The sequence below is a fragment of the Diadema antillarum genome, unplaced genomic scaffold, assembly GCF_040938485.1.
Source record: "Diadema antillarum isolate AM-2024a unplaced genomic scaffold, OU_Dant_1.0 seq00001523_RagTag, whole genome shotgun sequence".
NCBI classification, from domain to species: Eukaryota; Metazoa; Echinodermata; class Echinoidea; order Diadematoida; family Diadematidae; genus Diadema; species Diadema antillarum.
In genome coordinates, this window is record NW_027272255.1 from 440,373 (window position 1) to 544,729 (window position 104,357).

The 104,357-nt window shown below is 38.4% G+C and overlaps 2 protein-coding genes across 4 annotated transcripts; one reads left to right on the forward strand and one right to left on the reverse strand.

The window, feature by feature from the left end:
• Positions 1-2,762: 2,762 nt before the first annotated feature.
• Positions 2,763-44,721, forward strand: LOC139710352 (ras-related C3 botulinum toxin substrate 1-like). The gene is made up of 6 exons (XM_071622275.1): positions 2,763-2,989; positions 26,993-27,064; positions 35,700-35,817; positions 39,046-39,108; positions 42,546-42,680; positions 44,019-44,721. The coding sequence occupies exons 1-6, from the start codon at positions 2,955-2,957 to the stop codon at positions 44,175-44,177; spliced, it is 582 nt and encodes a 193-aa protein (XP_071478376.1). The 5' UTR covers positions 2,763-2,954; the 3' UTR covers positions 44,178-44,721.
• Positions 44,722-57,366: 12,645 nt separating this feature from the next.
• Positions 57,367-87,986, reverse strand: LOC139710346 (ras-related C3 botulinum toxin substrate 1). Of its 3 annotated transcripts, none has more exons than XM_071622269.1 (5): positions 87,827-87,986; positions 69,315-69,386; positions 68,186-68,303; positions 67,208-67,405; positions 57,367-61,880 (listed from the first exon to the last, which is right to left on the reverse strand). In XM_071622269.1, exons 1-5 carry the CDS (start codon positions 87,859-87,861, stop codon positions 61,722-61,724), a joined length of 582 nt encoding a protein of 193 aa, XP_071478370.1. In that variant the 5' UTR covers positions 87,862-87,986; the 3' UTR covers positions 57,367-61,721. The 3 variants fall into 3 exon arrangements, with proteins under 3 accessions (XP_071478370.1, XP_071478369.1, XP_071478371.1); XM_071622268.1 differs by having other exon boundaries at positions 57,367-62,782; XM_071622270.1 differs by lacking the exon at positions 57,367-61,880 and adding an exon at positions 63,954-64,620.
• Positions 87,987-104,357: the final 16,371 nt, after the last annotated feature.

Sequence of the window (104,357 nt, forward strand, 5' to 3'; positions counted from 1 at the left end):
CATATAGTGTAGACAAGAACTTTTTAATTTCGCGAACATTCCTTGTTTTACAGTAGCCCCTTCAGATGCATACCATCTGCCATATGTATCAGCTCATTTTTGCATTACATCATGTGGTGTGAAATAGAACAAGGCTGAACAAAGCGTAAAATGTGACCCATTTTTGTCAACAACATAGCAAGCAAAACTTCACAGCACTTATCCTTGTCCTGTATCCTTGTGTGGCCTGTGTGGCTTTTGTAACAATGCCAGAACAGTTCAATCAAATACACTGTACTAAAAACCAAAAATGATGAAAATCAAAAATCAAGGATTGCTTCATCATGAAAGAAAAATTCTTGTGTGTTTGTCCACAACAGAATGCTGTGTATTTGTTAAAATCATATTAAAGTGGAATTCAGGGAGGGGGGGGGGGGATGACAACTACTACATGGGGTTCCTATCTTTATGGGATGGTACAGTATAGTGGAGATGAGAATTGGGCTTCTAACTTCTTGCGAGATGCCAAGAAAACACTTATGAAATAGTACAGAGCATACCATTTTAAGGGGAATTCAAAGTTTATTTGATGAAAATCTGGTTTGGAATGACTGAAACATCCAAAAACAAAGTAAAACAAAGCGATCGTAATAAAAGGTGGGTCCCACGCTCCTATTAAAATCGCTCATTTTTGGATATGTCAGCCATTTTAAAACCAATTTTCATCAAATAAACATTGAATTCCTCATGGAATTACATGCTCTTTCATATTTCATAAGAGGTTTCTCATTATCTCACTAAAAAGTGTTAGAAACCTCAAATTAGTTCTCAACCAAAACTATATGATCCCATTAGCGTAATACATGTACATGCAATCTTGGTTTTCCAAATTCTTAAATTTGCTTTAAATTTAAAAAAGTGGAAGGTTACATCCATATTTTAATTTGTGCTGTTGTAATTTCTTAACCAGTGATTGAAATATGCATACATATATACAATATATATATATATACATTACATGTATTCACAACAGTAGGTCAATATGAAAACTCCGTTAGAGACGTATATTTGACGAATTTTTGCCCATAGGGCTTTGTTTTTGTTTTTGTTTTTGTTTATATATATATAATAAGGTATATATATATATATATATATATATATATATATTTATATTTATATATATATATATTTATATATATATATATATATATATATATATATATATATATATATATATATATATATTATATATATATATATATATATATATATATATTATATATATATATATATATATATATATATATATATATTTATATATATATATTTATATACACATATATTTATTTATGTGTGTGTGTATATATATATATCGTCGCTGGGGCGATAAGGCCTCGTATCTACAAAATGTCGAATGTTCAGGAGAGCCAAAAACATGGCGGCCAAAGCACTGTGGCGAATGGGATAGCCTTTCCTTTGACATGCCGTGGTGGCTTCATTTTTTGGACAGGGCATCACTTAACCCATTATTTGACCATTAATCCAAAAAACTCATTTTCACCAAAATTGCAGATACAAGGTCTTATCACCCCAGTGACGATATCTATGTACATATACATATGTATACTACATGCATTGTACATACATATCACTCATATATCACTTATAATCTAGTTTGACAGTATATTCTGACAGTGAAAGACCTCAATGGAGCTATCAATATTAGAATAGAAACAGATGAAGTAAAAATACCAGTATTAAAAACTCTGCCCAAAATGGTGCCCAAAACATTATCATTGAGATAAATCCTATGGAGTGGGGGGGGGGGGGGGGGGATAGCGGAAGAATGTCTCAGTCAACTGAATTCATTTTATGTGGAAGGTTGGAAATGAACAATGTGTAACAGATATCAATGTATACTTTAAAAAAAAATCAATGCCACAAAGAAAAGTCATTCAGGCTTTCATGACATCTGCAGAAAAGTGAACAAACCTACAACAAATTAGGAGAATTCCTCTGCAGTCTCCTATATCAAAAACAGGTAGTGCATCATACCATAGAGGTATATACAAAATATATCTGCAATTTTCCAAGCATATCACCAATAGGCCTACACCAGTTTGTACTCTTGAATCTTATTAACATTGGCCTTTTAAAAGTCCTGGTAAAACTCCTGTAACTAGAAAGTAGTTTTCTTCCCCCTTTGTTTTGGGTTTCTTTCATCTTGTATGTTGTTTTTCAACCATTGACAAAACAAAATCTCTATATAAAACTGCATGACACTGGTCTGAATGAGCTTATCATAATGATGTCTGTGTATATACGTGTTTTATACATACGATGTAATTCCTTGGGATATTATCATCCTGTGATATTACTGTTATGATTTGGGGCTTACAAAAGAGTTTCGTGAAACGCATATCGGTAGGTATGTCTTTCATATATTAACATCACCACACATATTTAAAGAACGAAAGGAAGCAACTGAAACGAAAATGAGTGGGAAGAATAAGAAAGACAACTTTTGAACCTTGAATATATTGTAAACTTTGCTCCTCCTCGCAGCTCCCTTTCTGCAGGAGAAATTATGCTGACCCTTCAAATCCTCTTCACTCCCTATCGCTACAACGTTAGAGTGGAGACAGCGAAATCGGGGAGCGTGCTTGTTTTGGGCCAATGTACCATGTACCGTGTGCAGTTGTTCAACGAGACTAGCGAGCTGGGTGTAGAGTGAAAAAAAACATCACCGAGCTATTCTACCACTGCTGCCGTATACTATTCTCAATCTCATGCACGTCATCTGCCTCCATTGAAGAGAGAAACCCTGGAACTACGACGAACGAGATGATCATTCTGTGTAACTGACTCTTCGTTCCCTTTTTTATCTCGACAACTGGTCTGCTCCTTGATAGCTCCGGATCTGTAGGAGGGAAAATACTTGATCCACCCTGCTGGTTTGAGGAGAATCGAAGAGAATGCAGTCCATAAAGTGTGTCGTCGTGGGTGATGGGTAAGGAAGGCTATCGGCTACTACGGGCTGCAGCTAGCTGCGCTGCACTGCTGGTCGCTTGCTAGGCTAGCAGCGATCAGCACACAGCTGTGGCTCCAATACTATTCACGTAGATAATCTGCAAACCTAATGTAAACGGCATGTAAACTGGGATTAACGTAGACCTATTCTTGAGAGTATAGTAATTTCGTAATTGGTGTACTCGTTGGTGATGCTGCCTGTCAAGTCGGTATGCTAAGCAAGATATCACATCATTTTGGGGAGCCTGTAAAATGTAAAAAATGAAACTCATCTGGTGATGATAAGCAACCGGTATGTTGAGAAGATTTTCACCACTCTCTCAGAAGTACAGATCTGTTTGATTTCATGTCACATGATGTACAATCTAGTACTAGTAGTAGTTGCTAATTTAATTCTGAAGACAGTAATAACATTCATTGACAGAAAAATCGGTCTGTATCTTGTCGTCGGGCCCGGGATATGTTCCGCGGACACATCTGACTTCATGAATCCCTTGCTATATTACTAATCTATATCTACGGAGGAGGTTCTAAAAAATAAAAATAAAAACTCCTCCGGACAGACAGATTTTTCTGTCTAGCAATGGGTAATGTCCTGCATCTCAAAAATGTAAATGTTGATGAGTAATGTGTGTTAAATAACACTTGAATCAATGAATGGATGGTATGTCTCTCGTAGTCATACTTCGATGTGAAACAGTGCGACGTTTTTCATCAGTTCAATTTCTTTAAAACATTTCAGCAACTGGATGCTGGATGAGGCTAGCTATACATAGATGTGTCTACATGTACATACATGTATTTACATGTACTTCTACAGTGTTTCTCATCAAAGCCTGTTCAGCATTCAAGGGATTCCCAAATTTTGAGTGTTATTGGTGACAGTTGAATGGAAGTAGAATCTAGATTAAAGACATTATTATTATTACTGTTATTATTATTATTATTATTGTTATTATTGATAGTAATAATAATAATTATTGCCATATTTTGCATTTGATTTCAGCTTCTTCACTCAGCTCTTTCAAGTATACAGTTGAAGGTTGGGCGAACATTGGTCCTTACAACAACCTTACAACACCAAATTCTTCCATAATATTTGCATGTCCACCCAACAAACTTGTACACTCAATAGATTTAGGAATGACCAAGTACTATATTGAAAGAATGACAGAAATCTCCATACCTACTACTTCTATATGCTGATGAAGATGATGGTACTGAAACATGGAAAAATGCAAGAAAACAACGTAATATACTTAGCAGCTTCTTTCAGTTGATGATCTCTCTCACTTTGAATATGAATAGAGGTTCTACAGGCAAAGCATGCCATTGGACCAGGGTGACAAGATTTGTTTGTTTGTTTTTTGGTAAGATACAGAAGTTTACATATTTACCCTTTGTGAGGAAGCCATACCATAACATTAAAGGGGGTGGCCCTACTGGGGGGGGGGGGGGGGGGGGGGGAGGAGGAGATTGCTCCCACCCAACCTTGAGATCTAAGCTAGCTTGTATGGAGCATCCAACCCCTGTCAAGTTTGCCGCGCATATTGCCTGGGATGTAATATACAGGATTGTATGACTAATCAGATTTCTGAAATCTCCGAAATCATAACATTTGTTCTGATCGTCAATGAATTATGCAAATTTTAAAATAGTAAACTTACAAGCATAAAAAGAGTGATTATGATATAGTTCTTGTTGACCATTTAAAGCTAGTTCATGTGTTCTGTATTGGGAAAAGTCATTTTCAACACATGTACAACTGTGAATTTCCCTGTTGTGCGATAGCTATAAATATAAACTGTAACTGTAAACTTAAAAACAAAAAATGGTATCAGACGCTGATGTGTAAGACTCTAGGCTCAAAAGTTCATAAGAGGTCAAGGCACAATTTTTTTGTGGTTGGGAAATGATCACAATGCTGCCCCGCCCCCTCGAAGCCCTTTTAGATTTAGGGTTACTTTCTACAAACTTATTTTTTTATTCTGCACTGAAATTCTTCCTAGCTGCTATCTGATACCACACATTCTAACTATTTATTTCAAAGTTCAAAACACAAAATACTTTTATCATCAGCATTTATCAAGAAAGTTCCACCCACCCCACTGCTGGTTCAGATATACTTGAGAAGTTTGTTTTTATGTATCCTCATGTGCTTTAGCCATGTTAATACATTGTAGCTGCTGAAGTTTGTTGCACTGTACAAATGTGTGTGGTTGTCATGACAAAACAGTGTGTACAATTTGTGAAATTTTCCAAAACAAGTCCTACATGTAGCACATTGTACAGTGGTACAATGTATTATAACAACTTTTGAATACTATATATCAAAAAGAAAGTAGATTTTTTTCTTGTTAACTACGGTATCATAGCATTTTCTTCATTAGTACATGTATGTAATAGAATGTCACAATGAGTTTGACCATACATGTAGTAATTTGTCTTGATTTTGACAGTTTATAGTACAGTGTATAGGAAATTAGCCACCTACGTGTATGTGACTTTCAAAACTTTTTTTTTTCTTTTAAATAACGATTCTCAGTACATATTTATCAAGGATTTGCCCATGGATTGAATTTGCAACTTATTGATTTATATAACAATTGGTTTGAAACAAGTACACATGTAGATGTCATACAATGTGTATTTCAACCAACATAATAACTTGATGTACAGTGTACTTGTGTATATACATAAAGCCCTGTTTGGATGTTTAAGATTCATCCTTTAGGCATTGCAAAAATATTCAGGTTAATTTGTTACAACTTATTATTCTTACTTTCTACTAAACCTTGAAAAAAAAAAAAACCATTTATGAGCAGTAGGCAAGTTTGTAGTGTAATGTACATAAGCTACTACAGTAATTGGTAATGTGCATCCGCTGTTACTCTGAGACCAGTGCGTTGCAGAAAAGCAATTTTGCAATTGATGCATTTCTGTCCATGCCAAAGTACAATATTGTAAGAACTGGTGCTTGGAAACTGCTCTAAGGGACTGACCAAAGTACAATTGGTATATTCCTCGGGAGAGGTAGTGGATACTGTGAAAGGGTTTTCTTTTCCCTCTTTTTCTCTCTGGGTAGAGTCGTTTCTCTTTCTCTTTCTCTTTTATTGCCTTGGGCAGTGGAAATTGACACAGCTTTCTCTGATAGCAGGATTTGTTTACCTGAGTGTCCTGCTGCCCACACAAGTTCATTTATAGGGTACATTGTAGCTGTAGCTAACTTTTATCAGGATACAACATACACAGTGGTGTATACAATGTGTGTGTGTGTGTGTGTGTGTGTGTGTGTGTGTGTGTGTGTGTGTGTGTGTGTGTGTTATTTTTAATATAAATGTAATGTTTGCCTAGAGATTATGGAATAACAGACGTGCAAACAAAGTTCTGAAAATGAAGGATATTTCTAATCACTTAAAAGATGCATACATACTGTATACCTAAATGTCAGTAAATGCATACATATACAGTACAATGTGTGTGTGTGTGTGTGTTATGGTATGTAATATTTGCCTTTAGAGATTATGGGATAACAGACTTACGAACAAAGTTGTGAAAATGAGGGATATTTCTAGTCACTTTATGCATAAATGTCAGTATTCTGAATATTTACCATTTGTCCGCTTAATGTTGTTCTTTGAAAAAGAGATGTCTTGTACTATGTTACCTTCAAAAATTATTGCTGCAGTGTACAGTGATTGTTATGTAGATTCATGTAGAATGAAATGAGTTTCTAGACCTCTGCAGAGTGAGAGAGGTCAATGTTCCATCAGAATGACAATTTTTGACAGGCACAGTGCCAATGCTATGTACTTACATTGTATTAATAGAAACATCCAGGCAAATGGAAATAGCATGTGCTTGCCAAAAAAATTGAAAAGACAGTTCAAGGAAATTACTATACTGTAAGTAGCTTTTTGACAGACTTTTTTTTTTCTTCAGTAAAGAGTTTCTTATTATTAACAAATTCATATTCCAGGGGAGATGGGGGGGGGGGGGGGATTAGCTTCAGTACAAACGCATATGAGATTACCCCCTGTGGTTGCATTTTTGGGTTTTATTAATGCAATATACCTGAGTACAGTTTGGGCATACATTGTACAATGTATGTGCACACACTTGAATGGTGGTACTGCAATACAGTTGTACACATTGTATGCTGATGTGTGTATTGTCTTCCCAGTTGAGTCCATGGCATATTGGATTTGGTTCCAGTTTTCAATTATGTACATCGTGTACAATCACTGAGTTTTCTTTTGAAGCTCTTTAGTACAATGTACGCTACAGATGATTATACACATGCATGCATACAGACTGTACTTATGTCATGCATTCATAGATTTTTAGTTTGTATTCAGAGTTCAGATGGAGTATACAGTGTACATGTAGCACACTTTTTAATGCTCATTCTTTGCAGAGGCAGAGTTGCTAGATCAAAGATTTTTTTTTTCTTTTTTTTTTTTGGGGGGGGGGGGGATGGAGGGACCCAAATCATAGCCACATGAAAAGAGTTGATATTTATTCTTGATTCTGTGCATCAAAATTGACCTCAATGTATAGTATGCATAGCACTCTTGTAATGCACTCACAATGTGTTTTATGGAGATTATGGCTATTTTTGTTTGGTCAGTACATGGAGATGCAAGATTAAAACTAGAGATTGTAATTTGTCATCACTGACAAATTAAGGTGATCCGATTTTTGTTTAATCAATGATTCGAGTCCTGATTGCAATAGGCATGACCATACAAGTTCCATCTGTGTTTAGAGACATTGGCCGTGTGGTGTTTGCATTCTCATTTAGCAAAGGGAGTCATATCTGCCATGTTTGGTACCAAATTCTGCATACACTATAACAAAGAAACAGCAACAAGTACATATGACTTTTGACCCACCTTTGCACTCCCAAGATTGCATCTGATGAAATAGTGGTTATTTTGTGAAATGATTCTCGCGACATCGTCTATACGTGTGAAAAATATGGGAAAGATATAAGGACAGGTATTCACCAAGATACAAGATGAAACATTTATGACCTTTGACCCTAATTTACATATCCAAGATGTCCGATCTAGTAGTTGTTATCTCATTAAATAATGTACGTGACATGAACTAAACATGTGGGGTGATAGGGCGTGTTTTTCTTGAGTTATTGCAAAGGAAGTTGCAGAAAGAAAGAAATATCTCAATACATAGAAGATAAGCTTTAATTTCGACCAAGTTTTTTTTTTTTATCGTGATGCCGACAACGTATGAAAAAACGAAGGGCACAGTTATGGTAGCGTAAAGTCTCAGCTACAACATATTAAAATCTGGGAGAAATTCACCGAAGGGTAAGTGAGCTAGTGCTCGATAAAGACAATCATGTCAATTTTCACATTTAAAAAAATTCCCTCCCATAGAGATAACACGTCATAACGAAGATACAAAAAGAAGTACATATGACCTTTGACCTCACTTTGCACAGACAAGATGGCATCAGAGTAAAAAGTGGTTATTTTATGAAATGATCCTTGTAACATGGTCTTTGCGTTTGCAAAATATGGGAAAGACAGGACATGTATTCACTAAGATACAGGATGAAACACTTATGACCTTTGACCCTAATTTACATACCCAAGATGGTGTCCGATCAAGTAGTTGTTATTTTATGAAATAGTGTACGTGACATGAACTAAACATGTGCAAAATATAGAAGTGATAGGGCGTGTTTTTCTTGAGTTATTGCAAAGAAAGTTGCAGAAAGAAAGAAATATCTCAATACATCGAAGATAAGCCTGAATTTCAACCAAAATTTTTGACGTGATTCCGACATCGTATGAAAAAACGAAGGGCACACTTACGGTAGCGTAAAGTCTCAGCTACAACATATCAAAATCTGGGAGAAATTTACTGAAGGGTAAGTGAGCTAGTGCTCGATAAAGATAGTCATGTCAATTTTCACTTCCAGAAAAACTGCACTCCCATAGAGATAACACGTAAACTGGTCAAATTTGACAAGGTTACTTTCAATCCATTTTTACGAGGTGATACCGTTATCCAATCAAAATTTTGTAATTTTATGTTTGAAAGAACATTAAATAAGCTACAGAATACTGAAATCTGGGTGAAAATTGACAAAGGACTAGTGAGATACGCTCGAATGAACTTGAAATTTGATGACGTCATTTTGAAAATTTACTTTTTTTACTTTATTAAGAAATTTGTGATCTTTTAATCATTTTGTCAGCATTGCCATCCCATGAAATGACATGTACAACTCATCAGGTTTTAAAATATGTAAAGAAAATGGGGGGTCACCGTCCATCCTGACGAGTAAAATCGAATTTAAAATTAGCAGTTTTTTGGCATAGTTGCACTGTATATCGCCATTGACGCGCGCGCGGAATTTCAACTTTGACGGGCCCGTATGACGTCATATTGAGTCGCATTGATTTGAAACTTGGTATAGATATTCCTTTACATTTCAGACATCTGATCAAAGTGAAAAAACTGGAAATTTCAATTGCACATGAGCTGTGCGTGCGTATATGCGCGCGCGCGTACGCGTCCGTCCGATTTTTTCAATTTTCAAAAAATACTCCAAATGGTCTGAAACGTGTGCAAAAAAAATTTGAGCTCGATTGGAGCATACAAATATTTCAACGCGCGCGTACGCGCACGTTTTAAGAGAAAATATGGATTTTGAGAACATGAGTAGAATGCACATAATTTGAAATATATGTGACGTAAATTTCATTGAAAAATTTCATTCCATTAATGAGATATGATTGAGAATGTGTTTTCATATAATGACGTCATAGTGACGTCACGGTCGACTGATCACAATGATACATTAGATTTGTCGTCTTTGGGACATGATGCATACATGGTATAATTTTGAAATTGATAGGCAGCGGACTTTCTGAGCTAACCTCTGCACAACTTTTGCGGAGAAATAAAGAAACAAAGAAGAAGAAAGAATCCGTACAGATACAGAAGGTGATCCGAAGGATACTCGGATCACCTAATAAATGCCCTTGAGTTAATGATGCTAGGGGGAAACTTATTGCCAGGGCCCCTTGTAACACATACAATGTACAGTTGTACATGTACTTGTAGGTACCCTTAGATTCTGCACATCTGTACCCAACGATCACAATAAAACCGCTGTACATTTGCAGTGTACAAGCGCTTCAGCTTTGATGATATGAGTATTAAAAGTACAGATTGCAGCTTGCCTGCAGAATTCACATACTTGGTAGGATTATGCACTGTGGACTTGCACACCCGGAATATGAACTTACAATATGTATGTACAATGGACATCCAGGGAGCGGCATGCAAATCGAAATGGAACTATTGTGCCCGATTAACGCCCCGAAGGTCATTGTAATTGTCTAGTCCCGTCTGTGAATTATGCATGCATCGGGTATCCCTCTGTGTGGATTAGCTGCCTGATTTATGCTGCGTGATCATCAATTGAATTACATGATCGTGCTTAGTCAAATTCAATTCCCAGTTTGTCACTCCGATGCAGATCGGATGTCTGACGCTGAATGTTGCTTTTTATGTTGAAAGACTACCTCACATATTCAGGGTGAAATAAGTCTGTAAAGTGAGGAAGAAAAAGTAGAAGTTGAATTTCAAGTGGCCATCAAATATGTTAGTTTGACCATAATTGTGAAATTTCATATTTCATTATTTTTTGTTTTGTCCAAACAGTGCAAGTTGTCACAGCCATAATGAGATAATGTCATCTCATACACCTCCAGCTAAGTAGCACACAAATCTTCACCTAATTCCCTTATTTTTTCCTATTCTTTTTTTTAATTAAATCAATACAACAAGCCACACCCTGTGGATCCTTCCTGGTTTTCATTTCCATCCAAATACCTGTATGTTAAAGGTGTAATTGTTTGGCAAAATGAATTTGAAGAGAGAGAGAGGGTGGTCGTCCATATGCACAGATTATCAACTAAAACATGATTTCTGTAAATGCCATCAAGAGAATTGTGCAGCTATGGCATCATTGTCTTATCTAATTTGCATATTTGTGGTTGCTATGGCTACTGCTGTTTAGTGAAAATATACAAATTCTTAAAATTTCTCATTTTTCATTTCTTTTGAAATGACAGATATCGATTAAATTTGCATCGCCCCATTTTTTATACTTTGTGTTTGTTGCATTTAGTGTGGTCATTGTTTAACATTGAATGGAATATCATAGGATTTATGTACCAGATAGCCTTTCCAATCCACCATAACTTTTGCTACTCTACTTGATACACTTCTGAGCTGAACCAAAGTACACAGTATATGGAGAGTGTCCATCATATCAGCAGAGCTCCCCAACCTGAGATGGGAATGGACGGTCTTTCACAGGGTGTTTTTATCTAGTGTGGAATGCCAGGTATTTTCAGAATCAATTTAGCTTGTCACATCACTATGTGTGTGTTTTTTGTTGTTGTTTTTTTGTGTGTATGTGTGTGTGTAGGGACCTAATATGACTGCTGGCGTACACTTTGTAATAGACATGTCGTATGTATGATGCAGTATGACTCACTGCTACATATTGTGTTGACGGGGGCACAACGAAGTAGCCACATTATTCCGATACAGCATTTTCTAAGACAAATTGCATTGTATCTGGGTGCAGGATATTAGCATATTGAATTGAATCATGACTACAAGATTTGCATTTGTTGTTGTTGTTGTGCATGGTATGTAAATATTTGAAGCCCACTCACGTTTCTGAAAGCTGAAATGTACATAAATGGTTGGAATGAGTGATTAATTATTCATCATCAGAATAAATACTTGTATGTAAGTACACATTGTACACTGTGTGGAATGTGATATGCTACCAGTGAGTCAGTTGCAATTCATTGAACATTGTGCATGAGACCATAGTACTCAAATGCTTACAGTGTACAAATGTACGGTATGTACATACAATTTGTACATTGTTTGTTAGTATACATCGTACAGTTGTATTGTATGTTTGTAAGGCAAAGTTCTTGTCTTTCTTTCATCTCATAACCGAGAATATTTCAGGATTATTAAAATTCATTATAGAACACGTTTGTCTGGTAAATAAGAATCTTGATGTTCTACACTGTACCTTCATGTGTAAATTATCTACAGTACACAGTAATGTCCATACAATTGTAAATCTGTTCAGGTGTGGAAATTGTTACTGTAATACTGCCCCCCCCCCCCCCCCCCCGGAAAAAAGCAGTATATTGTACTTGGGCTGCAATGTGATTATATTACAGATACTGCTTTCTACTGCGCCTTCTATTGCTTGTACTGTACATGTATGTACATTACTATTTAAATGCTTAATTTTCGAGTGTATAAAAAACGAGCAGATCTACCATAACATTCTACACACGTGTATAAACATGCAATATTGACAAATATGGATGAAAGCAGAGAAAAACAATCAACATAAAAAAAAAAACACCCAAAATAGTAATTTGCATCACAATAACCAGCAAGGACAGAAAACAGTTGAGCTGGTTTCTTGAAACAAAGCATAAAGTTAATGTTGTGACAGAACAAACAGTTTAAGTTTTTGGAATTGTTTGATGTGATGCAATGTGGATGACAACTTTGTAAAGAGCTTTGTGGACGTACAATAATTCTCCATGTTTGCAAAGACTGTGAATGCCCTTCAGAATGTGCTATCATTGCAAGAAAATGGTGAAAGTGGATTGAGAATTATCAAAGATTCGGAGTAGAGAGTCAACATGGGGTGCGTTTATCAACTCTTTTTCTCGGCAGAAACAGGTTTTCCAAACGGCTTTCTGGGAATTTTTATGAGATGATGAACGCAAAGCTGTTTTGAAAGCCTTTTTGAAAGCCGCAAATTTGTGCTTTCTGAAACAGGTTTCCTAAACAGGTTTCCAGAAACCTGTTTCTAGAAGCCTTTTGAAGCAAGATAAACGCAAAACTGTTTGGAAACGGCTTTGTACTGCAGTTACGAACCATGCACGCCTTACATGACCTCTTCTCCTCGGGTCGAATTGCGCAATGCAGCTGTGCAGTGACAGGCCAGTTGTCGTGTTCGCAAAGAGTTGATAAACGCAACTATTTTGGAAGCCGTTTCTAAAGGGCTTTGGAAACGGCTTTTGAAAGCCGTTTAAACAGGGCAAAGATGATAAATGCAGCCATGTACATGTATCTGCAGGCTTTTTATTCTACCCAACAGCTAGTAAACAGTCCATAAACAGATTTATATGTCACTGTGTCATTGACTGAGTGATGAATTGCTTTATTGATGGGCATCAATGTGGAATGAATTACTGTAGGCAACTTTGAAACAGGAAGCATAATTGTGCTTTCCTCTTCAAACGTAATGTACCATTACAAACTTAGCCCACATTATGATATCTGATACTACCCTCACACTACTTTACTAGTGTTTGCTGTTCGTATACTTACATGCATCTACACTGTACCTGTAACTTTGTATCATTTAATTCTGAGAGATCCGCAATCAATACAATACAACAGTTTATTCACGTGCAAAGGAAACATCAATATTGGACAATGCAAGCTATTGCAGTGTATGATGATTTAGGATAAATGATGCACTGGTTTTAGAAGCATCGTAGATATGTTTAATGTTCAGTTTGATATATGATGACAACAGCTCAGAAAGATTATAATGTGTTCTCAGTAATGAGATTATCAAAGCTTTTTGTGTTATTTGATACATGCATATATTGCAAAACATTTATGTGCTGTGTGTGGGACACAGAAGCATACTGTATGAGAGGTGGATTTAAATTTGTGGAAAAATAATCCCCAGAGTATACAGTAGTTTATCAGTGTATGGAAGGTCCAATCGTAGGGCTCTGGAAATTTGAGCATAAAACAAGCAAACAAATAAACAAAGAATTTATTTGATGGCAGTAAATCATCCAACATCAGAAGCCTTTGGGTGCATGGAACAACTATTTTGATTTCAATAGAACTGTCTCCGTCAAATGATTGATACCCCTTATTTCAGGCCTCCACATTTGTCTTATTCACAGACAAAGATAGAATTTATACTGAATATGTATAGAAATGAATATACCAAGATGGTGTTATAGTGTGTCTGTCTATATGATGTTTGTTAAATGTATACTCGAGTATAGTTCAAGGGAAATGATGAACTCTTCTCAGTGGGTGTAAACCTGGTGGCATTTGCTGTACTATTGAACGAGGGGAACCCACGCGTCAAGTGTTACAGTTGCATAAAATGAATGCTGACATTCACACAGTCATAACTTTCTCGATATTCGCTTGCCTGCATTCAAATCTTCCTTGATACAACTGTATGTACAACACTCTCGTCCCAACACTCTTTCAATATTGGATATTTCTGATGGCATTTAAGATCTGTCAGAAATGCAATATTGTCAGCTAAAACGAGTTATGTATGTACTGTCCTGTATGTTGAGGGGAAGAGAAGTCAGTTTCAGGTGTGTTTGATTTGTACCAAAGAGAGGGGTAGGACGCTGATATACAGTGTGGTTTATACCCACTGCAGCAATATGAGGAAGAAAGGCAATTTATAGCAGCCAACTAGTATTCTTTTTCTTTAATATTTTGTACATGTATCTTTTTGTGTATCAACAACAACAGCAACAACAACAAAGAGAAATTTTTGAAATAATGTGATTTGTATGTATATGCTTTTTCCAAAATTTGATTCAATTCAGTTCAGTTCAGTTCACTTCATTTCAATGCAATTTTATTTTCGCTTCTTCAACAGAACATAACAATATATGAATACGATAGCATACTGGTACTCGGTATGTTTGTACCTGTATGCATGCACATTTTCCTCATTTTGTATTTAAACCATCATGTGACTCTTGCCATAGCAGTGTTTTGTTGTTGTTGTTTTCATACTGTGCATCAATTTGTAGTCACTTTAGGGTGTGCTGTTGTTGGCAGCCCCCAAAATATACAGATGTGTAAGAGATGAATGAATAAGTATAAAGAATAAATAGATAAGACACATGCATTTAGTTAATAATAGAGAGGGAAAGGGGGTGGAAACAAAGAGAGGGAGAGAAAATGGAAGAATTTTTGGAAGCAACGAAAGAGATGCCAGTAATTTTGATAGATTTTGATATATACTTCAGGTTATACAGTAGTACAAGTGTCAAGAGAAAAGAGAAGGGGGGGGGGGGGGGGGGGGGTAAAAGAGGCACAACTTATAAAGACAGAGCTGGATGCCTGTACAGCTGCACTATGCTAAAGAGTGAGAGCTGCGTATAATCCCCATCTGCATCTCACCTTACTTGACATCTGACCACCGTCTGAACTCACCGAGCCAGCTCAGCACGCATTTATATACATGCTGTGTGCATTTAATAGAGTGTGTATGTTGAGTCCCGCTTGCATCTGCACTGTACTCGCAAAAATGTTGAAAGTGTGAGAAGCTCGGTGTATTAACCTGTAGCTGGGGATGCACTATGAGTGCTGTTGGGTTTGTTCTGCTATACTTCTTTTTTTTTTGGGGGGGGGGGTGGGGTTAAGGAAGGGTTTGGGTGTTTGTTTGTTTGTTTTTAGCTCGTACTCAACAGATATCTGTAAGTGTCATACTGTAGCATATTTGATTGTGTTATTCAAAGTACATATGTACATTTGACAGTTGGTGGACTTGTGAAGAAAAGAAGAGGTTTAATTATGGCAGAGGGCCTTGAAGTACTATTGAGCAGAAATGTCACATGTTTATTTTATCAGCATTTGAGGTTGTGCCACTTTTTTTTTTTTTTACTGTCAAAATTTCATGCATTTATTCTTTGGCAAATTCAGAGTGAGCTGTGCTAATGAAGTTCTTAATCTGCAAAGTTTATTCCTTACCACTTATAACATGTTCAGTGATGATCGATTAGTATTTCAAAAGAAAAATAACAACAATAACATCAACAACAACAACAATAGCAATGCGCAAAACTACTTTGTAGAGAAATGTGCAACTCGAACAAGTCAATAGATTGGCCAGATCGCATTAAATCCATGGTTTTGAGGAAAGATGTACTATGGTTTTCGTTACTCTGTAAAGTAGAATCACAGAAAAAAGTTCTATGTCACATATTTGTGCAATTTATGTTCAACATTTCAATTACAATGAAACATCCAAATTATTTTACAATAACAACTAATTACAACTGTACATAACTTCTGTTTTCACATCGGTTTGTGCTTTTCAACAGAGGCTAGTGATATGTCTTTTTTTTTTTCTTTACCAAACTTGAAAATGGTCAATAGGACCTGTACATGTAGATCACATTTTGTTTGATTTCAAACTGTAGCATTGCTATCACATACAATTTATGATGATTTACAAACACATGTATTTTTAAACAAGACAACACAGATCACCAAGATATCATTACACTAGTGGTCTATTGAGCCAAAGTGTGATCTCTTCCTTATCAGTGCATTCATGACCATAGCAGAGACTCCAACTCTCCCGTTTTCGACGGGAGATCTCCCGCGGAAAACCCATTTTTGCAAAATCTCCCGTTCTCCCGCTTATGATTTGATTTCTCCCGCCCTGGCTATGTGTCTCCCGTTGGAAAGGATTTCTTACTTATTGCTATCGTATGTTGAAAAAATAAGCCTTAGATAGCACTAGAGAGCATCTAGAACCTGGGAATTTCGCGCTTCGCACACATCAACTTGGAATCTCCCGTTTGCTAGGGGTTTCAGGCGGGAGAATCTCCAGATCAGAAGGTGCTTTGGGTTGGAGTCTCTGCCATAGCCTTGTAGCAAAGACTTCCATATATACACGTAATTATCAAGAATGTCGCTAAACACACTGTAATCCACTTTGCAGGGACAACCAAAATTCCTTGTCCAGTTTCAGATGGCAAGAAAATATCACACTTGTAATCATTGTTAGTGAAATACATTTCTAATTAATGTTTTAGAGCCATTCTGTTCAGTTTGTCCTGGCTGCTAACTGCAACTGACATTCCACGCAGCAGCCGTGTCGCAAATCTTGACTCGTCAAATCAGATGCACAGCAGTATGCATACAGTGTACATGCATGCATGCAAGAGTACAGTCAGTCATACATAATGTATGTATACCAGGCATCATACAACCATATCAAAAGCCCATGGAGTTTGTTGGAGAAGTTACTATATAGTGTGTGATCAAGCTGAACTTACAAGTCCCCATACATCATGTTGCAGCTCTGGTCAACTTAATTGCAGAGACCACAAACCCAGAATTGAGCAAATCTTGATTGGAAAACCCCACCGGATTAGGACCGGCCAAAGTGTGATTTTAGAAGCTTGATTAGAGAAACGTGATGCTAATTTGTGCATACCGGTACATATTATGTAGGTAGACGAAAATAACCCAATTAGTGTGAAACATATTTCTAAACTCGTCTCCAAATGAGTTCTCCTGGTCATCTTTAAAGGGCTTCTTGTCTGCTTCAATGAACTGGGAGGCCACTATCCCAAAGACCAACATCTCTGACCTTGCTTTCACACGTACTGACAGTGCTTAATTTGAATGCGGAATTACACGCACACGAATGTAATTATGATTTTGAACATCGTTCGTTTACACGGCCGAGGAGGCTTTACGGATTCTGTGGTTTTAAATTTCGTAGCGAGGAGGGGAGGTTTGGCTTCTTTCCAAGTTCTGATCAAACTTTTGAGCTGATCGTGGTCTCAAACGTGTTTCTAAACGCGTTTGAAGAACATGGTTGCGTTTATCTAACCCCTGAAAATGCCTAAAACACATTTAGGATCGTGATTCTGCCTCAGAAATTTTTTAGATAAATGCAGCCTAGTTCTTTGCGCACGTTCCTACAAATTATTAAAGTTCATTAGTTCCTGCACTCGTGTTTGCTGTTCTGGTGTATTCACTAGCCCAGTTGTTTGGGCAAATGAGAGCATTGATTCTTGCAGCACCTCAGTAAACCGAAGAGAAATACATACATACATTGTAAGGCCTCTATTTGTATTGTGCAAACAAGAAGCAGAAGAAATATACTATGTCATATTCAAAACGCCCTGTCACAGTTGGGCTCACGCAGAAGATTCAGTTACCCTTCACTTGATGGCAGATTGCTCTCAAGTTCTCATCCATATCACTTGTCATACAGGGCCAAAATGGTTTTCCATTGCATTGATCCAGCCTGAAGCAGGCATAGCATTGTACAGGCATTCCAAGTCACTTCATAAATGGAAAATATGAATATGAATTCATTGTGCCTAATATCAAGAGGCTTCAAAGTGATAGTTGTAATGGTTTTGCCCCAGTAAGTTTCTGACTGAGGGCAAAGTAATGTAATATTATGATTTGTCTAATCATGAAAGCTCAAAATCAGACATAAGGATTGTGAACAACAACAGTGGCTTTATCCCTGTATGCAATATTCTGAATAATTGTACATGTAATGCATTCACAGGCATGTCAAAAGTCATTATTTTAGCACCTACCCTACAGATTCTACATTACAGAAGAAATATACCATGTGCACAGAATTGAATGACTTGATCAAGATGTCCAGAATTGAAAAAAGGGGGAAAATTGTTATTACAAAGGTCAGTGTTTTATCATTATGGTTTTGATTGTTTTCAATGATTGATGCATTTTTTTCATATTCTCTTTTCCATACAGAACTTGATATTATGCCTGTGGCGTGGACACCCCCCCCCCCCCCAACAATAGTGATAATACAACAGTCATTTTGAAATGACTGGAACAGTGAAAAATTAAATTTAAGTATTGCATTTTGGCTTCAGAATGAATTTGCAGATTGCTTGATTTGCCCTGAAATTGTGAATAATGAAATTCAGCCCCTCTCTCTGTCAAGCCCTCTTTTTTCTTTTTTTTTTCCCCCGCCAAGTTTCGTTTCATAGGAGACAGTCTGCATCAGAATCGTGTATTGCAAATTTTAGCAGTAAATCAAGCTGACTTCTGTTACAATACCAATCAGCGTTTTCAAGTTTTGGGGTACCTCTGCTCTTTATCTCTCTCTTTGTAGTCTCTGTCTCTCTTTCTTTCAGTATTTCAGACATCCTCATCATTTGTAACTGTCATAATGTAGTAGCAGTTATTAGTTCATTGTGCAACTCTCTTGATATGACTGCAGTTTGAAAAGAACAAATTTCAGTATGGAGCCGCATGGACAGATATGTAGTATAAGAATGGCTCTGAATAGAATACCACCATATAGATTTCTAAGATAAAGAGACTTACACTATATTGCATGAGATAGAGAGGAGCTCAGTATTATGGTCCTATGATGGACATAGTTTCCTGTATTTCGTGAAACAACATATATCCATGTCATTATTAAGATTGAATGATTATTCCCTCAGCCAATGTTTGTCCATTTTTCAGGGGGGTGGTCTGTTTAAATGTCTACTTTCAGAGAGGTATAAGGTGAGCTTATTGCTTTAAAGACCCAGTGGCATGGGGATACCATGGAGGTTGGCCCAGCTTGGGTATACTGTAAAAGTGGAAATTTTTGCGGTGTTGAAATTTTCATGCATTTCGCGAAAATATAAGCACGCCCAAATTTAGCTTGCCACATGTTCCAGTAGTTATGTCATGGTTCCGCAGAATTAAAAACACGCGAAACTCTTCTTGCCTGGCCGAGCGCGAAAAATTAGTCGCGTGAAAATATCCACTTTTACAGTATTCCAAAACCCCGTACTGAAATATATACAGCTCTATCACTAATCTCTATGTAAGTACACACACAGCCAAAGAATCTCAACTGGAGTATTAAACCGTTACCGATGAGCAAACGCTTCGATGCACATATTCGTGGTTTTCGTATGTACCCAAGTGGGTAGCGAATGAAGATTGAGTCGGTCGGGCCACCCATGTCTCTGCACGCTACTGGGTCTTTAATGTTCTGTTCTGGGGTGTGGTGTGTGTCTAGAACATTGTGCGATATTCTGTACATAGTGAATGTGTGCTTGGTTTCTGAATATTGATCAGAATTAATCAGAAATTCATCAATACATCTGTTTATTGCTGATGCAAGAGATTGGCTAGGCTCCAATGTCATGTACATTGTAGGGTTCAGCTAAGATAAATATATAAAGAAAGAAAGAGAGAAGAGTTGGAGAGGAGGAGGGATAGAAAGATGGGAAGTTGGATGGATGGAGATGGACAGAAATTCATCGATAGATGGACCAAGAGAGAGATAGATAGAAGGAGAGATGCGAAGACGAATTGAGGGGAAAAACTGGGTAAATAGCTGTCTGGAGTGTCATCAGAATTCTGCCATTAGCTTTTGAAGATGACTTTTAATGTGAGGTCCTTGTGTGGGTATGGACTTTATTCAAGTTCACCGTGAAGCGATTGTTGAGATGAAATGAAGTATCAATGCATGGGGGGCCTAGTCTCTTGACAGTTTAGGGGAACACTTTAAATGTATCTGAAAGTATCAATTTTGCTTTTGTTTTTGTTTTGTGTTCAGTGCTCAAAGTATGGAATATTTTTGTCCATGGATATAATATATGGAAGTTACGTCCGGTAGGGCTGTGAGAGCTTAGATTTCAATCTGATTTCAGACTTTTGCCCTTCCCCAAACCCCCCTTTTCAGATTTTTTTGCAGTTCAGATGTACTGAAATATCTATAGTTTAAGGCATGTCAGACTTTTTTGCCATAACTTTCAGTTTTTCTCAATTTTTTTTTTTCATGTACTCTCGCACCCCTGGTCCTGCAAGAAATGGCTATAAGACTTCAGTAACAAAAAAAAAAAAAAAAAATGTGTGTGAATTTTACAATAACCATACATAACAGTACTCATCCCAACCCATCATTGCATAATTGATGCAAATTGTAATCATGTGGTACATTACTATGAGAGCATTCAGACACACAAGTGAAGGAAATTTTATTCCATGTGCCGTGTAGCAATGTAATGACAGCCTTGGGGCTATTTTAGCATACAAGTAAAAGCATTGACTTTCTCATGAAAATTATAAATCCCCCCCCCCCCCCCCCCCCCCGGTAATCCACATCTGTGTAAAAAGGAGGCATTATTAATAACGTGAATTGAAAAGCAAAGCAAAATAATGTGGTGTGAATTTTTGCCTCAAATTGGAAGGAAATTTTTCAGAAAAGGAAGGGAAACTGTAGTTTTTAGCACAAAATATGAAATATGAGAGAATAAAGGAAAAAAAAAACACAGGAGGAGTGTTTTTTAGATTGCCAGTATTGCTCCCTGTATGAGGGAACCATCTCCTCCATTCAGTCATCCTACCCAAAAACAGATGCCAGGCAGTGGATGTGAAATCAATTAAAGACGAGGTGTTCTGTAATCTCATTCCTGTCAATGGATTGGGGAAGCTACTTGTGTACAGTGAGGCTGATTTCTCGTGCGTCTTTGCCGAGCTCAAGCCACCGCCGCCAATGTATGCAAGCATCGAGGGTTGGGTGATACGTGGAAAGCAGATTTCCTCTTCTGACTCCATGCTTTAAAGGCATTACATGTATTTACCATTTGGCGATGAAACAAAAACCCAGCTTCCGTGCTTCAAAATAGTTCTTAAATGTGAGCTAGGGATAAAAACAACCGATGTAAAAATTTGAATCAGTAAAATCAGTGTTGAGTATTGCTAAATATACAAAATGTGAACAATGGTTTAATATGATAAATATGTTTCTAGACCATACCGTCTACAGTTATGGTTTAGTCATAGTGGAAAAAATAGTGATACCTTGTTATATTTTAGTCTTTATTACCAAATTTGTGTATGGTAGGATGTCTTGTGGTACAACTGACCTACACATATGCATCAAATGTGATATCCTGAACATTTTTCAAATCACTGCTCTCAATGGTAAACAGTACCTTTAATGCAATGGGTATACACAGTGCATGAGTATTGTTTCAAATCATTCGTATGGGAAATATTATGATTGACACTGTGCAAATATTATGTGTTGTGGATGTCACAGTTGTGTGATAATGCATGGGAACGAAAAGAAAAGATATTGCTGCCTGTTTGTTGTTGTTTCACAGTGTTTGTAATAAATAGCTGGATGTGGATTTGTTTTAGAAATGTCTAGTGTGCAGCAGAAGCATGAATTAATATGAAGAGTTCTTAAAGGGATTTTGGAGACATCCTTGTTCAGGGTTCATATGAATAACATACATTGTGTGTATTAATGTTTACCTTCATTGTATTTTATTCTACTTCTTTGAAATAAAATGAAATAAACTGATTAAGCTGAAATGGTAACAAGCAAGAGCCCAATGCTTGTCTTTAGTGCTCTGTGTCGTATTGACACATTCCAAACTTGCTGAACGCACAGGAAATAAACAGCTCTTGATGAGGCAAATTATGAATGCATATTATAGCAAATTGCCCTCTTCATATGGCGGAAAGGATTCTTTTTCCCCTTGTTTTCCTCCCCTTCCGCCTCATTTCCTAGCTAGCTGTGCTGTGGAATTCAAGCGCGGACAATATTTGCAACTTTGCGTGACGTGATGAGTGTTGATGACTTGGGCCATAAATCACCGAGCCGTGACCCCTTGGTATCGACAATGTATGCCTCGGTCACAGTTCGTACGCTCTCGGATTTAGAGCTGCACTGTCATTTCCATCTACCCGTTCCTCCATCCCCTACCAGGCTTCTTCCGCCCCGCTCCCATCACCCCCACCACCAGCACCACTACCACCTCCACCATGATTCCCCCCCCCCCCCCCACCTTAAACCACCATGACCGCTTCCTTGTGTATGTATACCGTGTGTATGAGGTATGACGTAGGGTTATGTTATATGAGTTAATGGGAAAAGTAACTCGTCAGCCGTGGGTGAAAGATTCGGCTAATGATTGCCAATCTTTGCCATGAATATGGTGGCCTTTATGCTCAAATTTATGGCAGTGTGCAGGCATGGGTTCTTAGACCCTGTGTGTATCTTCTACTGGTTCTTTCATGAGTGTATGCAGTGTAAATGCAAACTTTTTCTAATGCACACATACACACACGAACACACACAAGAACACACAATAGTGCACTGCCAAACATAACATAATTTTTTCAATCATGTAAGTGTTGAGAAAATAATGTCTCATATATGAAGGTGATTGGAAAAAGCATGTTATGGTTGGTAGTGCGTGATTGTGTGTACGAGACATGTCTGTCTGTCTGTGTGTATGCAAGCGTTTACCCCAGCAGATGTTACCAAATGACAGTCCTGTTTACTGGACGTCAAATGCAAAGATGAGCCACAGCTGTGCCCACCTTCAATGGTTGTGATAGTATTGCACACAAAGTGTTTAAAGGTATAATTGAGTTTTGGTCACATGCACTGATGCACAGAACATCATTTGTGAGAATGACTTCATTAGAGACCACAATGAATGATAAAACTAACTCAGTCATTTACTTGGTACTGAAGATTTAGATACCCAGTCCATATTATGTCAGCATCTCTGACAAACTAGACTATTTAAAGGGGTGGAATAGTTTTGGTTGAAATGGAGGATCCATATTTTAACTTTCTACGAGATACCTAGAAACCACTTTAGAAGTACAAGTATTAAAGAACATACGATTTTAATACCACTATCAATTCCAAGTTTATTTGATGAAAATCAGTTTTGAAATGGCTTTGACAAAAACAAAGTAAAACAAATTGGTTCTAATTAAAGGTTGGTCCCACCTTTTATGAGGCCCTTTTGTTTTTGGATATCTCAGCTTTCAAAACCAATTTTCATCGAATAAACTTTAAATTCCTCTTAGAATTACACGTACTGTAAAAGTGGATATTTTCGTGCAACTTATTTTTTGCGCTTGGCCGTGTAAGAAGACTTTCGCGTGTTTTTAATCCCGCGGAATCAAGACATCAAGTGCTGGAACATATGGCACGCAAAAATATTTGCATGCTTTTATTTTCGCGCTAACTTCTGGTTGCGCGAAATGTGCGAAAATTTCAACACCGCGAAAATTTCCACTTTTACAGTACATGCTCTTTCATATTTCATAAAAGGTTTCTCATTACAATGTATTTCTAAAAATAATTTTTAAAAAGTTTGAAACCTGATGCCATCATCTCAACCAGAACTGTACCATCCCTTTAAATATCAGAAATCTTTATGATAGATATTGATTGTGCCTGTACATATACATTATGTACAGTATGTTGCATCAGGCTACGAACGTAACAGCAGAACCTATCAATTACAGTTTGTAAGCATACACCTATTATGATATGAAGTGTGCGTAATGTGTGAATGCTTTTCACATGCCTGTAATTTATTGGTACATGCGTCACATGAAACCAAATGGTGCTGGCAGTCAATATTGTTACGTAACTGTGATATTGGTATCAGAGTACAATCGTATGAGCTGTTGATTCAGTTTTTAGGACATTGTGAATATCATACATTTGTAGATGCATTGTATGAATGCTGGTCATTTGTGAGGGAAAGATCTTTTTTCCCCACACTGGGCTCTATGGAATGGAATCAAATACTTATATAATGGATGTTGTGTCTTGCCAGAAGTAGAGTTGTATAGGCACTGTAGCTTCAGATGAACATGTATGGTTTTGGTAAGTTACTCATTTTGTGCCTCTGTTTACCAACAGAAATTGGTCTCATTGTGAAAGGACTTTCAAAAATCTTCACTTTTGTAATGAAATAGGTCACATTAACATGACCTTGTATCATGATGAGGTAACTATTGCCCTTGCCTTGCGGAGGAACTAGGTCAAGTGCTCTTTCAGTATTGTGGGGAAATTGATTTGTGTAAAATTCCCTTATACATTTTCTCTCAAGTATTCCACTTCTGTGACATCACAAATTGTTGCTAAGTCTCTGTCAAGAGAGGATAGCATATGGAATCAACCTTCCAAGAATTTGAGTGGAATTCAATGTCAACTTTTGAACAGATTGTCCGTACGCATTCACCGAGTGTTTCATTAAATCATGCAGCATCTGCCACATCCACGTTTGGAGAAACTTCCCCTTTAAAGTTTCCTCATACCATTGTTAGTGTGTACCTCTGTGGAAGGATGCTCAGGGCGGTGTGTTTGATTGGTTGTCACCCATCTGCTCACCCAAGATTTCACTGTCATATTTCAATTACCCCTCAGCAAAATTCCTGATAATCTAATTCCTCGGGGTTATGGCAGGATGCAGGATGTACGTACAGTAGATATCTTGGCTAACAAAAAAGTCAGGAGGTCAATGTACTTTCATATGAATTGCCACAATAACATCTGTCACGGAGTTGGCATATCCCAAGCGACTGAAAATTGATAAACACAAAATTGTTTAATACTTAGGTATACATGTATATACGTAGGCCTGCCCTTAATTAGTTTTTACATTTTTTTTTTCCATTAAATGCTCCATTTGTGTGAAGTTAGTAGAATTAGTGCTCTTCTGATCACCAAATGATGCCAGAAATGTTGTGTCACCACCTTGTGGAAGCAAAAATAGTGGTGTTTGCCTCTTGTTTGCAATGGCAAGCTGGAGGAGTGTATCATGTAGGTTTGACCGCAGTGTGTATAGGCTTTCATCACACATACAACACATGTATTCTGTTTTCTCAGTGATCACATGTTTACCACCTATTCCTAGTATTTAGTTCTAATATTCATATCTTTTTCCTCTAATTTTTGTCAGGAAAAGAAAAACTTTGTTCAACCTTGATTCCTATTTTTGTGATCACCTGCTTAAAGCACTGTATTTGAGATGGATGAATATTTTTATTTTGCAATATTTCCTCCCATATATTCTAATTTATTAAATTGTAGGGTTGGTGGGTACACTGTATGTGATCAGTTTGTCAATGGAGATACAAGGTGGTTATAAGCTTTGAATATTGCGTACGAGTTGACTTTTCTTTAAATCCTATAGGATTCGGTGTGATGCTAGCCATTTTACAATCCAGAAAGATTGATGGTCAATTCCATTGTGACTTATGGGACAAAGTGACAATTTTCGGCAATTTCAAACCAGTATTTTGAGAAAATAGTTGCATCAAATGCATTTTTCTCAGTTCATGGTTACATCCATCATATCACAGTTTATGAAAACACCATACTTAGTTTGAAAAGTATCAATGCATTACGTATATAGCAACAAAAAATTGCTGTCGTGACTTCTGGGACATTTGAGGACCACCGTTTTTCACATGAGAAAGTAAGTTCTGAAATATTCTTACACACAGAGTCTCTGGAAAGATATTTTCTTACCTGAATATAGCAAAGGGTTGGTACTTACCCTGAGCCAAGTGGTATGAATATCTACTCATTGGTACAGTAGCAGGATAGGGAAAACCAGTGTGACTGATGGGACACAAAAACGTGACTTATGGGACGCTATCAACTACCACATTTTGAGATTGACAGAATAATATTTACTGATGCCGGAACAAGTTCTAGAACATCATAAAACCAATCTATGACCAAAGAACATTCAGAAAATAAGCCATCTGAGAATTACACAAGCTGTATTATGGTCATAATAGTGTATCAGAAATGATACATAAATTCTGCAAAAATTGGCAATTTTCATCAAAAATGAAGGTTTTTCGGACATCACTCCACGTTCACCGATGTTCACAAATGAGGTATCAAAATATCCGTTGTGAAAGGCTGCTTTGAGTAAACAATACCAGATCATCTAATTGAGCTTCATTGTTCATCTATACTCAATAGTTTGATTTTCATAAAATGCAACCTTTCCGTGGAATTGACCTGATACATCATGGCACAAGTCGCTTCTGGAAGTAAAATAATGATATTGAGCAGCATGGTACACACAAATGCATCCATGAATACTGTATCAGTGGAAAAAGTGCTGTAGTGACACTTATACCTCTAATGCTCATGATTTGAAAGATTATGTTTTCTTTATTAACTCAAGAGCTGTAAAAAATGTAAAGGAACTCTTGAATATAAACTCGTCAAAATGAATCATTCTGATGTTACATTGCTTTTCATTCTGTTTTCTGTTGTTGTTTTTTTTTTCCTTTCACTCTGCAGAGCCGTGGGTAAGACATGCTTACTCATCAGCTACACCACCAACGCCTTCCCGGGAGAATACATTCCTACAGTGTGAGTAGAGCTTATCCCAGTATTCCTCTGTCTTCTCATTGTTCCATTCAATATTTGGCGATTTGTAAACATTTACTCTCGAGTCTTGTTCGGCAGCATACAAACCCCCGTGTATGTATAGATGAAATCAAAAGTAAACAGATGATAAATCACAGCATTCACACGTATGTGTGCGGTGTTTGTATTTTCCGTACCAAACTGGGATAATAATCTGCGATGTTCTTCCTCTTTGCTTTTGCGTTGACGAGATGGGAAATATTTGGATCATAAACTGAGCGGAATAGCTGCAGTGGTTGCCATGTGATAGCGAGGAAAAAGAAAATGATCGGATGAATATGGAAGCCAGCATTCATTCCAACTCCCCCACAGAGGGAATGTTAAAGGGATGGTACAGTATTGGTGGAGATGAGAATTGGGCTTTTAACTTTTTGCGAGATACCAAGAAAACACTTATGATATAGTACAGAGCATACCATTTTAAGAGGAATTCAAAGTTTATAAGATGAAAATCGGGTTTGGAATGACTGAAACATCCAAAAACAAAGTAAAACAAAGCGATCGTAATAAAGTGTGGGTCCCACACTTTATTAGAATCGCTCTCTTTTGGATATCTCAGCCATTTTCAGAACCAATTTTCATCAAATAAATGTTGAATTCCTCATAGAATTACAAGCTCTTTCATATTTCATAAGAGGTTTCTCATCATTTCACCAAAAAAATGTTAGAAACCCGAAATTAGGTCTCAACCAAAACTGTACGATCCCTTTAAAGAGCAATTCCACTCCATGTACAAGTTAACCCATTCTGTGCCAGGGACTTTAGACAGTGTTTACCATGTTACTTGGTTTCTGTGGTGATCGGCACTCAAATGCACACAGGGTTAACTGCTTTTAAAGAGTAAAAACAAACATAGGAGATGGAAGAAATTCTATCAAAACTGGATATGAGAATAGAAACATGTTTTTTTGTGAAACAGTAACAAAAGTGGAAACCACATACAATGTAGGCCTATTTGAGTTTGATACAATGTACTTAAAGCAATGATGTTTCCACCACACCAGTCTCCTGTTGACCATCACACAAATCATCTCTCAATTCCATTATTTTTTTGACAAAAGATCGAAGATACAAACTTCCGTCATTTGCGGCAAATTTTTGCTGTGTTGCAATGACCTAACAACAATGGCTAGGAGAGGAAGTAATTATACCCCCACCCACACATAGTGTGTAGGGGGGGTATATAGGAATCATCCTGAGGTCGGGTGGCCGGTCGGTCGGTCGGTCGGTCGGTCGGTCGGTCGGTCGGGCGGGCGGTCGGGCGGTCGGGCGGTCGGTCCGTTGCAAAATCTTGTGGGTCGAACTCCTCTCTCATTTTTTGAGCAATTGACCCCAAATTTGGCATGTGTGACCGCTATCAAAGGTAGATGTGCAAGACACCTTTTTCATTAGTATCGCATAATGCGTTGCCATGGAAACGGCATATTTTCGTAAAAACTTGTGGATCGAACTACTCTCTCATTTTTTGAGCAATTATCCCCAAATTTAGCATGTGTGACTGCTATCAAAGGGAGATGTGCAAGACTCCTTTTTCGTTAGTATTGCATAATGAGTTGCCATGGCAACGGCAAATTTTTAAAAAATCTAGCAAAATGTTGTGGATCAAACTCCTCTCTCATTTTTTGAGCAATTGACCCCAAATTTGGCATGTGTGACTGCTATCAAAGGTAGATGTGCAAGACACCTTTTTCATTAGTATCGCATAATGCGTTGCCATGGCAACGGCATATTTTCATAAAAACTTGTGGATCGAACAACTTTCTCATTTTTTGAGCAATCAACTTCAAATTTGGCATGTGTGACCGCTATCACAGGCAGATGTGCAAGAGACCTTTTTTGTGAGTATTTCATAATGCGTTGCCATGGCAACGGAAGATTTTCATATAAATCTTACAAAATGTTGTGGATTGCTCTAATCTCTTAGTTTTGTAGCAATTCAGTTTGAATTTGGGATATACGATCAATGTAATGTATATTTGTGCAAAACACATATGATGTGTGTGGTGATGAATCTGTTGCCATGGCAACAGAATTTTTTTTTTACCAATCATACAAAAATGTGTGGATTAGCCTAACTCCTTCAGTTTTCAAGCATTTGGCTTAAAAATTGGCACATGTGACCACTATTGTATGTAGATGTGCATACTTACTCTTTCGTCATTTTTTATCTATGTGTTGCCATGGTAACAGCATAGTTTGAATGAAAGTCATATGAAAATATTGTGGATTCAGTTAACTCCCTCAGTCTTAGAGCATATGACTTGAAATTTGGCACACATGACCACTGTAGTATATAGATGTGCAAACTTAATCTTTCGTCAGTGATGAACAATGCGTTGCCATGGTAACAGCTTTTTTTTATCCAAAAAACATACAAAAATATTGTGGATTCAGCTAACTTTCTTTAGTCTTTAAGCGTTTAGCTAGAATTTGGCACACATTACCACTGTGGTACGTAGATGTGCAAAGGTAATCTTTCGTCAGTGGTGATCAATGCGTTGCCATGGTAACGGCATATTTTGAATGAAAATCATACAAAAATATCGTGGATTCAGTTAAATCCCTCACTCTTTGAGCATTTGGCTTGAAATTTGGCGCATGCAACCACTATAGCATATAGATGTGCAAACTTTATCTTTTGTCAGTGGTGAACAATGGGTTGCCATGGTAACAGCAGCTTTTCACTAAAATGCATACAAAAATATTGTGAATTCAGGTAACTACCTCAGTCTTTGAGCATTGGGCTTGAAATTTGGCATATGTGACCACTATAGTACGTAGATGAGCATACATAGTCTTTGGTCATTGTTGATCAATGTGTTGCCATGGTAACAGTATATTTTGAATGAAAATCATGCAAAAATATTTTGGATTCAGTTAACTCCCTCAGTCTTTGAGCATTTGGCTTAAAATTTGGCACAGGTGACCACTAAAGCATATAGATGTTCAAACTTAATCTGTCAATATTGTTGAACAATGTGTTGCCATGGTAACAACATTTTTTCACCAAAAAGCATGTGGATTCCGCCAACTCCCTCAGTCTTTGAGCATTTAGCTTGAAAATTGGCACACCTGACCACTATGGTATGTAGATGTGCAAACTTAACCTTTTGTCATTGTTGATCATTGTGTTGCCATGGTAACAGCATAGTTTGAATGAAAATCAATGTAAAATATTGTGGATTCAGGTAACTCCCTCAGTCTTTTAGCATTTGGCTTGAAATTTGGCACATGCAACCATTGTAGTACAGAGATATGCAAACTTTGTATTTCATCATTGTTGAACAATGTGTTGCCATGGTAACAGTGCATTTTGAATGAAAATCATACAAACATTTCTATTAGATCCTAACTCTCTATGTTTAGAGCATTTTGGCTTCATATTTGGCACATGTTACCTCTACATTACCTAGATGTGCAAAAACTCTTTTGTCAGTGTTGAAATGTGTTGCCATGGTAACAGTATATTTTGAATTAAAATGATACCCTAATATTGTGAATTCAACTAAGCCCCTCATCCTGTTAGCATTTGGCTTGAAATTTGGCATATGTGATAGCTATGATATATAGTTGTGCAAAACTTCATTTTTTTCTTGATATCCAACATTGTGTTGCACCATGGTTATACAATTTTTAATAAAAATCATAGAAATCTTCAGTTTATTTATCTTGCTCACTCCATTTTTGAGCACTTGACTTGAGATGTGGGACATTTGACTAACAGTGAGCAATACATTTATTTACTGTTGGACAGTGCATTGCATTGGTAATTTTTTTTTCATTAAAAAGTTTTAAAAAATAATGGTTGAGCTAATTTCCTCAGTTGTGGGTGGGGGTATATTAATCACAATGAGTGATAGTTCTAGTTGTAATTGCTAGATTTGTTCCCCCAAACACGGATTTTGTAGTGGTTTTTATGACATCATCACCTCATGATTTGCATCATATCCGAGTATATGTGGTTGTGACCAATGCCATTGTTTTTGTGCAAACAAGCCACACTTTCATATTCAATAACATTCTAATGTCAGATCCAGTTTTGCTGAAATCCTTACCATAGTTTTCTCTGACTTCACTCATTCAAAGCCAAACTTGAACAGGGAGAGGAATGGAACTTGGGTATCAAAAGCATCACTGAAATGTGAGAAAGCTCATAAAGAATTATATGTTTGCATCATAAACCAACCATGAGTAGTTGTTATGATCAGACGGTGCAGAATGTTGAAGCTGCTTATGATCCTACCATATTTCATGCAGGCTCTCTACAAAAAGTCTTAACTGGGAATTACCCATGTAGTGACATCAGCGTCCGCAGAAGACCAAGGTTAAATTATGCACGCACACAGAAAATCTCACCACAAGAACATATTGCTAGTGGAAAACTGATTTGTTTTGATTTCATGAATGAAGAAGGGAAAAAACAACAACAAGGCATTACTCTGAATACCTTGAATTGAGTATGCCATGAGTCACATAGGCATACATCATCCGTGGTCCGTACACAGATATAGCTCCACATGGTTTTCTATTAAATGGATTGCAACAACCATCTGGTGGTTGTGGGGGGGGGGGAAGGAGGGGGTCGAGGGGAACACATGTCGTTCAGAATGCCACCGAGCACATGATGTAAGACACGATGCTCGCTCCCCGCGTCCATTCATCTTGATCCGTTGCCGCCCGGTAAATTGCCCTCGTTGGTGGGATCGCAAATCACACGCACAAGCATGTCCGGTATGTGGCAGGAGCCGTCCATCTCCCGGCTATGATGGCCAAATTACGAGATAACAGCGGCCACACGAGTGACCAGTTTGTATCGTCGCAAATGGCCTCATATTCATTGTAGCGCAGAAGCTCATAGCATAAGGCATCGAAAACACACAGATGTACACCTGGTACAAATCTAGTCATTTATTCCTTGCACATGGTCTACTTGTATGTATCCTGGCAGAAAACATTTGCTTGTGTGTCGGTATTAATAAATGTGCACATTCAATGAAAGCCTGATGATGATGATCATGATGAAACAGCATTTATATTGCACCATTTATCTGTAGAAACATTCAAAGGCACCCAGCTCCCACAATTTTTATTTTTATTATTATTATTTTTTTTTCTTTTTTTTTTCTTTTTTTTTTTGGGGGGGGGGGGTATTATGTCATTTATGTTAGTGTGAGTACCTTGAACGAGACAGAGCAGATCCGCCATCCATTGCGTGGTACAAAATGTCAGACCTGATATTTGGTAGAGTCTTGTTTCAATTGGTTCAGAGCCGGCCAAATCATATCAATAATGCAGGGAGCACTGTAATAATCGCAAGTTTATTTATAGCAGTCGGCTCTTGATTATATTACATGGCAAATAAGTATGGTTACGAAATTGTGCTGTGTATACAGGTAAATATAAAAATGGAATAGCAAACGAGATATGCCATAAAGTGCATGCCTTTTTCGTGCTACATTCGATGTTATGCAGGCCCGACTTACATTGTAGGTTTGGTCATGTCAAGATAGATCTCATGAGTGTTTCTTAAAGATTGTCAGTTGAGTTGTTGTTTGCAGTGGGGGCGTGGTACACTGCATATTTGTCGGTGGTTATTTCTATGGTTTCTGAGTGTACATTAACAGGCTGGACTACTGTGACAGTAATGCATGTGTCCCTGAAACTTCTTTCACATCATTCTTTTTGTCTTTAATTTTTAATTTTTTTTAAAAGTTAGATGCCCTTAACACTTAAAGCCCTTCACCTTATTACTAATTTTTCTTCTTTTTTTTTTCATTTTTTTCTAACTTGTACAAACCTTTGTGTTCTGGAAATTTTATTTAAAATCTAGATCTTTTTTACTGTCCATGGGGATTGTAATGTATCCCCCAAAGTATTATTTGTTGCCTTAAGTAAAGAAATATTGATGCTAATTCAAGTACTTGTAATGTAATCAAGGTCTTAGAAGAAAGTAAGTCTGGGTAGTATATTCTTCAGAATGTATGCCCAAAACAGATAGTATGTATTTTGCTACATTTTTCTTTTCAATGCTGATTGAAGAAGATTGAAGCTATTTACATTGTATTGTCACCATCTGTTGAATTAAGGACATTTTTCAATGGAGTGAACATGTTGACTCTAAACAGCATAATGTTTCCTGTCTTGATGTGGAGATGTGGGGGGGGGGGGGGGGGGGGGGGCAAAGAGAGGGAAAAAAATGACATCCTCAGAGGCGATCTAATGGAACATCCTCAGAGAATCTATGATCAAATTGTATGGCTGCAGGAATCCCACTCAATATGTTAAAGGTAGGGGGTACCTTTTACAGACCTCCCAAAATGCAGCAAAACATTAAATATGAACCTCAGGGGACTTGTTTAGGCCACTGCTGAGAAATTTGGAAGTCAACAGTTATCTACAATTTGAATAATGCACAAAACTCAACTACTCAGTAGTTCTGTGTGTCAGCCACACTTAAGCCTTTTTGTTGCAGTCTTCTGTATTTTTTAAATCTATAAACATAAATCTAAAAGTATAAGAGCTGATGTAATAACATATAGAGTGTGTGGCAAGAATTTATATCTAGAAATGTTTGTAAGTTTTGTTGAACTTTCTTCACAAAATATACATGATGGACACACATGCAGTGCATGGGTCTGCAAAGGTAGCCTAGTAATGTACTGGAATTTACGGTGAGCCCCGAAAAAAAATCAATTCAAAATCTAACGGTCAATAAAAATGTACTAAATGTTACCTTCCACTTTCAATACTTTATGGGAGTTTCTTAAATGATACTCTCTTCAACATGCCACTGTATTTATACAACTCTTCATTTAAGGCATGCAAATGGGATTCCCTACCTTTAAAGGGATGGTGTATCTTTGGTTGAGATGGGGTTTTAGGTTTCCAACTTTTTTTTGTGAGATGATGAGAAACCTCTTATGAAATATGAAGGAGCATAATATTCTATTAAGAGGAATTCAAAGTTTATTTGATAAAGATTGGTTTTGATATGGCTGAGATAGCAAAATAGTCCTAATAAAAGGTAGGACTCACCTTTTATTAGGACCACTTGGTTTTACGTTATTGCTACAAATCTCAGCCATTTCAAAACCAATTTTCGTCAAATAAACTTTGAATACGTCTTAGAATTGTATGCTCTTTCATATTTCATAAGTTGTTTCTAATTATCTCACAAAAAGTTAAAATCTGAATTCCCATCTCAACCAAAAACTTTACTATCCCTTTAACGGTTGAAATGTGTGAATGTATACTGATAGAGCAATGTACATGTATGAACGTTTCCTTTAAATGTATAGTGTGAAGCACAAGCCATTGTAGGATACAAACATTGTATAGATCACAAGTTACTGTACACTGTAGCTGCAGTCTGTGTATTCCAGTGCCTGAGAGATATTGATTTATTCATGTATTTATTTACCTGTGCAATAATTCATTTTGGCTATCATACAGTTAGCATTTCATTCTTTTATTCATTTAAAGTGGAAAAAGAAAATGTCTGATATTCCTGTATGAAGAGTTTACATTGGTTTACATTCCACACTTAACAAAGGCAGAAGATGCAGCGTCTTATTTCTTTTCCCGCCCTTTGCAGATATTCAGAGACAAGCGTACTTCCTGTCGAAGGGACAACCCCAAAAATTCATATTCACATTCATACATGTATGCATAAATGCACTGAGTCAATAGTGTGGTGTGTTGGCTTTGCTGCTATGCCGTACTTGAGCTCAAGTGACTCCCTCTTTTTCTCTGTTGAAAAAAAAAAATCAAACAAACTAACACAAATGAAGCAAAATAACTTGAATCTTTATAGAAGAAATAATGGAAATGTTTTTCTGCTGCAGGGTAGCCTTGAATTTTATACAAGCTGTATGCTGTATTTAGGAAAAGGCGCCTTTGAATGTTTCCAGAACAGATATATGGCGCTATACAAATGCTGTGGATCATCAACATCATCAAATGCAGAAATACACTTGTTGATGCAAGTTTGAAGTAGATGTAAACTTGTAGCAGAACCAAGCAAATTCCATTAGCCGCACACACTAGAAGATAAAACAGCATATAGTTGCGTGTATACCATAAACAAAAACAAATCCTTCTCTATCCCCCCCCCTCCAAAAAAAAAATAAGTAAAGACACAAACAAGCAACCCAAAGCCCCTCAAAATAAATTATTATGATGCATTGCATTGTGGGCTGTCGTAGGTGCCAATATATGAGGTACAGAAAATTGCAAAAGATAAAGGTCACATACATGCTCCAGTTGATTGATCCGGGGTACTTTAATAACCTTTGTCAGTTTTTTATCGTACTTAGTCTTCTCAGCATGTATGTTCATAAGATACAATTATGTGTGTCAATACTCTATGAAAAAGAATGGAATGTAGAAAGATGTTGCATTGTATAGTATTGACATGTGTTGTCATGTTCTACTGCCTTCCCCCCCCCCCCCCCCCATCCCCGATTTGAAAAAAAAAATCCAAAATTGAAATGAAAATAATGAAAAAGAGTAAGTAAAAAGAAAAGGAACTGATCTTATAAGTGTTACTTCTATTCCACTCTTTACCCCACACGTGTAGCTTCGACAACTACTCGGCGAACGTGATGGTTGATGGGAAACCAGTGAACTTAGGATTGTGGGATACAGCGGGCCAAGAAGACTACGACAGGTTACGACCCTTATCATATCCACAAACTGTGAGTAGAGGTGGTGTATTCCTGTGACCAGTCTGTCACTGCGGGGTTCTGTCACTGAAACTCTACTATGGAACGGACGTAACGCGCAGTACCTTGAAGGTGGCGTTCGCCATTTTGAGACTCCCATACCAAGAAGCAAGTGCGCTGGCCCCACGCACTACTGTTTATGTGATGTAGACCAGAGTGTAGAAGTGGACGCAGAGAACTTTTGAGTTTGGGAGAATGCGAGGGAAGGATGGAAATCACTGTGGCGGGAATTAGAGTCTCAAAATGGCCCCGGTGGCTTCATACAAGCACGACTGAACAGTGATGCACACTGAGCTCCAGTAGCCTATCAGCCACTTTCTGAGTGTACTGCACGCAGAGTCCCTTCCATAGTAGAGTTCAGTGGGTTCTGTTTTAAATCATTGAGAGAAGGAGAGAAATAATGCTATTATTTGCCAATCAGGGTTATCCATTTGGAGACTGGCATTATATCTTAGTGGTTTGCACTAAATTTAAAATTTTAAACAGCTATTCTGTGGGATTCTGGTCAAGGCAGAAGAAACAGGTGAAAGTGGAATCAAATGAGAGGTCTTTTTAAAGGTGCAAGTCAGACAACATAAAATGTTGGCCATCCAGAGCAGAAATGGACTGACTGTGTCATTTAAATAAGTGACAAACTCATTTTGTAAACCTATCACAGAGCTAGATTCACTTTCACTGATTAGTCCTGTGAAATTTACAGATGACTTTGCAGATGCCACAGGCATTCACAATCATTTTAATAGAAAAGAACAAGAACCTTCCCATTGTTGGATGCACTGGTAGTATGAACTTCAGGTTATTAGTTGCTCTCTGGATACTCAATCCATGGACACATCAGATAAAAACAAAGAAATTTATGAAATAGGGCTCTTAATCTTAAGACTTCCATAAATTAATCTTCACAATTTGCGGTTGAGGTAATCATTAACATGAATTGTACGCACATCTCAAGCTTTGTCTGAGCACATGCAACATGCAACAAAGAGAAGCAGATGTTCGGCATCCACAATACCAGGCAGACTGGGTAGAATTAATGTTCCATTCAGAACAAAGACCTGATGGAGAATGATAGGATTGTAATTGTGACTATGTATTGAAGCTCCATATTTTCCTTTCTATAAAATATCTGAGTTACAGGGGAACCTTGATTCATGACTATCAGTACATGTGTGATAATATGGGATGCTGCTGTAAGTACAGTTACAAATGTGTAGGGTCCAAGTAATGTCTTCCAGGATCATAGCAGCTACACTGTTAACGCCATGGAGGGGGGGGGGGGGGGGGGGGGGGGGACATACCAGAAATAAACATGGCATCCAAGACTAAGGAATAAGTCCATTGTTAAATGAAAGCAAGAGATTATTAAGCAGAGTGTGAAGATTGAGGTACGTATGATTTTCTCCAATTTGTCTCTATCTGTACAAATGAAATTTGTAAGATCACAGCTGCTGATCTACATTTTTAACAGACAGAGACAAATTGATGAAAACTCATACCTCAGGCCCATTGTTGTGAGGAAATATTGCAATATCAAAAAATCTGTCAATTCACACTGCAGTGAAATATTGTGATGTTGTATGGAACTGAAAAAAAAAAAGTGATTTTCTGCCACTAAACTGTGCATTAGCAGTTTACTGGGTAGTCTTTAAATTGTATCTTTTACATCAGTGAGCATTTTCACTTCAGAAAAAATTGTTCGGATGAGCTTCAGGCAAGGTTATTTATCACACTCTGGACTGCAATTTTTCTGGTGATCAATGTTTTAGACATCTTTTGTGAGCAGATCATCACAATTTTTCACTGTCCGTGTGAATGGATGCTGGTATGGACTTTGCAGCTAATCTGCAATTACCCGTCCACCAATACAAATGTGTTACGCCCCGCAACCCCTCGTAAAATCCGCCATCAATCAATCCAGCTACACGTCTGGTGGATTATTTTTCCTCGTTCATGTTTCAATCTTTGCTTGGGTTTAATGACTGTGCAGTGTTGTGGCCCCTATCAATTACTGTTCATCTTGCAAAGTTCTGTTTTCCTGTTTACATGTACTAACTATATTTTTACAAAAGAGTTCTTTGATACAAAGTCACTGCAGATAATCAGTAATAACGGCCCTGTCAGAGGTGAATTTAACCCCCCCCCCCCAAAAAAAAAAAGGGGGAAAAAGACATGAAGAAAGGGTAAGAGAAGAATCCAGTTCTAAAATTAAAGGACAATTCACCTTGATACATGCATGTGGCTTGAGTGAATGCAGCAATATCAGTAGAATATAATGGTGAAAATATTAGGAAAATTGGACAATTCTTTCAAAAGTTGTGAATTTTTAAAGTTTCTATGCAGTGACTGCTGGATGAGAAGACTTCTTCACTTTGTGATGTCACATGCATAGAATGATGTAAAGACAATTTAGAGAGAATTCCATAAAATTTCTTTTCTTGAAAAAAAGTTCACATTCCCTTGACTTGTTACTAATGTACTCAGTACTGTACAACCTCTATGTTCAGGGTGATGTTTTCCCCCTGTCTTCTGAAAGAGGCAAGTCAAGTGCTCTTTCATGATGGGAGGAAAGTGAAAATTTGTTGAATTTTCTTAATATTTTCTTCTTATCGTTCTATGCATATGATATCACGAACTGTAGTAGTCTTCTCATCCACCAATGATGGCGCTGAAACTTAAAAAATCAATAACTTTGGAACAGATGGTCTGATTTTCCTCAAACTTTCACTGATATGTTCTGCTTATATTGCTGCCTTCACTCAATCCACACGACTATTAAGGTGAACGTGTCCTTTAAGTGCAATTGTATCCTGGCTTTCAGCTCATCCGAGGTGTGTGTCTTCATATCTTATCAACCGTGATTAGTAGCAAACATCATGTTTGCAACCGACTTTTGAAACCAGGGCTCCGTAATGCAAAACGGCAGCAATCAATTGCCATTTCCCAGTTCTAGATTCCGATTGGTCGGGTCGGAATGGATATTGATTGCTTTTTTTTCAGCTAGCAATCGATGTGTAAAAGTTTTGGATTACTGAACCCGGACAGCTCTGCATCCTAGATCATCCCACTTCTGCAACCACAGCTTGGAGTGAATTTGTCATTTATCATCCTCAATTCTTCTTGTTTCCTCTTTCTCTCCCCTCCCCCCTTTCCCCATCCCACCACCCCTGCATCCCCCCTTCCCCCCTCCCGATCCGCAAACAGGATGTGTTCCTGATATGTTTCTCCGTGGTGAGCCCCGTGTCATACGAAAACGTGAGAGCCAAGGTGAGTTCAAGCTGAAGGTGGCGGGAGGTGGAAATTCCGCAAGTGGTATGGTCTCTGGCATAAGGGAGTTCATGGTTAGCGCATGTTTCATTTGACTCCTATACCACAGACTTTCAAGTAGCATGGAAATGACCTACTTATATGACAGAGCATTTTTTGTCGAAGCATGCCACCTTTGTAATCAATGTCAATGAAATGCGTGTGCAGCTTTTGTTAAACATTATTGATGAATCACTTTCACCTGTGCATTCTAGCAAGGTGAAACACACAACTTAACATTCCAAATCCTCATTTGCCTGAGGATTCTTTTCGTTTGAAACTCAATGGCAAATACACAAACATTCTCATTTGACCTTTATTTTGCACATGCGCAAATCGCAACCGTGAACTCCCGTATTGTGCGTTATATCTGTGATTTCCAGTCACATTTTGTTACAACTGGCCAGAGTGCAAGTAGCAAAGAGTAAAATGTCTCTTCTGTTTTAATCACTTTTATCAGGAAATCACAGGATTGTTACAGTTTTTTGAGGCAAGAAGATAAATTGCACAAGACCATTTCATACAAAGCCTTGAAAAGATAAACAGGCGTAGCATGATTCAGTAAATGCTTTGGGCATCTCAGCAAAAACTCTAGAAAAGGGTTGATCACTCTTTCTACACATTGCTCTACAGACAGCCAACGCTACATTTTTGGGGGGTATTTTACCCCTCTAGGGGGGATTTTCCAGAGCTTGGGAGAGATCCAAGAGGGTTCGCAAATTTTCAGGCGAGATGCAAACGACCTTTTTTACACCTCCAGTGCTGGCATGGGTAATGGGCGATTTGGGTGATTGACGGGCGTGGACTGGTTCGAGACGAATTCATGCATGATTTAATGTCTGTCTGGCACATTACGAGATTGCCCACGTCACCGCATGCAAAATGGTTTTGGCGGCTCGCTTTGTGGCTCCCTTTTTATGAATAACATCACACCGAGAAGGGACGTTAAGGGGGGGGGGATGTTGTATTCAGTCTGTGAGGATTTTCATTTTCTCTATGCAAATTTTCATTGTTGAGCTTGTCACTGAGATAGCCCCGATGCTTACGCATGTTCAGCGCTTTCTTGGGTTAGGGTGAAATTTGGCTGTGTGGTGTATATCTTACTTTGTACAGTGTATGATTATTGGTGTGAGAAAGCATCCAAATGCAAGAAAATATGACGACTTCCCAAAGTGCATTCAAGGTGTATATGTGGTGAATCTCAAGCTTCAAAAACTGAAGTCAAGCCTTGTGAGAATACTCAAACAAAACAAGCAGTATTCATTGTTACTTAATGATTTTTTTTTTTAAAGTCTGTCATTACTGGATGAAGCCCGTTCCATTGCTTTTCAAGTGATATAGGAAATCTGCAGTGTTGTGCAGTACCACATGCTGAGAGTATGAGATATATTTTAAGTTTCATTGCAAACTGAGCTAACTGCATTCTTGTTAAGTTGGGATATTTGTGATTAAAGCTGCTTAAAAAAAAAGAAAATAATGAGAAATTATGGGATATCTTAAATCATAACTTCAAGAATATTTCCTGTTGTGTTACAAGTGAGGTATCACTAGAAAGGTTTTAGTTTGCTCTATCTGATAATGGACTTACTTCAAAAAAAAAAATTATAAATGGCATTTAGCCAGTTTTGTGATGAAACTCTACATTTCTATGCACCAATACATCAGACCAAGGTTTGACTCGAGTTAGGCATCACTTTTAAGTAGGACTTAGATTTCCGTTTTACAGAGATTGAGTTACACCCAAAAGTCATGTGCAACTTTACACCAGGTTAGGAACTGCACTTGACTTAACAAAGTCACATACCTTATATTAGTTGCTGGTAAGCAATGTTATCATACAGAATGGATGCCAATATAGCGTGATTGTTGAGAGAGTTCTTGCCAAGAAAAGAGAGCAAATTTTACAATGACCTCAACGGTCAATTACCATTAGGGTACAAGTGTGCATCTTTCTGGCTTTTATTGAGTGATTTGATGGGTGTGTTTTTGTTGGGTGTTCCTATTCTAAGTATTGTGTGTCACAGTGTGTTTGCATGTTTATGATGCTGTTAAGAATTTGATGGAATTCAATTTCAACTCGGTATCAGAGGGTTAGGAGTATAAAAAAGACTCACCTTTTAACTTGGTAATTCCATTGTAAGCAATGCCTATTACAAATGGTATAGCCCATGTATATTGGGATGTTCTTTCATATTCACAGGTGGTTTGAGGTTGTTGCTACTGTAATGCGATATTAAGATTGGTTATTGATGGTGGATGCTCATTTGTGGAGATGTTCTAACTATTGATAGCGTATATCACTGCAGTATATTTCATAGTAGTTGCTTGCTGTGAATTTAAAATCAATATCTTCTCTCCTTGTATTTGCTAAAGATGAATAAATTATAATCAATGCTGAAAAATGCAAATGTAATGATGATAATGGTGAAGATTAAAGAACAAGGCTATGAGAGCTTGTGATCAATAATAATCCACCAAATTCAGGGAAGAAAAGAAAAGGAAAAAGAAAACATGCAAATGTGGAAAATTTCATGTACATTATGTAAATTGATTGTTTGCATGTGACCACACATATTGCTATTTTTGACAAGTAAAAACACCCTCTGAACACCAACACAGAGACCACATTGAAAGACCACATGGACAGACTACACTGAGTCATTTAAGTTGTACTTGAGTGGATATTGACTTGGGTGTTTTGTCATAAGTGCATATTATTTTGAAACACGCCCAGATCTTGTTAGTGTCATAATCGGAGGGTTTCCATGAAGGCAAGCACAAATATTTGTGTTGGAAAAGGTAGTTCCCAATACTTCAACAAATTGTCATGCGCGGCTTGTCAACTTTTACCTACATGTATAGTGAAGTAATTATTTTTGTTGGTTTTTGTTGTTTGATTTACTAATATGTGGTCAATTAAATTTGTTTGTGTGGTCTTGCAAACATTGTGCATAAGATTGAATATTTTGTTTGTATTACTGAGTATATTTCACAATTATTAAACTGTTATAGGCATATCAGGGCAAACACCCCCGAGGGCAAACACACACCCCACCCCCACCCCCAGCTAAATACTGGTTAGTGATAAGGTTAGAGTAAAGATTAGGATTAGAGTTAGAGTTTGGGGGTTAGGGTTAGGATTAGGTTCAGGATTAGGATTAGGGTTAGGGTCAGGGAAAGGGTCTGGGGTAATTGCCCGGAGACCCATTATAGGTCTTCAGCACAGTACAGATGGCTTCCATAGCCATGGGCTGAAATGAGAAGGTGGAAAATCCAATAGCATCAAGGGAATCAGCTTCGGGGCTCAGCCTCAAAAAAGAATACTACGATCTCAGAGCACACAGACTATTTAGTGTCAAATTCTGGTAAGGTCTCGTTTCTTCATATTCTCCTCACAGTGGGCACCAGAGGTCAGACATCACTGCCCCAACACACCCATCATCCTGGTTGGCACCAAGCTGGACCTCAGGGATGACCCGGACACGGTCAACAAGCTGAAGGACCGGAACCAGTATCCCATCAGATACCAACAGGTCAGCTGGAAGGGAGAGGGGGAGCCTTGTCATTCAGGGTGCTAGAAAAAAAACCCAAACAAATGAGCAAAATATACTAAACCAAACCAAACCAAAGAAAAGATCAAAATAAAACTTTGCCAACTTGCCCACTTTCCCAGGACAACCAAAATTCTTGTTGTTGGGCAAGTGCTGTGAATGGGGACTTGCCTGTTTAGTATGGGGCCCTTGCAGGAGAATTATGTTATGAAATGCACCTTTTCTGAGCCCCTACCCACACAACTCACTTTGTCTGTTACCATCTGACATGTTTATCATTCTATAGATGTTTTCAATGGGATACAAGCAGTGATGTCTAAATGCACTGAAATCCATTTTTTAATATCTGTAGAGCTCATTTCATGCAGAGCTTTGCGCAGTCTGCTAATGGCTTGCTGAAACAGACTGGATACAGTACCCTCCCATTACAACAAACACCGTGAAAGTGACATTTTGTTACATCAAGGTGAAAATTAAGGTCCCAAAGTTATGTCTTGATTTACTTTATTTGTTCCTCTATAATGACATTACGATATAACAAAAGAAAACTGCCTGTCTCGAGGACTTCGTTATAACGAGAGTCGCCCGTACATGAATGTCAGTATAGACGAGGTTCTGTGGATAAGAGCTCATATGATAAATCACAAACTCCCTGGTTCAAGTCCCCTTGCAGCAGTGACTGTGCCCAGGGCATGGTCATTTATCCTTACTGAGTCAGTTTAGCCATTTCATATGGTCGTCTTACAAAGATAATGGTAATATTAACCTGATATTCTCTTACCTCTTGACACGGTGCTTTTACAAACATCAAATACTTTCTTGTTCTGCATATAGAATACGATCATGATCCTTCACTAGGTCAGTAGTCTCTGCAAATCGAGGCAGCAGTGGCTAGAGATGCTTGCGTTAATTGAACAAGATTTGAATACCATTAAACACTTCCTATGGATGTTACTGAATGTTAATACACCTTTCCTATTGGATAGGTGAAATCTGCTCTCACCGACTCTATATTGCTAAAGCGGAGGGTACTGGGTAGTACTCTTTAGTTTTATCCTTCTGGGAGTTTGTGTAACTTACATTTGTAGCTCTAAAAGTTAAACCTTTTGCGCGTTTATTTATTTATTTGTTGTTGTTGTTATTGTTGCTAGGCCAAGTACAGCAAACTTTGCATGTTGCTATATATTTCCTCTCCATGAGATATTCCATGTTTTCTTCTATGTCATGCAGGAAACAACACAAACCACCTGTTTGAGAAAAACAACAATGACAAATTTTGCTTGGTTTTGTTTTTATTTTGTCTCTTCTTGTGTTGGACAGGGGATCCAGATGCATAAAGAGATCAACGCCGTCAAATACCTGGAGTGTTCGGCGCTGACCCAGAAGGGGCTAAAGATGGTGTTTGAGGAGGCCATCCGGGTGTTCCTCTACCCCCCGAAGCCACCCAAGAAACGCAAGCATCAATGCACCCTCCTATGATAGAACCTCGCCCCTCTCCTCCCCCTCCTCCTCCCCCTCCTTCTCCTCCTACTCCTCCCCCTCCTCTTCTTTCTTCCTCCCGCGATACTAGGTACTTCCCCTTCCCCTGCTTGTTTAAAAACTCTGTATCATGTCAGTAGCATTGATTATCAAAAGCCCTGTCTAGAACCAAGGATGGTAGTGGTTGATACTTTTAACAGTACTTCTGCTAGAAATGCAGAGACGAGAGTGTATGTACACCTGTAGGTAAGAGCTCGTTTACCGTTTGTCACAGTATCAGAAACAGATGTGAAATTAAAAGCAGAAGTGATGTATGAAATGATATTGGGGAAGACGTTCAGCTGCCTTTATGTAAACAGGGCTTTGAGCTCAAATTCCTTTACAGAGTTGCAACAGAGTCCACTTCGTGAGTCGGCGCCCTCGTGTGACGGTTGCTAATTGTGATTTAAGGATGACTTGTGACGTCCTTTGTGCAGAAAGCATGTGGTACGCTGTGACGCAGAAGAATTTGCATCGGATGTGTAACACTGCCCAAATATTTGAAGTCGGGCATGAGCTTGTTGAATGCATACAGTGTGTATGCAGTGATATCTTTTCTGCCTCTGTAGATTACTCTTTGAAATGCTCAGTACAAGTCGCTTTGTGGCATCGGTAAATGTACTATCTGTAAATTTTTTTAAAAGCCAAATCAAATAGACAGGGAATGTACTGTCTTATCTGTGAAAATGTATCTGATCATGATAAGAACAGCTTGTTCTTGTTTCTGTATATAAAAGTGTTCCAATTTTGTAAAGAAAAATAAAAGGAGAACATAAAGATTTAAATACTACTACGATGTGCATGTAGAGCAAGATGTACGGCTAGTCTTTGTTAAGTTACTAGAAGTTTAAAACATGGCGTCCCACCTGCAGGTTCCATACGTTTTATTGAGTTTAGGCGGTAGGTGTTTTGTGAGCATGATTTTATCCATCTTTGTAGTATCAAAATGTACAGATTGGAAAGTACTGCCATATTACAGAGACTGGTATTTGCAACACCTGTAAGTTTATTACGATGATAGAAATCAAGGAGCTATCGATGTCGATCACTGCATGAAATTTTATGTGTCAAGGGGTTAATGTTTTTTATTGATTCTTTGTTGTTGTTGTTGTTTTAAGAGGACTTTAGATTATTTGTACAGACCAGTACTGCATGCACTCTACTGACAATCCTTTGTGGAAATCATCATTCTTTAAAATTTTTTATTTTGAAGTAGCACAAAATATTTTAACCAAGGAACTTTTACATGTCTGGAAATAACAAGATATGCCCTTTTAAAGTTATCTAATGTAGAAGGTTAAAGGTGTACTACCACTGCATGTTACCCATTACTGGCAAGAATGTGTATACGTTTTCTGGACTTTGTCAATGGCACAAATACGTGATTCTCTCACTGATGAATTACTAGACATTTGCAGGTCTCCAATGAATGATTATAATCTGATTGAACTTTGATTGGCTGCTTGTACATCATCAGAAAGCAACAATCTTTCAGACCTCAACACCTAATTTATGCAGGGTTTTCCCTTTTGATAATAATCAATTCCAGTCGTACGTATTCCACAGAATCATTTTTTGTAAGTTTCCTTTCTACATTTGTTGTTAGACTCACTGGATGTTTTGTCAGTGCTGTATTTCAGGGGCCTCACTTCACACAAAGCTCACGGTAAAGAATTTTGCTAAGTCCAGTCGTTGTGGTTGCCATGGAAACCAACTAGTGAGCCACCAACCAGCCTTGAGCAGCTCTCTTTTTCCTATTCTAGAAGATGCTGTGGTGGCTGCAGGGTGTTGCCACCAACATCAGTTTGCGACTGCCTTCACGAAGTGGGACAAATTAGACGTAGAGAGGGTGAGAAGTTATGTCGGAGAGAGAGAGAGCGACGTCTGGAGTGTGTAATCCCACGAAGGAAGTATTCAACGTGACGTAGAGTGCGCATATCTCTGGCATGCCTGATGGTGGATGGTGCATCTCCTGATGAAGGCATGCCACATGATCCAAGACCAAAGAAAACATCACTCCGCTTTTTGATTTCCACCCCCACCCCCCCCCTTTGTGTCTGCGTCTCGCATTCTATAGAGAACACAGACGTTGACCTAGCATCGACCTCATGTATAGAACGATTTTGTGATGTATTGGTCACGAGGTTGGTAGGAGATGGCTGTTCTCCCATATGTCAATCCAAAGATGTAATGACTCAGTACCGCAGCGACATTTTTATGACCATACGACTTCTGGTATGTACTGTTTTATCCTGTGTGTAGGTCTCAATGGCTGTTGGTAAAAGTAGATATTCATCTCAGCTCATTGTATGAATACGCTTTGACTTAGAAAAGTGAACGTTATGAAGTAAACTGGTATCAGGATTTCTCTTTTCCAAAAGCTTAATATGAGATGTCTTTTTTTTTTAAATCTTAGTACGGTGTCGATGATGCTGATTCTGGCAGTAAGTCGGCCTTTATTGTCGTTTGTTGGAAGTTGAGAACAGCTTGCACTAATGGTTACTTAAAGTTTGTAGGTTGATGAAGGTTTGCTATTTCAGGGTATCATGCTGACATTTCATACTGGCACAAGTTGAGTTATAATCTTGGCTAAGCCACTTTCCGTTAGGGCTGTTCTTGAGAAACCTTTCTTTTTTTCTTCTTTTTTTTCTTATTTTTCAAAAGTTCCTGCACTTCATTTCTCACCCAAAAGCAGTGTTCAAAACCGTTGGAGTGCTTCGCCCCACACATGTCCCAGAAGACAGACAAGAAAATTAAGATCGCTCTCTGGTTTGCCCCAGGTGACTAAAAATAGTCCACAAACATTCACAACCTATAACATCTTGCCATGGGAATAAAGAGGACCTACCAAGTTTAGAAATGATGGAGGGTATTCCTGATTTACTTGCATGTGTCAATTTCAGTACTGTGTGTGTATGTACAGGTAATGATTTGAAAAATCCAATGCAGTGGGCATTTGGGTTACATGGTGTTTTTTCACAGTGCACAAAGCATGAAAGCTGGTTGTAGATTTCCTATCTCAATTTGGTATATTTTTATGCGTCCTCTGAGGAAGCCTGTCTTGGGTAGGCTGGATTCATCCATGTGGGACCACAGCTCTCTCTATACAATCAGCTTTTTCCATCATGGTGGTATGATGCTACAAGCTTTTCAAATCAGTTGTACAGTACTCTTGATGCAGATATTTATTTGGGATGAAAGAGATTGAAGTGAGGACAAACATGAAAAAGTGCAAAATGATATTTGCCAAGTACTCTCTCTATATGCTAGATTTTATGCGGAAAGTCTTGTGTTTTCCATGTGCCATGCACGGACTTTTCTGAAGAGCCATGCAGGTAATGTGTTGGACAATATCTACAGCCTTGCACACTCGTAAAAAGGAAAAATTGTCCTTTAATTTATGCTTGAAAATCATTTGACTTTTACTGCCAGGGAGGTAGAAACGGATTCCAACAAACAAATTTGAAGCTGTCTTTAATAGTGGTTTCATTGTGACATCATTGTATTAGTTTCAGCTATATTTGTACCATGGACATAAACTTGTATGTGTGATACAGGTGGCAAGAAATACAATGTATCAACTCGAGTAGATTGTCTGGATATCTTCAAAACAAAAAAGCTCTGAGCTCAAAACATGTTTTTGTATTTGGGAATGCCAAAATTACCAGTGCCATGTAATTATATGGAAAAAGTGTGGGGTGCAGGTACTGCATACATCACATGTTGATTTTCGCAAGTCAACTGATATTTGCTAAATGAACAACTCCTGAACGTGTTGCCTCCGACGATGGAAATGCAAAGTATTGTATAATCTCCAATGTGGGAAATTGTGAAGTTTTCTCTTGAAAGGAGATACTTCTCATTCATCGTTCTGTCATTATGATTCTCGATTGCAATTGCAACCATATGCAAAATAATCCCACAAGACTCGATTTGGAAAAATATAATGCTCATGAAATATATTGCCTATACCGTGCAAAAAGATAATGACTGCATATGCATCTACATTGATTAAAGAAATTTAGTTCAACAGTTTAGTGGAGGTAAGATGGTGTGGACGTGACACATAACTACAACAGTTATATGCGAGAAAATGAAATTTTGAAATTATGTTTATTGAACAAAGCTGTATCTGTATGTTGCTTCAGCTGGCCTTTGAGATATTTTCTGACGATGTTCAACCATTCGCTGACATTGGAAAATCAAGATTTGTACAAAACTGTGTAAATAGATAATGTATGTAAGTGTATAACACATTGTAAGTATGAGAATGGACAGGAGACTACTAGTATGTACAAAGTCAAGCTGAGATTCAGAAGAAGGAATTATGAGAAACAAGAATGTTACGAAAACAAGGAATAAACAGTTTTAGGATCCAGGCTTTTTGTTTTACTGTATAAACTGTTATTTTTGCAATCTTTTTTATTTTCGCAAATTTTGTGAATCACTGTTGGACCGCAAATTTAACAACACACGAAAATGTCGCCATGCGATAGGGTAACAGTGCACTAATGATAGCCTCGGTGTCAATATGCAAGAACAACATCTCACGAAAATGTCTGTGATCTCCTCATTCGCAAAAATATTTGTACGCGAAAATAACAGCTTATACAGTAATATCATTATATGTGTATATCTGATTTTGGTTATATTTGGCTCATGTTATATTTAGTTCTTTTTTTTTACTATCACAGAGCATTTTCAAGTTTTCTTTCAGTCAATTCAAACAAGCAAGAGGATAAAAGTAAATGCAAATCCTGCTTGGTTGACTGACTTGGTCAGGAAGGGATTCAAATGAAGGTAAAATTAATGGCATTTGCTTTAACGAGCAAGAGAAAAATCAAAGAACTTTAAGTAGAGTGTGACCTTAAAGGCCTAATTTACCATTTGCAGATGAAATAAAAACCCAGCATTGGTGCTTCAAAATAGTTCTAAAATGTGAGTTAGGGATAGAAACAACCAATGTAAAAATTTGAATTAGTATAATCAATGTTAAGTATTCTTAAATATACAAAATGTGAACAATGGTTATAGTAAAAATGTTTCCAGACTAAACCGCCTACAATTATGATTTATTGAGAAAAATAGTGATATCTCCTTATATATTAGGTTTTCTTGCAAAATTCTTATATGGTAGGATGTTTTGTGATACAGCTGACCTACAAATATGCATCAAATGTGATATCTTGAACATTTTGTTTAAATAACTACTCCCAAATGTAAACAGGACCTTTAACTCCTGTGAATGTAGTGAGAGGAGAGATTTATTCTTCATAAGGAATCAACAGATGGAAGTTTGTGACAACGCCTGATGAGTTTTTAAGCTTTTTGAATGAGTTGCCGTGCTCGTGGCAGACACAGTTCGATTCCCAGGGCTGCTCCTGAGATATTTACTGTACGAGTCTGGCTACTGCCAAAAGAGCTGCAAGTCTGATTTAGGATATATTTCTTTCTGTAGTGTGTAGTCCTGATGTAATTTCCGTGAGTGAACTTTCAAGTGCAATGGGGTAATGAGACAAATATTTTTTTGAGAAGTCGTTTTTAAATTGTACGCTTGAACTGAAATAGGATTCGTGTTCAAGGGAAACTGATTCAAAGCACCAGTTCATCTTTGTCTCTGCACGCACATTTTATGGTCGCACGAAAAACTTTTGCACAAACCCACCTCCCAGGTGGTTAGGCACGCACTTGTAGTGGTTGTTTATATGGATGTCTGACATGGTATATCATAATGGTGGTATCAGATCATTATGTGTGTATCCTATGGAAGAAAGCTGTAAGCAATTGGTATATGGGTTCTATATGTCGCACTAGAAAACTCTTGCAGAGTATGCTTTTATTGGAATCATATTGTTGTTTCCATGGCACCAAAGACCAAAGCGAAAGCTGCATTTTAATATGACTTGAAGATGGGACCAACTGATCCTTCAAATTAAGTTTTTCCAAGAACTTTTAAGGCATACGACAGCACACATGTGTGCATAGCATTTCACCCACTATAGATTTTTTTTTTTTCAAAGTAACACTTTTGTAGAGACCAAAGTTAGAATAACACGACACACATGCGTGGCAATGATATTGTGTTTTATTCTGTCAACGTGCATTTTTTTTTTTTTACGTATTGAAATTCTCTCAGATGAAATAATTACTGTAATAAAAAGAGAGAAATAATGGGGAAAAATCCCCCTCCTCAAGATGTGCAATGAATACATGTATTCATAAATGTCATTTGAAAGAGGAATTCTCTGTTGCATAATAGCTGCCACTTTGTACCTTTAAAAGGCTGATTCTTCTTCAGCACATTATACAGTGTGCACGTATTCTGAAAGGCTAGATTTGCTATGGATTTCCACTGTTAAGTTTTCATTCTTGGGACACCAAGTGTCAAACCATGAAAGATATTTCATGAATGGTAATTTTATTTGATAATTCCTTAATTAAGACAATTAACACAGTGACTGAATGATTGATGCTTATTTATGTAGATGAAGGGCAATTTGTCAAGACAATTAGTTGCAATTAATCTGGAATTCATGAATTGGAATAAATTGTATATGCAATACCTGCTGCTATAAGGATTAGAACCAACACTTGCTGTCGGGGAAAGCTCAGTGGTCTTGTGAATATGATGCCTGTCTGGTGATCAGGAGATTGTTGGCTTGAGTTCAACCTGACTGTGTACGCCCATGATTTTTTATTATCATGGCTACTACTAAAACACTGAATAATTAGTGCGTATTTTCATCAGTGCAGGGCCATTTGTCAATCAGTTGCCCCAACCGCCCCCCCCCCCTTAAAAAATGAAGTCAATGACTTTTCATAGCTTGAAAGTGTTTAATGGATTTGTATGAGGTCTAAGCTAGGAGAATAATCCATGTCTTGTAAAATTAGATGGCTCAGGGAAATACTGATCATTTTTCCTTTCACTGACTGCAATTCAATTTTTTTCTGATTACTTTCATAGCCAGCTGTTGCTGTAGAACTCTCCTTTAAAACTTGGCACACTGAAGTCACTGCCTTGAATTTGGACATGCAGTTGCGAAGCCCGGGGTTCATATGTGTGTGCACATTATAGGTACATGGTTTTGTTTATTTGTTCATACAGTGTTTGTCCCTGAATGCCACAAGAGGCAGGGGGGGATCTATTATGTAACTTTGCAGAGTGTAACTGTCATCCATGGAAATAGCTGCAATCAAATAGACCCGCATTAACCCATTGAGGACGAGTCCCGAGTATACTCCGGCAAGCCTTTATGGGAAATGCGTGTGGTAGCAAAATCAAACCATCCTCAACGGGTTAAAGATTTGGTAGCGTGGGGAAACTGGGGTGGTCCGATTGAATCGGTCTCCATTCGCTGCTCTCCTGGGTACATTTGAAACTACGAATAGCACCTGTCAGCCGGGGTCCCATTTCATAAAAGACGTCAGAATAGCAGGAATGGCAACTGCTTGTTGTTGCTATGACAATTGCCATTCCCGCAAGAGTTGCTATGTTATCAACTTTTTATGAAATGGGGCCTTGGTGTCAGCGACCATGAGCATCCATGCTGACATTGATAAGTAACGGTTGACTCCAGTCAAGATTCTTCTACTCTGTGTGTATGGAGATTCTTGAATATACCCAAATGGAGCCCCCCTTCTCACTCCGTGAATCTCCACTCTACATAAGGTCTTTAAACTAGTCTGTATTTTTCTCCTCCTTAGAATGATTTTGCACTTGTGATTTGTTCTCAGTTGTTGGCATTGATATTTCCATCTAGCGTGGATGTACTTTAGAATTCTGTATTTTCATTTGCTGCTTTATTTGTGGTATTCAGTGTCTGACAATAGCTGGGAAATTCAATTATTAAACTGTCTTTTTGCCTCAGACATTGACTTGGCAAGATCTGTGCCAAGTACGGTCTTATTTCATTTTGTGTAATATGAACTAAAAGCTGCTAAAAATGCTCAAAATGCATGTGCCAGTGACCAAAGGATTGCTTGTCTTGCTCAGAAAAAAAAAAAATGATAATAATGTTTGCAAAATCTGATTTATGTCTTTTATGTTGTAGATTTCCAGTATCTTTATTACTATGTGTGGAGTAAAGTTAATTGTGTATCACTTGTCAAACCTTATGTGGAACTCGATACATTTTTTTGTGTGTGTGTGTCAAGCAATGTGCATCATTTTGTCTTGTAATGATAGGCTACGAAATAGAAACGACTTTGAGAACTGTAAACAATGTTTCAATGTTGTCATTGGCCAAAGAGGGCACACATCACTCAAGTTTTCCGTAGGCTTAGTAGGACTGTATAACAATGTAGTAAGATTTGTTTCAGTGCATTTTGCACTTCACCAATGTCATGGAGCTTAGTAGGCAGCCATATTGCTTTCATGCTAATCACCATAATTCTCATTCACAGGATTTTTACCTGAAGGAATGTACAGGATAATGCATTACAGTTGAAATGCTTGAAAAAAAAGGAAGATTTCTTAGTCAGTGGTATTCTCAAATTTTACTGATCACTTGAGCATCCTGCCATATCCAGTTCATGTGGTTCTGTGGATGTCTGGGCAGGTGGCTATAGCACTGTTGGCCAAAAGAGGGCACACATCACAAGTTTTCTGGGACTGATTGCAAATATACTTGGTGTTTTCACATTGATGAACTAAGAATCCAAAACAATGTCAGATATGTAAGTGTACACAAGTTAGGGGTTTCAAAGAAAATATCTTGTTACTCTTCCAAACTATGTACACACAGGACCTTACTCTTCTTAATGTTTCTCAAGAAATAAAGAAATTTGCAGAGCATCAAACATCCCTTTTCTTGGATGCTGTGTTGGTATGCTGTTACTTTTTGCGGGGCAGTATTTTATACCTTTTTTGCCGAAAATACTGGTTTCATGTTCCCCCCCCCCCCCCCCCCGAAAAAAAGAGAAACATTTTTCCAGCCCTCTGAGTACTGTCATGCTTTTAACAAGGTTGGTTTCCCAGTATGCAGGACTTCATAATGGTTAGAGTGTAATTGCTGATGACGGTAATGTTTCTTATTTTATATTTAATTTATTTCATATTTAATATTTCTTTCTCTCATTCTCTCTATGGAGTTTGTCAGTAAAGCAGAATTTGCCTACACTATCAAAGTACTAGTAGTATGAATGTCTGTATTCACATGATTTTATGCTATCTTTTGTTATCTCTAATTGAAGCACAGTAGAAGAATTTCCCTGTATTGTGACACTGTTGCAGTAAACGGGGAGCTAGCATACAAATGACTTGGCAGCAATTGATGCTGAATTTTTTAAAGTTTTCTCCCTTTTTAGAAGAAGCTGCAATGAAATCACCCTTTGTGCTTGCCATCATTTTTCTCTCTCTTTTAAGCCAGATTTGAACCCTGAACCTATAATTCTAATGTGAATTGCATTCAGAAATTTTTTTTCCAGAGTTTTATTCCAGTACTGTGCATTGTTTTATACTGATGGTATAGAATTATTCCTAATTCAATTCTTGTATTCTTCACAACGGAGGCATGCTTTGCTGTCTGAACAGGTTACTCATGGGTATGATGTATGTTTGCTTAGGAGCCCAGAGTGTGAAAAAAGTATTTGCATTTCTGTAAGTCATTTTAATACGAGAAGAATGATAGAATAGTTTTTATTTTATGGGGAATTTTACCTCTACAAGAAACTTGATAATTGGTCAACTCATTTGAACTCTGAATGCATCAGAAATATGAATTCTTTTTCCTTCTTTGTTTAAGGAGACTTTGGTCGTTTGTGTTCCTTTTTTTTTTCTTTCAAACTTTGGAGGGATAGTGTGTAGGTCATGGAGCATTTGTTTGTTTGTTTTTTATCAAACCATGACTCTGGAAAAGTTTGTCTCTTTTTTTTTTTCAGAAAATGTCGCACACCACTGTGTTGTGGAAGAATTATCATGTACCATAAAATCTTCAATTGTCGGTATACTTATTATTAAGTGGTAAACACTGTACATTTTTTTCAATTATGTTTCCATGTATATTTATCCCTTGGTGTTTCTCCAATTAATTTGATCGAATAAACTGATTTGCAATATGTCATTCTTGAGAGTGCAGTTTGTGTGGTTATTGCAGTGCACTATAGTATGTTATTATTATTATTGTTATTGTTATTATTATTATTATTATTATTATTATTGTTATTATTATTATTATTGTTATAATTATCATCATAATTACAGGAACCATGATACAAGGTCGCTGGTATCACCGATATTACCCCATATACTGTAAAACAAGGAATGTTCGCTTGCATTTGAATTTTGCAAATTTCGCAAGCGCCAAGATTCGCGAAATTAAAATGCATGCGAAATTTCTTGTCTACAATATATGCATTGAACACCAGTGGCAATTCGCGAAACTTTCATGCCATGAAAAAGGCCGTCGGCTCCAATTTGCAAAAATTTCGTGCCGCGAATATATCACGTTTTACAGTAATCACTACCTTGTAAATGAACTAAAAACAGAGATGAGCTAAATACAGTAATGGAAAACCACGACCACCAAATTCACCTCTTTAAAAGTGGTACAGTATTCATCGCATAATCGGGACAGGTTGGGAGTAGCAAACACGGCCCCTTTAAGCGGGGGTGTCCGATTTCGCGGCGAGTACTCGCCATACACTAACAGCATACGACATGTACATGTAGTGCACACACACACACACACACACACACACACATGCATACTGACGTATTGTACATGTACATGAATACACAACCACGCTACCCCTCAGCGCAACCCTCTAGCTCATTCACAACTGAGGAAGATTGTGACGTACACACAGATCACAGTGTATTGGAATTTGAAACACTCAGAGACAAGAAATTTGGACTTTGCCCTCAAAGTGTATGACTGAGATTAAACAACGTACACAGCCTGAGCTGTGTGAGCGAGGCATGTTTTTTATTGGATGTGAGTAGGAATTGCAAGCGAGCACATGGCTCTGCTTATGTAGGGGAGAAGAATGTTCGCAAAAGCATGTGTTTCGCAATGGCATGGATACTTATACACGGCGCTTTCGTGGCTATGCATGTACGTGTACTAGATGGACGGAGGTCAAAACACACCAGTCCGAAGCTTGCTTTGTAAGTTCGATGTAAACGACAACTGATACGGAATCTTTGAAATATTGTTGTGGTATTTCGGTAGATTTTTTGTGTAAAATATCAACAAAATCAAAGATCACTTGAAGAAAAATTGTCCCGTTTATCAGAGGTCCCCGCCCGATTATCCAGTGAAAATAACATGCATTGGAAATGTTTCTGGGAAGCGTACGTCATTTAAGCGAGGTTCCCGATTGTCCGATGCCCGATTATGCGATGAATACTGTACCTCTACAGTCAGCTTGTCATAATGGTGTTTCCATGTCCTATTATTGGAACAAGCTGTGTTCTACCCTGCGAACTTACAAACAAGTCTCTCCATACATTTGTATGTCAGACCGCTCCTTACAATTAAATGTATTGCTCAACACTTGCCTACAAAAATATGGCATAAACTAATATAATCTAAGCAAACTGGATTTCCAGTACAAAACATGAGGACCTAAAGACCATGACAATTAGGCGTACTTTGTTGTAAAGTAACTGGTTTCTATACAGTGCACTCCCATTATAACAAACACGGTTATAATGAAATTCCAGTTACAACAAAGTAAGAATTCAGGCCGCAATATTATCTACTCTATGTATTTTTATTGTTTATTCGGTTATAACGAAATTTCGATACAACCCCTAAAGAAAAATGTCCCACGGACTTCGTTGTAACAGGAGTCCACTATATTAGGGTACAAAATCAAAGAACTACAGAGGTGGGACCTGCAGAATTACCCTGTTATAGAAGGGTTTTGTTATATCCGACCTACATATTGAAATAAAGGCGAATTCTGTTATAACAAGCGCGGATACAACAAAGCTCATTATGGCGAGAAAGTTTTTGTGGTACAGGTTTGTATTTCGCACAATTTGCTCAACAAAGAGAGCTAATTTTGGAAACATGTAATGAGCTATCATTAGTATAAAAAGATTTTGCCAGTAAAACAGTCACAATTTCCCTCGGGTCCTACACTTGATCTGTGCGTTACAAGATTGAAAAAACTGGGTAAAACTTTTCAAAACACACCAAGGCTTCACAGCCGGGCACACATCTTGTACACATGAGACACACACAGTTACTCGTCACACAAGAAACAGATGTACTCTAACACTCGCTGAGCAGTGTACGTAAGTTTTGTGTCTGCATTCGTGCTGTCCTTTAATAGCGTAGTGCTTGGATATTGTAAGTTACACTTGTGCTTGTAAGAGAGTGTGTGACTGATTCTTTGTCTAGGGATGCGTTCCAGCGCTCTAAAGCGAACCAAAGCAAACTGAACCAAAGCGTACCGTACCGAACTGTGCCAGATTTGAAGTGTTCGAGCGCTCTGTCAAGAAAGCGTACCTACCGAGTTATTTTTTAGAACAGGTCAGACATTTTTGTAGCAAGAATGTCGTCCACCTGGCGCTTGAACTACTTGCAGCTGTCCCGAACAAAGAGAAATGATGTCTTTGCATTGTGAAGTATGCGCATGATACGCGCATGCTTTACAGCAAAACTTTTGGTACACTTTGGTACGCTTTTGGAGCACATTGGGAAGTGGTCAACTTTTGGCTCGGTACAGTACGGTACGGTACACTAGGAGCGTTCGAGCGCTCCTCTGGCGCGGGCACGGTACGATACAGTTCACTTTAGGAGAACGCTCGAACGCACCCTATGATTTGCAGATGTTTTCCACTCCTGTATGGTGATTGGAGTCCACAGAAAGGCTTGTCATTGGAAGCAAGTAAAATCTTTTGGTTTTAGTTGAGTAACATGTTTATAAATTTATAATTCAAAGTACTCTGTATTTTGACATTTTAAAAACATTGCAGTAAGCAAGGCAACTCCCTCATTATTTAAAAAAAGGAAGGAATTGGTAAATTTAAATCTCTTATGCTTTAATACTCACTTATTTACCCTCCCCCCCCCCCCCACACACACACAGATACACCCACACATAATATGCAAGAGCAATACAAGGGTGTGTGAATATGAAGATACATAGTAACATAGGACACACACAGAGTCAGAATACAGGAAAAATACAATCCAGCTTTCCTTTTCTCCCTAGGTCCTTTATTGATATTTCTTGGTGATAATACAATCATCTTTTTTTTTTTACTCTCACTCGGTATGATACATTGAATGAATGAGGTGATGATATAATGGAAAATATTTACTCTCAATAAATGGAGACACTTAAAAAAACTCTTTTAGGCACAGACAGTCATGCAGTAAACTGTGATATATACGGTTTATGTACAAAAAACAAACAAGAAAACAACAAGAACACACAAATACTAACTCTTGTTCAATACATTATGAGGTGTGCTTGAAAAGAAAAGTAAAAAAAAAAAACAACAACAAAGAAGTCAATCCACCTCTTTTTGTGGCAAATTCCAAAACGTTTATCTTGTCAAATTTTTCCTGCAAATATTGAGGATTCCTTTATAAAATCGATGTTTAATTCTACTACTGTACCGGTACTCTAGAGGTGGAAGAACTTTGCATGATCACCAAACTTAAATCTACTACTGTATCGCTATACTGCTGTAAATCCACAAATAACAGTTCACAAACATGAACAAAGTTACAGAGCACTAAAAAAAAAAAAAAAAAAAAAGGTAGCCAAGGGTCAAGATTTGTGTTACCGGTTAGTCTTTCTTGCGAAAATCTGACTCTGTGTTGTATCCATTCGTTGTTAAGTAGACAAAACTTCGATGTCATGCAACTGAACACTTCATTACAAATTTCACTGTCAATTCACTACCACAGAATGCCTGGATAAATTTACAAGTCACGGCAAATCTCTAAAAAGCCAGTCGCTAAATTTGGTCGACAAGAAATCATTATGAATTATTATGACAACAGAGATTTGGTGAAACACTACGGACAACTACTCACAGGAGAAAACTGCATAGATGTTCATGATTAAAAAGAAAAAGAAACCCTGATATTTACGACATGATTCTTCCGAAAAGCGATACTTCCTTCGCAGCTATGTCTAATATTTGATTGATACCTCGATTGGTACACCAATTACTGAAACGCAAGACAGCTATGTAGTGGCATTTGATATGCATTTACGAGCACATGCTGTTAACTCTCCAGTAATATGCAAAGTTGGCATGATTCAGATCCCAGACAAAATGATGACAATACATGAACAGAGCCCCGAGCAGTTATATTGTTGAAAAAATTTGGGAGCAGGCGGAGAGGAGAGAAGGTTCAAACTTCTCCGTAAAGAGCACTACATATTGTTCAGATGTGTTCTGAAATGAAATTGCCTTCTCTGAAAGACAATAATTTTCCATGATTGCCCTTCCCTATTTCCATGATTTTCCATGAAAAACAATAATTTCCAGCATTTTTTATTTTTAAAAAAATTCCTCCTGTCCAGGTGAATAGATTTTCTTTTTAAAAATGATTTTTATTTGTTTTTATACATCATGACTTTAAAAACTTGACATACTTGCTTTACCCCATACATGATTCGTGGTTCAAAAAAAAGAAAGAAGAAGAAGAAGAAGCAAAGGAATGATATACACATCATGCGTGACATACATATTAGTACAAAATATATAGATATACATTAGATTTTTGTGTATATATAAAGATGTAGTTCTAATCAGTACACAGACTAGTGGAAGCAAATGCATGAACAATTCACATGACATCAACGAACCTGTTTGGGGAGAGCATAATGGAAGAGTATAAAATTTCTTGCACAGCCAAATAAATATCAATGTGATCAGTTTTCCACTTCAAAAGTAACCACTCAAATGCAACAGTCATCATATGGTCTCTATAGACAATATTTCGACTTTGAAATTTGCGGAGAAACAGCAATTACTGTCTGAGACATAAGACAGTTTGTTTGTCTTCATCACTCGAGCAAAGAATTTTTTACTTGGATCTACACTGTATTTCAACATAATATAATCACCAGACTCATCTTGCAAGAACTACAGAGCAATGTACAATCAAATTAGAATGACAAGAAATGCCATTGCCTTTCATTTTTCTTTTTATGTTATACATAATGTGTGATGCATCCAACCCAGTTTGAGAATGCAATAACTTCACTATCATAAAAATCTGCTCTAAAATCAAAGCAGTAAACTTGAGGACTTGTTCTTTGCAAACATGATATCGAATTCTGTGGCTGGAAGGACATATGTAGGTGATGAAGTATACATGAGGAAAAAAAAAAATCAAGTTTTCATTTTAAAGTGACATTCAGTATTGGAATGTTGTGGAGGGGGAGGCTTAAATGGGATGTAATGCCCCACCATATATAATGTCAACATTAAAGAGAGAGAGAGAAAAAAAAAAAAAAAGACAAACTGTCTCCTGAATTTACATTGCACAACTGGGATCACAAAATATTGGGTTACTTTTCCCCGACAGATGAAGATTAACTACACTGTAGAAGTCTGATGACTATGATTTAAACAAAGACACAAAAAACATCTCTTGACTTTTGCCTCTATTTCTCTCTCCAAAACCAGAAAAAATTCCATATGTGACCTTCTAGCAGGTAATGCAACTGTTTGTCAGTGTTTTTGAGGGTACCAAGCACTATGCATCCGTTTCCGAGTTTCAAGTTCTCACAAATGTATTTTACAGAACAACGCTTTTGACAAGGACTACACTCCACATAGTAAGCTGAACATGCGTATTACCAGTTCAGTTAAAAAAAAAAGCTCTTAAAGATAACATTTTGAGCCTGTGTTAAACTTGAGGGGTATCTAAGGCACCCCAAGGGGAGGTATGAAGCCCCCCTCCTCCTTGCTTCATGAGGTAAGATGCAAAAACCATGTGGAGGTACTGCTGAAGATCTTGACCGGAATCTATTGGTGGTCACCACTAAGAAAATACAGCATCCAGCGATGCAAGCTAAAATTTTGTCAGGCCTTGCAGACAGTGTGAACTGGCCCCACTTTTGTTCATAAGGAAAAATATGTGGAGAGTGCTTGAATCGGGTAACCAAGGGCAACCCTCTTCCGATCACAGAAAGTCTTTTCTTGATTAGCAAATGAGCAGCTGTGTGCTGTGTGGTAGCAACTTTATACACTTCACCAGTGTTAGCTAGATAAGTGTGCTAAGCTAATGCCTCTAATGACTACAAATACAAATTTTTTACATATACTTACAATCGGTGTAGGTTTTCAAACAAAAAGACACTGCGCCAAAGCACAGCAATGTGACTACAAAGTCTCAGAAATATTCCATTCTCCATCTTCAAGCACTTTATGTGTCCTTACTGCAAAACATCTCTCTTCCCTTTATGTCATTTTTCATATCACGGCATGCATGCATGCATGATCTACATACAATACCCTCTTACGTCGAGATACATGATTATCAAAAGATTTATAAAAGTCTCGATGCTTCACTTTATATCACAAAATATAATTCTGAATATAATCAATACACACAAAAATGCAATTCAGAGTAAATTTTGGGAGTCACATTAGCAGAAAGAGAAAAACATCGGCGACTCTGTGATAAAAAACATACTTCACATATTTAACAAAACTCGTACCTCTTTTCAGATGTGCAAAGGGCAAAACTTGTTAATTTTGCTGAAAATCACAATGTCATCACTTTGATTCAATTGTAACCATACTACCATCAAACCAAAAAGCCATATTCAAATTGGACCTTGAAGAAAAAATTAACAAAACTGAATTTAGAGAACCGACTAAATACCGACAATAACGTAAGCGTGACAAAGACATTGGGACTTCTTCGAAGTAGCATTCGAAAACGCTTGAAAGCCTTCATCACAATAACACATTGTGCCCCATCTTGATTATTTTGATAGGTATTATTACCTGCATAGCATGTGCATTCATGGCAAGCGGATCTCTATAAATAATTAATAATTGCTGCTCTGAACGACGATGAACTCAACAAAGATGCTATCTATCGAATTCCCATAGCAAAAGCCATTCCATTCCCCGAAAGGATAATCTGGGGCAAATGTCCCAACTATTTACATAGAACAAGAACTGAGGTTACGGTCAAACATGCAAAAAATGGATGCAGTCATGGCTAAAATGAAAATAATATGCGGCTAACATGGGAAGCACAGGGCTCAAGCAAACATGGCTGCACTCAACAAAATGGTTGGATATACCAACACTTTTTTCTTTCCCCTATCTCTATGCAATCCAATCATTGATGCCTGCCCGCTATCTGCTTGAGACCTGAGCACCACATGCAGACAATACAAAAAAATCTTGGGACGGTTGTGAGAAACGTCATGCCAGCGTTTAACAGGCAAGTGGAAAATATTTCATTTCAGGATCGTTCGCTTCTGCAACGGCCTGGAGAGTGACGAGCTGCCGAATGGAATCTGGGAGTGGCGCACGATATTGGACGCGCACGAGAGTGCGAGGATCTAGATCAACCTGCACTTAGTCTTTGGCTTCTTCTTGCTCTGGTCGGGGCAGAGCACCGCTCGTATGGCCTCGTCAAACACCGTTTTCAGGCCCTTCTGGGTGAGGGCCGAGCACTCCAGGTACTTCACACCATTAATTTCCTTCATCATGTTTACACCCTATGGGGCAGAAATAAGGTTTCGTTTATTTGTCTTGGGCACTGTACCGTTGTAAAGAGCGGGAGGTCGAACACACGCAATGAGCAGTTTTTGGGGGGAGGGGGGAGGGATGGGAAGGATTAAGAAGCGGCGATATGAAGGAACGAACCATGCATACAAGGTGGTGGATCGTGGGAAGCGGCAACAAAACCAAATGGACATGCATGGCATGCATCGAGAAGTACTCTTACAGCTCAAGTATGCACCTTCGAATGAAGGTCCGTGATTACAAAAAGCGGCAAATATCTTTCTTTTTTTTTCCCCTCTCTCTCTCTACCTTGACAAAGGATAAGAGCTGTCTACTTGTGCAAATGTTAGGGATGCTATTTGAAGGCTAAAATGCATGCAAGCTACAGCAATGCCCCCTCCAGCTTCACAGCATGGTGGTCTGCTTCTAATTGAGACTATCCTTTATTAAAATATACAAAGAAAGTTAAGACATGCAAAAAACGCTGCGCAAAACTAGTGCAATGTTGTTACAGGATTGGGGCTAGCTAATCTCGTTCTTGCTAGAGACGCCAGTGTCAAGATTTTGTGGAGGACAACAGGTTCTACTAACCATGCAATATGCTGGGGAGGGGCTGACAATGATTTGTGACATGTTAGTGATTTTTTACAACTCATACAAGAACAAAAACACAAAATTACAAACAAAAAAAACAACAACACAGAGGAGACTGTTTCTACTGCTGGTTGCTAGGTGCCTAGATTACTCGGCAGGTCTTCTTCTTCTTCTTCTTGTTCTGGTCGGGGCAGAGGACCGCCCGGATGGCCTCATCGAACACCGTTTTCAGGCCCTTCTGGGTGAGGGCCGAGCACTCCAGGTACTTCACCCCGTTAATCTCCTTCATCATGCCCAGACCCTATAGCAGATACAGTGTGTGTTTGGGTGGAGGTGGAGGAGGAGGTGGAGAGGGGGGAAGGGGGTGGAGGAAAGAGGGTGGGGGGCAGATGGGGTTAGAGTTGAGTGGAGTGGGGTGGGGTGGGGTGAGGAAGGGGGTGGGTGGTGTGATGGGGAGAAATGTGTGCAGATGCACAAAAGTGGAAAAAATGTATATACGTAGTGGCCAAGAGGACGAGAGAAAGTGAAAGATTTGAAGTGAAGGTGGGTGAGAAATATGGCCATGGGATAACCATGGCGTATTTTGTTTTGTTTTGGCAATTTTTTTTTTTTTTTTTTTGGGGGGGGGGGGGGTGGGGAGACCAATACAAAGAGGTGGAAGGGGAGTAGATGGACAGACAGGTATTAATGAATGTTGGTAGAAGACCAGGGAAAGGGGGAGGGGGCGGGAAGAAATAGTAAATATACACATTGAGAAATTTGCTTTGCATATCGATATTGGCAGGTACACTTATTTGAATATATATGAGCTTCATTTGAGCGGCAAAAAAAAAATCAAAATATGCTAGTATACACCTGCAAAAGTGATTTAAACAATAAAACGATATAACAGCAGATTATACAATATCATGTGGTACTGATGGCTTTTGTATTGATTTTTTTTTTCTTATACACTTTCTCGAAATTACTTTGCAGAAACGAACAAAAACAAAACAAGAAATGTGACGACAGCAGAGGATAAGCAAGAGAGGCCTGGCTGAGCAGGAACAAAGGCGATGGAGATGGCGCGCATGTCTACAAAATCTGGCACTTCTTGCTGGGCGCGGCCTTGTTGCCCGGGCTCAGCACAGACCGGATGGCCTCGTCAAAGACCACTTTTAGGCCCTGCTGGGAGAGAGCGGAGCACTCCAGGTATTTGACGCCGGAAATCTCTTTGAGCATGTTTACACCCTAGACGGTAAAAAAAAAAACCAAACGCAAAATACAGAGAGATAGAGAGAGAGGAAACAAAAGCAAAACAAGGAAGCAAGGCGAAGGAGAAATAAATAAACTTGAGCCTGAAAATAAATAAGGAAAAGCAACAATGACGATCAAAGAGTAAAACAAAATCATGTATCGACTGCGTACGACACACAACAGAAATATTCTCAGCATGCAATACAAAACAAATATTGATTCTTGTAGTGGTCATTTATTGACGCCTAACTTGCTGCCAATAGGTGGATCAGAGCGTTGGGATTGGCGGTTTTGATTTGTCATTTTTCAAAACATATTTTTCCCCTTTTTTATGGAAATTCGGTCGACTTAACTTCCTCAAAAGGGAGACATTATGACTGAAGGGATGATAGAAATCAAATCATACGACAGAAAAGTGGTAGATATTTACAAATCATACAGATCATGCAGAGCGCCAGTATTCATTGATATCCGGACGATTCTGCCATCGATTCATGATCAGCTTGCTCACAGAGCATGGCCCAGATAACAAACTAAAAATTCAGGACAACTTTTGAAGGGAGGTAACCGTGTGACTCTGATACGGCCACTCGCCCGAAATTTTCCTGCTGCTCGTTTACACTGTTCAGCACGAAAACGATACAATAAAAAAAGAAGAGCAAAAACGAACAAATAAAATGGTACAGCAAGCACTAAAGTGGAAGGGGGCGGGGGTATAGGAGACAGAGGCATCCGTCCCGGAATTTAGACGAGGCAACAGCCCCCCTTCTTCTTGTTCTTGCCCCTGTTCGGTAGTATGACGGCCCGAATGGCCTCATCGAACACCGTTCGCAGCCCCTTCTGTGAAAGCGCCGAGCACTCGAGATACGTGACCGCCCTAATCTCCTTCTGCATGTTCTGACCCTAGGAAAAGAATATGGTGAATTGAGTGCAGTGTGCGACAAATATATATGAATGCGTACTGGTACTACGAATGGATGTCTACACATGCATACACATCTAAGAAGTAAATGAAATAAGGCATCATGGTCTTTGAAAGTGCTACAGATCTAGGACACAAACCACAATCATGTGTGAAACCAAAGAAAAACATATACAGACCCACCAAAACCGCATATTGTATTTACCGGTGTATTAACCACAGTGTTTTGACAGCACGGAAGACCCTTTATGACACGGGGAGCAGTTAAAACAAAGTCACAGGAAATTTTGTGCCTACAAAAACAGTCTGTATCTGAAGTAGGTCATCCTAATACAAGGTTTTGATAACAGATGCCAAAAGGGTCGTATCCTGAATTATGTTCGGTGGTAGACAACAAATTATACCTTTAAATTTCAAAGACTTAGAATGGGAAGTAAACTTCCAATCACAGCAAAGCTCCTGAGTGCTACAAGATGCACTTGCTCAAAGCCTGATGTCTACCACTGATCTAGCCAAGAAGATACTGAAATCAAACTTCCATATGACATTGTAGGCACTGAGAGCACAAAGTGGTTTTTTTTTCTTAATTCATTACATTCATCTTTTTTATTGCCTGGCTTGATCTTGAGGGTGTGGTTAATATACCGACAAATATGATACTCATTTGTGTACACATACATGCATGTATATGTGGCATCTATAAAAAGACATATCTTTCAAATCTATCCTGGAATTAACATATTGCATGCCACAAACACAGGCACATGGACACATTCTAAAAAAGATCCCTCAATACTGTCCAGGGCCAGATTACTTTGAGTAAGTGGCAACCAACAGCATGTCAGAAAAATAAACGCATGTCTCAAAAACTTTGTGATTCTGTCTGGCCAACAACGAATGGCACCTTTGAACAAAGTTTGGACTCACAATCATCTAAACTCTTCAAAGCAAGCTCTGGAATTAACCTTTTTTTTTTACGCTTTTTTTTTTCAAAGACATTACATGTATTGAACTGATGTCTTAAGATCACCAAGGGACGCATGGCATTAAACAAAAGACTGGACCGAGAGTCTAACTTCTCATCATGCCAACTTGCACAGTGAAACACTTTCTGGGCTGGTTTTGGACCTTTTGGCACACTACAATTAGTCGCCTAGCAACCCTCCCTCACAGTTGCATTGTGTGCACAGGAATTAGTGTTGATCACGTCGCCCACCCAACATTTACGGCCTCCAAACTCAAACAAGAACAAATCAACGGTGTAGCTCACAATTCACCCATCACCAGCGCTTTGTGTGTGTGTGTGTATGTGTGTGTTTGTGTGTGTTTGTGTGTGTGAGTGTGACTCGACTACCAGGATGACTGCGTGCCCCTCTGATAGAGTGCTAAAAAATTCAAAAATCCGAAGCGTGTGAATGATGAGAATAATTAACAAGGGAAAAGAGAAAAAGAAAGAAAGCCGGGATGGAAACTAATTTCAGTGCCCAACCGAAGTTTTGTCCAATGCAACCTAAAAGAAGGAACATCTTGCACTCAGGCAAAGCATGATTTGTGGTGGGTGCATAAGGGTATTTGTTGGGATTTTTTGTTTCTTTGGTAGTGGAACCCTGACCTTGGGTGTAGAAAAAAAAAAGTGTGGTTAGTGTGGGGGAAATCCCTTTGTAGGATGTGATATGGGCACACAAAAACATTTACACAAAATGTTAAACAGCACATGCTTTCTTCTTCCAACATCAAGTGTTTCCTTGTAAAACTGCTATATACACAGAGACACAAGACAGCATCAAAGAATCCATCTTCAACCCAGAATTAATTGTGCTATTAGAAACCTGTATTACCCCAATCGCTGACTGTGTGATAGATGTGATAAGGGTTCTGATGCATTTAAAATAACTTTCTTCGCTCGGTATTCATAACAGTCCTCGCTTCCTCCACTTCCTCATCAATCCAAAATCCCATTCATTATTCACAGCCATTTCCCTTTTCCCATTTTCCCGTTACCTTGTAACTTGTCTCACTCCTTCCCCCGTCCTTGCATTCTTCACTTAATATTCATATTGCTGTGCGCTAAAAGGTTCTAGACATTTCACTGTTATATGTTATCTTGATCCTACCCCTCCCCCCCCCCAACATTCTCCAGTAAATTGTAGCATTTATGCCACGCATTTCAATCAAAATTCAATTTCTGCAAATTAGCTAACTGAGCTCATCTTATGTGAATATCGGACAAATGTAACAGATAAAGTACTTTTTTCATGTTGCACCCACATGGATTGAAAAAACATAGGAGAAAAAAATTCCTCCATCCCACCCCCCCCCCCCCCCCCCAATGCCAGGGTTGCAAGGATCCTAATACCTGTCCCTCCATATTCCGTTAACCCATATCACTCATGTTCCTATCCTGATGCCCCCAACCCCCTACAGTCCATCCTCACTCCCTTTCTGCTTCCACTGATCTGTTGTCCAGCTGGTCCTATCCCCACCCCTATCCACGCCCCATGCCCCCATCCCCCGTCCCCGCCCCTCAATCCTCAATCCTCAAATGATAAGGTGCCCTGAAAGGTTTACCTTCACGTAAGTGATGGGGGCGAGATTCCTCTGGGCCAGCTTGTCTATCGACTCCTTGTCTTCCCGCAGATCCAGCTTGGTCCCGACGAGGATGATGGGCGTGTTGGGGCAGTGGTGGCTGACCTCCGGATACCACTTGGCCCGCACGTTGTCGAAGGAGGCGGGGCTCACCAGCGAGAAACAGATCAAGAATACGTCCTGAAAGGGTCGGAAGACGAAGCACATGGAAACAATTCGCACACAGGAACATACATATCTAGGTTTATGCCACGCTCAGTGAAGAATGCCCTAACAATGTTGTTGGTTTGGTTTTTTTTTTTTAAGTTAAAACTTAGAGCACACTCTCAATGAAGAGATTAAAGCTGAAACTGATCATGTTCTATTAACACATTTTATGCATGACAAATACCAACTTTCAAAGCAGTAGCACTATCCTTTCAAAAGGTATTATAGTTGAAAATGAAGAGTGTGTGAAGAGTTTTTAAGGAATGAAAAGGGGACTGTAAGACACACCTAATCACACTATCCCATATGAGGACTTTTTGTCAATCTCTTAACTTTGATAAAACACTCCTGAACTGTGGAGAAATTCCTATCTCAAATCACACATGCAATGTTCCACCATTTTCCGTATGAGAGGTTTGACGGCTACTTTACAACAATCATGCCACTAACTATTCAGCTGATATAGCAGCCAAGAACTGTCAAAAACTTGTCCCGTTTCTCAAGACAACCAGCTCGCGCACACACCAAACCTCCACACACATGATGCACTTCTTTCATTCAGCTCAATATCTGACTGAATTTTGAAATTTCAAAATGTCATAACTTTTTCATTTCTTATCCAATTTTGATCACCTTTGCATTGTTCTGCGGGGATTTCTTTTTTTCTCTTTCTTATGAAATAGATAAAATTTTGGAGTGGATTTCTCTTTTAAAGCAGCATCCACAGCTTTGAACGAGGCATTTTCCACCTACCGTCTGTGGGTATGAGAGCGGCCTGAGTCGATCGTAATCCTCCTGACCAGCTGTATCCCATAGTCCCAGGTTGACTGGGCGACCGTCCACCATCACGTTGGCGGAGTAGTTGTCAAAGCTGGTGGACATGAGATAGAGACAGTAACCATGGTGATTATGGCACACAGAATTAAAGTTTACTAGAAATACAATCAATGCAGCTAGCATCCATGCTACATCCAGTTACACAGCAATAGACCGTTTCAGTTGGCTGAGTAAATTTTGTTCAGGAAGCCTGTGTGAGAATACCCTATTCATAAGGCCTATGTACATTTCATCAAATGTCAATGTGTGCTTTTGCCATTTATCTTTAAGTTATCTTATTACCATTACAATCATATTTATAATTTCCATTATTATTATCACATCATCAATGTCAATTCTACTACAGTTGAACCTCTATTATCCGGCCTCCCTTTATCCGGATCTCTCTATTATCCGGACGCAATCTCGCCGTGATTTTTTTTAATAATTACGGGAAGAAAGGGGGATTCCCAACTCCTTGAGAACTCCTACCCAAACACACATGAATTACATATTACTTCCAATATGATTAACATACATTGCATCAAATTTCCTTCCAAATTGCTTACCTTCAGACATTTCAACATCCCGAAACATCCCCAAATGTAACAATGAAAAGGTTGCAGTATACACATTACTACATGTGGTACTACAATGGGCTACATCAGTACATGTGTACGTATATGTACATAAAGCATTGAGTCTCCCGTATCCGGCCAAATCCCTTATCCGGATGAGCCCCGGTCCCGACTTGTCCGGATACGAGAGGTTCAACTGTACTATATTGTATAATAATGCACAATAAAAAAAATAAACAAAGGGACTACTCATATGTTTTGTTCCTTTTCCATTGACTTCACTTCAGTTTTACTGACAGCAGCACCATGTATTTGAATCTTAAGGAGATTCAAATCTGTAAAAGAGGGGTAAGAGTAACATATTTACTGTATACATGTATATGGTATATATCGCTGTGAACCAGTATTTTGTTTTCACAAATATCACTCAAATTGCAAAATTTGTACAAACAAAACTGGCACATCCAGTACTCTATTAATATACTTACACTGTAGGAATGTATTCCCCGGGGAAGGCATTGGTGGTGTAGCTGATGAGTAGACAAGTCTTACCCACGGCTCTGTTAACGCAAAAAGGCAAAGGAAGACAGGGAGGGAAAACCACAAATGATTTATTTAATACTGTGTGAAGACATTCAGTGAATATGACATACAATCAAGGTGACAAATTTAACAAGTTGCAAAAAGAACAACAACATCCTGCAAAACAACAGCAAACACCAAATACAGTGTATCTTTGGGCAAAATCTTATCATGTTTATGCCTTGTTTGTCCTGTTACCCCCATCACAGTCAATGTTTCATGAAATTTCACATGAATAAGAGACAATATGCAGGATCCAAATTGGAATTTCATGTGAGTGGTCTCGTGCGCACTAAAGTATACACCATATATTTCACACGGTTTAATTTTTTTTTTGCAAATTTCAGGAGTCGCGTACTATTTGCAAATTTAACCCATGAAATTTTCAACTCTAACTTCATGTAAATGTGACATGCACACATACATTTCTCCGTTCATTAACTGTACTCCACGATCGCCACTTTAACCACTCACAAAATTGTCATAAAGTCCGGAAACGAAAAAATTACCCTCACTAAACATATGGTGTAAACAGTTTACTATCAAATAGACAATGGATTATCTGGATTACTCAAGCTACAAAGATTCTTCTTAACCGTAGAACTTGTTTTGAGTGCACATAAAACCGAGCTCTTTATGTGAAACAAAGACAGAAAAGTTACGGAAACATGTGAAGGAATCTTGTAGGCAAAATGAATATCAACCTTGTCTCTCATAGGAGTCAAATGACATTTTGTATGTGTGTCATCTTACAAAGTACGTATTGATGTCAGAGAGACTGCATATCACACATTTAGGTCTGAACGTTTTAGATCTACCACTAGCCCCCTCCCCCCCCCCCAAAAAAAAAAAAAAAGCACTGGTTCACATTCAATTGCACATGGCCTCCTTTGGATGACTAATTTGCATTATATGCCAACGAGACGACTGCATCTGATTAATGTGAACCAACTGTTTCAGACTGACTCTTACATCATAACAAGGAAGTAACTTTGTTCTGTTTTGTTTGAGTTTGTGTTGTTGTTTTTTCTGTCACTAACACACACAAACACACACACACACACACACACACACATATACGCGCTGTTGAGATTTATCTTTGCAAGCATAGTATGCAATGCTCTTAAATGACACTCTGCCGCTCCTCTTGCACCACCAACAGGCACTATACAACTATAGGAAACATCTCTTGCCTGTATGAACATGGGAAGGGGGTGGGGCAGGAGCTCCATCATGCTTTAAACAATGGGCAAACTGCGCCCATTTGTAGCTGTTCTTTTCTAACTTGCCCTAATGTCAGACTCAGTTGCCCACGACAATTTGGCAAGCTGGTCTACATGTATGCTGTCCATACAGTGTACATGTAGCAACCTGCCATTTACTTGTGCCATGGACACAGACAGCCATAGGCAGATGAGTGAGCTCTGTATCACTATTCATTCTTCTGTAATACTGATTTCTTGTCATGCTTTCTACCTTTTCTTCCTGCTTTTGATGCGCTAGCGTGCACAACAACAATATACTTCTTTATACAAGATTCAAGAGGATGTTGATATTGGGCAAAATTCTACAGCATGACACATATTTCATTTCAAACTGATGCTTTGTTTACAATCATATCTATAAAAAAAATATATATATATATGTACGTGTAAAACAATACGATTTAGAGTCATTTTGGAGTGCCTGCGTGTATGTTGTACACAGCTTTATGCATACCACCCACACGTGGCATGAATTATGGTGTGCATGCCAGTACTGCACTGTATGGTACTTTACAAAAATTAGCCCTACGTCTATACAATGCCAAGAGAGATAGGTTGATAGAATGGCGATGGCATTAGTGCTTGTCGAATGTATGTCTAACACAGGAAAGTTTAGCGGCTAGAGGGCTCGCAGAGCGCGGAACGCATTAGACGACGGAGGCACGGCTGCTCGTGTCGTCACCTGCTTCGCTGCATGGGCTGGAAATCAAATCTGCACTAACCGCTGCGCATACTTCCTTGAGCTTAGCGACTTTACGGTGCACGAAAACAAATTGTTTTTCCAGTTTCCTCCTTTTCCATCTCTCTCTCTCCCTCTCTCTCTTTCTCTCTCCCTGTCTCTCCCTCTTTGGGTGTGGGAGACAGTTCAGACCAGAAATGTTTGTTAAAGGGATGGTATAGTATTGGTTGAGATGAGGACTCAAATTTCAACCGTTTGCGAGATACTTAGAAACCACTTTATCAAATGCTAAAGAGAGCATATACAATTTGAAGAAGAATTCAAAGTTCATTTGATGAAAATCGGTTTTGAAATGGCCAAGATGTCCAAAAACAAAGTAAAACAAAGTGATCGTAATAGAAGGTGGGTCCCACCTTTTATTATGATTGCTCTGTTTTGGATACCTCAGCCATTTCATCAAATAAACTTTGAATTCCTCTGAGAATAATTGCTCTATAATATTTCAGAAGTTTATCATTATGTCAAAAATGTCACCATCAAAATATGCTGGAAACCCGAAGCCCCGCCTCACCTGAAATTAACCCATCCCTTTAACGTTTAAGAGTCACACTGACAAAAATTCACCAAAATACAGATTAGTCTTTCCCTGTTGTCAAAAAAAGGAAATTCCATTTCTGCAAAAATTACAGTGTATGTTAACATAGCATTCCTCTCATTCTTGGCACAAGATGACAGGAGCTTTTATTCTGAAGATTATTATGACAATTGTGACATCACAATTGCCAATGGAGCAAGTCAGTCTTTGTTCTCTCATTGTTATTGAGTAATAATAATATCTCTGTGATACTCTAAATCATGATGTATGATATTTTTGCTATAAAATTGGAGCCGACGGCCTTTTTCACGGCACCAATATTTTCGCTTATTGCCACTGGCATTTGATAGTTTAGGCAAGAACTTTCACATGCATTTTTATTTTGCAAATCTTGGCTCAATTGCAAAATTCATGAAATCAAAATGCATGTGAACATTTCACATTTTTCTTTTACATTGCAGTTTACCTCCTTCCCCTCCCCCCCCCCCCCCCAAAAAAAAGAAAAATAAACAGAGAGGGAAAGAAACTTTTATGCACATTTAGTAGTTTCTCAGAACTGCTGACATACAGGCTTCTCAATCTCACAAAATCTGTTTTCAACAACAAACCCATTTCGAGTACCAGTATTTATTATAATGTACCGTAATAAAACTTGATTGGGGGCATGCCACAATGATACACAGAATTCATGAGAAAAAAAAACCAACAGCTTTTGGCAAGACATCTTGGCTCACATACCCATAAATGCAAAGCAGACAGCACTGGCTACAGACAGGTGCACACAAACAAACAAACAAACACACACACACACACACACCATATATATACACTGTATGATGCATACTGCTTATAGTGTAGGATGCTTTAAGATGAAAACAAACTGTGAGTTGCATATGTGTATCTCACACACAAACACACACACACCACTTTCAATGCACATAAACACAACACACAACACACAAACATGAACACATGTCTTATTAGGTCACAGCGCAATCTGCACGAAATACCTATGATGCAAAGGCATCTTATAGACAGTGAAAATAAACATGATTTACATTGTATCAGTGCAGTGACCTATGCATATTAAATTGTGCATTTAAGCGGGTCCAACAATATAAATCAACAAGATTCCATGAACTTCCACTGCACTTCCTTTTCCAAACCAACCAACAACCTAATATCACACAGTTTTACACATATGACTGCACAGGCCCGTTCAGACTCGCAAAATACAACGTTGTACTTGTTTTTTCAATGTGCTTTCTACAGAAATGTTTCAAACAAGTAATTTTTGAAAGTCTAAATAAACTTGAATGACTTATAAGAATTTATACATTTTATGCATCACGCCAAATTGATAATTTTTGTCAGTCTGAAAATAAACTTGTGTTACATGTACGTGTACATTTCATACAATCTCACTTTTTAAACACATTTCTCATATCATGTTTAGCCCCTCTGACTGTCATCCGAAGGTGTTGTCCACTCGAGTTTTACTCGATTCTGAGGGGGCATTTGTAACCTGAATGGTCTGACCTCTAAAAGAATATCAAAGGAGGCACAGTTCAACTTGACCAGGACTTCACTTCTGTCCCGGTGCATGCACACAACAGGGTTCGAAATTGGCGATGGTCCGCTGGCCACTGGCCACCCAAAATCATGTCGGACTAGCTAAAAATCATAAAATTCTGAAGTAACTAGTCCGTCTGGCTAGCCAAAATATTGCTTCAGTGTCAAAATTGATTCTAAGTAGTCCGCCTGGCTAGTTTTAAAAAAAGTTAAGTGCGACCCCTGCACAATTATATGTACGTATGCAAACGCTAGCACATAGTTTTAAGTGTACATAATGTACATTGTATGAAGAGTTACACTGAATGTTGTTTGCAGTGTGAAAGGGGTCACCATGAAGACCCGTTTCAGGGTCTGAACACTCTGCAACCCTAAACACGTTCAGAAGTCAAGTGCATTTGAAAAAAACATGATTGCCGTGTAATCCCTCACGAGTCTGAAACTACTTGATTCAAAGGACTCTAATCAAGGGCTCCATTGACATTGCCGACATCAAAGCAACAATACAGATTACTGCTGCTGACGACTGTACAAGTTGCTGGTGCTTTTCACATTCACGGCAAAAGGGCGTCGAGAGTATGAAGGACTCATCTTCACATACTGTTGAATGAGCAAATACAACTTATTTTTTTAACAACAAAAAAGGGGGGAGAAAAATAGTTGCACAATACCAGATAAACAAAAATAGAAAATGCTTCAAGACTTCCTCTTAAAGACCTGTGCATGGGAATAACATTATCAGAGCATAGCTGCCGTAATATTCTTCCACATAGTGTTATCTATCAACGACAAACAAAGTTTGAGCAAACAAGATGATACCTGATACTGTCAATGAGTAGTAAAAGAGCTAATTTCTTGTGAAATGTATTGTCTAAAGAGCATATTTCTAGAAAAATATGATATTTCATATGATATTTCATATGACATTTCATACCATATATATATATATATATATATCACTTGGCATATTCTTCTATCTTACTCTGACACAGAGTGTGTTTTTTGTTGACTACAGTCCTTTGGTGAAATCAGAAGTCACAAAAATGATTCACTTTAGTGTGATATAAAGTTGCAATTGGGGGTGATACAGGTAATATCTACCTGTATCTACTATACACTTCTCTTTCAGTTGAATGATGTGTAGTTGTTTTTTGCTTTTTGCTTGAATCATTTTTTCACGCGTTACTCCAAACTTCTAGAAACCATCACAGGATGAGTAAAAATTACACTGAATTACAGAAATCTCTATTGGGCCTGTCAAAGACAACCATTATTTCCTTCCAATTGCTTGCCTATGCTTGAATCCCTTCGGCCCAGGTCCAGGGTTTGTTTTAGGGCCCTAGAATATCCTAGGTCCTTGATACTCTGTGATGCAATGTGACCCTCATATCAGAGACCATTTTCCCTTAAATCTAAAACCTATGTATGGGTGATTTCCATTCAAACACCCATCTGGATAACACAGATAATAGTCTTGGTTAACATTTCTGATACACCAATTGACTGTTCTAAAAAAAAAATCTGATTATGTCAATTTTCCAAAAATCAAAACATTCAGTTTTTCATGATCCCAAAACCTCAGAAATCTGAACTGTTCAGTTTTAATCAGAATGGCTGGTTAACTATCAATGCTTGCCATTCATAAAGAAAGCTGAAGTTTTAAAGAGTGTTTATGCTCAATTTGCGAAGGCAGAATCAGCGTTTTGAAACGCTTATTCAAAACGCTGATTCAAAACGCCGTTCACAGGAGCACTGTTTATGCTCACTTTCTTCGAGCCTTGGAAAGTGCGTTTGCGATTGCTTCGCTGACCTCAGCAGAGGCAGGTCAAATTGGGGCGCGCGCTGCAATCGGTGGCCTGGCCTGGGAGAGCAGCTGGGAAAGACATGCGTATGCACAGTACATGGGAAAACTGCACAGGCTGGCTGGCCGGGCGGCACATGCTTTTTCACGTGAACCGGAAAAGCGTTTAGACGCGTTTAGAAATGCTGTTGCGTTTATGCTTCCCCGTCACACGTGATTAGTCAAAAACGCCGATCGTAAACGCACCTTTTTGTGTGTTTTGAATCAGCATTCTATCCAAGTGAGCATGAACGCAACGGTGTTTTGCACTAATCACGTTTAAAAACGCTGATTCTGGACTTGCTCTCACACTCATACACAGCAAACTGACACCCCCAGCCTCCGAGAAAAATATGCGACAAATTTGGCATCATAAAATGTGAGAAACCCAAGGGAGAACAGCTAACCGCACAAATAGATCTATGAAAAAGATATTCATGAATAATTAAATAAATGTCCCCATAGGGCACAAGATTGAGTGCAGACTAAAAAATTCTCAAAAATTGTGACTTTTTCAGGTCTGTTTATACACAGGCTCATTATACATTCTGCATGTGATGTGGCTACGCACTGCAAGTACAAGCAACAGAGAAATTTGGATTGGAAGATCGCAGTGTGCCATGCAATGCTGAGCACATGTATACAGTACATGTACACAGATTTCCTGCAGATTCTGAGGCTACACAGTACATCCTATGGGAGAGATAGAGGAATAATACATCATAATGCAGGCATTTTCCCTGTACGAATCCTTCAATCACTTGTAAATATAATCCTACTCAATTTGCCAACATTTTAACTGATACAGCACGCTTGAAATATCCCTTTCGCCTTGGAATCCCAAACCAAGCTAACATTCAAATCTTATAGCTACTAAAGCTTGTTCCAGATGCTACCTTTCATCCCGAATCTATCACAAATCCATAAAACCTACCCCTACTCCTGAACCCTATTCCTACTCCCAATCCCTTTTAACAATCCCCCTCTGCCGCCCACCCCCCCCCCCCCGAATAAAGAAAAGGAAACAAAAGAACAGCGAAATTGTGTCATTTTGCACAATGGAAAATGGATCACACAGGATACGACTGAAAGGCAAGACACCATATTGATAAGGAACTATGGCCACCGTGTCTCGCCTGTCACTGCCATCTTTCTTCTTCATTTGTTGTCTTTTTTTTTTTAGTTTGACCACAGGACAAAACAACAATCCGTTGTACTTCCTCGTTGGGAAGTCACCCCACTAATGCATGGGATTTACCACAAGGCAGAGCAGAGCATGCCACTTTGCTTCAATGACACGCGCTGCGGCAGCGCATCAGAGTCCCGTTGCAGTCACCTGCTGTCAATTTCTGCAGTATTGGGGCCATATGCATGCTTTTGTGTGAGTTCATGAGAGTAAGACCAAACCGGCACTGACAGGAAATAGAAACTCCTCGCCCGAGTTTACAGCCCTCCGCAACAAGGCTGTTTTCAATCAGGAAATCCATTCCACATTCAAGCCAACTCGAGTGCAATCATTATACACAGGGAACAGTGAAAGACTCGTTAAAAACCATACATTCAAGAACAGGACTATTAAAACAGCTATTGAATTTGAAAGATTCGAGGTCACTGTAAGCCATAACAACACGTGAATACGATGAAGTACAGTACAACATGGTATGAATGGCACAAAAGTATCGCATTTGCTTGCAGACCAGTCTTGTCTAAACTTTCTCTTTTTGTGTAATAGTTCTAAACAAATAGCATTCTTTGCAATTATTCAGAACTGTAGTGATCATCAATGCCAATTCTTACAAGCAGAGTTATAAGAATTAAAGCGTTCTTTTTTTTTGGGGGGGGGGGAGGGAACTAATTACAAAGTTGTGAGACAAGAGTATTGCAGCTTGTGTAGTCTAATCTGAACTACATGCTTGCGATCAAAACTTTTTGTTTGATGATAAAAACCACTGGTATTGATCACAAAATGTAAAATGGCAAAATGTTATTATCTTCTTGTTCTTGTGCAATATGATAGAGGCCTTCGCTATTCTATTCAATTTGATTTGACTCTGTTCATGGAGGTTGAATTGGGACATGGACATAGAGTCATTACTTAGTCTTCTTAACATAAACCAAAAAGTAAAATTTATTTTAAAACTCATTCTTGCAATGCTTGTAAACACACAAAAAAACATTGTGAACTCTCGCAATGTGAATTGTGACACACACACACAAAAAAAAAACGGTCAAGCTTGATCATTTTTGGAAACTCTTGCGATAATTTCCCCTGTGCAGCACGTGCGAACGGCACGCAAAGAAACCATTGACTTTTGTTTTGAATCCCATAATGCAACTCGCAGTCACATTCGGGTACCCAGGATCACGCTCTGGTCATTGTTAAGACATGCGCAGCCTGGAGATTCAAAGCACTTCAATTGCAGCCGAGTAATTATTACTATTTTTTTCCCATGAGTGAATGGTGGCAAATAACAAGAGATTTTTGCATCGTGATGCAAAAACTGACAACTCCTCCGTGTGAATGCGGCTATTCATCGGGACATGTTCTCCTGCAGCAGCAGCAGCACTGCTGAGCAAATGACTCTGCACCCCTATAGACATAGTTAAGGAAGAGTCCCGAGTATACTCGGGCAAGTGTCTATGGGGATTGCGTGCTGTAGCCAAATCAGTCCGTCCTCAAGGGGTTAAACTGGTCCAACCTAGTGTCATTGTTCGACCGCAGCGTTCTTCGGAGCATTACCGATCTAAGTTCACTTCCTTGTACAGGATATGGATACATGTAGCCACAGACGCTTGCATCAATATTGGAGGATATAGTGGGGGGGGGGGGGGGGAGGAGACAGCACTCAGAGATTAGATAGAGAATGGCAGCAGAGACTTTAAGAGCATAGTAAGACACTGTAAAAAACAGTTAAACATTCTAGAACCCAATATAAGTTTATGCAGTGACAGGACTTTTAGAAAGAACTATTGTGATATTACTTGTAGTGAAACGGATGAACATTGAAAACAACATGGTGCATGTCACAAAATGTGTATAGTTTGTTTGTATGATGTACAATGTAGTACTGAAAGAACATTACTGCTTACTGCAAAGACAAGGAGAGACGGAAACAGACAGACAGACCGACAGATACAGAGACAAAACAAGCTGGAGAACTGGTTGTTATCAAGTCATTTTAAAAAACACACACATTTTTCATGTCCTCATAAATGAAGGTTTTGAAGTACAGTGCACTTTCTTCAAACACTGAGTAGTGTGCCCTACACTGCAGCCTCAAAATGGCAAATATTTATTTTTAGCAAAACTGCGCACAAGAAAAAAACTCTCATGACTTGTATACATTTACAGCATGAAATAAAACCGAACTGTATGGGCAAGGGGGTATTTAATGGGTCATGTGATAATGAGCTATGAATACACTAGCGTACTTGCTTTGTGTACAAGAAGTAAAGAAACTGGTACACAGATACTAAATCTTTTACACAAGCGATATATACATGAACATGTACGTACAAATGCATGTAAGATAAAACATTGTTTTAACAAGTGCCTGGTCCTATAGTGCAATGGTGAATATAGTATGTATGTGCTACTTGAAAAAAAAATAAAAATAAAAAATGTATTGACTTCTTACATTTTGTACACACATGTCAAAGTCGAGACACAAGTGTCCTTTGTGATGTGTAGGTGTAAGAAATAAAAGCTTTAACTAATCATGGAAAATTGCGATGAAATAGGACAAATATCTGCTAGATTTTATCCATGTCAATGTTGGGATGACACCTAATAGTACTGTATTCCATGGGCAACTAGAATGATTCATTTGGGTTACACAACAACAAACTTGCTTAAATTACACTTTTTGTATGGGTGCGTTTGTGAATTTCACATGTGAATTTTACACAATATCATATTTGGGTGAATTACGTTAATTCAAAGTGAAGTTACTCTGTTGATATTTTACCCAATTTGGCTAAAAGTGTTCCTGGAATGTAGTTTTGATATCATTAATTTGACTTTAAAAGAAATTCCTGAGTGAGATACATTTCCCTTTAATGACAGCTAATGAGTGTCTGGAATGTATACATTAACATTCACAACTTGCACTAGATGTGCTACCTCAGCATCGGCGCTGATGTGCCTGTCTTCTTAATCTATAGGCCATTCCTAATTCTAATCGCTTTTCCAGACTCCAAACACAGTCTTCAACAGAACAATTTTAATCAGGAACCTCTTCATATGGAGCACCACATTTGGTGCAGCAAAATTTAATGCAACACAATTTGTCTGTGTTATTTTCACTTTAATTGGAACCATGAACTGCTTCTTTGGGAGAGATTTTGGCTGAAATACTTCTACTGTCCCTCATCTCAAGTCTTCACATCAAGTGGTGGCTACAACGAAACTTTACAAATTCTTGACTTTTGAGCGGACTGTCCGATTTTTCTCAAACTTTCATTGATGTGGTCTTCTAATATTGCTGCATTCACTCAATCCACATGTACACATCTATCTTGGTTTCCTTCTCCTTTTAGCAGGAGCTCGGGGGGGGGGGGGGGGAATACATTTCCTAACCCCTCCCGATGAAGCGGAGGCCACTGTAGTATCCTATTTCAGAATAAAGGGCTAGGAATCGTTCTAAACCCACAAACCATTATACAATTTGTATTCACCCTTCATGTGGGTTGTAATACACTGTATCTTTTCCAGTTAGCCGATATCCTTGAACCATGCCATGGATCTACCCTATGTCTGGTTCTCCATATCTTTTCTCTGTTGTGCAATATTATGTAACAGCAGTGTCATTGACCTGCAATTTTTGCTACAAACTTTATACATGGACACTTTTAACTCTTCTGTGATGTCAAACACACAGATCCTCAACTGGAAACTCTACAGACTCGGTACAGATGTGTTCTGCAGGTTTGGGGGAAATTACTGTAGATACTGTAGGCCTATACTGGGTAATTCATGAATATTGGAAGATGGCCCATATTTACAAAAGTAACCAACTCATAAAAACATTGCCTCCTGTAAGTAACACAAATGCGCTGTAAATATTGGCTCCAAAGGTTTAAAATCACAAACTTTTCTTCTGGAAAGGGATTTGATTCCTATTTCTTATTTTTATTTACAAATTGTAGCTCTAGCTCTTTATCACAAATTTAACCACTCGTAACTTCGTCTTACAAGTCCCCATTTGCAGTATACAATACCATATCATATACAGTACTATTCATGTGAAATCAGACGGCCTTCATGAATGAAGTTGAAGGAAAGGGTACAACCACAACTGAATCCCCATCCCACCCCCACCACTACAAAGTATCCATAGGAAGACATTATTTCAGGGATATCAGGATATGAACTTTATACTATTTACCTGTCACATCCTTTGGCATGACACACAAGTTACAATCCTACTCTCCTAGTAAAAGCCTCACTTAACAATTAATGCTCATTACTTATGGCTCTTTTCAAATCATGCCCAGTCATTTGGGGCTGTACACACACATACTGTATGTACTTACGAATGCGCATACACCTGCCGATACATGAGTACAACAAAAACAATGCAGGTGAATTAACTCATTCATGTCCAGTGAAAAAAAAAATTTGATGCAGTTTACTTCCTTCCTTCCTTCCTTGTACAGGATGCCATTAGCATAAATTGTGATGTGATATTAATACTGGTAGTTGGGCATTGTTTTATTGTTTCAAAATTATATCCCACACATCAATGAATGTCTTAAAATCCAGTGTGTACTGTACAATTGTATGTCAGTAATATAAGACTCCAGTGTTTTCTCCAACACATATACAACATCTTAACATAATGTACCAAAGTCATTGTAATAAAACTCCACTGTTTTTTTCCAACATCGTGCTTGGTGTCAATTCAATGCATCGTTGGAAACCAGTGAGAGACAAGGAGAATCAAAGCAAGAGATGAATAAGGAAGTATTTTCCAGCTTAATGGGGGGGGGGGGGGAGGGGGGAAGTGTGCATCAAGTAAATTATCCTTGTATAAATACCATATACTTTAAGAGGAAAGTTTGCCAACAAAATGCACATTTGAAGAGCATTTTTTTTATATGGCTGATACATTTTTTTTTTCTGTAGTCTTGATCATCATTTGTACTTAATCTCCAACTAGCTAAATTGTACAGTGTCCATGCTGTTTTGTACCTCTGGGGTTGAACAAGGATGCGAAATATATGCTGTATATGGTACCCAGTGAAATAACTTCTTTGCATGACATGAAGCTACATGTATACTGTGCAACACATTTTGACTGTTTGTATTAATGGTTGTCCTGAGGGGGCTAAAGCGAGCTAAAGTCATCCTTTCATGCAAATGCAACATAGTTCATTGCACCTTTCACTGGAGTGACTCAAATCCTTGTGAATTCTCCTTTCTCCCCACACTCTGTGTCACTGAAAGAATAAAGCTATTTCAAAGAAAACTTCTCACACATGATGCATATAGCTAAAGTCTACAATTTGAGTGTTTGTTGAAATTAACCCCCCCAAAAAATGCTTATATGAATACCCATGGATACTTTGCTACAAATTCTACCAGACCTGTAGAAGAATACTGTATACGCTATAATTTTCGCGTACATAAATTTTCGCGAATTACCGATGTCACACATTTTCGTGAGTGGTTAAATTCGCGATTGGGGGACCAGAGAAAATATGAAGTGGCAAAGAAAGTGTGAATTTTCAACTTACTAGCATATAAGAATGATACTAGTTACATTGTATACACTGCATGAAAAAGACTTGCCAAACTCTGCGAACTAGATCTAGTAAGTTAGAATTCAACATTTTTGAAGTGGTTAAGTCCATCGCGCTAGATTTCTGACGAGTGGTCCCCTTGCGATAATGGATTGGCTCTCTACAGTATTCGTAAGTAGACGTGGACGTGCTTAAACAAGATTAGCCAGTATGGTCTGTTCGGTAAGCCGTGACATGGTATTCTAGTACTGAAATGTTCGTATCATCAAGGCAAGGGATTCATTTTGGAAGGTAATATTTTCGCGTGTTGTTAATTTCGCGAATAGCTCCCGACTCGCGAAATTCGCGAAAATAAAACCCCCGCGAAATATATAGCGTATACAGTAACACATATTCTCTCTTTAGTCTTATCTACATAACAATGAGAAAAAAGAAAGACAGACAATTCTATTCCACTCACTTACATTTCGTAAATCATTCAAAAATATAATGGCATTGATCCAGGAGATATCGTATGAACTCCCAAAGTGACATCACAAAAGAGTGACTTTGACACTCACACGGACACAGAGGGTGTACATTTTGAACGGAAGAGAACAACACAAAGGGTGCATTCCAAGGATTCCTTTCTCCCACAGTGTACTGTAATCCCTGGATAATGACAAAAGACCGTATGACACGTGTACCCAGCCCTATACAGTCAACACACACTAGCTACTGTCTGTGTCCCTGTTATTCAACTCACTATGTTGTAGTGACCCTCACATTTATATGCCCAATTCTCCTTTTCTCACCTTTTCATTTCCAAACTGTTCATTAGTATCAAACATAAACAGTCTAATGGTTTCACAGTTATCACATTACCAATAGATTACCAATAGATTTTTTACATTTATCTGATCTTCTTAATAATCTTAAAAACTTATTAGTCTCACTCTGATAAGATCATTTAAGAATTGTCCCAGCTGTTTAGCAACCAAACAACTTGCATATTTTTTTTTTCTGTAGGCAAAAAGAAAATGGCCTGCCATACATATAAAGAGCCTACCTAAGGACTTTTCTACTTTTTCTTACATTACTACACTGTTTGAGAAAAAAAAATGTGACTAACAAAATAATTTGAAACAACCACAGCATTGCCTATTGCTTTATGGCAAAAACAAAAACAAAAACAAGGAAAGCACTCTCACTCAAATATGAGTATGACTGACTTTTATTCTATTTACCAATGTACGATGTCTATTGAGTACTAGCTATGGTGGCTCACAGGATGGAACTCAAAAGAAATTTACAATGCAATGCCACTTCACACAAGGAAACAATTGTATTGGCAATATAAGCCTACAGTACATGCACATGTGTAATAACACCTGTCGACACTTGTCACAAGTGCTACAATTCAGAGCTCTTCCCTCGTCAGCAGAAAATTTGTCAGATCATGCCGTTCACGAAGCAGTTGTTTATAACCTGCAACAGAGTGCAGTCTCTGAATAGCAGCAGCCTTCATGTTTTTGAGACTTTGTTTTTGATGTTGCTTTGTTGCATATTGAGAAGTTACCTTGGAAATAATGGAATTGTCAATAAATGCTTCGAAAGTATTCCAACATTTCTACGGACGATGCACAATTTTCATTTCAATTCTGCTGTGTACAATGTGGACAAAATAACTTTCACAGAGACTAAAACCTACAAAACGCCAGTACCAAGAAAGAAACTGAGATATCATAGGATCTGCCGGCACTTCATCTTGATTCACTAAAACTCAAGTGTCAGCCTTCCATACATTGAATATATAATGTGTCTAAAAATCTATCCAAAATATAAAAAGAGTACCCATACATCACTGATTTTGAAGTAGATATTGTTAGATCTTGATATACTCACACATCAATGATCTCAACTATATCATGCAGATGGAGTACATAATATGTAAATATCTGACAACAGTTCTGCTACCCTGAAGGTTTGTTTCTAAGAAGCTGCCTAAATGCCCTTCCACCCCCCTCCCCCCCAATAGAAATACAATTCCTGTCTATTTCACAGTTTTATGTGGACTAGAAACAAAATTTTGCCACAACAATAAAAAAAAAAAAGTTCCAGATTCCAATGCTCAATACTACCAGCAGTGTTGTGCATACATGCATAGATATATGGATATAGAGTCCCGTAAGTTTTGGTTAAAGGCACATGGTCCTGGTGGTTTAGTCAAATGCGCACGGCTCAAGTTTCCTACAGAGACCTAAGCTATCGACTCCTCTTTAGCGCTGACGCTCTGGCCCATTTCCCCGAATCCGAAGAATTCCGATCCACTATAGTCAGTGGTCCTATCACAGTTAGGCTCATGATTCGGCTGAGGGGGATGGCAGCTTTAGCAAACTTCTTTTGTGATGTCATACTAAGAACCACATAAGCAAGCTTCCTGGCATCACTACAGACTACGTGACGCGCAGAGAAGACAACGAAGGCAATGTTACCTAGCAACACCTACGCACTTTGCGTCTTTACTCTTGATGACAGCTCAACTTTGGCGATCTTCGTATCATGCTAACAGCGATAGGCAGTATCATCCAACAGCGCCCTCTAACCCACTGGGACTATGCGCCTTTAATAAGCAAGATAACACTTCTCTGCTGCAATGGAAAAATACTTATAACTTGGCCACTAACATTATCATGCCTTGTTTTTGCTGTTTTGAACAGTTGTTCTACTCAGATCCCAAGGGATTTGGCATTGCATTGGGACATTTTACAAACAAAAGTGATAAAAGTAGGAGCTGAGGTTCTATCTAAAAAAAAAAGAAAAAAAGTAATATTCTCAATTGGATTCGACTATTTTGAAGTCATATAGACAAAGAATACAGTGTATAAGTGTGTAAGCTTGTTTGATCACTATAAGATATTATGTTCAGGGCTCAATCCGTGGAATTATCTGTATGTCTGGAGAAAGTGTTCTTTTGACAAGAACTCAAATTTGGAAAGAACTCGAAAAAGTCAACAAACCCATTTTTATTTGGATGACAATGGATGTGCACAATCACTGAATCACCCATCAAGGTCCTTCAATGCCTTTATAAAGCATGTACCTGGTATCTATTGACCTACATTGTATGCAGAAGCATGGTAATTCTCTTGGAAGAAGAATTACTATAGTAACACAAAAAAGGGCCCTACTAATGAGTGTGTGATATGACATCTCCGTCCAGTCATGAACACATGTTTACGTGTCAGAACCCTGCTACACTGTCTGAAAATTATGTAAATCCAGTGTAAGAAAAGAATTGTTCTGTATATAGAAGGCAATGCATATGTCTACAGGCCTCGAAATAGGATTTTGGAGGGGCACGGCCATTTAGAAAAGGGCACTTTTTCCAAGAGGCCAGGGCACTTAAGTCAGTCAGAGGGGCACCAAGGCCACATTGGAAAGGGCATGTTTGGTGTTTATGAAAAAAGAAAGAAGAAAAACAAACCGAGAAAAACAAACAAACACACACACACACACACACACACACACAAAGTGCAACACACAACAAAAACCTCTTCCCTACAGCTGTAACACATTCCCAGTCTCCGCGTTTCTATCAGTGAAACATTTTTTTAAACAGGAATAAAACAACAGTAGGTATTGATTGAAACTCGACACCCTTTCAGGCCAGCCAGGCTGCCATGAAACTTCAAAGCACATTCCGACAGCTGGCTGGCAAAACCACAAGGCAAAGGAATTTGCGTGCGCGTGTAGATTGCTATGATTATAGTCTGTGACAGACAGTTCATGACCTCCAAGAATGCGCCAGTACGCGCGGTTTCTTCTGTTGATTGGTCTCTCTCTCTCTCCACCCCTCCCCATTCCCCAGTCTGGCACACCTTGGCATCGTGGGATTTTTCTTTTTTCTTGGTGAACTTGGAGTTCACTCTTCACTACTCTATCTGAATATGCGCTGCCTAGCTAGTACATACTCGCGGCCGCTGCGCTGCGGAGGCAGTCGGGACGGTAAAAGCCGGTCGGGCGTACATGTACGTACACGTCGTCTCGTATCTCGGAAAGATACTTTGAATTTGAATCAGATATATCGGGACGCGAGTGAACTGAAGGTATGATATTTGAGATCAGGAAAGTTGTTCAAGCTTATTAAAGAGACTTTGAGAAAGGGCATATCATACGTCATAAATAATAACTTTCATTCTAAAAGGGCACCACGGCCCCAAGAAAAAGGGCACATTTTTTTTGGCCGTAACTTTGATCAAAAAACAAAAGGCATTGCGGCCAACGAGAGGGGCACCGACGGCCATGGCCGTCGGTGGCCGTCGGTTAATTCGAGGCCTGTGTCTACAGTAAAGTACCTCTGCAACACTGTAGTGAAAATTTTGGTCTTATCCAAAGTCTGATAGCAAGCACAGAAGCTACTCTAAACAATACTGAGGAAAATTAATTTTACAAAATTTGCACCACCTAGAATCTAGAGGTCCTGGGAAAAAGAAAAAATGGAAATCCCTCAGATTGCAATGTTTTTATAGTAAACTCCTCAATGTGAAAAAAAAAAATCAAAAGCCAATAGTCATAACTTTTGCAGAACTTGACAAAGAGGACAAAGTCTACAGTAAAGATGTCCCTTCAGCACAATCATACCAATCGTATCTAGTATCTCTCCTTTTGATGCTAATACAAAGTTCTGTAGATTCAACATTACCTTTTTGCTGGTCTTTGCCTCATATTCAATTTGTCAAAGTAATTGAGTGCAAACCTTTACTGGGTACAGTGATACGTTATGACTGTTAATGTTATCTAAAAATTTCCCAGTGGTCAGTTCTACCTGTAATATTTGTAATGTGATATTCCACTCTTCATTAATACGCGCAGTAGGTATCACATCCTCTTGGTTGGCTCTCATTGATCACACGTTACAGACATGAGACACGAGGCATATTAAAAAGTGCACAAAAAATAAAAACATGATCTTCCTAAAAAAAAATTGTATTTAAATTTAAACTAAAATCATTCTGTTCTGTCCCGGGCGACTACTTGAAGGTGATATCTTTGATCTTTAATTATGATTTGATGATGCCAATTGATGGTGAGTTCACTACGCGTCTCGAGGCAGGTGGTTCCACAGGTGGATGCTGGATGGTACAGTGTAATTATCTGGTACTCTGGGAAAAACGTCCCTCTTAGCAGTGATGTGCAGGTTCTGGAATGACGAACATCTTGTTGTGTTGTGTCCTCTAGTTTGGTAATAATAGGGAGCTTTAGATTTGCCACACAGACGTTACAGACTACAATTGCGTTGGGCGTTCTCCTCTCTACCTGCGTCATGTTGCAAAGTAATGCTAGACCATTTGATTTAGTCTTTACGCAAGGTTGCTAGCTAGCGTCAGCATGCAGCACTTGTTCGACAGCAAAAAACTCAACTTAATCCCGTCTAGTTTGACTGATTCAATTAGTGCTATGGGGTTATGGCTGCCTCTTTTCTTATCAGTATCATATTCTGAAAATTCTGATTTCCAAATTACGTTGGTTAGTATAAATACATTGATTGTTAATAAGCTAGGCGGAACTCCGCAGCGGCGCGGCGAGGCTCAGCTCGCTTGACTGACTGGCCGCTTGACTACGCGTACGTACGGTGTGCGGCGCGCCGCGCCAATGGCTTGCTAAGCTTATCATGTTACAGGAACATGAAGTGAGACAAGTTTGTAACACGTTAATAAAAGTCAGTAAATTCACTATCTTACCCATCACCAACCACTACACATTTGATGGCCTGCATCCTGAGTATGTAGACTGCTTCAGATCGTGAGTAACTATGATGACATTAGGAATATCTCATCCAATTTATGCACAAATACTTCACGGAAGCGTGGTTTCCCTTCGGATTTTGGGGTGTGTAAAATAGTGCGGATGATGCGGAAGTGATTGTACTCATTTATATTCGACACGATGCCAACCTAAAAATAAAAGATTGACCCGGAAAGAATTGCAACACTGTCACTGCTAGTGCGCCATCATTGGTGGTGGTGAGTATAACATTAACTCTCGAGTACTGCGGAAAATAATAGTTGTGACATCATTGACGAAAATAGAGACTATAGGTAAACTGTAAGTCCCCTTATTGGGCAAGCCGTCATTGTCAGCAAAAGCCCAACAATAAAAGCCGAACGTATTATTTTTAGTCGTCATTTTGGCCGATCTTGGTTTTGGTGAAAACAAGCTCAGAAGGGGTGCTACATTGTTCATTTCCCACAAACGGCAGTGACTTTATGTGACTTTCTCATCAGAAAAAAAAAAAATAACAATGATAAGTGCGATTCTAAACTCTATTTGCATGTTGACTTTCATGAATGAAATGAGATTAAACAAAGAATGGTATATAAGTTTGATTAAGATTAGACATAACATAAGAAGACCATATATTTTTTAAGTTACATAATGTTTTTGTGGAAAAGTCAATATTGTATTTTTGTTGTTGCAATAACCACCATAATGTTAATAACGATAAGGGCATTATGCCATCATTTTGCAACCCTCCAAATCGTTTATACAAATCAGGAGCACACCCTTCCGATCAACAACAACAATGACATTAATTGCATGGACGCACTTTTCTTTATACTTTTATATATGCCAAAAAAAAAGAAGAAAAGAAGTGAGACGAAGATTTGTGCTTATAGGTCAGTGGAAGACTTTGTTATGATAGGTACCGTCATGACATCCTCATCTCGCCGAATTGCACACGGTGTTGTGACCGTATACAACTTCTCATTACTTTGTGAAAACTAAGACTTAATAACTCCATAAACTTTCTTGGGATTATTTTAGGGACAATGTTGATGACACCTCCTCCACCATTCCGTTTGTCTAATATTTCTCGCACCTTTATCAAAAGTCAACTCTTGCAACTTCAGTTCAAATTTCATTTCTAAAATTATATCACGTAACTTCTTTCAAATACAGTAACGACAAAAAGTCAATTCAATATCAATACAAAATACAACTGTACGTAAACATTATACTGTATACTGTATTATGTTTAAAAACGGAAAAGAAAAATAACCAAGTATATAATGTAAACTATAGTAAACGACAAGCTTGCAAACACGTCGTGAGCCACTCGATAAATTTGAAGTACATTGTATACAAAAGAAGAAAATAGGCCTATCATAATGGGAGCACATAGAAACACACACGCGCACACACACACACACACACACACACACACACACACACACACACATACACACACACACACACACACAACGATCAAAATAACAAAAACATCGGGAAGGGACAGTTATATCAGGAACCAGGAAGGAGTAATGGAAAGGAAGCAGGAGTCCGTTGTGCGCAGCTCATTGATACAAAACAATTGCCGAACACTCTCCCCTTAATGCATTTACACCGTTTTGACAAAAACAGAAAATTATACGAAAAGCTAATTTAAAAAAACAATTATTCAAACTGGTTTTAAGATTATTATGTTTAAGATATTCAATTTGCATATTATAGAGTTGAATTGCACATAACATACATTGTAATAGTTCAACTTGAAGTTAAAAACTAACGTCCTCAATGCATACAATAAGAAATTCAGTATCGTAATTTTTGTCATCAATCTTTGTAAAGCTGTATCTTTACTAGGCTAATTTTAAGTGTCTATACGGATTCTAAAGTCGCATCTTCTTTCATTCCATTTTTTTAAGGCAAAAAAAAAGAAAGAAAAAAATCCACTCCTGTGGGTATGCCGTGTATGGCCAAGCATAGATTTTTTAGAAACATAATTATTCAAACAACACAGTTACAAAACATTTACAACCGGACACGAAATAAGGCGGTTGTTGAATTTTATATCTTTACTACCATCATGATCATGAATTGTGTGTGTGTTTGTTTGTTTGTTTGTTTGTTTGTTAGAAGTTGTTTTTTGGCTAAAAATAAAGTACAGCTCCACTTCATACATGACTTTCAAGTTGTGATGTGAAAATTAAAATAAAAAACAAATCGAAACAAAACAAACAAACAAACATACAGCACCATATAATGTTCAGTACGATTGCACATAAAGGCGTGAATTCGCAGTTTCCATTACATAAAAAAGAAGAACATCAAACAGAAACATCGTTGCCAAGCAACCATGCACAAATCACGCAAACGGGTGAGCAAGTGCTGTAATCATTAGGCTCAAACTGCTTGTAACATCAAAGTATTGCTCAGCGAACCCACACTATTTTGTCAATTTATCAGCAGCCCACCTCTCCTCCTCAACATGCTCAAATATATCTTGACCATGAAACAGGATTCTAAACGCCGACGAATACCCATGTAGGGGCCTACCTAGAGAACCAAGAACTCACAAATGCAAGATCTTATAAGATACTTATCACCGGCCCTTTGGCAACACCCGTTGCTACATATCTTGGAATTCTTAGCACTTGTTTTTATTCGTACATTAATAATCCGTTCGATATTGTGATCTATATTCATTAATTTATTCAGTCATCTATCCATCCTTGCATTTACAACTTAAATTTGCTTATGCATTTTTATCAATTCATTCATCAATCTACCTAGCTATTTATCTGTCTATCATTTTCTTCATTATTCACGTTAGGAGTATAATCTAAATGATTATGCGATGTATTAGACTCTTTAAAATATTGTTTCGCTGTCTCATCACTACACATCCCATCAACCGAGATATTTAAGTAGTTTTCGTTCTAAATGTAAATCATGTTGTGTGTGCGCGCGTTTGTGCACATAGGGCCTACTTGCGTGAAACAGAAAGACAAGCTGAAAGAGAGAAGGGGAGAGGGAGAGAGGACTTTTTTTTTGGGAGGGGGGGGGGGGCATCACACTATCGCAATGTATGTGTCAAAGAAAATAGGCCTAACGTGTGTTGTTGTTTTTTGTTGCCTATTTCCTCATGTTGCGTTGTTGATAAGTGGGCGTCAGCGAATTGGCCTATCGTGCCGATTCTGATGAACGTATAGTTTTAGTATGACTACAGCAGGGAGGTGGTCCGCCTCCCTGATTACACAGATACGGCAAAACACATTTAGGCCTACATTATGCGTGTTACTAGTATTTCAAATCGTTGCGAAATACTTTTGGTCGGTGTTGCCGCTGTTCTTGTTTGTGTGTGTGTTGTGTGTGTGTTACGTTCAAACTTTTTGGATGAGCCTCGTCTACTAACAGCTCGCCCTGTAATTATCGAGGCCATCATTGGTTGTTTCGACACCCTAGAATTATGTTCCCATAGTGTTGTTTTGTTTTGTTGCGGTTCACGGGGGTGGGGTGTAGTTCTGTTGCTTTGGTGGTGTATGGGTAATTTTCATCATTTTTTTCATAATATTATCATTGTTCATAACAGTATGCTAAGGCATAACCCCGGGGCGGGGCGCTGTACGGGTTGGGGTCGCTGTAGTCTGGCTTCCAGACCCTCTGCCCATACTATTTCGCTATCCATGATATTGACGCCCTCAACGTCGAAAACTAGTATAGTTTAAGTTGATTTTCTCGCGCAGAGGGTCTGGAAGCATTCGTCTTGGAGTTAATGGATTCCGCCCGATTTTGGGCGGAATCCATAAATCTGTCAGCGCTCCCGTCCTCTGAAGCGCGAAATTCGAATTATCCTGCTCAGCGTGTTATCAGAGCCGGGTGGTGGGAGGACTCTCCCTACTACCTGTGTGTTGGCATTGCGGCGTGTGTGTACCAATAGTGTGGATGATGTATACTGTAGTATGCAGGATGAGGGTGATGGTATACATTCAGGGAGGCGTATATTATTCTACCTCTCTGCACACGAACATTCGGACTTTTCTAAGATCTAAAGTAAGGTCGGATGGAAGAATCGGCAATCGTAGACAGTGTGTACTCCATGATGTGTATTCCTAAAAGTTTTCGATGTTTTTGATTGTTACTCACGTTTTTTCCTGTTTACTACTATAGATGCGTACAATGGTCAAGTGAACTATATGTTTCCAATAATTTTGTGTCATTGTGTCTATCGACGAAATCAAAAATCACATATCCTTGTTACTTATGTTATAAGCTCAATGAGGAATAGGTGTCCAAGGAAGATTTTTTTTTTGTTTCTTCATTTGTGCTGGGTTTATTTTTTTTCCAACTAATGTAGGGCCTATAGTGCAATACAATCAGTAAAGTTAACAATTGCGAACCACATTTCCCTTCCTTCCTTTACAAAGTATCTCAATCCCAGTATTTTAATGCATAACCATCTGAGTCGCAGTTCTCGTTTCCACTATGTTGTCTAATGGATTTCTTTTGTAGGCTCGACTTGGGGAAACCAGCAACATTTTTTTTTACCTTTTTTTTTAAGTAGGCCTTATGAGTATGAATGTAAAAACCGGTCTAATTTGACTACTAGTATACTGAATCCTACAAATAAAGCAAAATTCACGGATCTTTGACCAATGAAAACATACAAAATGGATGCATATTTTGATAGAAACTGGCAATTTCAGATACACATTTTTTTTTTCTATTTGATTATGTGATATTGAGTTCACTTCAATGATTTAATCTTAAAGGGTGTGTACAGTTCTGGTCGTGGTGAGGATATAGCTTTGAACGTTTTGCGAGATATTCAGAAACCTTCTCAGTTCTAAGGGGTATCAAAAGTTTATTCGATGAAAATCGGTTTTGAAATGGCCGAGATAACCAAAAACAAGGTGAAACAAAGAGATCCTAATAAAGTTGTGGCATGTCGCCTTTTATTATTAGCACTTTTTTTTTGGATATCTCAGCCATTTGAAAACCAATTTTCATCAAATAAACATTGAATCCTTCTTAAAATTACATGCTCTTTCATATTTCATAAGAGGCTTTTCATTATCTCACTGAGGAATGTTCAAAAGATGAATGCCCACCTCAACCAGTACTGTACAGTCCTTTTATAGGTGCTATTTATAGACGTGGAATGCAATCATCAGCTCAATGTAAATGAACATTATCTGAGGTCCCAAATCTTTCCGACATTCATCAATGGCGGCGAATTGGTGCTCAAATATCCAAATGAACAGCATCAACAGTGAAGTATTTTAATTTGGTTTTTTTTTTTTTTGGGGGGGGGGAGGGGGATGGTTTGGGTTTTTTTCAGAGAGAAGAAGTTAACAATTCATGTAGACATTATTGTTGTTGTTGTTGTTGTTTTAAAGAACGAAAGAAGAGAGAGAGAAAATGGGGCCCTATACAAATAATTCGCCCCAGACAGCACTTAACAAAAAACAAACATTATAAATCTTAGAGAGATATAGTTATTGTTCTCATGATATCAATGATCATTTTCGACGAACAATGAAAACTCTAAAGAGGTTTCCCAAATCAGGTATCCGGAATTGTGAGTCTCAAAATCAGGCATCTTTGTGGATGAAAAAATTGAGGCCCTCTAGAAAAGCAAAACAACAACAACAACAACAACAAAACCCTGCAAGTATAATAGACTTGATTGTGGCGATATTGATTGATGCACAACGCCTTCCGCTGTATTTGTTCGTATAATCGATAACGTTAAACTCATACTTAAGAGTCAGAACGATGAGATACATTACAAAAACACATACAATTTCTCCATCTGAAAAGCATAGTGCTTCCACATGCTCTGTAAAATATGTCGATGACAAGCTATTATTATTGCATAAGGCAGGCTAATATTCGGAGAAGAGCTATGATTCAATTATGACCTGTGCACGGGAAAAATATAAAAAAATTTTATTCAAGCTAAAAGTATCTGAATTGGACATATTATATTCTTTAATTTTTTTTCAATGCTTTCATACGTATAATTCTCATTGTTATAATTCGTTACGTTCCGAACAAAGTTCGCTAATGCGAATGATTAAGTTCATTATTCCGAAAGTTTGTCAGTGCTGAAATGTAATAAGTTTCGTGAATCAAAAATTTATGATTAATCCCAAAATGAATGCAGAGCCGTAATTCTCCAGAAGGTTTGTTGATCAGATCACGTTATTCGGAATGACGAACATTATTCAATAGCATCAGATGATATTGAATAATGTTCCTTATTCCGAAAAACTTAATTAGGTTCTTTATTCCAAAGTTTCGTTTATCCCAAAATGAATGAAGGGTCGTTATTCCAAATGCGCGTCAATCTGGTGATGAAATAGGATTCGTAATTCCGAAAATAAAACATGTTTTATTTTTCAGCGAAATGCGGTGTTGTTATTGTTAAGATTAATATTACGCAATGAAATTTAAGGGAAGAGCGCTGGAATACAATTGGAATTTTGGATTGCATTATTGATAGAAAACGAATATTTCCTCTTCTTGCTCCGTATCCCACCTTTCCCATATACTCTATAGCCAACATCGTCATCGGGATGAACCATTCTTTGCCACATTCACCATTCAATTATCGGAATCAGGAATGTAACAACATCAATATTTACAAAAGGTCACACAAGTGCTCGGTTTTCCCACCTCCCTGGTTATACCACCTATATGGCCTACATGCTTACATCCTATAGGTCCAAGGAGCATATCAACTATATAAAGACATGCATATGGTGAAATGGAGAAGTTTGTCGTCGAGGGATTAAAAAGCAAAAATTACAGGATGGAGACCAAAATTAATAGTTGGTTGTGGTGTGCCATAGTACCGAACTTATTTCTGTTCTCTACTTATCTACACTCAATTTTCATTTTGCATTGAATGAGGTAATAAAAGCAGCCAACTTGCGTTGCTTCTTATATATAGAAATAAAAAAAAACAATTAATAGTCTTACGATGGGGAGATAATTGTCTCTAAACATATCATTTGTCATAAACTTGGCACCTGTTTCTTTTATAGAAAGTTTATTATGATTAACTAATATGGACGGGTCTCTGATAATATGAAAAACAATGAAAAAAAAAGTACATGAGCATCTTTTGAGAATTTGAATTTTGGCCGTTAATTTTGTTGCATGATGACCTTGGGAAACGAAGTCTTTCAGCTGAAAATATCCAAAACCAAGCTGCAATGATAATTCATTATGATTGCACTGTATACGTCCACTTAATATATGCCAGCAATGAACCATGTTAATTGCGACTTAAACTAAATAATTAGTATTCTTTCTTGCATATATACCCATGGATGTTCTTAGCAAAACAAGGCTTTTTAAGGGGGGGGGGGGCATAATTGCCCCGAAGCGCATCATGCTTCAAACAATGGCCTTCTGTCAAAGAAATATTTTTTTTAATTATTTGTTTCATTATACATAACCACTTCAGACAAGGTTTTTATCATCAAGTGACTTTATGAAAAATAAATTGGAAATGAATAGATGTGGCTCTTATCGCGCGTTCTTTTAAAAACTGGTTCCCCTATAGATGCTATAATTGCTAAATGAATGGATGTTGGAGCATATAGTGGTAAGAAGTGACCTTGTACAGCTATCAAGCGGGCTATTTCAAGGGATAGAAGATGCCGGTGTATGGAGACATCTTATGTTGAGGGGCCACAATACCCCAGCTCACCTATGCATGCAAGTGTACTTCATTTTTCTTGTGTGTGTTCATACATATCCCGATGTTATTATCTTGGTGATTATCATAATTTTATGTGTGAGATGAAGAAATAAACAATATCGTTATATTTTTAAGTTTAGTCAGTTGCCGCAATGTTTCCACGAGAGGGACACGATATAAGAACTGATCGGAAGAGCACGTTGCTAATCATCTGTTTCTTTTTTATTCACTAGCTGCTATTAAGTTATAGAAAGAAGGGTCTCAACTGAACGTATTCATCAGCAAACACGAACATAAAAAATACATGTACATAGAATAAAACATTCATATCACATGGGCCGCCCACCCACAACTCATCTCCACATACAAAGTTTTTACAAAAAATTTTGCACAATACTCGATCTGCTGCACTTTCTTTTTTCGACTTCATTTTTCGCTCTTTGGATGCCATGTGTCTTGGGCATGGTGTATAGCTCCGTGCATAGTGTGGATATAGTGACTAAATAGGCCCTATAAGAAACAGGATTATCGCACCAGAAAACCTTTCCATGCAGTAAACAGTGCATGGAAATACTCCACGGACAGTGGATGCATGCATGTAATGTATATGGAGAGTGTCCTTGGGACCTCTGGGTGAGGATGCAGGGGTCACTAACGTGACCTCTTCCTTATTACGTAATGACAGAATGATCGCCCTCGCTCACTGGGGGTAAATTTAGGCTCCTCCCACTTGAAGCGAATGTGCCCAGACCCTTTGCCTTCGGCAAAGGCGGCGACTTCGTCGCGGGGCGGCGACTTCGTCGCCGCGGAGTCCAGTTGGCAAAGGGTCTGGAAACCAGACTAGGGTCGCTGGTGCGGTTAGCTATGGCATATTGATACTTGATAGCATAGTTATGGCTGACAACCGCATAAATTAAGGTGCCATTAGAGCATGCTATTACACACACGCACACACATACACAGACGCACATAAATACACATAAAAAATACGTGTAGTGACAGCATCCACATTTTTTGTTCCAAATTACAGTAAACATTATTGGCATTTGTTGCATGTTTTTATTTGTTTTGGGTAAGCAGCTGTCAAGCTCCACCCACTGATGGCGGTCAGTTAGATTATACTTCTTTCTTATCGGACTAGTAAATAGAAGGGTCATAGGCTAATGAAAACGATGATGATAATAAGACTACTTTTTGTATCTAATTCGTGATGTATATGTTCAGATAAGAATGATACATCGCACTTGTATTTCATATGATTATCTTATGTTGATGTTGTGCTGACAGTTTTTTTCCCATCAAAATGTGACACTGATAGATTGAGTCAAAGTCAAAGTTAAAATTCACAGTGATGTGGCTGGTTGAGGATTTATGATTTAATCAAGAAAAAAAAACAGGTGATGGCAAACTATATTCAGTACTTTCTTCTTTAAAGTGCTTTTTTGTGGGAAGTTCCTTTACATATTAGTCTTTTATCAATCTAGATGTATAATCACACGATAATGAAATCATTTTTTCAAATAATTATTGATATCACAAGTCAGTTGTCATCAGTCTTTGGTGTCGATCAACTTCCATTGTCTAGTCTTTCGTCTGTTTGGCTACAATTATACTGGTAAATTGCATATCTCTATACATTATATTCTCCTAATACCAGGGGCGTCTATCCGGAGGGGGAAGCAGTTGCCCCCCCCCCGCCTCCCCACGAAAATATGGGGTGGGGGGGGGGGTCGGGGCAAACATATAATTTTGCACTCCCCCCCCCCCCCATAATTCCCGAGATGTGGAAAATTTTCTTGTCGTTTATTGATACTTGAAAACTGTTCAAATATTTTACTCAAAGTGTGCACCAGATTGCTGAATTTCAGTTCTGAAAATGCAAAATCTCCCCTAGGCGCGTAACATGGGAGGGGAATACCCCTCCCCCGTTTGGTCATTTTTCCATAAACTTATATAGTACACTTTTAGATTGACAGATTTCTGAATATTTTATCAAAAGTGGGGTTTGACACTTTTCCAAATTCCATTAAAAATATGTTTACGAGATATCATTTTCAAAATGCAAAAGATCCTTCGTATACAGGGTCGTCGATCCTGGAGGGCAAGGGGGAAAAGCATGTAATTTTGTCCCCCCCCCCAATAATTCCCAAAATAAGGAAATTTTTCTTGATTTTTTTATAGAAAACTGTCCAAATATTTCATCCATTTTATTGTGCGCCAGATCGCTGAATTCCAGTTCCAGGGAGGGGGATATTTTCTCCCACACCCTCACCCACTATATAGTTTCCCTTCAGTGGCAGATCTACCGGGGGGGGGGGGGTCAAGGTTTAAACCCCCTCCTTGGGTTGCCAATTAAAAAAAAAAAAGAAAGAACACACAAACAAACAACAAATAATTAATAAATTGTTTTAAGACCAAAATGAACATAAAGGCACTTTTCTTGTCTAAAATTTGTCAATTTCATAACTGAAAATGCAAAATGTCTAAATACATTGACAATATACATTATTATATCTATATACTAATATTAATTTATGAGTACATTTAGTGTATATAAAGATGGTAGCCTCGTGTCCTCGAGTGTGCCCCGTGGAACATAACTTTAGTAAACCCTACATTTGTCCTTTTCTTCTTTGCTTCCTAGTATTGTAAGAATAACTTTTATTGCTCGAACAATGCGATTACGTTTTAGCTTTTAATGAATACATTTCAGACGAATGACAAAGTGATAGTGGCTTGCTCGTTCTGTCCGCATACTTATAGTAAAATAAATAGTTTGCATAAGTTGTGATCATAGTCCTTCAGAGTGATTTTTTACTATGTTTAATTCTCTAGAAATTTGATTCAAATGCTCTATAAACGCGACTTTTATATTCTGTTTTTACAAAAAGTCCCTACCGTGTGAAGGGTATATTCCCCTCCCACACCCTCCCCCGCTCGGTCGTTTCGCTCCCTCGCCGAGGATCTCATATTACCGTCACATAAAATAATGTACCACCGTATGTTTTAATCATAGTCCTTCGCAATGATTCTTTCCACTGTTTAATTCCCTAGATTTTTGCTTTTAAATGCTCTATAAACGCGACTAATTTTGTACTCCTTTTTTTAGAAAAAAGTCACACCGCCACATGAATGTGCCCCCCCCAAAAAAAAACAAACAGTAGTGTTCCAGCGTGCAGCTCCCCCCCCCCAATTATTATTATTATTATTTTTTTTTTGGGGGGGGGGGGGAAGAAGAGAGAGAGAATTATAGGGCATGGAAGTATACGCTTAAAATCGCAAGCTGGCAACCCTAAATATGAAAAATCTCCCTACTGTGGGAGGGAGATACCCCCCTCCCACATCCTGCCCCCCCCCCCCCTCGCTCCCTTCGCTCGCAATACCTAGCTAAACCCCTGAAACCCCCTCCTTGGAAAAAAAGCTAGATCCGCCCCTGCCCTTCAATACATGCACGTCATGTACACTTTGGAGATAAAATTTCAGAATATTTTATCAAAGAGTGTGCACTATCTGTCAATTCCATTCAAATGAATTCAAAGGTTCCCTCATCCTCATATCCACTATATAGTTAGACCAGGGAGGTGGAAGCCCCTCCCTGGTTAGACTCTGCACACTTTGGGGATGACAATTCTCTGAATATTCGACAAGTATACGTGCATGAGATGGTTCTTATATTCAATTCTAAAAATGCAAAAGCTCCGGCGTGTGTGTGTGCTGTGTGTATGTGTGTGTGTGTGGGGGGGGGGGGGAGGGCCCATTGGGGGACTACCCCATCAACTTCCATTATACACTTAGTATACACGGTGATGTTGCACGCATGGAACAAGAGGTGATCGTGATCGTAGTCAATCACATATCTGTGAATATTTATTTTTCTCACTCTTTTGACAGGAAAAATTAAAAAAAAATCACCGAAAGTGAGTTCAGTGCCCCCCCCCCTCCCACACACACACTGTGTGATTATGTTTGCAATTTATCTAGGGTTTGTTGATAAAACACGAAATAATCAACGATGATATCACGTTACGGCAGACTGTAAGGATGCTTGAATCTCCCCTCAGATCAGGGAATGGATCACTTGGCATGAGGACGACTCGGTGCGTGTTTAATCCGAAGTGGAATACAGTTGGGCGACTTTGCTATGGACGAATCTATGCTAGGGTGAACATGACTGCTTACAACGTGCTCTCGAAACTTGCCGCATGTTGCTTTAATTGTGCATACGGTACATGTACAATATTTACGTGGGAGCGAGTGGCTGCGGAGTTGTGCTGGCAGCTGTTATCCAAAGGTAAAAAGCATGTCAGTAGCTGTTATGTATTCCAAGTGATAAATGACTTTCCAAGTGATGATTAACATTATAAGGCATCTTTATATTTATAATATATTAAAGAAAAACGCAACAGAAAACAGGGCTTGTCGCTCGACATGTCTGGCCTGGTGAACGAGTATAAGTTTAACGCTTTTTAACGTTAGTCCGAAATGTTCAGATCCATGTGTGTTGATCTTTGTATTTCACTGACTAGCACTGTAGCAGTTAAATCTAGACTCTAGACATAGTTTGGAAAGACTTCCATATGGATATGTACCCCCTCTATTTGATACACCTACATTGTACGTTGTTGTATGAGCTTCCTCTTAAGTCCGCATCTTAAGTGATTCAGACGGATTTCAGTGCTCACTTAAATTTTGTTTGAGTGGTGCTTGGTGCTTGGTGCTATGTCCGATTGCTTTGGTAAGTAAAAGAAATTTCTCATGACTTGGAGGAATTCTTTAAAGCGATAACCCGTCCTGTCTTTTCTTTCAGTTTTGCAGGAAGATGGAGAAGGGAAAGACACCGAAGAGGTCACTCAAATTGACAGAGAAAACCATCGAGGATGTGTTTGCGAGTTATAAGAAGGTATGAATGTAAAATTAAGGAAAGAGTTCCTTATGACAGTTATGTCCCATCCCCCCCCCCCACTAATTTGCACAAAATAAATAAATTACATTTTTTTAAAAACTAATAATGCACTTGTCAATGTAATGACGCACCCCACTACCCCCGGACATAGGTGCGTCATGGTCATTTTTTGACTGACCACACGGGGTTTTTGACAGACACCACAGTCACTTTTTTGACGGACAAAACACTGCAAGTGACGAACACCACAGTCACTTTTTTGACGGACAACACGTTGAAAGTGACGCACACCTCGGTCACTTTTTTGACGGACATCCTCGGTACATTTGACGCACCCCCGTAAATACTGAAACAATTTTTGCATACGTTTTATTCACGCAATTTCATTTTCTTTTGGTTCGTAAACATAATTTGTAAAAGTTTCGGCAAGTTTCCCTTACCATGGCCCTGTAAGCACCGTACCATCATTCACCGTACATCACGCTGCTGCTACGATATTCCGTACAGTAGTATGTATTCTGTGCATGCAATCCATACATGACAATCACATGTGTGCAGATGCGCTGTGTGTGCGCGGCCATTGCTAGTGCGGTGGATGCATACTGCTGCAGCGCAGGTACACACCACGCCACGGCATTCCCGCGATAGCGAGTAACTACATACAGCCTAGTCGCTGTAATAATATTACGTAGAGATTCGCACAGCTAACAGCGTCGCACGTCTGGTCGGGCTATCCCGCGAGCAGAAAATGGCATGCTGCAGGCAGTTTCTTCTGCTGCCGCTTCTTTTACTGTCAAGAATTCGCCTTTGTCACCACAGATTTCATGGGTTTGTTGGAGGGAAAATGTAAGGAGAAAGGGTGGCTTTTAAATTATGTGCTTGCCAGATTCTGGCAAGCATTTTTCCCTCTTATTCCAAAACACTTCCCGAATTTGATTTTCACTTGCCGCGGGACAGCACTCACTGTAATTTCACTCGCGGTACGTGTATCCGGTACTGGTAGCGTGCAAAAATGCGTGCAGTTTTCCATCGCCAAGTGACGTACCAGGCGCACCCCTCGGTTTAAAATAATGCGTGTTATTTTCCATAGCCAAGTGACGTACCATGACGCACCCCTCGGTCAAAATTTTGACCGATAATGATGGGATTTTGACGCACCCCTCGGTCAAAAATTTGACGGACAAAGCTGGTAAAATGACGAACACCTGGGTCACAAATTTGACGGACCAAACGAGGAAATGACGCACCCATGTCCGGGGGTAGTGGGGTGAGTCATTACATTGACAAGTGCATAATAAACCAACTGAAGGTTATGCCATTTATGGGAAGACTTCCTTTTGAGACAGCCACCCATTAGGGTACACGGGACCCCTGTGATTAGGGTTAGTGTTAGGGTCAGTATTAGGGTTTAAAATAATATGAAGGCTTTGTGGCCGGTGGTTGTCATAAAATTTTAATTTAAACATATTGTAATAAGATCTTTGATATTTTCCATTAGTTTGTGACAGGGCTGTAAAGTTCAGAAATATCCTCCAGCAATGCTGCGAACAAATTAGTGTGTGTGTGTGTGTGGGGGGGGGGGGGACATAAGGAGCTCTTTCCAAAATTAATGATGGAGTTATGGGTAGGACTAGACTATGTGTAGCTGCACAACCATTAGTACACTTAGAAGAAAGTTGTGTGTGACCTGTCAGCATACAGAGAAAAGAAGAAATAGATTTTCAATTGAATGATATCAATCATTGGTATGATTACACGTACCGGTATCTGATTATATTTGCTGGGTATTCAAGGAAACACAGTCCGTAAAAAATCACTGTATTTCATGGGTTTACTCCACATTTACAAATTTGTACACAACTGCTCATGAAAAAGGCCAAATGAAACATTTAATTACATTGTCATGTTGATGTTGGTTGTCAATACTAATAACTATAAGATACTGATTTTGTTTCTGTTGTTTGATTGAAGAAAAATAACCTACTGTTAAAGGGATCGTATAGTTTTGGTTGAGACCTAATTTCAGGTTTGTAACATTTTTTGGTGAGGTAATGAGGAACTCAAAGAGCGTGTAATTCCATGAGGAATTCAACGTTTATTTGATGAGAATTGGTTTTGAAATGGCTGAGATATCCAAAACAGAGCAATTCTAATAAAGTGTGGGACCCACCTTTTATTGTGATCGCTTTGTTTCACTCTGTTTTTTGATGTTTCAGTCATTCCAAACCCGATTTTCATCAAATAAACTTTGAATTCCTCTTAAAATGGTATGCTCTGTACTATTTCATAAGTGTTTTCTTGGTATCTCGCAAAAAGTTAAAGCACAATTCTCATCTCCACCAATACTGTACCATCCCTTTAAGGTGCTGATGTGATACACTAAAAAATTAATATGGGTCTTTTCTGTCTTTTGAACTCCAATCCTTTAGCCTTTAAGTGAATATACTCTTGTAGAAAGACTGAAGGTTGAGAGTACACATACAAATTTGTATTTGTTGAATAGAATGTGCGAAGAAGCATCTACTCTCTATTTTAAAGACAACTTTTTGTTGCTGTGGTGTAATGAATCAAATTAGCAAAATTTTATACTGAGGAATTTATATTTATAGAAATTATACCCCCATTCCACACAGGGGCGAGACCTCTAAAAGACCATAAAAATTAGCAGATCTCATAATGATAGTTCAGTTTAACATTTAGTGATCTTTGAGGTGCTTCATGAGTCCTAAATGATCTTTCAGTGAATTTCATGGTATCCATGGCCTCCCAAAATTGTTGAAATGGTTCAAAATGGTCTTCCAGCGGTCTTTCGAGATCAATCAGTGGTCTTTCAGTGCCTCAGTCTTTCAGCAATCTCTCAGTGAGCACACAGGGACTTGATGGTACTAGTCTTTTAATTATCTTTTGACAGTCTCTGAAGTTGTGCCACATGTTTGGAGAAAGATTCACAGAAAGATTATTGAAAGATCATTGAGGGGCCATTGAAAGACTAGGGCTCTCGGAGATCTTGATTGATCTCTTGAAGATCTCAGGGAGTATTTCAAATGATCTTTCAGTGATCTCCCAATAGTCTTATTGGTCTCTCAGTGAATGTTTGGCAATGTTCGAGGTCCCACACAGAGATCTCTCAAACATTTGTTGGAAAATTACTTTTTGGCCTTTCAATCAAAGATCCTACACTCCATAAAGATGATCAACTCTCCCGATTTTACACGGCCGCTGGTGAAACAGAAGTGGCTGCTGCCCGCTAGCGTTGAGCAGGTATAGAGTGAACAAGCGATAACCTTTTGCAAAAAACTGCTGCCAATAATTTGTGGAGGTGCCAGTCACAGCAGGTGTAGCGACCTGCGAGCGGAGCTGAGGACCTACACAAACATATCGGGAAAGTACAGCTCACCTGGAAACTTTCCCCGCTCAACGCTTGTTGGCGCACTCCTTAAAAATCCCACAATTCTAAGCGGCAGCGTTTCACTTTTCGACTGAGAGTTGACCATCTTATAGTGTGTAGGATCTTTGTTTCAATGATCTGTCAAGGGTTTTCTAGAGCCATTCCAAACAGACACTATTTTATCTGATCTTGAAGAATTGTAAGAGATCTTGCCCCTTTTGGGTCTCTCAGTGGTGTCTCAAGGGTCTGCATTATGTGGAATGGGATGTTACCACGAGTAATGCATTAATTGTTTTATTTTTGTATTCTTTCACTGTTCGCCCAGGGACGCTCGTCATCTTACCAGAAGCTCCTAGAGAGGTTACCCAGCACCTTCATTAAAGTGAGTAGCAAGAACCCGTTTTTGAGGTTGTATTCCTCATTTCTTTGGCATCAGAGATGGTTTCATGGAAAAGAAGGTTCATATGAGCATTAAAAACTCATGAC

Coding starts and splice junctions, on each gene's coding strand:
- LOC139710352 (XM_071622275.1), top strand. CDS start 2,955: ATGCAGTCCATAAAGTGTGTCGTCGTGGGTGATGG. Junction 35,818..39,045: donor CCTTATCATATCCACAAACT/GTGAGTAGAGGT, acceptor ATCCGCAAACAG/GATGTGTTCCTGATATGTTT. Junction 39,109..42,545: donor ACGAAAACGTGAGAGCCAAG/GTGAGTTCAAGC, acceptor TTCTCCTCACAG/TGGGCACCAGAGGTCAGACA.
- LOC139710346 (XM_071622269.1), bottom strand. CDS start 87,861: ATGCAGGCCATCAAATGTGTAGTGGTTGGTGATGG. Junction 67,406..68,185: donor CGCTCTCATACCCACAGACG/GTAGGTGGAAAA, acceptor CGACCCTTTCAG/GACGTATTCTTGATCTGTTT. Junction 61,881..67,207: donor CCCCCATCACTTACGTGAAG/GTAAACCTTTCA, acceptor TCTGCCCCATAG/GGTGTAAACATGATGAAGGA.